The sequence below is a fragment of the Equus caballus genome, chromosome 1 (genome assembly GCF_041296265.1).
Source record: "Equus caballus isolate H_3958 breed thoroughbred chromosome 1, TB-T2T, whole genome shotgun sequence".
Taxonomy (NCBI): domain Eukaryota; kingdom Metazoa; phylum Chordata; class Mammalia; order Perissodactyla; family Equidae; genus Equus; species Equus caballus.
This window is the reverse complement of record NC_091684.1, coordinates 83,003,520-83,120,561: the sequence shown is the minus strand read 5'-3', so window position 1 is coordinate 83,120,561 and position 117,042 is coordinate 83,003,520. Positions and strand designations below refer to the sequence as shown.

The following is a 117,042-nucleotide window of genomic DNA, read 5'->3' as shown; positions in this document are numbered from 1 at the left end:
TTCGTATCATGCTACATAAAATTTACATTTGTCTGGCGGCAGAACAGAAAATCTGAAAACAACTTTGTAGAGATTTTGTTTGGAATGTTGTACCATAATATACTTCATCTTTTTATTCAGGAAAATTATTACTCACATCTTAGACTACTGTTCAGTAAAGTTCTGTAGTTTCCTTCATGTGGTCTCTTCACATTTCTTATTTATGTCTATGTTTTTTTCTTTGAACTTGTAAACTTCTTGATTATGTTAGCATCATGGACATAACGGAGACATATTATTAAAACATATTTGACAGTAAAGATTTTCACTATATACTATTTAATGAAGAGATAGTCACAAAGCATTATGCGCTTTGTAAAAATGTCAGAGAATTTGCACTTAACTCTGAGAGGAGAAGTCTTTTGGATTGTATTTCTTTTCTGAATTTTTTCCATTTTTTTAATATTTGTGTAATTTCTTCAAGCTAACATATTTTGCAACCCAAAAGAAACCCTGACAATCATGGATGTGACACTTTGTTGGCCTCTGTTTTCAATTTTATTTAAATGTTTTATCTAGATTCATAAGTGAAATTGATATATTTGTGATACCTATCTGTGGTAGTTTTATGTCAATATAGTCTCAGGGTATGATGAAAGCCTACTTCTAAACCATGTCTTAGGGATTGTAAAAGCAACACCTCCAGGGAGAAGAGATTATTTTGGGGAGCACAAAAGGAGGGGCCATAGAGGTTAATGGGCACTGAATGCAGAAATATGAATTGGGCCTCTGATGACACTGGGAAAGTAAGGTGCTGCACTTTGCTCCACACACGTGCAATTCTGTGTTGTATCCAGCCTCCTGAGGGAGCTGGTGCCTGAGGATCCAGCCTTTATCCTTTGGAGACCTGGTTCTGGACAGAATTGGGAAGGAAGTTTGTGCACTTTTGGGTTCTGTGGAATTTGGCAGCCATAGAAAAGGAGCTGAGATCAGCTTGCAGTGGGTAGGGTCCAAAATTTCTCCAAATGCCTCTCAATTGGGTCTCTTAATGTATGTATTTTTTAGCCTGCTCTGGACTTACCTTCACATAAAGGCATTTGATAATAGGGTCTGCTGTTTCAGGGTGGAGGGCAGGGTGCAGGAAAGAGAGGAAGAGGAGTGGGGTCGAGCAGGGCATGAGCTGTGGTTGCATTTGTTACTTTCTTTGAGGAAAGCTCCTGATGTAAATGGCCAGGTGTGTGCAGTAAAATTTACAGGCTTTCATTCCAGAAGATGTCTTCTGCAGCTGTGTATGCCAGGGAGCGAGGCCCATGAATGTGACTGAAGAGGGTAGTTAAAGGCTGGTAAGAGCTGGGGCTGTGGGTGTCAGTGGTCTGTAGTAAAGCATACTGTCCAAGACCATGGACTTGGGAGTTAGTCAGGTCTGCATACGCATGCAGATTCTACCACTTAGCACATTTGTGAGTCCAGACAAGTGATTTAACCACTGCAAACCTTAGTTTCTCACTCTATAAAATGTGATGACAGCAATACCTACTTTATGGGGTTGTTCTAAGACTTAAGCAAGTAAATTCTAAAATTCATTCAGTCGATAGATATGAGTCAGGCAGTTTTATAGTTGATTAGGAGTTATTTGAAAATGAAACAGACAAAACTGGGACAGTGACGTCACCAAGAGAAAGTAGGAGACCCCAGCCACCCCTCACAGAGAGCAACAGTTAGCTAGCCATGAACAAAAACAGCTCTGAGAGAGCTCAGGAAGCCACTCAAACTTCAGCAATGCAGTGGAACAAAAAACCTGAGAATAGCTGCTCAAAAAGGGAAGGAAGGAGAGCTTCATTTTGCCTGCATCAACCCATCCCCTTGGCTGGTGCTGCTCAGTGCCAAGAGGGAACTTCTCAGCTAGAAAGAGCTCTCGCTGGCAAAGGAGGAGTGAGGTGAGCAGCCAGCTTCCCTAGCCTTTCAGGACCACATGAAGGAGGCGCTTAGGCTTTACTTCACCCAGAGACTGGCAAAGCTGAGAACAGTATAGAGATGGCTAGGAATGAGGAAGAAGAGCAGGGGCTACCAGTGTCAGCTACACAGCGGTAGTGACCACAGTTCCCAGTAATCTGTTCTGCAGAGGACCCCAGCAGCTTTTGCCACTGAAGAAAACAGCTAGCTCAGCCATGGACCCCCCTGCAGGTTTCACCAGTTTTTCCCCACAGGTAGTTGCATTTGCAGATGCCAGCTGCCTGAGTCCCTCTCCACTCTTGCCACTCCCCACCTCCACCCCCAGCTCCACCAGAGCCCAGGATCCACACCAGCAGCTGGTGCAGGCCTCCATGGCTGCAGGGGTGCAGGACACCAGCCTAGACCCCAGTGGCTAACACCTACCACCATGCACGCACTTGGGGTTAGCCTCGCCAGCTGTGCAGTTGCATGCTGCCAGCCTGACTCATCACCAACTATTGCCATGTGCATGCCCATTGCGCTATCCTGCAGCCATGGAAGTGCACATTGACAGCCAAGGTCACCACAGACACTGGTGTGCCCAGATTCAGCCTTATCTCAAGTCACTGGCCCACACCACTGGGCTCACTTGCAGCTACCTCCACCCCAGCTGTGCACCTGCACTCCCCTGGCCTGACCCCGTCACCAGCATCCACTGCTCTGTGCCTGTGGCAAGACACTTCAGCCGTGAGTACACACCAACAAGGTTCCATTAGCTGCTTCTGGGCCCAGATTCAACCCTGTCTCTTGTCACTGGTCTGCACCACTGGACTCACCTGCAGCAACCCCTCCAGCTGTGCACTTGCATCCTCCCAGCCTGACTCGCTTCACTGGTCTTCACTGCCATGCATGTACCTGTGGATAGATCCTTCAGTCACAGGGGTGTACACCAACAGCCAGGGCCCGCACAGCTGCCTGTGTGCCCACAATTAGCCCAGGCCCTCACCACTACATGTGTGTCCACAATGAACACCTGTCACTTCACAGGCACCTGTGACTGGCTCCTACAGCCAAATATGTGCACACCACTAGCTCTGACCACCACCACTGCCTGCCCTGTTCCCTAGCTGCTAGACCTGGAGGTGCCACTGAGGACCCTATCAATCCTTCTAACCACTGTGGACCCCCCCACAGCACTCATCAAGGACCACACAGTTGTCAGTGCTCTGGAACCCAGTGGCCTGAGCTGACAAAACATCACCCCCCCACCCCAAACCACAGCTGGTACACACCCCTGTGCTTGGTACCCTACACCACTAGACCTGCATCCCACATGTTCTGGCATACCCCCACTCTCAAGTGATGGTCCTTCTTTACTGAAATCAGTCCGTAAAGTCTGGAAGAGGTGACTGCTTGTTCAAATGCACAGACACCTATGCAAGGATACAGGGATCATGAAGAGTCAGAGAAATATGACACCACCAAAGGAACACAGTAAACTTACAGTAACTGATCCCAAAGAAATAGATACATTAATTACCTGACAAAGAAATCAAAATAATTGTTCTAAAGATGCTCAGAGAGCTACAAGAGAACATAAAGAATTTAATGAAATCAAGAAAATAGTACAAATAAAATGAGAAGTTCAACAAAGAGAAAACATAAAAACCAAACAAAGTTTTGAGCTAACAACAGAATGATTGAACTGAAGAATTCAATAGCTTCAACAGCAGTCTGGACCATAAAGAAGAAAGAATTAGTGAGCTCAAAAAATGGTCGTTTGAAATTATCTAGTCAGAGGAGCAAAAAGAAAAATGAACGCAAGGAATGAAGAAAGACTGTGGAACTAAGGGGACACCATTAAGAGAAACTGTACACATCATTGGAGTTCAGAAGGAGAATAGAGGGAGGAAGGGACAGAAAGCTTATTTAAAGAATAATAGGGGCCAGCCCCATGGCCAAGTGGTTAAGTTTGTGCGCTCTGCCTCGGCGGCCCAGGATTTCACCGGTTCAGATCCTGGGCTCGGACATGGCACTGCTCATCAAGCCATGCTGAGGTGACATCCCACATCCCACAGCTAGAGGGACGCACAACTAAAAATATACAACTATGTACTGGGGGGCTTTGGGGAGAAAAAGGAAAAATAAAATCTTTTTTTAAAAAAGAAAGAATGGCTGAGAACTTCCTAAACCTGGGGAGAGATTTGGACATCCAAGTACACGAAACTAATAGGTCATGCCATAATTTCAATCCAAAACAATCTTTTCCAAGACACATTATAATAAAACTTTAAAAAATCAAAGACAAAGAATTTAGAAAGCAGCAAGAGAAAAAATTTATCTCATACAAGGACACCTCCATAAAGCAATTGGATTTCTCAACAGAAACTTTGCAGGCCAGGAGTGAGTAGGATGATCTATCCAAAGTGCTGAAAGAAAAAATTGTCAATCAAGAATACTTTACTCAGCAATTTGTCCTTCAGAAATGAAAGCAAGATATTTTCCCAAACAAAAGCTGAGGGAGTTCATCACCACTAGACCTGCCTTACAAAAGATGCTGAAAAGAGTTATTCAAGCAGAAACTAAAGGATGCTAAATTAGCAACATGAAAATATACAACACACTGGTAAAAGTAAGTATATAGTCAGATTTAGAATACTCTAACACTTGCAATATGGTGGTGTATTAATCACTTAACTCTAGTATAAAGCTTAAAAGACAAAGCATTAAAAATAGCTATAGCTACAATGATTTAGTGGATACACAATATAAAAAGATGTAAATTATGATGTCAACAACATAAAATGTGGAGGGGATAAAAGGGCAGAGTTTATGTGTGTGATTGAAGTTAAGTTTTGAGCTTAAAATAAACTATGTCAATAAGATGGAGTTTTTCCCCAAAGATTGGCCCTGAGCTAACATCTGTTGCCAATCTTCTTCTTTTTCTTCTTCTTCTTCTTCTCCCCAAAGCCCCCCAGTACATAGCTGTATATTCTAGTTGTGAGTGCCTCTGGTGGTGCCATGTGGGTTGCTGCCTCAGCATGGCCTGATGAACGGTGCCATGTCTGCACCTAGTATCTTAACTGGTGAAACCCTGGGCTGCCGAAGCAGAGCATGCCAACTTAACCACTCGGCCTTGGGGCTGACCCCAGTCAGATGTTTTAAGTAAGCCTCAGGGTAACCACAAAACAAATACCTAGAGTAGATACACTCAAGATAAAGAGAAAAGAATTGAAGTGTCTACTAAAAACTATATCCATATGCAAAAGAATGAAATTGAACCCCTATCTTATACCACTCACAAAAATTAGCTCAAAATAGATTAAGGTCTTAATCACACACGCAGTGGAATTTTATTCAGCCATAAAAAAGAAGCAGATTGTGCCATTTGAGAGAACATGGATGGACCTTTAGGGCATTATGCTAAATGAAATAACTCAGAGAAGAGCAAATACAGTACGTTCTCACTTATATATGGAATCTAAAAACACTGAACTTACAGAGTATAGAATGGTGACTGCCACAGGCTGAGTGGTAGGGGAAATGGGGAGATGTTAGTCAAAGGGTACAGACTTTCTTTCATAAGATGAATAAATTCCATGGATCTAAGGTAGAGCATGATGACTACAGTTAAAAATACCATATGGTCTACTTAAAAGTTGCTGTGAGAGTAGAGCTTCATTGTTCTCACCATAACAACTACAACAAAATGGTAATTACATGAGATGAAGAATGTGTTAACTAACCTTATTGTGGTAAACATTTTTCAATATACAAGTTTATCAAATCACATTGTACACCTTAAACTTACAGAATGCTATATGTCAATTATATGTCAATAAAGCTGGAAAAAAACCTCTGTGCTCTTACACAGCTTATTTTCTAGCAGGGACAATAAACATAAAAAGTTATTCCCAAACTGGCAGAAAGAGGAGCTTCACAGACCTACTTGCATGTGAAGCAAGCATAACTGATGAAAATTATTTTCAAAAAAGTAAATTCTCTGGAAATGGTCCTAAGGGAATACAGCAAAAAAGAAACATTTATTCAAGAAAATCTACTAAAACTCATTAAGAACAGCAAGAGTTTGTGGTATTTGAGCCACAACCAGCTCCCAGTCACAGGCTATAGCATCTAGCTGGGAGGGTCAGGCTTCCAGCATTTGTTGTACCTCTCCAGCAAACTCTTTCAGAGGCTGCATTGCAGGCAAGTGTAACTGAGGAGAAGTCAAGGGCTCCTAATTGCCCAGGCCCCACTCACATAACAGAGGTACTGTTTCAGGTATGGCATGCTGAGAATACTGAGGCCCTAATCACCCTCATTTTGACTCAGTAAGGTGGAGGTTTCAAGCCAGAAGGGAAACCAAGAAAACCAGAGGCTGCCACCCACATCCAGCAACCTGCTCCTAAAATATGGGTGTCACTAAGAGAGAAGAATGCCACTGTCTCCACTCCCAGGTCTGGGGCATGACTCAGAGATTTTTGCCAAGGGCGAGAGGCAGGTGATAGAATCAAGAGGTCCAAAACCCTCCCCAAAGGAACTGACTTTATTTGAAAGAGTGTACAGCAAGTTTAAGCCTGAGGGAAATAAAAAACACTGAAGATTTTGGTGGATAGCAATTAAGAGGAGGATGATAGCTTCATGATAAATCCAGGCTTCCTCTAGAGGAAGCAAAGAAAGAGCAAATAAGAGCCTAAGTGAGGTCAGAAAGAGCCTCCAATATTGACCTCAAAAACTATCTTCACAGGAAGGCATGGATAGTAAATTGCAGTTAACTTAAGTAAATTTCAGTTATTAGCATGGTAGTGGCTACCCATCCCCCACCTCCTAGTCCTGTGGCAGTCAGCTAATCACACATTCCTGCAGCAGCTTGGGTGAGCCAAAGTGGGCATTAGTGACTCTGTCTTCCAACTATCAGGGATCTGTGCTCTGTTTGCTCATTGCTACTTCTGATTGAGGAGGTGAAGGCAGCCATTGTTGCACCCCCATACCATTGCTGTCAGCCCTTCTCCCTCTAAATAAAGTGAGTTCCTAGGGATTTAAAATGCTGGCACTTTCCCCCTCTCCTTCATTTTTCTTTTTTCCCCCTTTTGGGAGTCAGACATTTAAAGACTAGCATATTCAAAAGCAACCACATATACAGGAAAATTTAGAAAGTACCACACACGTCTAAGGAAAAGTGCAGACTCAGAAAAACCTTGAGAAGACTGTAAGTTTATACCTCAGTCTGATCCTAGCCCACAGATATCCTATAACAATAATGAAAAAAAATAAAACAAAAAACCCCAGCAAAAGCTGAGGAAGGGAGAGAGTCTAATCTAAAAAGATACCACACAAGATTCAAATGTCCAGTTTTCAAGAAAAAAATCAGAAGGCATACAAAGAAAGAGTAAAATAGTGTCCCATTCAACAGAAACAAACAATTTAAAGAAAATGTCCCTGAGAAATACAGATAGTGGACTTAGTAAACAAAGACTTTAAAAGTCTTAAACATGCTCAAAGAGGTAAAAGATGATACGGACAAAGTAAAGAAAACAACATATGACCAAAATAGAAATATCAGCAAAGAGATAAAAAGCCAAAAGGAACAAAAAATTCTGGTGCTGAAGAGTAAAATAACTGAAATAAATTTACTAGAAGAATTCAAAAGCATATTTGATCGGACAGGAAAAAAAATGAGTGAACTTGAAATAATCAAGTCTGAGAACAAAAAAGAAAAAGAATAAAGAAAAGTGAACAGGGCCTAAGAAACCTGTGGGAAATCATCAAGTGGACCAACATACACATTGTGGAAGCTTAAAAAGGAGAGAGAAATGTATAGAGAAATTATTTTAAGAAATAGCCAAAATTTGATAAAAGATATGAATATAAACATCCAAGAAGTTCAAGAAACTCTAAGTAGGATAAACTCAAAGAGACCCATGCTGAGGCACATTATAAACAAACTCTCAAAAGTCAGAGACAAAGAGAGAACCTTGAAAGCAGCAAGAGAAGCAACTTGTCACAAAGAATCCTCAATAAGATTACCAGTAGATTTCTCATCAGAAAGCTTGGATGTCATAAGGCAGTGGATGGTATATTCAAAGTCCTGAAGGGAAAAAGATCTGTCAACCAAGAATCCTATATTCAGCAAAATTGTCTTTCAAAAGTGAGGGAGAAATTAAGACATTCTCAGATAAACAAAAGTTGAGGGAGTTTGTTACCACTAGACCTGCCCTCAACAAAGGTTAGGGGGGGTGTCCTTCAGGTTGAAATGAAAGGACATTAGACAGAAACTCAAAGCTGTAAAACAAAAGACAAAAAAATGAAAAAAACTCTGGTAAAGCTAAATACATAGAAAATTATAAAAACTAGTGCTATATCTTTAATTTGTAACTCCACCTTTTGTTTTATACATGATTTAAGAGACTATGCATAAAAATATCAATTGTTGGTGTATGTTTGGGGGCACATAATGCATAAAGGTCTAATTTTGTGACAGCAGTAACTGAAAAGGGACGCAAATGGAACTGTACAGGAGCAGAGTTTTTGTGTGTTACTGAAGTTAAGCTGGTATGAATTGAAATTATAGTGCTATAACTGTAGGATATTAAATGTAATCCCCATGGTAAACAAAAATAAAAATAGCTATAGAAAATACACTAAAGGAAATGAGAAGGGAATTAAAACATTTCCCTACAAAAAAAATAAATGCAACAGAAGACAGTAATGTAGAAAATGAGGGACAAAAAGCCACGAGGCATACAGAGAATAAATAGAAAATGACAGAAGTAAGCCCTTTCTTATAGATGATTACTTAAATGTAAATGGATAAAACTTTCCAAGGGGTCAACATCATGGTGGAGTGAACTCACCCGGCACTCTCGCCCCTCCAATATACAACAAAAAGAGACATCCATACTCCAACAGAAGACATTCTAACAACACAAAAACCTCAGAGAGATGCAGCCACACAACAGAGGACAGAGAGGCTGGAGCACCCCTCAGAGGAGCTGTAATGGGGTAAGAGAGAACTTTGCTCCCTACCCTAAAGACTGCGATCTCCACTGTGGGAGGATCCTTGAGGGAAGGAGTAGGGGAGGGGTTGCATGTCCACAGGATCACCAAGGACTCCCTAGGGCACTTGCAGCCTAGAGGGAAGCCCTATAACTGGGGGAAAGGTTTCCTGGGGGGTGACCTCATCAAGCCAAGACCCCAGGAGACCAGATAGTGAGAGCTGATCCGAGAAATCCCAGAGTGCATGCTGGAGAAAGTGCCCCTCCCCCTACCTGCTCCATGCTGCTCCAGTGCCTGGGATATTGGCTGAACACCAAGGGCTCAGAATACACGGTCTTGACCCCACGCAGTGGTGATAGGCGGTAACTGCAACTGAATAATATCAGAATGAGAAAGACCTGACCTTCCAACATCAGAGACTACATCAAATCTCCAGACCAGAAAGAAAATGACAAGCACCTAGGACTCAGTCCCGAGGACACAGAAATATGTAAGGTAAACGATAATGAATTCAAAATAGCTATCTTCAAAAAACTCAATGAGGTAAAGGAGAATGTAGAGAAACAATTCAACAAGTTCAGGAGCTACTTCACAAAAGAGATTGAAACTATAAAGAAGAATCAATCAGAAATATTAGAGATGAAAGACACAATGGAAGAGATAAAACAAAATACAGATTCCCTGAATGCTTGAGTGGACATCATAGAGAAGCATAAGAGCATAATCGAGGATAGACATGTTGAAATGCTCCAGACGGAGGAGAGAGAACTAAGGCTAAAAAGAAATGAAGAAAGTCTGCAAGAAATATCTGAATGAGGAAATGCAACATAAGAATTATAGGTATTAAAGAAGATGAAGAGAAGGAGAATGGAGCAGAAAGAGTGTTCAAAGAAATAATAGCAGAGAACTTCCCTAATCTAGAGATAGAGAGGGAAATATGTGTGGAAGAGGCTCCCAGATCTCCTATATTTGTCAATGTAAAAAAGACCTACTGCAAGGCACGTAGTAGTAAAACTGGAAAAAATGAATGATAAAGAAAGAATACTAAAGGCAGCAAGGCAGAAGAAAATAACTACAAAGGAACCCCTATCAGGCTTTCAGTGGATTTCTCTGCAGAAACCTTACAAGCTAGGAGAGAATGGAATGACATATTCAAAACTTTAATAGACAAGAATCTTCAGTCAAGAATACTCTATCCAGCAAAAATATCCTTCAGATATGAGGGAGAAATTAAATCTCTCCCAGACAAACAAAAGCTAATGGACTTCTAACCATGAGACTCCCCCCCCACCGACAAGAAATCCTCAAGAAGGGAGAAAGGGGTCACAAAACACACAGTAAAGAGATAAATAGGTAGACAGAATCAGAATAGGATAGCAAATATTCAACTAAAGCATGAGGCTAAAGGGAAGAAAAAACACCAAAAACAAAGAGAATCTTGTCACTTTAACCACAAACTCACAACAAAAGTTGGAATAAGATATGAGAAACACAAGTTAGGAGGGGAGGAGGAAAGGGACTGAATTGGTTTAGACTAAGGAAATAAGAGACCATCAGAAAATGGACTATCTTATACATGAGATTCTGAATACAAACCTCAGGGTAACCACTAAGCCAAAAAGCAGAACAGAGATGCAAAAAATAAATGAGGAAAAAACAAAGAAACACATCATGAAAAACTACATAATTCAATCGGTAGACCAAAACACACAGGACGAGGAACAAAGGAAATGCAGGGAAACCAGAAAACGAGTGATATAATGACAGCATTAAGCCCTCATACTTAAATAATCACCCTAACTGTAAATGGATTGAATTCTCCAATTAAAAAAAACACAGAGTGGCAAGATGGATTAAAGAACAAGACCCAATAATATGCTCCCTCCAGGAAACATATCTCAGCTCCAATGACAAACATAGGCTCAGAGTGAAGGGATGGAAGACGATACTCCAAGTTAATGGCAAACAAAAGAAAGCAGGCGTCGCAATACTCATATCAGACAAAGTAGACTTCAAGATAAGACAGGTAAAGAGAGACAAAGAGGGGGAGTATATAATGATCAAAGGGACACTCCATCAAGAAGAAACAACACATAAATATCTACGCACCCAACACAGGAGCACCAAAGTACATAAAGCAACTATTAACAAACCTAAAAGAAGATATTAATAATAACACAATAATAGTAGGGGACCTCAACACTCCATTCACATCAATGGACAGATCATCTAGACAGAAAATCAACAAGGAAACAGTGGAATTAAATGAAAAGCTAGGCTAGATGGACTTAATAGACATTTATAGAATATGCCATCCAAAAACAGCAGAATACACATTCTTCTCAAGTACACACGAAGTAGTCTCAAGAATACACCATATGTTCGGAAACAAGGCAAGCCTTAATAAATTAAAGAAGATTGAAATAATAACAAGCATCTTTTCTGATCACAATGCTATAAAGCTAGAAATTAATTACAAGAAAAAAGCGGAGAAACAGACAAAGATGTGGAGACTAAACAACATGCTATTCAACAAGCAATGGATCATTGAAGAAATTAAAGGAGAATCAAAAAATATCTGGAGACAAATTAAAATGAAAACATACCATACCAACTCATATGAGATACAGCAAAAGCAGTATTAAGAGGTAAATTCATTGCAATACAGGCACACCTTAACAAACAAGAAAAGACCCAAATAAGAAATCTCAAACTACATCTAACTGAATTAGAAAAAGAAGAACAAACAAAGCCCAAAGTCAGCAGAAGGAGAGAAATAATAAAACTCAAACAGAAATAAATGCTATTGAAACAAAAAAGGCAGTAGAAATGATCAATGAAACAAAGAGCTGGTTCTTTGAGAAGATAAATAAAATTGACAAACCCCTATCTTAGACTTACAAAGAAAATAAGAGAGAAAGCTCAGATAAATAAAATTAGAAATGAGAGAGGAGAAATAACATTGGATACCACAGAAATATAATGGATTATAAGAGAATACCACAAAAACCTATATGCCAACAAAATGGATAACCTAAAGGAAATGGATAAATTCTTAGACTCTTCAGCCTCCCAAAGCTGAGTCAAGAAGAAACAGACAATCTGAATAGATCAATCACAAGAAAAGAGATTGAAACAGTAATCAAAAAGATCCCAAAGAATAAAACCCAGGGACCAGATGGCTTTCCTGGGGAATTTTACCAACCTTCAGAGGGGATTTAATACCTATCCTTCTCAAGCTATTCCAAAAAATTAGGGAAGATGGAACACTTCCTAACACATTCTATGAGGCCAACATCACTCTGATACCAAAGCCTGACAAGGACAGCACAAAAAAGGAAAACTTCAGGCCAATATTGTTGATGAACATAGACGCAGAAATCCTCAACAAAATTTTGGCAACCAGAATTCAGCAATTCATCAAAAGGATCATACAACATGATCAAGTGAGATTCATACCAGGGACACAGGGATGGTTCAACATCCGCAAATCAATCAACGTGATACACCAAATCAACAAATTGAGGAATAAAAACCACATGATCATCTCAATAGATGCAGAGAAAGCATTTGACAAGATCCAACAGCTATTTATGATAAAAACTCTTAACAAAATGGGGATAGAAGGAAATTACCTCAACATAATAAAGGCCATATATGACAAACCCAAAGCCAACATCACACTCAATGGGGAAAAACTGAATACCATCCCCCTGAGAACAGGAACAAGACAAGGATGCCCACTATCACTACTCTGATTCAACAGAGTGTTGGAGGTTTTGGCCAGAGCAATTAGGGAAGAGAAAGGAATAAAAGGAATCCAAATAGGGAGTGAAGAAGTGAAACTCTCGCTGTTTGCAGACAACATGATCTTATATATAGAAAACACCAAAAACTCCATCGGAAAACTAATGGAAGTAATTGACAACTACAGTAAAGTTGCAGGGTACCGAATCAACTTAAAAAAATCAGTTTCTTTTCTATACTCCAATAAGGAATTTACAGAAAGAGAACTCAAGAATACAATTCCATTTGCAATCGCAACTAAAAGAATAAAGTACCTAGGAATAAATTTAATAAGGAGGCAAAGGACTTATACAATGAAAACTATAAGACATTATTGAAAAAAATAGACAACGACATAAAGAGATGGAAAGAGATTCTACACACATGGATTGGAAGAATAAACATAGTTAAAATATTCGTACTACCCAAAGCAATCTACAGACTCAATGCAATCCCAATCAGAATCCCAATGACATTCTTCATGGAAATAGAGCAAAGAATCCTAAAATTCATATGGGCAACTAAAGACCCCAAATTGCTAAAGCAATACTGAGAAAAAAGAACAAAGCTGGAGGCATCACAATCCCTGACTTCAAAATGTACTACAAAGCCATAGTGATCAAAACAGCATGGTACTGGTACAAAAACAGGCCCACAGGGGGCTGGCCCCATGGCCGAGTGGTTAAGTTCGCGCGCTCCGCTGCAGGCGACCCAGTGTTTCGTTGGTTTGAATCCTGGGCGCGGACATGGCACTGCTCATCAGGCCACGCTGAGGCAGCGTCCCACATGCCACAACGAGAAGGACCCACAACGAAGAATATACAACTATGTACTGGGGGGCTTTGGGGAGAAAAAGGAAAAAAATAAAATCTTTAAAAACAAACAAACAAACAAAAAAAACAGGCCCACAGATCAATGGAACAGAACTGAAACCCCAGAAATAAAACCGCACATATACAGACAGCTAATCTTCGACAAAGGTGCCAAGAACGTACAATGGAGAAAAGACAGTCTCTTGAATAAATAGTGTTAGGAAAACTGGACAGCCACATGCAAAAGAATGAAAGTAGACTATTATCTCACACCATACACAAAAGTAAACTCAAAATGAGATCAAAGACTTGAAGATAAGACCTGAAACCATAAAACTCCTGGAAGATAATATAGGTAGTACACTCTTTGACATCGAACTTAAAAGGATCTTTTCAAATAGCATGCCTTCTCAGACAAGGGAAACAAAAGAAAAAATAAACAAGTGGGAGTTCATCAGACTAAAGAGCTTCTGCAAGGCCAAAGAAACTAGGGTCAAAACAAAAAGACAACCCACCAATTTGGAGACCATCTTTGCAAATCATCTATCCAATAAAGGGTTAATCTCCATAATATATAAAGAACACACACAACTGAACAACAAAAAAACAAACAGCCCGATCAAAAAATGGGCAGAGGTTATGAACAGACATTTTTCCAAAGAAGATATACAGATGGCCAATAAACACATGAAAAGATGTTTAACATAACTAATCATCAGGGAAATGCAAATCAAAACTACACTAAGATATCACCTTATGCCTGTTAAAATGGCTATAATCACTAAGACTGAAAATAACAAATGTTTGAGAGGGTGTGGAGAGAAGGGAACCCTCATAGATTGCTGGTTGAAATGCAAACTGGTGCAGCCACTGTGGAAAACAGTATGGAGATTCCTCAAAAAACTAAAAAATAGAACTCCCACTATCGCACTACTGGGTACCTACCCAAACAACTTGAAATAAACAATCCGAAGTAACATATGCACCTCTATGTTCATTGCTGCACTATTCACATTAGCCAAGACATGGAAACAATCCAAGTGTCCATCGACTGATGATTGGATAAAGAAGATGTGGTATATATATATACAATGGAATACTACTCAGCTGGAAAAAAGACAAATTCATTCCATTTCCAACAACATGAAAGGACCTGGAGCGAATTATACTAAGTGAAATAAGCCAGACCGAGAAAGACAAACACCAGATGATTTCACTCATATGTGGAATATAAACAAGCACATGGACAAAGAAAGCAGTTCAGTGGTTACCAGGGGAAGGGGGGTGGGGGATGGGCACAGAGGGTGACGGAGAGCACCTGTGTGGTGACAGACGAGAAATAATGTACAACGGAAATTTCACAATGATGTAAACTATTATGAACTCAAATAAAAATTTCACAAGTAGAAACTGAAATGAATATCTACAGTCATTACCTAGATTAAGCACTGAAGATTTGCTATATTTGCTCTTTATAACTTTTTACAGAAAATATTTTAGATACTTCGGTATTGCATCTCTAAAAATTAAGGACATTTTCTACAGAACCACAATGCATACTATTATCGCACTTAATAAAAAAACAGTAATTCCTTAATATCACTAATAAATAGTTCAATTTTAATAAGGAGAAATTGCCCTATTTGTTCTCCAAATGTCTTTGCAGCTGATTTGTTTATACCAAATCCAATCAAGAACCACGCACTGCACCTGGCTGTTGCGTCAGCAGACTCGAATTCTAATCCAAAGCCCGGAGGCGCTTAGAAAACCTGAGCGCCAGGTAACAGGAACCTGTAAATAAGAAACTGACATTCTCCAAAGGGGAGGGAGCAAGGACTTACGGGAAATGTAGTTTTTATTTTGGTATTGAACTTCGGGGCTCCTTTTGCGCTTGCGTACTTCAGCTCCGTAGGTGCAAGTTGTCTTTCCCCAGGCTACAGCCTCGCTTGGGAGGAGGCTCTGGGGCGGTGGAGTCTCTGCGATCATCCGGGGCCAGTGCAGCCCAACAAGGGAGCGGTGGGTGAGCCCCGGAGTCTTGGACGAGGGCCACTGGGGCCCGCTCGGCTCGGGAGCACGCGGGGGCGGCGGTGGGGAGGATCCCCGCGGAGCTCTCGTCAGGACCCCCCAGCACGTGAGCTCCAGAGGGCGGGTGGAGGCGGCCCGACTGGGGGCCGCGGGCCCTGGGGAGGCTGCAGAGAACGCGCGTGTACCTGCGGCGGCGGGAGAGGGGCGCGGGCTGCTTCGCAGCGCAGCGGGATCCAAGTCCCAGCGCTGTCAGTTAACTGCGAGAGATTCAGTATCGTCTTCTGTAAAAGGAGAATATTTATAATACCTGACCCGTGCGCTTCTGCGCTGTAAATTTAATTTGTATGCTACATATATACTTCGATTTTTTTCTCATCAGACACCTTTAATTCTCACAACTGTCTTTGAGGTAGGTTTGACAGTCTCTTTGTTAAGAGAGAGGAAAACTGAGGCTCAGAGAGGTGAAGTAATTTACCCAAGATCACACAGAGAGCAGCTTTTCGATTTTTCTGCAGATCTCATGGTCTTTCTTAGAAGTCGCTTTGCCTGAAACCCAGCGTCTTTATTCATAGCACTGAGCACCGTTGTGTTTTTATAGGACTCAAAGAAGTAATTGTGAAATATGTGTGGACTGAATCCTTACTTGGCCCTTGTATTTTGGAGATCCTTGATTCGTCTGAGCCCTTGAGTCAGGCAGCACACTTGAGGTTTCTGGACGGGACCTGCCCTTTCCAGCCTTTGTCTTTGGAGGCCTTCATTTGAGTTTATAGATGGCCCAGCCCTTGGTTCTTGGAGAAGGTATGTTCCATGAGGGTCGGATTGGGAGCCCTGTTTGAAAGTTACAACTCAGTTTAATTTTCCCTCTCTGCCCAGGTCACCGCTTCCTTAGAACAGAGCAGCTCTTGAGGTAAGAAGGGATAATCCTCAGGAAACCCATCTGGAAGATCACCCCTCCATCTCAGACCTCTCACCAGGGCCTCAGAACAGAGGCAGAAGAGGCCCAGGAAAGACTATGCCAGAACTGCCTGGACAGAAGTAATCCTTGGTCCTCCTACCCAGAATGGGCAACACTGGGTGATGTCACCACATCCAGAATTCCGGACTGTCTAGCGATCAGCTTCAGAACTGAGGTGAGGCTGGCAGCACCGCCGAGGGCCCCTCACAGGAGGCTTTGTGAGGACACAGTCCAAGAAAAGGAGTCACCACCCGCAGAAGGGGACATTGCCCCTTTGCCTGCCCTCATCAACCCCAGTCCCTTCGCTCTGCACTTATTCTCCGCACAACCTAGAGAGATGCTCCATTACGCCTGCTGTTCTGATGGTAAAGAATCAAAGAAATAATGTGTAGAGTTTCAAGATTTTTCTTTTTGCCTTTGAGAGGTGAAGAAAAAATGGGCCTAAAGATAAGTGACTTGTTTAGAGTCATATGATTTATTAGTGGCATGGACAGAGAACTCATTCCTGTCACTCTTAACAATTAAGTCACATCAAGTTTTTTATTAAAAGATCCTTTTGGTACAACTAGAATATACAACTATGTACTGGGGGGCTTTGGGAAGAAAAAGAAGAAGGGGAAAAAAAAGAGAAGATTGGCAACAGATGTTAGCGCAGGTGCCAATCTTAAAAAAAACAAAGAAAAGAAAAAGATCCTTTTGAGAAACTAACGAAGTTAGAATAAGTGAAATTCCCCATCCTTTTCCAGGGGATGTTGATAAGGATTTTCTAAGTCAAGGGGCAAACACTGTCACTAGGAATGCAGAGAAACAATACAGCCTGGGCTTGCTTGCTTGTGTGCTTGCTTGATTTTATTTACTTCTATTTTTGCAGTTTAGTTCTAATGAAGGCATAGTCTTCTCTGTATTGTACTTTGTTTAATGAATCCTCTGTTTTTAATTTTTCTTTTAGTCAGTGGGTGGGGAAGATAAATTCTTTATAAATTAGTAGGAAATGTTTACATTCATCCAAAGAAAAATTGCCTTCTAAGCTCTCTGACCTGTCAGAGTCAGCATGGACACCTGGGTGCTCCTCCACAGGGTCTGTCCTGCCCTTCCTTGGGTTAAAGGGACATTGTCCCTCACAGGCCTTATAGGCAGCTGCTGTGTGAAGCTTGATTGGCAGATGAGTCTGAGAGCTGTGCAGCAGGCCCAGAATCACAGGACCTCATGGTCTTCCTTCTTCTCCAGCTGTACCTTTACAGTTCTCTTCAGTTTTCCAAGAGCAACAGGAAATGAACAAGTCACCGGTGAGTTATGTATTCCCACTTTGTTTTACAGTGGACTTTGTGTAATTTGTAAGGGAACAGAAATTTAAATGGAAAAGTAGAAATGAAAATCAGTGTCACAGAAACCGTAGAGTGGCAGGTCAGTAGCTAAGCAAAGTCATCATATGGATACATGCAGGTCCTATAACGTCCTGGAGTTACCAAAGTCAAGCTACAAGTTTGCCTCTGGTCTTCCTGACAGCAAAGAAGAAACCAGAGAGAAGTGTTATAGCACTGCTATAACAAATTATCGTAGACAGGTGGCTTAAGCAACAAACACATTTCTCATAGTTTTGGAGTCTGGGAAGTCCAAGGTTAAGCTGCCAGCAGATTTGGTTCTGATGAGGGCCCACTTCCGGTTTGCAGATGGTGACCTTGTAGCCTCATGTGGTGGAGAGAGAGTCGGGCAAGCTCTCTCATGTCTTTTCTTCTAAGGGCACTAATCTCATCACGAGGGCTCCACACTCATGACCCAATCGCCTCCCAAAGGCCCCATCTCCAAATACCATCACATTGGAGATTAGGGCTTCAGCATCTGAATTTTGGGGGGACACAAACACAAACATTCAGTCTATAACAGAGTTTGAGTAGACAGTTTTCCAATGGTCTTACTTGGTCCAGGAGCAAGACCTGGAATATCTGGAAGAAGCCTGAATGGTCTGCATGCCCTTAAAGTGGCTCCGTATAAATATTTCCTCCTCTCGACTGTGGCGCTGTACATAGACTGTTCCTTGCCCATGCTTGGTGTTGTCAGACTTTAGACTTGCTGCCAATCTAACTTCTGAGAAGAACTCATCATTTTAATTTGCATTTCTGAGATTACTCATGAGCTTGTACATCATATGTTTATTGTTTTTTCATGGCTTTTGTGAATGACTTCATTTTTTAATCATATTTTTCTATATGTATTAATTTTTAGGAATAGTTTATATGTTTTGAACAGTAATTCTTCATCTGTTATATTTGTTGTGAAGGTTTTCCCCAAGTCTGTCTGTTGACCTATGCCTGCATCATGCCTTTGGCCTCATGAAAGTTTTATGTTTTTCTGTAGACTGATCTTTTGATCTTTTCCATTTGATTTTTTTCTTTTGATTTTTATTTAAAATTTTTTCCATAACCCAATATAATGATATTTTTCCTTATTTTTGTTTAATTAATATTAATACTATTTAATAAAATATTTAAGCCTTGAATCAGTCTGGAACTCTTTTTTATAGGTAGTATGAGGAGGGAATGTAGGTTTACCTTTTAACACATAAACCCAGTTGCACTGACTAATTCTTAATGTTTTTCCCCAGTGAATTATAATGCCATCGCTGTCATCCAGTGTGTCACCGTGTCTGTGCACACCTCTTTCTCATCATTCTAATTCCGTTAGTCCTTAGTTCATTCTTCGGTTCATCTTGTTCTTTCTTACCCTTTTTCTGGTCTTACTGTGTGATGGCTGGCATGCTTGCTAATCGTGAGAGCAAATCCTCCTGGCACCTGATTTTCAGAGAACTCGGGAAGCATTAGCAAACACTGAGACGCTCTGCAGGCTCTTGGTGTACACCCATTATCCCATTAGCTCAGTTCCTTCTACACCTTAAGTTTTGAGTGTCCGTAATACCCAATGTTTTTTCTATATGCCTTAAGGATAGGTTTTGATTACTAATTTTCTTAGATGGTTTATAGTTTTCTAAACTTCTTGGTTCAATTTTAGCTATATTTGTTTTTAAAGTTGTACATTTCTTTTAAGTTTTCAAATTTATTTGCAGCAGTATGTTTGAAAGAATTATGATTTTTAAAACCTTTTTTTGTCATTAGTGCCATCGAGTTGATTCTGACTCCTAGAGCCCCTGTGAACAGCAGAGCTGAACCCCCCCCCAGTCTTTTTGCACCATCCTCTCCCCTTCTGATACCTTAGCAGACGATCGTCTGCTGCTATTCATAGGGTTTTCATGGCCAATTTTTTCAGAATTGTGTGGCCAGTCCTTCTTCCTAGTCTGTCTTAGTCTGGAAGCTCCACTGGAAACTGTCCACCATGGGTGACCCTGCTGGTATTTGAAATACCGGTGGCATAGCTTTTAGCATCACAGCAACATGCAGCTGCCACATGTAACAACTGAGAGACAGATGACGTGGTTCAGTGACGGGAAAAAGAACCCTGGGCCACCATGGTGAGAGCACCGGACCTTAAGCACTAGACCACCAGGGATGACTCTTAATGTTAGTTAACATTAATTTTTTATTCCAATTTTTATCAGTTATTAAATTACACTTTATTATTGAAGCTGCTGGTTAGAAATGGAAAAACCATGTCTGGCTAGTCAGATATCTGAAAGCCTAAAATTTCAGCATGTGGGTATAAGATTTAGATGGAGATAGCATTCTTGAAATACTCTATGAGGAGAGGACGCATACATTTGCCATAGTGATGCCTGCCATTACTGCATACCAAGCTATCAGGGTTTTATTTTTCTCTTTATCTTTTTTTTCCTGAGTGTGTGTATGGATTGGGCAATGTATTCATATTGGAAAAATCAATACAATATGAACAATATAAATAGATAGACCATGTGAATTCTTACTCCCATGCCTGTCCCTGTCATTGCAACCTCCCTTTCTAATTATAGGGAACAAATTTTTGTGTGTATTTTTCCATTTTTTTAATTACAGGACAAGTAAATATGATTTTATATCTGTCTATCTAGATAAATATATATACACATAAATATATGTTTGTACCCTTTTCTTAGTATATTTGTATGTATATAACTGTGAATATACATACAGGTATATACATGTATGTGTATCTATGTATGTTTTTATTTTGAGAAACAAGAGCCAAGTTTTTTATTTGTTTATTTCTTGCATTTGAGTTACTCTTTGATGACATCCTTGCCCTGAGACTCTTGGCCATAATCCTTAACTGCCACATATCTGCAACCAACCACTTTCTAGAGTTTTCCCTCTCTGTCAGTCTTACAGAAGCCTACCCATTCCCCTAGTTTCTTGTAATCAATATTAATTAGGGTGATTTGGTGTTCAGCACAAGGGCCTCTACCAACTTGATGTGTATATATTTATTTCTACTCCCTTCTTTTTTTTTTTTTTTTTTTGAGGAAGACTAGCCCTGAGCTAGCATCTGCTAATCCTCCTCTTTTTGCTGAGGAAAACTGGCCCTGAGCTAACATCCATGCCCATCTTCCTCTATTTTATATGTGGGGCACCTACCACAGCAAGGCTTGCCAAGTGGTGCCATGTCTGCACCCTGGATTCGAACTGGTGAACCCCGGGCCACCAAAGCGGAATGTGTGCACTTAACTGCTACACCACCGGGCCAGCTCCTCTACTCCCTTCTTACCCAAAAGGATACAAGTATATAATACCCTGTTCTTTACCTTGATTTTTACATGTAAGAATATATATTGGAGGGTCAACCTGGTGGCGTAGTGGTTAATTTCATGCATTCTGCTTCAAAGGCTTGGGGTTCGTGAGTTTGAATGCCAGGTGTAGACTTAGACCCAGCTCATCAAGCAATGCTGTGGTGGTGTCCCACATATAAAATAGAGGATAATTGGCACAGATGTTAGCTCAGGGCCAGTCTTCCTCACCAAAAAAAAAAAAAAAAAAGGACTGTATATTAGAGATCTTTCCAAACTAGTACATAGGAAAATTTACATGGTTTTATTTAAAAAAAAATTTTTATTGAGATAGAATTCACATACTATAAAATTTATCTTGTTAAAGCACATTAAGTGGTTTTTAGTATATTCACATAGTTGTGCAACTGTCACTGCTATCTAATTTCAAAAAGTTTTCATCACCCCAAAAAGAAGTACCATACCCATTAGCAGTTACTCCCCTATTTCCCCTTAACCCCCCAGCCCTAAGCATCCATTAATTGGCTTTTTGTCTGTATAGAGTTACCTATTCTGAATATTTCATTTAAGTGGAATCATTGAGTCTGGTCTTTTGTGTCTGGCGTCTTTCACACTTAGCGTAATGTTTTCTAGGTTCATATTACTGTAGTGTGTATCAGTACTTCATTCCTTTTATGGCTCTATTGTGTTTCATTGTGCAGATATATCAAATTTAGTTTCCCTCTTATTAGTCAGTGGACATTTGGGTTGGATGTTTCCCCCCTTCGATTATTTTGAATAAAGCTGCTGTACATTCATATACAAGTTTTTGCATGAACATACGGTTTCAGTTGTGTGGGTGTGTACTTAGGAGTGGGAGTGGAATTGCTGGGTCGTTAGCTTTTTGAGGAGCTACCAAACTGTTCACTAGAGAGGCTGTGCAGTTTTGCATTCTAACCAAAAATGTGTGAGGCTTCAAATTTCTCTACATCTTTGCCAGCACAATTGTCTGTCTTTTTGCTTATAGCCATTCTAGTGGATGTGAAATGGGATCTCATTGTGGTTTTGTTCTGATTTTCCTGAATGGCTAATGCTGTTGAATATCTTTACGTGTGCCTGTTGGCCATTAGTATATCTTTTTTTTGAGAAATGTCTATTCAGATCTTTTGCCCATTTTTCGTTTGAGTTGTCTTTTTACTGTTGAGTTGTAAGAGTTCTTTAAATATTCTGGATATAGACCCATTTCAGATACATAATTCATAAATACTTTATCCCATTCTGTGGGTTGTATTTTCACTTTCTTGGTAATGTCCTTTGAGACACAAAAATTGTAATTTTGTTGATGTCAAATTTATCTTTTTTTAGTTGCCCATTCTTTGGGTGTCATATCTCTGAAATCATTGCCTAATCCAAAATCTTGAAGATTTAATCCTATGTGTTCTTCGAAGGCGATCTTTGATTATTTTGAGTTAATTTTTATGTATGGTATGAACTGGGGACCCAACTTTATTCTTTTGCATGTGGATATCTAGTTGTTCCAGCACCAAATGTTGAAAAGACTATTTTCCTCTGTTGTATTGTCTTGCCACTCTTGTCAAAAATCAATTGACCAGGGGCTGGCCCCGTGGCCGAGTGGTTAAGTTCGCGCACTCCGCTGCAGGCGGCCCAGTGTTTCGTTAGTTCGAATCCTGGGCGCGGACATGGCACTGCTCATCAGACCACGCTGAGGCAGCGTCCCACATGCCACAACTAGAAGAACCCACAGCGAAGAATACACAACTATGTACCGGGGGGCTTTGGGGAGAAAAAGGAAAAAATAAAATCTTTTAAAAAAAAAAATCAATTGACCATAAATATATGGTTTCATTTCTTGTCTCTGAATTTTTTCCATTGGTCCCTATATCTGTCTTTATGCAAGTATCATACAGTTTTGGTAACTATAGCTTTGTAATAAGTTTGAAGTCAGGAAGTATGAGTCCTCCAATTTGTTTTTTCTTTTCTAGATTGTTTTGACTATTCTGGGTCCCTTGCATTTCCATATGAATTTTAGGATCAGCTTGTTCACTTTTGCAAAAAAGCCAGCTGGGATTACATTGAATCTGTAGAGGTATTTGGAAAATATTGCCATCTTAATAATATTAAGTCTTGTGATCCATTGAACAGAGGATATATTTCCATTTATTTAGATCTTCTTTAATTGCTTTCAACATTGTTTTATAGTTTCAAGTGTACAAGTTTTGTTATCTTTACTCCTTCGTACTTTACTTTTTTTAATGCTATTAGAATTGTTTTCTTAATTTCATGTTTGGATTGTTCACTCCAAGTATATAGAAATGCAATTGATTTTTCTATATTGATCTTGTATCTTGCAACCTTGCTGAACTTATTAGTTCTAATAGTTTTTTGGGGATGTTTTAGGATTTTTTATATGCCAGATTGTGCTATCTGCAAATAGAATTTTACTTCTTGCTTTCCAATTTGGATGCCTTTTATCTCCTCTTTTTGCTTAATTACCGTGGCTGGAAACTCTAGATTGTATAGAAATGGCAAGAGCTGACACCTTTGTCTTGTTTCTGATCTTAGGGGAAAAGCTTTCAGTCTTTTGTCACTAGGTATGATATTAGCTTGGGTTTTTCTTAGATGCCCTTTATCAGGTTGAGGAAGTTCTTGTCTATTCTTAGTATGTTGAGTGTTTTCATCACAAAATGGTGTTGAATTTTGTCAAATGGTTTTTCTGCATTTATTGAAATGATTGTGGTTTTTGTCCTTTTTTCTATCAATATGATATATTAAATCGATTTTCAGATATTAAACCAACCTTGCATTCCTGGAATAAATCTCATTTAGTCATGGTGTATAATCCTCTTTATTTGTTGCTGGATTACTTTTCCAAGTATTTTCTTGAAGATTTCTATGTCTATATTGCTAAGGGATATTTGTCTGTAGTTTTCTTGGTTTTGGCATCAGGGTACTGGCTTCATAAAGTGAGTAGGAAAGTGTTCTCTCTTCTATTTTTGGAAGGGTTTGTGAAAGATTGGTGTTCATTTTTATTTAAACATTATGTAGAATTCACCAGTGAAACCATCTAGCTCTGGACTTTTTGGTGTGGCAAGTTTTGGTTACTAATTCATCTCTCTACTTGGTAGAGATCTATTCTGATTTTCTACTTTTTCTTGAGTCAATTTTTGTAGTTTTTATTGCACTAGGAATTTGTCCATTTTATCTAGGTTATTTAATTTTTTGATGTGAAATTGTTAATAATATTCCCCTATCATCCTGTTTATTTTTTAATGTTGGTAGTAATGTCCCTTCTTTCAAATCTGATTTTCTAAATTGAGTCTTCTCTCTTTTTTTCTCTCCCTCTCTGATCTCTCTCTCTCTGTCTCTTTTTGTTTTGGTCAATCAAAGTAAAGGTTTATGAATTTTGTTGATCTTTAAAAAAACAACTTTTGATTTCATTTATTCTTTTCTATTATTTTTCTATTCTCCATTTCACTTATTTCCACTGTAATCTTTATTATTCTCTTCCTTCTGCTTGTTTTGGGTGTAGTGTGCTCTTCTTTTTCTGAACTTTTTAAAGTGAACATTTAGGTTATTGATTTGAGATCTTTCTTCTTTTTTAAAATATCTGTTTAAATTTCTTCTGAGCACCACTTAAGCTGATTCCCATTAGTTTTTCTGTGTTGTATGTTTGTTTTCATTCATTTCAAAATATTTCCAAAATTCATTGTAAGATCTTCTCTGACTCATTAGTTATTTAGGAGTATGTTAATGTTTAAACGTACTTGGAATTTCCCAAAATTCTTTCTCTTACTGGTTTTTATTTAATTCCATTGTGATTGGAGAACATACTTTTTATTAAAGTCCTTTTAAATTCATTAGGCTTGTTTTGTGACCTAGCGTATTGTCTATGCTGGAAAATGTTCCATGTGCACACGAGAAGACTGTGTGTTCTGTTATGATTGGGTTTAGTGTTCTATAGATGTCTGTTAGGTCTAGTTGGCTTATAGTGTTGTTCAAATCTGCTATTACTTGTTAATCTTCTGTTGATCTTCCAGTGTTCTCTGCATTACTGGAGAGAAAGTGGGGTATTGAGGTTTTCAACTGTTTTTGGTGAATTGTCTTCTACCTTCAATTTTATCAGTTATTGCTTCATGTATTTGGGGGACTCCGTGAGGTACATATATATTTATAACTATTATATCTTCTTTATTGATTGACACTTTTATCATTATAAAATGTCCTTCATTTCTAGTAACAATTTTTGTCTTAAAGTCTATTCTATCTGATATTAATATAGCCTCTCTAGCTGTCTTTTGGTGGCTGTGCTGAGCAGAACACCATTCACTGGTTATCAGTGCCTGGGGAAGACTCTGACCATATAGGGGACAGAAAACATCATCACTATGCCAGCCACCACTAATAGAAGTCCAAACACTTCTGCCCACTGCCTCATGGTATCAGAGTCACCAGGGAAAACAACACAGTCAAGCACTGGGTGGAACAATGTTTTTACTCACTTAGAGAAGAGATGGAGCAAGATCAGCTCCAATAGTGTGCTATCGATCCCCCTGGTTAGCAGGTGCCCCTTGCAGCAGATGCAGGGCAATTGGCCTATGCACACTTCTTGTGCCACAACAGAAGGACTCTTACCCCAACCTCCATGAAGTGTGAAAAGCTGAAAGCAAGGGACGTGCCTGAGAGCCATTTATATACACACTTAATCAGGAACAAAGGAACACTCCTTAGCCTAAAACAGGGAAACGTATTCCCACACAAGGCAATAAGCCTTGCACAGCTGTGTGGGCTCTTTATCTCCTGCTAAGGAAGCGTTCCAGGCCCAAGGCACATTCTTAGCTGGCTGAGTGGAGGTCAAAAAACTGCACAGATACCTGTTTCAGCTTATTGAACGAAGCATATCAAATCTTGTAGGACCATTGCCCACTTCAAATTTATAGACAGAGTTGTGTCTAATGGGACCCCTACCAACCCGTATGAATGTGGTTTTCTTGCAGAGCCTCCCTGTCATTTTGAGACAACACTTTACTGGGATTATTAGGAGAATTAGACCCAGGAGGATGATTAAGCTTCCCTGCAGGATTTTCCCTCATCCAGAAACCCCAGGTGCCTGGCTTAAACCAACTGAAGATGTCAAAGGATGAGTCTGGGGGGACTGCAGGTGTTCAGCTGATAATCATCTTTTGTTAGTGTGGATTTCCTGCAGCTTGGTTTCTGCCTTTCCCAAGTTATTACGTCTGTGCAGGAAGAGGTGTTGGCAGTAACAAATGCCAACCTGTTCTGTCGGCAGATAATCAAGGGCTATTCTGTTTTCCACCACCACCTTGGCGAGTGAGTGTAGTGAGTTTTGTTGGTCCTGAATAGTTCAAGCTGTAGTGTAAGCTGTCTCTGTGATAGTCAATGACAAGTTGTTTACCATTTTTACCAGGCCATGTTTGCCTTTGCCGGGTATGAGGACACGGACAGCAGAATGAAACCAGGTGTTTGTTTTCCTGGGAGGGTGCCATGAGCCATTTTGAGGTGGGTTATCAGAATGGGTCCCCTCCAGCCCTCTGTGTGATTGCTGACATGGACAGTGGGCCCTAGGATTCTGAAGCAACATGATCTTTTTCCCCCGGGGGCAGACATTTTGTTGCCTGTTGGGGTCCACAGAAGAATTCATAGCCCGGAGGGGCACAGGTGACACCTCTCAGGATTTGTTGTCGTAATGCTGGCTAGCCAGTTATATATAGTTTCAGCCTGCTTTTGCCGTGTGAATGCAGCAAGGGAAAAGTTACACATGGCACATCCAAGTCTGTGGTGCCAATATAGATCAGTAATACCCATTCTGGTATGGGGGTCTTTTCCTGTCATAACATAGGTAATAATAAAGCAGGGGACTCCACAGGATGTCTGCATCTGGACCTGTATCAAGGGAGTTACCTGGTGATTTGATCCAATGGTGGCTTGAGGATGGTCCAAATCAATATGTATTGGCCAGGCCATTAAATGGGATTGTGAGATGAAAGAGATTTTATTCTGGGATGATAAATCCAACATTGTTTAAGTTTGCCTCCTCTCGCCACAGCTATGCTAATTCTTATCAGGGTGTTATCATCCACACACAACAGAGGCTTCTGTAGGACTGAAAAGAAATCCCCCTTCCACTCTATGAATCTCCTAAGGCTGGAGTTGCTCATGTTTGCTACTTCATTGGGGATCCATTGTCCATCTGGTTTGACCCAAATCTTTTGATCTTGGTTGTCCATTTCAGGAAGGGAGGTTGTCCAGTCCTGCACAAACTTGACGTATCTGATAATGTCATCCACCTGAATGGATGGATCGAATATCCTCAGTGCCACTAGAGGGACCCTAGCACCCTGGTACTCCTTGGTCTCATGCATCACCTTTGTGGAATTCCATAGAGAAGAGGCACCTGGGGAAACATTGCCTCCAGATTAGAGTCAGGAAGCCCTGTCTGGGGTCCTATGGTGGCCCAAACTACAAACCACCCTCAAGATGTGTACTCTACAGGGAAAAAAGAAAAAAGAATGGTTGAATATACTGAAATTGGGATTTCACTTGTGCAGCCTAATCAGGTGGCTGCCTCCCTTCACTGAAGCTCAGTATTTCCCAACTTGCATTGTAGCGCTGCTTCCCTTGTGCTGGTGTGCAATATTTAGTGTCCATACTTCCCTAGTCACCTGCGGGTACCACGTCACTGGCTGGCCATCTTTGTGTACTTTGTTCAGTTGATTTGAGTCAGACATTCCATCGTTTGATGGCTTCCTTGGCCTGTGGGTGATAAGGTGCATGGAAAGTCTGTTGTATTCCTTGAGAGTCCGGTGATTGTTGTGTTGCTTGGGCAGTGAAAGATGTTCCTTGGTCAGGGTGAAGTCTCATGGAATATCAAAAAACATGACATAATTCTATTCAAGAGTGGCTGTGGTAGCTCCAGAGTCCACTTGTCAGACTGGAAAAGTATTACCATAGCCTGAGTAGGTATCAACGACAGTAACGCACCATGATCTGCCAGACTCAAGCAGGTCCTAGTCCTCTGTTAATATGTCCCACTTATGTTTGGACAATTTGGACTTATTGACAAGAATCACAAAACTGTACTCTGTCCTTAGTCTTGGCATCATCCAGGATCATCCCTTGGGCCTTGGCCCATCCTTGCATCTGAGATGGACTTCCATATCTAGTCCACTGAAGTATCCATTGGGTGATTGTTGCTGCCTATTAAACACAAACGTGATCAGCACAAAAGTTTCATTCACATTTCATTTTAAAAGCTCCTTTCCTATGAGCATCCATATGAATGACATACATTTTTCTTTTCAAAGCATTAAACTTCTACCATAGTCCTTCTTCCTACACAGGGGGTCCCTTAGTAGTCCAATCATTCAGTTGCCATTCTTCTCACCAGATGACTAGGTCACTGGCTATGGCCCATGAACTGGTGAAAATGTAGCAAGGTATGGTTGTAGGGGTGGCCTGCATGACCATCACGACTGCTCATAGTTCAGCCCATATGACAGAAAATCCATGTCCAGTCTCAGTCAAAAGATGGCCCTGTGCTGGACAGGTGGCGGCCACAGTCCTGTGGACCTTATCTGCCTTTAGTTTTGCAGAGCCTTTAGTAAACCATGCCATACTGGCAGCAGACACGTATTTGAATCTTGGGCCCCCTGTAGCCATAGGAGGGGCCAAAGCATCCCCTATGAGTCACTCAGTCCCTTCTGGCAAGCTGGTTAATTGTTCATGCTCCTTTGGGGTCCTGCCTGGGCCCAATCTTGGATGTACCGCTTCTGTTTGATGATCAAGCTCTGTTGAGCCTATTCAGTTTTACTGGTAGGGTGTGCAAGCACCCAGGTGAGAATGAGCAGTTCAGGTGGCAGAATCACATGCAATTCTCTGGCCTTAAGATGCTTACTCTCTACCAGTGCCCATTGGCAACAAGGAGTTGCCATTCAAAAGGGGTTGTATCTGGCAGCTGTCTGAGGAAACTTATGTGTTCAAAAATCTGAAAAGCTGGTAGACCCCAGCGGTGGTTTCCTGTTACCACAGACTCCAATCAGCATGTGTGGAGGTTATAGACACCTGCAGTCGTATTGGGCTGATAGGCTCCAAAGGAGCCAAAGACACTGCCTGGGCCACAGCTCATGGCTTCCAAGGCCTGCTGCTGTAAAGGGCTCCATTTTAAATTGGTGACTTTGTGGGTCACCTTGAGTAAGGGAGTCAAAAGAACACACAGGTCAGGTACATGCTGTCTCCAGTGCCCAAAGAGGCCTATTAGTTTCTTCCTTTTTATTAGTGGGTACTGCTAGGACCCATAATTTTTGTTTGACTATATCAGGGATACTTCTTTAGTTTCCCACCCAAGTGGCCCCAAAGAATTGCACCTACTGTGCTGGGACCTGGACTTTGTCTGGATTTAAGGCCTAGCCTGCAGTAGTCATTGTGTCAGTGTTTAAGTAGAGTGCCATTTCTACCTGTTTTCCTGTTAGCCTCACTGTCAGGATGTCATCGACATAATGGATGACTAAAACTTCTGTGCAGGTTGGAGTGACATCAGCAAGATGGCAGAATAGGAGTTTTCTGCCCTCATCCCCCAACAGACAACAAGAGAAGAGTACCTTTGTGGGAGCCCAGGAATCCAGCAGTGATGTCCCAGCACTATGTTGGAGAAAAAAGAATCCAAGAATAGATGTACTGGAGAGAGTAAGAAGAACAGTTTCATTTTCCTCATGTCATCCCTCCCCTAAGGCAATCAGCTCAGTGCCAAGAGAGGCCCGCTTGGCCAAGATTTCTCCCATAGGGAAAGAGGGTAGTGAGCACCTGGGTTGCCCAGCAATAGGGGATGCTGCCCAAAAGGCCCTCTTCTTTCCTGCCCTACCCAGAACACTGAGGGGATTGGCACAGCTGAAGAGTCTGGGGGCAGATAGGAGCAGGAAATAGGGCCAGGGGCTCCCAGCACCTGGAACATGGAACTAAATAAAGGGCTGTGGTTTCTACTAACTGCCTAATGGACCCCACCAAGAGGCCCATCCATGAACCTTGTAAGATAGATTGCCTATGGGCCTCCCTGCGCAATGAGCCTATGTTCACCCCCAGCTCTCCACTTGCTTCTCCCTTCCCCCTGTAGCTGGTGCTCCACAAGCACCTCTGTAGATGGCAACCTCAAGCCTCTGCAGATTGTGGATGAGCATATGCAGACAGCCAACTCAACTACTGGATTGGTAAAAGGTGCATAACCTTGAACACTTCAGGATACTGCCCTATGGAAAATATACAGAAGGCTCTCGACACCTGACCTGGCTTTGTGGGATCAAGAGAAAGCAACAATCCTATGAGGTCTCCCCTAAGAGGTAACAAGAGGAGTGGAGTGAGAGCATCCACAGAAAAGGCCTGAGAGACACGCACAGTTCCTAGTGGGCTAACTGGGGAAGATTTTTCTCTCCTGTAGTCGGCCAATAAAGACTGGAGGAGGTGACTACTTCTTGAAAGGTGAAGACAGCAAGATAAGACTTCAAGGAACACAAAAAATCAAGGAAACATGACACCACCAAAGCAACACAATAATTTTCCAGTAACTGACCCCAAAGAAATGGAGAATTGCCTGAAAAGACTTCAAAATAATTGTTTTAAGGAAGCTTAGCGAGCTACAGGAGAACATAGATACACATAGGAGAACATAGGTACACGTAGATAACTGAACAAAATAAGAAAACAATACATGAACAAAAGAAAAGTTCAACAAAGACATAGAAATCATAAAAAAGAACCAAAGCAATTCTGGAACTGAAGAACACAGTGACTGCAATGAAAAATGTGATGGTGAGCTTCAACATCAGACTCAACTGAGCAAAAGAAAGAATCTGTGAACTCAAAGACAGATCATTTGAAATTATCAAGTTGGAGGAGAAAAAAGAATGAAAATGATTGAAGAAAGCCTATGGGATTTATAGGGCATCATCAAACGAACCCCTAGATACGTTATTGGAGTCCCAGAGAGAGAAGAAAGAAAGGGCAGAAATCTTGTTTTAAGGAATAATGGCTGAAAACTTCCCAAAATGTGGGAGGGATATAGAAATACAGGTTTATGAAGTTCAGAGATTCTAAATCAGGATCAAACCGGAGAAGATTACATTGAGACACATTATAATCTAATTATTAAAAGTCAAAGACAAAGAATTTTTTTTTTTTATTAATGTTATGATAGATTGCAACCTTGTGAGATTTCAGTTGTACATTTTTGTTAGTCATGTTGTGGGTACACCACTTCCCCCTCTGTGCCCTCCCCCCACCCCCCCTTTTCCCTGGTAACCACCGATCAGATCTCCTTCTCAATATACTAATTTCCACCTATGAGTGGAGTCATATAGAGTTCGTCTTTCTCTGACTGGCTTATTTCGCTTAACATAATACCCTCGAGGTCCATCCACGTTGTTGTGAATAGGCCGATTTTGTCTTTTTTTTATGGCTGAGTAGTATTCCATTGTGTATATATACCACATCTTCTTTATCCAATCATCAGTTTCTGGGCATGTAGGCTGGTTCCACGTCTTGGCTATTGTAAATAATGCTGCGATGAACATAGGGGTGCAACGGACTCTTGAGATTTCTGATATCAGGTTCTTAGGATAGATACCCAGTAATGGGATGGCTGGGTCATAGGGTATTTCTATTTTTAACTTTTTGTGAAATCTCCATACTGTTTCCCATAGTGGCTGTATCAGTTTGCATTCCCACCAACAGTGTATGAGGGTTCCTTTTTCTCCACAACCTCTCCAACATTTGTCGCTCTTGGTTTTGGATGTTTTTGCCAATCTAACAGGTGTAAGGTGATATCTTAGTGTAGTTTTGATTTGCATTTCCCTGATGATTAGCGATGATGAACATCTTTTCATGTGTCTATTGGCCATATTCATATCTTCTTTTGAGAAATGTCTGTTCATGTCCTCTGCCCATTTTTTGATCGGGTTGTTTGTTTTTTTGTTGTTAAGCAGTGTGAGTTCTTTGTATATTATGGAGATTAATCCTTTGTCGGATAAGTGGCTTGTAAATATTTTTTCCCAATTAGTGAGCTGTTTTTTTGTTTCAATCCTGTTTTCCCTTGCCTTGAAGAAGCTCTTTAGTCTGATGAAGTCCCATTTGTTTATTCTTTCTATTGTTTCCCTCAACTGAGGAGTTACAGTGTCCAAAAAGATTCTTTTGAAACTGATGTCAAAGAGTGTACTGCCTATATTCTCTTCCAAAAGACTTATTGTCTCAGGCCTAATCTTTAGGTCTTTGATCCATTTTGAGTTTATTTTGGTGTGTGGTGAAAAAGAATGGTCAATTTTCAATCTTTTGCATGTAGCTGTCCAGTTTTCCCAGCACCATTTGTTGAAGAGACTTTCTTTTCTCCATTGTAGGCCCTCTGCTCCTTTGTCGAACATTAGCTGTCCATAGATGTGTGGTTTTATCTCTGGGCTTTCAATTCTGTTCCATTGATCTGTGGACCTGTTTTTGTACCAGTACCATGCTGTTTTGATCACTGTAGCTTTGTAGTATGTTTTGAAATCGGGGATTGTGATTCCGCTGGCTTTGTTTTTCTTGCTCAGGATTGCTTTAGCAATTTGCGGTCTTTTGTTGCCCCATATGAATTTTAGGATTGTTTGTTCAATTTCTGTGAAGAATGTTCTTGGGATTCTGATTGGGATAGCATTGAATCTGTATATTGCTTTAGGTAGTATGGACATTTTAACTATGTTTATTCTTCCAATCCATGTGCAAGGAATGCAAAGACAAAGAATTTTGAAAGTAGCAAGAGAAAAGTGATTCATGACATACAAGGGAACCCCAATAAGGCTGTCAGTGCATTTCTCAGCAGATACTTTGCAATTCAAGAAAGAGTGGATGATATTTTAAAGTACTGAAAGAAAAAAACCTGCCAGCCAAGAATACTATACCTGGCAAAGCTATCCTTCAGGAATAAAGGAGAGAGAAAGAATTTCCCAAACAAAAGCTGAAGGAATTCGTCACCACTAGTCATGCCTTGCAAGAAAGGCTGCAAGTTTTTCAGGTTGAAACAAAAGAATGCTAACCAGTAACATGGATATGAATGTAAAAAACTCACTGGTGAAGCATATAGTCAAATTGGAATACTCTAATACTGTAATGGTGGTCTGTAAATCACTTTTAATTCTAGTATAGAAGTTAAAAGACAAAAGCATTAAAAATAACTATAGATACAATAATTTGCTACTGGATACATATGGTGAAACAGATATAAATTGTGACATCCATAACATAAAATGTGTGTGTAGGGAGAAGTAAAAGTTTAGTTTTTGTACCTGATTATGTTAAGTTGTTATCAGCTTAAAATAGACTGTTTTAACTATAAGATGTTTTATGTAAGCCTTATGGTAACTATAAGGAAAAAACCTCTAGTAGATACACAAAAGATAAAGAGAAAGGACTCAAAGCATATCACTACAAAAAAAAAATAATCAAATCACAAAGAAAGACAGAAAGATTAAGAAAGGAATAAAGAAAGTACAAAACAGAAAGCAGTTAACAAAATGGCAATAGCAAGTCCTTACCTATCATTATCTACTTTAAATGTAAATAGATTAAATTCTCTAATTAAAAGGCACCGAGTGGCTGAATGGATTGATAACAAACAAGATCTAAGAATATGCTACCTACGTGAGACTTATTTTAGCTTTAAGGACACATATAGGCTGAAAGCTACAGGGAAAAAAAACTATAGTTCGGTGTCCTGATGAACACAGATGTAAAAATCCTCAACAAAATACTAGCAGATGGAATTCAACAGGACATTAAAAGCATCGCACACCATGATCAAGTGGGTTGCAAGGATGGTTCAACATGCAGATAAATCAATGTGATACATCACATTAACAACATGAAAAAATGAGATGATCATATGATCATCTCAATAGATGCAGAAAAAGCATTGGACAAAGTTCGACACCCTCGTTTGATGAAACTCTCAACAAATTAGTTAGGGAAGGAATGTACTTCAACATAAAGACCATGTATGACAGGCTCACAGCTAACATCATATTCAGCTGAAAGCTTTTCCTTTAAGATCAGGAACAAGACTAGGATGGCCACTTTTGCCACTTCTATTCAATCCAGTACTGGAAGTCCTAACCATAGCAGTCAGGCAAGAAAAAGAAAAGACATTCACATCAGAAAGGAAAAAGTGAAATTGTCTCTGTTTGTAGATGACATTATTTTACTTATAGAAAACCCTCAAGTCTCCTCCAGAACAATGTTAGAACTAATAAATGAGTTCAGGAAAGTTGCAGGATCCAAAATACACATAAGAAATTATTTGTGTTTCTATACACTGACAATGAATTACCTGAAAAAGTAAATTAAGAAAACAATCCAGTTTACAATAGCATGAAAAATAATAAAATACTTAGGAATAAATGTAACCAAGGAGGTGAAAATTCTGTACCTTGAAAACTCTAAAACATTGAAGGAAACTGAAGAACACACAAATAAATGGAAAGATATCCCATGTTCATGGACTGGAAGAGTAATAATATTAATATGTCCATACTACCCAAAGTGGTCTGCAGACTCTATGCAATCCCTATCAAAATTACAATGGGATTTTTCATGGAAATGGAAAAATAATCCTAAAATTCATATGGAACCATATGGACTTTGAATAGCCAAAGCAATCTTGCTCAAGAAGAACCAAGCTGGAGGCATCACACTTCCTGATTTCAAAGCTATAGTAATCAAAAGAATATGGTGCAAGCATAACAGATATATAGGCCAATGGAACAGAACAGAGAGCCCAGAAATAAATCCACACATTATGGGCAACTGATACTTGACATGGGTGCTGAGAACACATAATAGGGAAAAGATAGTCTCTTCAGTATAAATATGTTGGAAAAACTGGCTATCCACATGCGGAGGAGTGAAATTTAACCCTTATCTCACACCATATGCAAAAATCAACTCAAAACAGATTAAAGACTTAAATGTAATACCTGAAACCGTACAACTACCAGAAGAAAATACAGGGAAAAGCTTCTTAATGTTGGTCTAGACCATAATTTTTAAATATAACCCCCAAAACACAGGTAACAAAAGCAAAAATAGACAAGTGGGATTGAGTCAAACTAAAAAGCTTCTGCACGGCATAGGAAATAATCAACAAAATGAAAAGGCAGCCCGTAGAGTGGGACAAAATGTTTGCAAACCATACATCATCTAGCAATCCGTCTTCTGGGTATATACCCCTAAAAGTTGAAATCAGTACCTCAAAGAGAAATCATTGCTCCTATGTTTATTGGAGCATTATTCATAATATCCAAGATATTGAAACAATCTAAATGTCCATCAATAGATGAAAGGATAAAGAAAATGTATATATATATATATATATATATATATTTATATATATGTGCAATGGAGTATTATTCAGCCTTAAATATAAAAGAAGGAAATCCTGCCATTTGTGACAACGTGGATGAACCTGTCAGATGTTATGCTAAATAAAATAAGTCAGACAGAGAAAGACAAATGCTGTATTATTGCACTTGTATGTGGAATCTAAAAAAAGTTGAACTCACAGAAGCAGAGAGAAGAACAGGTTCCCAGGGTCTGGGTTTTGGAGGAAATGAGGAGATGTTGGTCAGAGGATATAAAGTTTCATTCGTGAAGGGTGTGTAAGTTTTGGAGATCTAATGTACAGCATGGTTACTATAATTAATAATACGTATTGTGTACTTGAAATTTGCCAAGAGAGTAGATCTTAACACACCCAAAAAGGTAATTATTTGAGTTGATGGATATGCTAATTAGCTTGATTATGGAAATCATTCACAATATATACATATATCAAAACATCATATAGTGTACTTTAAATAGATACAGTTTTTGTCAATTATACCTCAATAAAGCTAAGCAAAATTTTAAAACTGAAAAAGCTAACAAAAATAAATAAAACTTCTGTGGGAACTTGGGCTTGTTGAACATCAAGCCCCACCCACTGGAGCATATAGAATGGCGATTGAGGTATCCTTGCTGAAGCACAGTGAAAGTATACTGCAGGCCGTTCCATGTGAGTGCAAACTGGTCCTTGTCCCCATCCTACATGAGGGTTGAGAGTAGGGCGTTAGCCAAGTCAATAACAGTGTACCATTCTTTGATATGGGTTGCTGCTGTCTCAATGATGGTGATGACATCTGGCACCATGGTGCCAAGGGCAGGACTGCATTCAGACTGCAGTAGTCCACTGTCAGCCTCCATGTCCCAGGGGCCTTTTTGACCACTCACACCAGGCTTTTAAATTGCAACAGAGTGGTTTATAACATTCCTGTCTGTATTTTTTAATGTACCATTTTAATTCCTTTGTTATTTGTTTTGCTAGATTTTATTTTCTTGATGGTTGCCTTGGGATATACAATTATCTTAATTTTTAACAATCAAGTTTGCATTAATACCAATTTAATTTCAATAGTATATAAAACCTTACTCCTATATAGCTCTATTCCCTCACCCCTACTTTGTGCTTCTGTTGTCATACAGATTATATGTTTATGTATTGTGTACCATCAATACAGATTTAGAATTTTTGCTTTACAAAGTGTCTTTTAAATCTGGCAGGAGAAAAAAAAGACTTCCAGATAAAAAATACACATATATTTTATTTGCATATATAGTTACCTTTGTCCACTTTTTATTTCTTCATGTTGATTTGTGTCCTTTCATTTTAGCCTGAAGAACTCCCTTTAGTATTTTTTGTGAGGCAGATTTGGTAGCTGTGAATTCTCTCAGTTGTTGTTTATCTGGGAATGTCTTAATTTCTCTGTCATTTTCAAAGGATAGTTTGGTTGACAGTCTCTTTCAGCACTTTAAATATGTCCTCCTACTGCCTTCTTGCCTTTGTCATCACTGATGAAAAGTTAGCTTTAATCTTATTGAAGATTCATTGTACATGATGTCACTTTTGTCTTGCTGCTTTCAAGATTCTGTCTCTGTCCTTCAACACTTTATGATGAGTGTTGATCTTGATTTTTTTTTAGTTTATCCTATTTGTAGTTTGTTTAGCTTCCTTGATATGCAGATTCATGTCTTTCATCAAATTTGGGAAGATTTCAGCCATTTTCTTCAGCTATTGTTTCTGCCCGTTTCTCTTTTCTCTTTCTGGGTCTCCCATTATGCATATGTTGATGATGTCCCACAGGTCTCTGAGGGTCTGTTCAACTTTTTAATTATTTTTTTTCATTCTTCAGACTGGATAAATTCAATTGACCTGTCTTCACTCAAGTTTGTTGCTTAATTCTTCTGTCAGCTCAGATCTGTTCTTGTGCCCTTCTAGTGAATTTTTCTTTTTAGTTATTGTACTTTTCAACTCCAGAATATCTTTTTCTTTCTTGTTTTAGAATTTTTTCTCTTTATTGATATTGTCTATATGGTGAGAGATTTTTCTCATACTTTCCTTTAATTCTTTAGGTGTGATTACCTTTGGTTCTTTAAACATATTTAAAATAGCTGATCTAAAGTCTTTGCCTAGTAAGTCCAGTATCTGCATTTCTTCACAGACAGTTTTTGTCAATTGCTTTTTTTACTATTGTATCAGCCATGATTTCTTATTTCTTTGTTTATCTCATAATTCTTATGGAAAACTAGACATTTTAAATAATATAATGTGGCATCTTTGGAAATCAGAGTTTCCACCCTCCCCAGTGTTTGTTGTTATTGCTGTTTGTTGTTGTTATATTGTTTGTTTAGGACTTTTCTAAACTGATTCTGTCAAGTTTGTATTCTTTATTCATCTGTGACCACTTAAATCTCTGCCCATTTAGGTTAGTCAGCTAATGATTGACCAGATTTCCTTAAATGCCTGGAATTAATGTCTCCCACACTATGCTCAGGTGCTCTGTGTGCATGTTGGGGCACACCTTCAGTACTCAGACAACTTAACAACTCTGCCTCAGCCTTCACTTCCTGCTTGCATAGAGCCTCAAGGTCAGCCCAAGGTGACAGCTTAGGGTCTTCTGAGGTCCTGCCTGAGCATGCGCACAGTTCTGGGCATGCACGTGGCCTTCTAGATTCCCAGGAATATGTTGAAGTTTTCAAAGCTCTTACGGATATCTCATTCCCTGCTTTTCCTTTTTAGCTTTTAAGTTAGCCTATTGCTTGCTCCAGCTGTTATCTACCACATCAGGCAGCTGTGAAGTTAATCAGTTTCCTCTAATTCTTTTCCATGCATGTCCCCAGAGGAAAAGGCTGCTTGTACTGTGGAAGCTCCAAGTCAGGTTAAATAAAGACAGTAGAGTCTTCCAAGGAACCACCAGACAGGCAAATATTGACGGTTCTCTGAGAATGAGGCTTTGGAAGAGCTGCAACCCTCTTCTGTACTCTCTGGTGGCTGCCTAGCTGCTGCTTTTCACCATGATTTCAAGCTGTTCATTTTCAAGGCTCCTGTGGAGCTGGCAAGTAAAGGATGGGACTAGAGATAGTTAAAATGCCACAAACTTCATGTCAGCACAGTGCTGACTGGCAGTGTTTATTAAATAAATGCTTCCTGGATTTCTGCAAACCTTTTATTAGTTTCCAAAATTCTTAAAAGGTTAATTCTTATAATTTGTGCTAGTTTTCTTATCTCTTTTATGGAGGAGAGAATGTTTGAAAGTCCTTACTCTGCTCCTCATTACTTTTGCTCCTCATTTCTTACAGCTGCACAGTTTTCCATTGTGTGCCTTTGTCACAGATTATTTAATGAGTTCTCTGTCGAAGGGCACTTGTTTACAGTCTTTTGCTATTACTGACAGAGTTTCATTGAGTAACCATATATAAACATAATTTCATATGTGTGAATCTTTAGAAAAAATTTTCTAGAATTAGAATAGCTGAGTAAAAGGTCAAAGCTAGGCCATTTTGTAATTTCATAGATATTGTAAAATTGCCCTGAACAGTGGTTGTACCATTCTGCAGTCCCACTGGAAAGCAGCTCATTAACTCACATCCCTTAGTTCTGTGACTGTTAATGGAGCATTGCTTTTTGCCAGGGAGTGTTTTATGTACGAGGGACACTGTCAGTGGTGTGCTGGTAAATGTTGAGCAGCTGGTTCTTTTAGGGAAAAACAAACTTGATTTGTAGTGATTTCTCATTTCTGTAGTGTCAGTGCTCCCATCACAGCCAGTTTCAGGCTGCCAACCTGACAGTACTGAACATGGAGTTGGTGGGAGAGGTATACATCAGCAGGCTGGTATGGGCTAGCTCTAGCAACCACTAGCCCCAGCTGTGAATAACGTTGACTAAAAATACCCCTGTTCTTTTAGAATAGAGGGCAAAAGGCAACAAACATCATAAACAAGTAAATTATAATGTATTGTTAGAAGATAATATGGAAATATAAAGCAGGATAAGGCACATGGGAAGTTGCAGGAAAGGTGGAGTTACAGTATTAAATAGTATAGTCTGGGTAGAAATCACAAGGAGGTGACATAGTACAAAACCGTAAGGAAGTGATGGCGTGGGGCAATAGTCGTCAAACTTTAACAGCATCAGAATTACCTGGAGGGCTTGTTAAAACACAGATTGTGGGTCCCACCCTCAGATTCCCTGAGTCAGTAGACCTGGGATGGATCCCAAGAATTTCCTTACCTTTCAAGTTCCCATGTAATGCTGATGCTTCTGGTTCAGGGACCATCCTTTGAGAACCACTAGAGTAATGCATTCCAGAGTGTTGTGTTGGTCCCAGCCTACTGATAGTGGTGAATGGGCTGGGAATGCCTGAGGCATTGACTGGCCCATATTACTTGTGGAGAGCCCTCACAGACATTTCTCCAGTGAGAGCAAATGTTTTGGCTAGAATGGCCCTTGTGGTTCTGGCTATGATTATAGGACACACTTCAGCACAAACCATCAGGGAACTTTGAGAAACAAGACTTATTAGTCACAAGTCCTAGAAGGTACACCGCATACACACGGGCACAATGAGGTGGTGAATAGAGAGAGAGAATGGACCTGGGGCTCGCCTTTGTTAGGGCCTGGGGGTGAAGTGTCTAAGGTTTCAGAGGTTCGCTCTTTATTGGCTAATTTAAAGCATAAGAGCAGGTATTAGGCAGCAGCAGGGTCACTGAAACTGTCAGTTATCTAGGTTACCCAGGGCTTTCTGAAAGAGGGACTTTCATGGGTGGGGGTGGCCTAACTCCTTATGTGGTTGGTTTGCTAGTAGCTGTGTCATATTGCTGGCAGTATGTTTCTTCAAGATGGGTCTTTTGAAATGGATGCCTCAACAATCAAAAGGCTTAATGTCAAGCACTCAGACTACACAGAGGGAACATCTAGGGCAGAGATGCTGGTATGTTCAAGGAGTAGCAAGGAGGCTGGTTTAGCTGGAACAGACTGAGTGAAGAGGAATGTAGCAGGAAATGAGGTTAGAGTTAATGGACTCAATTTGTGTGGCACAGTGGAGTGCATTATAAGGATTTGGGCTTTTGCTTTGAGTGAGGTGGGAGCCACTGAAAGCTTTAGAGCAAAAAGGTGGCATGATCTAACTATATCTTATGAGAATCACTGGTTTCAGTGTTGAGAAAAGATGTGAGGAAGCAAAGTGGAATCAAGAGTCTTACAGTAATTTTGGCATAAGCGATCGGTTACACATGTATTTTGAATGTAGTACATATATGTGCATATACATACGTACACACATGTATAGATAGAGGAATACTGAAATAAATACAGATGTTTAGGTATCCATGGGTTAGTATTCATACAATATTTCCAAGCTGTGTCTACAGAGAGGGCTTAGAAGCAATAAGTCCCCTGTAACACTAAGCACACTTAACACCCATATCATGGTTTCTAAATGCCATTCTCCAGCAAAAGGAACCAGGGTTTCTTGGAAAAGTGATTGGTTGCATGGCTGGGACAGGGAAACTACTAGATAAGCCTGGTGCATCTTGTGGTGCCAGAAAGTAAGGAAGTGCCCCTAGAAAAGATGAGTGCATGTTGAAAGGAAACAGGAGAAACCTGAAAAAAGTTTTAAAAGTGGCCAAAGCTTGAACAATTTGAGCAAGAAAATAAATAACAATTGTATTCACTTATAGCCCATAGAATAAAATAAATATCCATAAACCCGTACTGATATTTATTTATTCAATTCTTATTTTAAAATAGACAAGAAGGGACAGCTCTTCCCTACAGAAGAATTCCAATGAATAAATATGGAAGGAATGAAGAAAATAGAAATATCACCACTAGAACACCATCGGAATCATTGTTGCAGGAAAGATCCTTTAATGGAGGCTCAAATTAGGTTTGAGGAGAACAGGATATATGCATAGTCTCAAAGTATCTTCTCCCCAAAATATTTAATTACAGATGGAAAGATAGTAAGTTCACAGAAGAGAAATCCTGCAGACACCACCTTAACCAAGTGATCAACATTAACGTCTGTGGTCGTAAGACATTGTGATACGTACTGATACAAAATTGGTATTCTTGCCAGAAATGCCTCATCTCAACCTAATCGTGAGAAAGCATCAGATAAATCTAAGAGACTTTCTACAAAATAACTGACCAGTGCTGTTTGGAAGTGTCAAGGTCATGGAAGACAAGAAAAGACAGGAACTGTCACAGTTTGGAGTGTGGAATCCTGGATTCGATCTTGGGACAGAAAAAGGATATTAATGAAAAAATTGGTAACATCTGAATAAAGGCTATAGTTTGGTTAATAGCATACCATTGTTAATTTCTTAATTTTGATAGTTACACTTTGTTAATTAAGATCTTAACATTAGGAGAAGCTGGGTGAAGGGTATATAAAAACTCTCTGTACTATTTTTGCAACTTTTCTCTAACTCTAAAATTATTTAAAAATAAGTTAAAAACCACAAAGAAATTTTTAACTTTACTTAGTAGATCTGGTCTTGGTATTATAATTCTGAAACTATTTTGTATCAATTGAATGAGTAAATATATTGATGTAGTTGTGGGAACCTGAGTTCTGTTAGAAGGAAATTACAAGTATGGAATGGGAAAATTGTTATTGGGTTTGAATTGGAGGAATCAGTATGAACTCATGATTTTTAAAAAAATTTTTTTTCCTGCTCTGGCTTCTGAAAGGTCCTAGGAGCAGTAACCCATGTGTTGCACACCTGGTGGCCAGAACTTGGTTGCCAAATACCCCTCCCCACTAAAAGAAACCTAACTGGAACATGGAAAGTCTAAAGTAATTACGGAAAATAATTTTATGCCAGAAACAAGAATGTACTGAAAGACTTGATAGGAGGACACAGAAGGCCACCATTGACCAAACTGGGGCAGCTCAACATCGAAAAGAATAACTGATCGTGGGTTATTGCACAATGCCCACAAAAACTCCATAAGTCCATAGTGATACAGAAGAGAGAAAGATACATAAGAAAGGAAAAGCTCTTCTTTATAGAAAAATACCAGCTAGCAAATACAGAAGAAATAAGACTAAGAAAATCACCATTTTCCAAGCCCTAGGGTAATAATTGATTTGGCAAGTATCATTCATTGATACTAAAACCACTAACTGAAAGGTGAAGCTGAACAAGATAATTAATTATATGGTTTCAAAGTATTGCTTCCTCCCACTCCCTGCAGATTACTTATCAATTACAGGGGGAAATGTGCCTTTGCAATGCAGAGAGTGGTGACCACCACTTAACCAAGTGATCATCCTGAGTTTCACCAGTAGAGGGACAGTCTGTTGTTTAGTGCCCCCGTCTGTTGTAATAAGACGTATGTGAAAGCACCTGTGTTGTGTTTTTGCCCAAAAGATAAATTGATCTGCATTTAATTACAAGGAAGTAGACAAATCCAGAATATGAGATGTTCTACAAGACAACTGGCCTGAATTCTAAAAAACATCAGAGCAAATAAAAAAGTTAGGGAGACTGTTGTTCTGGATTAGAGAAGATGAAAGAGGCGTAACAACCAAATGCAATATGTGAGACTTGATTGAATTCTGAATTGGAGAACTATTTTGAAACAATTGAGGAATTTAAATAAGGATTGTGTATTATATAATATTATTGAATTAATTTCCTTAGGTATGAATGTGGTGTATGGGAATATGACTTTATTCTTAGGAAATACATGCTGAAATATAGAAGGATGAAGTCTCAGGATTGCTGCAACTTTCAGGTGATTCAGCAAAAGGTATAATTATATATAAAAAGAGATAAAGCAAAGATTGCAAAAAGGATTTAGGTGATGATTATTCATGTGTTCATTTTATGTTTTTTTCAACTTTTCTTTAGGTTTGAATATCCAAATTAAGAAGTTAGGGATGAAAAAACAGCATTGTGGCACACACTTAGCATCCGGAGCTTGGTGTCTAATACCATTCCCCACTGAAAGGAACCAGGGCTCCTTGGAGAAGTGGCTGATTCTGGGGCTGGGGCAAGATGGGTACAAGATAAGCTTGGAACATCGTGTTGTGCCAGAAAGTAGGAAAGTAAAGTAATCATGGGGGCACGTCAGCTTGAAGGGGCTTCTACTGGCCAAATATGGGACAATTTGAACACCAAACTAAGTACAGTAATGAATTATAAACCATTGTAGAAAACAGGAATTCTTCAGTGTACACTTATAATAAGTAAATGAGGTAGAAGGGAGGCTTCTTGCTTATGCTAGATTGCTAAGGACCAACTGGTAAATGTGGAGGGAGTGCAGGAGCTAGAAAAGCAGCATTTTGCACCTATTCTAGTAAAGATCACATCAAGCAAGATTTAACATTTGATGCTAAATTTAGGGGACAGTCTGATGAAAATTGGGGATTTGTACAGTCTTAAAGTCTCCTCACAGATTGCTTATTAGTTCCAAGGGAGGTAAAAAGGCAGTAAGTAGACACTGGAGAAATCGGTCAAGCCTTTTCCCAGTGATTAGAGTTAGTGTTCCATTGAGGGACAGATAATAGCATATGCCCGCAGATGGGATGCTTGTGAAGGAAAACAACATCACTAATGCGCTTTCCAGCCTACATCACAACTTAAATCTAACCATGAGAAAACATCAGACAAGCTGAAAATGAGCATTGTACTTTTTAGAAAGTGTGGGAAGTTGTATTTTTCAAAGATGCCAGTGTCATAAAAGTCAAAAGCTGTGGAAATGTTCCAGATTAAGGGAGGCTAAAGAGACATGAGAACTAAATGCAATACTTGACCCTGGACTGGGTCTGACCTGGAAGGAGGGAAGATGCTATAAAAGAGGCTATTGGGTCAACTAACAAAACCTGCATAGGAAGGGTAATTTAGATAAAAGTATCATGCCAGTATTAAATGTACTGAATTTGATAACTGTACCACGGTTATATAGAAGAATGTCCCTATTCTTAGCAAATACACACTGAAATATGTAGGGGTAAAGGGCTAGGATATATGTAACTTCTCTTCAAATGGTACAGAAAAAAAATGTGTGTGTTTGCTTATATGTGTTTATATAGAGAAAGGGAGAGAGAAGACATGTGAATGATAGAATAAATGGAGTCAAATGTTAACAATAAGTGAATCTGGGCATATGGGTGTTTTTTGTACACGTTTTATTTTTGTAGTCTTTCTGTAAGTTTGACAACTTTCCAATTTTTTACAAAATAGATGATAAGGTCTGGTTTAATATCTTCTAAGGTGATGCAGATGTGCGGCCAGAGGCGAGAACCACTGTTCTAGAATGTCAAATCTGAAATTATGTAAGGCCAGGGCTTACTCACATCTCATCGCTGGTTTCACATTTTCTGGAGCAGGGGTCTCCGGAATGGAAGATGGACATCCCAGGAGGTGTGCAAGAGTATCCATCGAGGTCTCTGAAGAAAATGTTAGAATTTGTATTATATTTTTATCTAAAACTAAGAAAGCAGTTAACTTCATTAATAATGCTTGGATTATCAGTATATATAAGTACATATGTACAAATAGTATCAGTTCAAATGATGGAGTGGTGATCAAAGGATGTTTGGAGACTACTGATTTGTAGGAAGTGGTCTAAAATTATTCCTTGTTTTGGCCCCTGAATACTTATTTAGTACTTTATCTTACCATGTCCCCTCACCCTGTTCGTCTAACACACTATGCTAGTTGCTTTCTCCTGGACTTCACTTTTAAAATGCCTCTGTGCATTTGATCATGTGGAGACTAGTTCACATTCTTGCATAATACAGCTACTCAAAAGATTTTCAGCCTCATAACACCCATCCAATAACACAGAACGGAACAAATTTTTCCCTCCTTTATGTTCTACACTATACTTAATACCTTGTGAATGTTTCTAAGATAGCTCCTGTAATAAGGTACCTTATTGTAAATAGGTGTTTGTGTATCTGCTTTACTACCGGAATGTAAACTTACCAAGAGCCAGAACAATGTTAAAGCACCTTGATTTTTCTTCCCAGCAACTGGAATATTTCCATGTACAGAGTAGAGAGCTCAATACAACCTTTCTTATTAAGTAATTAATCAGCATGGTGACAAGATATTTCTAATATAATATCTGTTTTTTCCCATAAAAATGAAAACAAGGTATATTGTATATGTCAAATATAAGTTTTGTAAATTCTATTAATGCATGTAGTAAGATCTGTTTCTTATCCGTCTTTTCCACATTCTCCAATTGTTAACAGTTCAGATTAAACAAAATGTACTGTTTCAGGCACTAGTATTATTGAAGGATGTGTTAGTCAACTTCACTCAGGCAGAGTGGCAGTGGCTGGACTTGGCTCAGAGGATCCTCTGTAGGGATGTGATGCTGGAGAACTACATAACCTGGTCTCAGTGGGTAAACAGAGTTTCCCATGTAACTTCCCGGAGCGCGAATTTCCATTCTCAGTTGATGGAATGCATCAAGCTTTGGAAAACTTGAATTGTTTTTAGTGTTAAGGGTTTGAGTTAAAAAATTCTTAATTGCTTTGGGGCTCCAGAAGGGATGTCAGTGTCTTCATCTCTGGTGAGAGGTTCTACTCTGCCAAGCTTGAAATAAGGACTATCATCATGCATGACAGTCTTTAGACACCATGAAGCACAAGTGTCTGGGTACGAGTCCTGTGTCATTTCCTATTGACAGGGTGTTTTATAACCAAACCAGATGTGATCTCTCAGTTGGAACAAGGAGAAGAACCATGGATAGTAGGGGTGGAGTTCTCAAGCCAGAGCCTTCCAGGTGAGTTATTGTGTACCAAAGAGATGGAAGCTAGTGGAAATTAGATCTCAAGCAGACAGTGGGTTGCTTGGCATCTGTATTAGTTTCCTGGGGTTTCTGGAACAAAGCACCACAAACTGAGTGGCTTAAAGCAACAGAAATTTATTCTTTCATAGTTCTGGAGGCTGGAAATACAAAATGAAGGTGTCAGCAGGGCCACACTCCCTCCAAAGGCTCTACAAGAGAATCCTTCCTGCCTCTCCCTAAACTTCTGGTAGTTGCCAGCAATCCTTGGCATTCCTTGACTCATAGCTGTATTACTCCAGTTCCTGCGTCCATCATCACATGGCCTTCTTCCTTTTATGTGTCCTCTTCTTTGTGTGTCAAAGGACACCTGTCATATTGGATTTAGGGCCTGCCCTAATCCAGTATGCTCTCATTCTAACTAATTATATCTGCAAAGACCCTAGTTCCAAATAAGGTCACATTCTGAGATGCTGGGTGGGCATGAATTTTAGGGGGACATTATTCAATCCAGTATAAGATCTTTGAGGCATTTTTGGGAATCTCTTTTTAGAGACTTCATATCTTTGTAAATATTTGAAGACGTCTGACCACCATTCCTAAAATACTTAAATTAACACCTTCCTCACAGCATGTGCTCATTCTATGCTTGATGTTTATAGAGAAACTTTGTAGTCTGACATTAGCCACATCTAACTCCTGGTGACTGCATCTTGAATAATTATTTCCTCACTATTCCTCTCTTTCTGTAGCACTTTCACTTGCCCAGTTTACTCCCATTTTCACATACTTCTTTTGATTTTTATCATTTTTAGATATCTCCTTTAGAAATAACTATACAGTTGTGATTTTCATGCTTATTCAAGTTAACCTACTCATTCCTTTCCTTTTGTGGTCGAATGCCTCATATTTTTATGTATCTAGATTACCCATTTTCTCTTTTGCCCCTGCTGTTAAGATTTCATAGCCTTTTCCCCCCCAAATTGATAAACTGCCATCTGTACCTTTGTGCTTTATTTGATAGTGCCCAGTATCCTTTCTAAAATACACCTAAACTTTTGGTCCCGCTAACTAATTTGATCCATCTAACCTTTCCTAACTACCTATCCTTCTGTTGTCTGTCTAGTTTACCACCCAACACCAGTGCTTATTGTGTAGTTGGCATACAGTAAATATTAATTAAATCAATAAATTTTGATTTACACAATCATTCTGCTCAATCTAAGATATCTACAAAGGCACTGTTTTATACCTTCTTTTCTCAGATGTTTCTAAGTGATTAATCCATATTCAAGGCTTAAGCTTTCTTTATGTTCATGATTCCAGAATTAGTAGCAATATCATAATCAGCATAATCAGCACTTGCATTGTAGTCTACAATGTGCTAGGCACCTTTCTAAGCAGTTTACACATATTAATTCATCTGCTCCTCACAACAGCCCCATGATACAGATGCTATTACTATTTCTCCAGATAAACAAGTCCAGTGAGATTAAGTAATATGCCCATGGTCCTCCAGTTAATAAGTGGTGCATCTGGGTTCCATACCCAAGAAGTCTGGCTCCAGAGACTATGCTCTTTATAATTATTCTGTGCTGCCTCTTATCTCTGGTACATTTCACTTCTGCCTTCTAGACCACTTTCTTCCTTCTCAGAATATCAGAAACTAAAGTCACTAACTTTCCATTTTATAATGTCTACTCACTTTCCATATTCCCCTTTTATACATTGGGCTCTGTTATCTTCCTGTTTGCAAGGATGGAGTCATCTTGAAGCTTCCGTCTCTGCCATCCTCTCATAAATTTTACCTCAGTATCTGTTGTCTGTTATTATTATGCCTTAAGTTCCCTCAGTGTGCTCAGTTATCATGAACTTTTGACCATAGCCAGAACCATATTATTGCATATCTGAATTCTTATTTGTATTTGTCAAATTTGATGACCCAAATTGTCTTATTTATCTTGATATTAGCCTACGAAGATAAATTTGTACTTATATGTATCCAAAATTTACAATTCTCTTTCTGCTATCATTACGGCCCATGTTGCCTATCTAAATTTTATTTTTCTCTATTCACCCAAAATTCATGTTAAATTCTATTTGATCCACATTCTTAAATATCCTGAAACATATCCCGATCTTTTATTAAAGTGTGTTTTGCCTCCCCAGAAACTTTAAACCTTTAATTTTAAGCTCAAGTTTTAATTACTTTCAAAAAACTATCTTTATGACTCTAGCTATATGACTTTAGACAAGTTACTTAATCTTTATGTGCCATAGTTTCCTCATTGTAAAATGGAGATAATAATACAACCCCTCTCAAAGGGTTGTGAGGCTTAAATCAGTTAGGTGTTAATTAGTGTTAGATGTTGTTATTGTTCTCTCCCTTCTTGTTTTTTCATTTGCATTTACAGGTTCTACCAAAAATTACATATGTTGATTCATGAGGTTTCTTTTTCTCACCTTGCTTGTAATTCTGCTAGATGAGTGTCTTTTTTCTCTACCTAATGTTAATGTGTAACAGAACTATTCAGTGATTATCTAATTGATTGATGGAGGAGCCAGTTGAGAAAGAAAACTTTTTCTGCCCTCCTAAAATTAATAGAGCCCAGAGATGTGTGAACTAAGATGTAAAACTGAGTTGAGAAATAAGATTATTGCAGCAGCAAGATTTCTTTGCACAAGAAGGTAAGTTAAAATATTGAAAGGGAAAAAAATGAGAATTCATGATTAGCATAGGTTTAGTATTAACTCAGACTAAAATGACTATCTTGGCATTCAAAATAAAACTATTAGTTTGATCCTGATGCAAGGATCACGACTTTATCTACTTATTTCTTACCCAGTATTAAAGGTCTCATTTGGAGAATACCAAGGGTACTTGTATTTATTACCTGTTTTCTCCCCCTTTTTAGCACTACAAAAACTTCTTTCTCATAGATAAATAGATTGATTGATAGATAGAAGACAACCAATTAAGAGGAATTTGCATTTTCTTTCTGGAAGACTAGGACTAAAGCCAAAACTTAACCACATTTAAGTACAATTATAGAACCAATTCATAACCAATATATGATTCATCAGATGTGATTAATTTTCCTCTCTTCTAGAAAAAGTCTAGAGAGGCCAGAATATCCAAGACCAACAGTCCAAGCAGCTTACATTAATCAAAAACAAAATACTAGTTAATGAGAAAAATACTTCATGTGGAAAAGCATTTCATGTGGTTATGAATTCTGTAGGTTCAAGAAAAGTACAGTATAAATGTGAGTCATGTGAGAAAAGTTTGAAATATATTTCAGAATTAATGATTACTAATAGAAACTGTGTAAGAAAGATGACTGATGTATGTAATATATGTAGGAAGTCACTTTTCAATACTAAGCATGAAGAAATGTCTGCTGAAATTAATGAATATAATCAAAATGGGAAGGGTATCTGTCATAATGGATCACTTATTCAACTTCACACTTTGGAGCTATGCTGTGGATTTCATGAGTCTGGTAAAGACTTGTACATGGCAGACTCTGGTAGCCAAAAGAGATCCCATGCTAGGAAAAATCCCTTTGAATGTAATGAATATGAAAGCACTTTGATCCAAAAGTCACTTGTCAGTATATGTGAGAGAATTCATATAAAAAATAAGCCCTATGAAAGCAATGAATGTGGGCAATCCTGCACAGTCTCAAAAATGTTAAATCAGACTGCACATACAGGAGAGAAGCCCTTTGAGTATGATTCATTTGGGAAGGCCTTTGGTTACTCATCAACCATTATTGTACATCAAAGAAATCAATCAAAGGAGACACTCCATGAGTATCCTCAAAGTGTGAATGCTGTAATCCAGACATCACAGCCCACTGAACCTCAGAGAGCTCATATAAGAAAGAGACCCAATGAATATAATGAATGTAAACAAGCACTTCAGATTTCAAATTTTAAATATGAGAGAATTGACACAGTGGAGAAACTTTATGAGTTTACTGAGTGTAGGAAGGCCTTACACAAGAAGTCTCACTTCATTCATGTTCAGAGAAATCACACAGGAAAGAAAGCCTATGAATGTAATCAGTGTGGCAAAGCCTTTTGCAACAAGACACGCCTCACTAGGCATCAGAGAATACACAGAGGGGAACAACCCTATGAGTGTTCTGAATGTGGGAAAACTTTCTGTGTGAAGTCAACATTTACTGTGCTTGAGAGAATACACCCAAGGGAGAAACCCCATGAGGGTATTAAATGTGGGAAAACCTTCTATGTAAAATCAAAACTTACTGTGCATCAGAGAACACATACAGGAGAGAAACCTTATCAGTGTACCAAATGTGGGATAACCTTTAGCTGCAAGTCAACACTCACTGAACATCAGAGAACACACACAGGGGAGAAAGCCTATGCGTGAGCCGAATGTGGGAAATCCTTCCATGTAAAGTCAAAACTGACTTTGCATCAGAGAATACACACTGGGGAGAAACCTTATGAATGTATCCAATGTGGGAAAACCTTCAGTGGTAATTCACACCTCACGGCACATCAGATAAAACACACGGGAGAAACCTTATGAATGTACAGAATGTGGGAAAACATTTGGCCACAAGTCTTCCCTCATTGAGCATCAGAGAACACATACTGGGGAGAAACCCTATGAATGTACTGAATGTGGGAAATCCTTCAGCAGCAATTCAAATCTCAAAGCACATCAGAGAACACCCACAGGAGAGAAATCCTGTGAATGTACTGACTGTGGGAAAACTTACAGTCACAAATCTTAATGAACATTGCAGAACACACACAGGGCAGAAGCCCTGTCAATATGATAAATGTGATACCTCATTCTGCCCCAATTTGGTCCTTACTAAATGCCAGAGAATTCAAAAAGGAAGGAAGGACTATGAGTATCATGAATGTAAGAAGTCTTTTTTGCTGGAAGGCAAACTCCATGGCACATCAGATAGCACATGAGAGAAAAAGTCTTTAAATATTTTAAATATTAAAAACCCAAAAATCAAATCCATAAATCAAACTCATTGTATGTCAAAAAACTGATAAGATACAACACTGAGCATCAAAGAATTATAATAACGCAACAAATGTGGAAAAAAAAGCCCTTCTGTAAGCAGCCAAAGCTAATTGTACATCAAATTATTGGTCTATGATTGAAACTTTGTGGACAGTTTGAGTATGTTTTAGTGTTTGACAAGATTTCAAAAAATTATACATCAGAGAATCCATTTAGCAGAATCTTAACATGGAAAAATATATTACAAAGAAATAATATATCATCACGGGTTTAATATCAGATATAATGTGAAATATTGTATAGAATATAAGCCAATATTCTGATATGTGTATGGGTACCCACATATATTCACTGAAAAACAGGAAACACTTTAAAATTTGAATGAGTTAAATGAACAAGACAATAGAATTAAACGTATATAAGCAGCCTCTGAAATGATGTATGCATATGCTTCATCACAGTAATGAAATATATATTGTATTTGCATATGTGATTCCAGAATAAGTGGGTATATAATGTACTCTTAGTGTAATAAGAATTATTCCCACTGAGTTTTCCACATCTGTTTGCCTTAATACCTTTCAACACACTATATATTAATTATATTTGGCAAATTTAAAATATTATACTTAATACCCTTTCTCCAACATTTGCTGGCTTAGTTAGATAGTATTGGCCATTGCTGTTGAATCATATCTTTAATGAAGAGGTTTATGCTTCCATCTGCTTTTTTAAATGAAATTTTTATTTTGGAATAATTTCAAACTTAGAGAAATGTTGCAAAGAGAGTCCAAAGACTATCACCCACTTTAATGCTATCATCTTACACAACCTTGGGGAGTATGTCAAAACTAAGATACTGACATTCATGCAATACCATTAACTAAAGGCTTTATTTGGATTTCATGAGTTTCCATTAATGGTCTGTTAATGTTCTAGGATCCAGTCTAGGATACCACATTGCATTTCATTGTTATATTTCCTTGGTCTTTGGTCTGTGACAGTTTTTCAGTCTTTCCTTCTTTTTCATGACTTCGACACTTAGGGAGAATACTTGTCAAATATTTTCTAGAATGTGTCATGTTTTCTCATAATTATGCTGGGATGATGAATTTTAGGGGAAGAATACCACAGAGATGAGGCTCCCTCGTTGCATCATATGAGAGTGTACATGATAGCAACATGACTAATCACTGGTGATGTTAACCTTGATCCCATAGCTATGGTGGTGTCTGCTTGATTTCTCTATAAAGCTACTGTGTTTCCCTTTCCATACTCTGTTCTGTTCTTTGGAAGTGAGTCAGTAAGTCCAGCCCACACTCTAGGGGTGGGGAATTAAGCTCCACCTCCTGGAGAGAGGAGTACCTACATATATTATTTGGAATCTTCCAAAAGAAGATTTAGTCCTTCTCATTTATTTATTTATTCAATCATTTATATCAGTGTGGCCTCATGGATATTTACTTTATTTTGGGGGTTATTCCTTTTGTTTTAAAATAGTTCCAGCTTTGGCCATTGGGAGCTTATAGGGAAACATCTCCACCATAGCACTCCAGAAATCTTGCACATCTCCATGTAGGCCACGTAGGCCTGGCTCAGCTGCAGGCTCACCTATATCTTGGCTAATGCATTTTGTGGGGAGCTGTCACAAGGCTGCTTCTCATCTACCTTCTGTCTTTTGGGAGGCTGCCATGAGACAGTTTCTCATCTGCCTCTGGTTCCAGGTGGTTATGGGACTTTGCACCTTGTCCCCTTCTCCCTTAGGTAGAGCTGCAGGCTATAAAACCACTTAGCTACAGTCTAGAATTGGCTCCTCACAAGCCAGTACCCCACCCACTCAAGCTGCCCATCATGTGGCCCCATTTGTTTTGGTATCATCCTTTGGGAGAGGAGATGCAGGCAGCTGACACCACGCTGATCTTGCAGTGTGCTATCTGGGTGAGCAATAAGCAGTCTCAGTCCATCTGTGCTTGCTGTGGCCTTACCAGGCAAATCTGTGGCACGGGGGCAAGTCTCGTGGAGACCAACAGAGTCTTTCAGGTTGGTTCCTGTGCCCTTTTGACATGCACCCATCATCCTTTTGTTGTCCTTGTTATTTGTTTCATTTAAAGGACTGAAAATGTTTGTTGCATTTGTAAAATTTATTTTCATTCATATGGTTGTTTGTTGCTTGTCTTTTGTTACTCTTTTAGTTACTTGGGGAAGGCTATATGCTTTTCATAATGACAACATCCCATTGAAATCCATCTGTCTTACCTCCATTGGTGGGGTAGCTGTTTCAAGTTCAGCAGAGAACTCTGACAGAGGCTGATCTCCACCTCTTCAATTAGTGTATGAAAAACAAGCAGTCCCATGCAGAAGAGACAGGCATGCATATTCCTGAAACTGATATTGTGCTAAATCTGTGCTAGACATTTACTCAAATTCTTGTATCAGTGCATTCACTTTTAACGTAACACCGACATTGTATGGAAAGAAACAACAAAGTACAAGACAAACAAATGCTTACGCCACTTTTCAGGCCCAAGATGGGAATTGGACTCTAACTTATACTGTACGTTTTCAAGAGGTCTCTGAAGGAGAGACAGTTAATGATACCCGAATACACTTCACACATCTGCCTTCCAAACTTCTTCTGTTATTCAAGGTAGATTTTAAGCACAATAGAAAGAAAACATAAAGCTTGTGGTCCATTCACTCACTACCTGCTACTAAATGCTGAGGTGTCTATCCTAAAACTTCAGGTATTCTTAGTAAATTAAGCTGAGGAATTTTTCTTTGTTCTGGTCTAGAGCAAACATTTGTTTATTCAGAAGTGTATAACTCCTTTCACCATCTGCATAAAATTTGTCAACATCCACCTGTAAAGAGATGAATACAGGCTGAAAGCCTGTTCCTGTAGGCTTCTAACTTGACACAGCTGATGTTTGAGAATCCTGGTTTGTTTGAGCTGCCCCATGCTTATCGCCTAATAAAATTCTGAAAGGGATGTATACATTTGACATTTACCCAAAAAGTATTTTCAGGTTTTGTTAGAAGAAACTTTAAAGGAATCAGGGAGAGGCTTTGTGTACTTGGATGGGTTTTTGGATTTTCCACTCTTGATGCTCTAGTGCGAGGAATGCATAATCTAATAAATTACCTGGTGTTCTGCAATTATATTTACATCTTATCTGAGAGAGAAAGAGATCTTTATTGCCCTGTCCCTTGCAAGTACCGAGAAGGTGACATCAAAAAAGAACACTCTTCTCAAAGTGGCTTGTCTTTTTGGATGACCATAAAACCCCATTATAACTGACATCAATATTTAGCAGACACCTACCTTTGAGTCCTCTCTGAAATGTTTGCTCCCTCCACCTAACAGTATGCATATAGAGTCTGAAAAATTAATCTGTAGAGAGGGCATTGTTGCTAGAAGCAACTTCCATTGGCTTTTTTTTAACAGCTTTATTGAGGTTTAGTTTACATACTACAACATTCACTCACTCTGTGTACAATTCAATGATTTTTAGTAAATTTTCAGAGTTATGCAAACATCACTGAAGTCCAATTTTAGGACATTTCCGTCACCCAAAAGCAATCCCTTGAGTCAATATGCTGTCAGTCTCCACTCCACCTTCAGCCAACCATTGATCTGCTTTCTGTCTCTATAAATACTATGTCTTTTCTGGATGTTTCATATAAATATATAGTCATTTATGTCTAACTTATATTTAACAAAATCATTTTTTTAGGTTCATTCATGTTGTGGAGTTTCAGTTTCTCCATATCCTCACTATCATTTGATATTGTCTGTTTTTATAATAGCCATTCTAGTGAGTGTGAAGTGGTATCTCATAGTTTTAATTTGCATTTCCCCAATGACTAATGATGTTTGGTACCTTTGCATGTGCTGGTTAGCCATTTGTGTATCATCTTTGGTGAAATGTCTCAATCACATCTTTTGTGCATTTTTTGAATTGAGTTGTTTGTGCTATTATTGAGTTGTAAGTCTTTATATATTCTGGTTACAAGTCTCTTATCATAAATATGATTTCAAATATTTTTCCCCAATCTGTGGCTTGTCTTTTTATTGTCTTAATGCTACCCTTTGAAGTGCAGTAGCTTTTAATTTTAATGAAATCCAGATTATCATTTTTCTTCTTGTGTGGATTGTGCCTTTGGTATCTTGTCTAAGAACTCTTTGCAAAGGTCACAAAGATTTTGTTCCTATATTTTCCTCTATACTTTTTACACTTCAAGTTCTCATATGTAGGTCTTTGATCTGTTTTCTTTAATTTTTGTTTATTGTGGTAGGTAAGAGTCTAAGTTCATTTTTGTGCAAGTTTACAGTTGTCCCAGCACTAATTGTGCACATCCAATTTGTTTTAGCACAAAACGTAATTTCCCCTTGAGTTGTCTTGGCACTTTTGTCAAAAGCCAGTTGATCATTGACACATAGCATTCTGTGTGATAAGAGTTTATTTGTGGACTCTCAATTAAGTTCCGTTGATCCATATGCTTGTACTTAGGCCAGTACCACACTGTATTGATTACGGTAGTATTATAGTACATTTTGAAATCAGGTAGTATAAGTCTTCCGAAGTTTTTCTTTTTCAAGATTGTTTTGGCTATTCTAGATCCTTTGCCTTTGCATATAAATTTAAAATCAGCTGTCAGTTTTCACAAAAATCCAGGGGAGATTTTGATATGGATTGTGTTTAATCTGCAGTTCAATTTGGGGAGAATTACCATCATAACAATATTCACTCTTTTAATCTGTGGACATGGAATGTCTCTTCATTTATTCAGTTCATGTAAATCAAAATTTACATAAAATATGCAAAGGTAGGATACAATTGTTAACACGACAAAACGAGTTTTGTGAAAGAAAGCTGTAAACTGTGTTATACCTCGAAGTTTATAGAATGAAAAGTAGTACTGTTTAAAACAACTAAACTGATCTTTCATACTCCTCTTATTTTTCAATGGGATGGCTTGTTATGTATAAATGTGCAAAACATCAAAACTATACAACTGCCAAATTTTGTTTATCTTTATTTTACATTGTAGTTATGTAATGCATATAGTACATTTTCTTTTGTTTTCCTAATTTTTACTGGGTTGCCTTGGAACTAATACTAGGACATTGGAGCTGACGTGGGTTGCCTACTCTACAAGTCATTCCACATTATTTCCCTGCTGTCAGCCTGGATATCCACCCTTCCCCCGCATGATGTGGGAATGACATTAGACATAGAGGCACCCAGGGCATGAAAAGAAAACCCATAACCAGATTACGTTTGAATCCCAAATAGGAAAACCACTGCATTTCCAGGATGGAAGGACTCCAGTGAAATCAACCTGCCAAAAAAAAGAATCTGGTTGATATCTGTGAGAAATTGTACTATATTGAGTGCTCTGCATTGATCTCTACTTCTGAAAGTCAGATATTTAGCAGTATCTTGATCAGCATTGGTGAGAGAAAACCCATGCTGTCAAGCTCATGAATAGTCTCCATCCCAGATATAAGGGCTACTCCATTCGTGGGCTCATGGGGCTGAGGCTGACATACACTGGATGAATGATTCTGTCTACCTGAATGCCCATTGCCTCTTCTGTGGTAGCGGCTTTTTGATGGACATTGACAAAATACTCAAAGATCTGTACTGTTTGTGCCTGCTACTGTATTTCCAACTGTGTGCTTTTTTCCCAGCCTCCTTGGCTTCAGGCTTCGAATCTTGCCCCAGCCAGCCAAACCACTTCCCAATCTTCAATAGTATGAGTATATCTTTACCTCAGATCACTTTTCCTGCCAGAAAGATGATAAACAAGTGTATGATTTAAAGCCCTACTCACTGGGAGGATTTCCCCCTCACCACTGTCTTTCAGGGATATCCTGAGGGGAATTGTAGTGGCCACGAAAGACACCAACATGAAGGGAACAGGCCTGGGATCTTTCCTCTGACAGTTGGTCACAGGGAACACTCCCATGGAGTGTTAGATGTGAATTGCAGTGGAGGTTTGTGTACAACAGAGGTAAGTGCCCTGGGTCACCTGTTTGTATTACAAATTTCTGAGTTGTCTGGGTCTGCTTACATCCAATTCCCAAAGTAGCATTTCTGTTGTACAACAAGCGCTGTTATCTCCTTACCTGTTTCATGACTTGGTGGATCTGACAGTAACCCACGTGATGGGAAGCTCTAATCACATAGTCACAGATTACCCATAGTCACATAACAGCTACTTTTCAAACAATGTGAAGTTCTTTGCTGCGGATGTCATGGCTTTGGCCCAGTATCCTAGAGGTCTTCACTGTGGCTTTTCTCAGCTTGCCAGAAGCTCCACATAGTGTCATGTTCTACCACTGAGAATGCTCACACATTGGATGAAGGACAACAGACTGACCCTGCTGTGAAACCCTTTCTTGCTCTATGCCTCACTCCAAAGTGGCATCTTGGGCCGGCCCCATGGCCGAGTAGTTAAGTTTGCATGCTCTGCTTCAGCAGCCCAGGGTTTCGCTGCTTCTGACGGATCCTGGGCGCGGACATGGCATGGCTCGTCAGGCCACATTGAGGCGGCATCCCACATGCCACAACTAGAAGGACCCACAACTAAAATGTATGTACTGGGGGGATTTGGGGAGAAAAAGCAGAGGGGGAAAAAAAAAGATTGGCAACAGTTGTTAGGTGCCAATCTTCTAAAACACAAAAAGTGGCATCTTTCCAACTCGCCCAATAAATGGGACAGAGCAGTATTTCCAAGTGTAGTAGGTGCTTCTTCAGTGTGTAAACAGACCTTCCAAGTACTTTCCCTCTTTCTTGGTGCTGGGAGGTGCAGGTTGTGTAATAACTTGATCTTAACATCAAGAGAAATATCCAGCCTTATCCCAGACACCTAAAACTGATATAGGATTTTTATCTCCTGTCCTCTCCTCAACATATCTTACGAGGTTAAGCAGAGTACTTGCCACTTCCTACTCACCAGGTTCCATAAACATGTTATCAGTATGGTGGGCCAAGATGATGTTTTGCGGAGGTGACTGTGAAGACTATGCTGTAACAGGGAACAGGAGAGTGAAGAAGATTAGGGCGCAACTGAGTATGTTCAGTTATCCATCCCAGAACAAGATGAACTGGCTTTGAGTCTCCTTCTTTAGAGGGATTGAAAAGAATGCTTTTGCAGTTTAATAGCTGCATATTAAGCTCCAAAGACTATGTTAGTCTTTTCTAGTAAAAATAGCACATCTGCTATGATTATTGACATTCTGGGATCAATATTGATTTTGACTTACTGATTTAGCCAGGCAAGGGTACCACCTGACCTTTCTTTCAATAATGGCTCCAACCCCACAAGTCAGGCAAGTAGTGTGAGGGTTCTACCAGTGACTACGGATATTCATTCCAGTTATTCACTCAAGGGCTGGGGAAGTGATTGCAGGGTAGATCTGTATATTCTTTGGACATTAAGAGGGACTTGGATGAGGACTCTATTTAGCATATGGCCTCTGTATGCTCACAACCTAACAAGCACAATGATGGCATTTTGGGTCCCCTGCTATCAGTTACACTCCAAAGATCTAGATATTCCTCTTTTGTCAGTATACTGTTGCTCTGGTAAATGGGTGGAGATCTCTTTGGGGGAAAGATTAAAGGACTAGCTATTGTATATATTGCTGTGGTTTTGGGTGGCCCTCAAGAAGATTATACCTTCCCTTCCATCAAAAACTGTATTTCAGAACTGGTTCAGGGATGAAAACTGGATGAGAGATTGTGATTATTTTTTCATTACACCAGCTGACTTCAGTTCATTCATTCTTGATCTGTTTTTGATTACATAAGCTAAGTGCTTGTGGAAGTCACCTATGGGTTGTCTTTTCAATTTCTTGATAATCTCATTTGTGGGTCTTCTCGTTGTGGGGGTTTTTGGTGAGGAAGATTGGCCCTGAGCTAACATCCATGCCAGTCTTTCTCTATTTTGTATGTGGGATTCCTCCACAGCATGGCTTGATGTGTAGGTCCGTGCCTGGAATCCGAACCTGAAAAGCCTGGGCTGCCGAGGCAGAGCACGCAAACTTAACCACTCCACCACCAGGCCAGCCCCTTGATAATGTCTTTGCTGTATTATCTTTGCACCTTTGGCTGATTGTGCTTTTGGTGTCATATCTAAGAATGAATACCATATCCAAAGCCATGAAGATTCGCCCGTATGTTTTCTGCTAAAAGTGTTATGGTTTTATGTCATATTTAGTTCTGTTATCCATTTTGAGTTAATTCTTGTAAATGTTCTAAGGGAGGGGACCTGCTTCCTTCTTTTACATGTGGAAATTGAGTTGTTCCAACACCATGTGTTGAAAACACTATTCTTCCCTTATTGAACAGTCTTGGCCCGTTTGTAGAAAATCAGTGGTCTATAAAGCATGGGTTTATTTATGACTCTCAATTCTATTCCATTGCTCCAAATGTCTGTCCTTATGCTAGTACCACACTGTTTTGGTTACTGTAGTTTTGTAGTAAGTTTTGAAATCAAGGAAGTGTGAGTCTCCAACTTTGTTCTTCTATTTCAAGATTGTTTTGGGGTGCCTTGCAATTCCATATGAATTTGAGGATTAGCTTCTCCATTTCTGGAAAAAAATTGGAATTTTGACAGAAATTGCTTTAAATCTATAGATTGCTTTGGGGAGTATTGACATCTTAACAATATTAAATCTTCCAATCCATGGTTACAGGTTGTCATTATATTTATTCAAGTCTTCTTAAATTTCTTTCAGCAGTGTTTTCTATGTACACATCTTTCACCTCCTTGGTTTAATTTATTCTTAGGTATTTTATTCTTAAAAGATGCAAGAATGAAAAATGTAAGGTGAATCCATTGTAGATGCAAGTGTTTTCCTGATTTCCTTTTTGGAATGTTCATTGCTGGTGTGTAGAAACAACTGAATTTTATATGTTGTTCTTGTGCCCTGCACCTTTGCGGAATTTATTAGCTATAGTAGTTTTTTGTGGATTCTTTGGATTACCTATGTAAGGAATAATATCATCTGTGAATAGAGATAGTTTTGCTTCTTCTTTTCAATTTGGATGCCTTTTATTTCTTTTCTAATTACTCTGGCTAGAACTCTCAGTATGCTGTTGAATAGCAGTGGTGAAAGGGGGGCATCTTTATGTTATTCCTGATCTTAGGGTGGGATCTTTCAGTCTTTCACTATTGAGTATGATGTTAGCCGTGGGTTTTTCATAAATGTTCTTTATTCTGTTGAGAAACTTCCCATCTACTCCTAGTTTGCCTAGTTTTTTTAAAATATTTTTTATTAAGGTTATGAAAGTTAACATCCTTGTGAAATTACAGCTGTACATCATTATTAGTCATGTTGTAGGTACACCACTTCACCCCTAGTGCCCTCCCCCCACCCCCCTTTCCCCTGGCAACCACCAATCAGTTCTCTTTGTCCATATGTTAACTACCACCTATGAGTGGAGTCATACAGAGTTGCGTCTTTCTCTGTCTGGCTTATTTCCCTCAACATAATACCCTCAAGGTCTATCCATGTTGCTGTGAAATGGACGACTTTGTCCTTTTTTATGGCTGAGTAGTATTCCATTTATATATATACCACATCTTCTTTATCCAATCATTAGTTGCTGGGCACTTAGGTTGGTTCCATGACTTGGCTATTGTGAATAATGCTGCGACGAACATAGGGGTGCATGGAACTTTTGGAATTGCTGATTTCAGGTTCTTAGGATAGATACCCAGTAGTGGGATGGCTGGGTCATAAGGTATTTCTACTCTTAACTTTTTGAGGAATCTCCATACTGTTTTCCATAGTGGCTGCACCAGTTTGCATTCCCACCAACAGTGTATGAGGGTTCCCTTTTCTCCACAGCCTCTCCAACATTTGTCACTCTTGGTTTTGGACATTTTTGCCATTCTAAGAGGTGTAAGGTGATATCTTAGTGTAGTTTTGATTTGCATTTCCCTGATGATTAGTGATGATGAGCATCTTTTAATGTGTCTATTGGCCATCCGTATATCTTCTTTGGAGAAATGTCTGTTCATGTCCCCTGCCCATTTTGTAATTGGGTTGTTTGATTTTTTATTGTTGAATTGTGTGAGTTCTTTGTATATTATGGAGATTAACCCTTTGTCAGATAAATAACTTGTGAATATTTTTTCCCAATTAGTGGGCTGTTTTTTTGTTTCAATCCTGTTTTCCCTTGCCTTGAAGAAGCTCTTTAGTCTGATGAAGTCCCATTTGTTTATTCTTTCTATTGTTTCCCTCATGTGAGGGGTTATGGTGCCCAAAAAGATTCTTTTGAAGCTGATGTCAAAGAGTGTGCTGCCGATATTCTCTTCTAGAAGACTTATTGTTTCAGGCCTAATCTTTAGGTCTTTGATCCATTTTGAGTTTATTTTAGTAAATGGTGAAAAAGAATGGTTGATTTTTATTCTTTTACATGTGGCTGTCCAGTTTTCCCAGCACCATTTGTTGAAGAGACTTTCTTTCCTCCATTGTAGGCCCTCAGCTCCTTTGTCAAAGATTAGCTGTCCATAGATGTGTGGTTTTATTTTTGGGCTTTCAATTCTGTTCCATTGATCTGTGCATCTGTTTTTGTACCAGTACCATGCTATTTTGATCACTGTGGCTTTGTAGTATGTTTTGAAGTCAGGGATTGTGATGCCTCCAGCTTTGTTCTTCTTTCTCAGGATCGCTTTAGCAATTCGGGGTCTTTTGTTGCCCCATATGAATTTTAGGATTCTTCTAATTCTGTAAAGAATGTCATTGGGATTCTGATTGGGATAGCACTGAATCTGTAGATTGCTTTAGGTAGAATGGACATTTTAACTATGTTTATTCTTCCAATCCATGTGCATGGAATGTTTTTCCATTTCTTTATGTCGTCATCAATTTCTTTCAGAAAAGTCTCGTAGTTTTCATTGTATAGGTCTTTCACTTCCTTGGTTAAATTTATCCCAAGGTATTTTATTCTTTTTGTTGTGCTTGTGAATGGTATTGTGTTCTTGAGTTCTTTTTCTGTTAGTTCATTGTTAGAGTATAGAAATGCTACTGATTTATGTCAGTTGATTCTATACCCTGCAACTTTGCTGTAGTTGTTGATTATTTCTAGTAGTTTTCCAATGGATTCTTTGGGGTTTTCTATATATAAGATCATGTCGTCTGCAAACAGCAAGAGTTTCCCTTCTTCATTGCCTATTTGGATTCCTTTTATTTCTTTTTCCTGCTGAATTGCTCTGGCCCAAACCTCCAGTAGTATGTTGAATGAGAGTGGTGAGAGTGGACACCCTTGTCTTGTTCCTGTTCTCAGAGGGATGGCTTTCAGTTTTTGCCCATTGAGTGTGATGTTGGCTGTGGGTTTGTCAGATATGGCCTTTATTATGTTGAGGTACTTTCCTTCTATACCCATTTTATTGAGATCCTCTGCCCACTTTTTAATTGGTTTAGTTTTTGTTGTTGTTGAGTTTCAGGAGTTCTTTATATATTCTGGATATGACTCCTTTATCAGATATATAGTTTACAAATATTTTGTCCTATTCTGTGGGTTGTCTTTCCTTTGATGCAAAGAAATTTTAAATTTTGATGAAGTCTAATTTATCTTTTTTCCTTTGTTTGTGTTTTGGTATCATATCCAAGAAATTCTTGCCATGAAGACTTTCCCCTGTGTTTTCCTCAAGGAGTTTTTACAGTTCTACATCTTACTATTGGGCCTTTGGTCCTTTTGAGTTAATTATTGTATATGGCATAAGGTAAGCATCCAATATTATTCTTTTGCCTGTGGATGTCCAGTTTTCCCAACACCGTTTGTTGAAAAGACTGTCTATCCATCATTGAATGTTTTTGGCTCTCTTGTCTAAAATTAATTGGCCCTATATGTGAGGGTTTATTTCTGTTCTCTATTCTTTTCTGTTGGTCTATTTGTCCTTATGCCAGTATCACAGTTTTGTTGTTGTTGTTGTTTTTGCTATAGCTATTTAGTAGGCTTTTAAAATCAGAAAGTGAGTCTTCTAACTTTTTTCTTCTTTTTCAAGATTGTTTTGGCTATTCTGAGTCCCTTGAGATAGCATATGAACTTTAGGAGAGGTTTTTCTATATGTGCAAAAAACACTGTAGAGGTTGCATTGTATCTGTAGAACATTTTGAGTAGTACTGCCACCAAAACAATATTGCCTTTCCTCCATTATGCAGTTTTGGAAAATTGTCTGTTTCTAGGAATTTGTCCGTTTCATCTAGGTTATCCAATTTTTTTGACATACAGGTGCTCATAGTGTTGTTTTGGAATACTTTTTATTTCTGTAAAATTGGTAGTGATGTCCCCACTCTCATTTCTAATTTTAGTATTTTTTCTTAGTCAATCTAGCCAAAAACTTACGAATTTTGTTGGTCTTTTTGAAGAAACAACTTTTGTTTATTTTGATCTTCTCTATTGTTTTTCTATTCACTATTTTGTTTTTCTTCACTCTACTCTTTAATATTTCTCCTTATGCTAGCTTTGAGTTTAGTTTGCTCTTCTTTTTCTAGTTCCTTAAGATGTAAAGTTAGCTTATTATTTTGAGACCATTCTTTTTAAGGTGTGCATTTATAGCTATAAATTTCTCCCTCAGCACTGCTTTTGCTGCATCCCATAAGTTTTGGTATGTTGTGTTTTCATTTTCATTTGTCTTGAGGAATTTTCTATTTTCCCTTGTGGTTTCTTATTTGACCCAGTGGTTGCTTAAGGACGTATCTTTTAATTCCACATACTTGTGAATTTTCCAGTTTTCCTTATATGATTGATTTCTAGTTTTATTCCATTGTGAATCGGAAAGACACTTTATAGGATTTCAATCTTAAAATTTATTAAAACTTATTTTGTGACCTAACATATCTATTTGGAGACTCTTCCATGTGCATTTGGGTAAAATGTGTATCCTGCTGTTGTTGGGTGGATTATTCTGTATATGTCTGTTAGATCTAATTGCTTTTGTAGTGTTGTTCAAGTCCTCTATTTCTTCATTCATCTTTTGTCTGGTAGTTCTATACATTATTGAAAGTGGAGTATTGAAGTATCCAACTATAATTGTAGAATTATCTATTTCTCTCTTCAATTCTTAAATATTTTTTTCATATATTGTGGGGCTCTATTTCGTGCAATATATATTTATAATTGTTATTCTTCTTGGTGAATTTACTCTTTTGTCAATATATAATGTCCTTCTTTGTCTCTTGTAACAGTTTTTTACTTAAAGTTTATTTTGTCTGATACGAGTACTGCCACTCCAGCTCTCTTTTGGTTGCTATTTTCATGGAGTATCTTTTATTTCCATCATTTAGATTTCAAACCATTTGTATTTTTGATCAACAGTGAGTCTCTTGTAGATGGCATATAGTTGGATGATTTTTTTGAAATCCATTCTGCCAATCTCTGCCTTTTGATTGGAGAATTTAATCCATTTACATTTATTGTAATTACTGATCAAGAAGGACCTATTTGGGGCTGGCCCAGTGATGCAGCAGTCAAATTCGCATGCTCCACTTCAATGGCCTGGGGTTCACCAGTTCAGATCCTGGGCACGGACCTACACACCACTTATCAAGCCATGCTGTGGCAGGTGTCTCACATATAAAGTAGAGGAAGATAGGCACGGATGTTAGCTCAGAGCCAGTCTTCCTCAGCAAAAGGACAAGGATTGGTGGTGGATGTTAGCTTAGGGCTAATCTTCCTCAAAAAAATAAAAGATAAAATAAATAAATAAAACAGAAGGACCTATTTCTGCCATTTTTCTATTTATTATCTGTATATCTTATAGCTTTTTGGTCCCCCATTTCCTCCATTACTGTCTTCTTTCTTGTTTAGTTAATATTTTGTATTGATATGTTTCGATTGCCTTAGCATTTCCTGTTGTGTATATTACGTATGTGTTTTCTTTGTGGTTGCTGTTGGAATTACATATAACAACCTAAAGTTATAACAAACTAATCAAATGTATACAGACTTTAACTTCCGTTACATAGAAAAAAATCTGCTCCTATAGAGTGTCAGTGCCCTCTTTATGTTATTGATGTCACAAATTATATCTTTTTTTTTCCCTTCTTCTCCCCAATACCCCCCAGTACATAGTTGTATGTTTTTAGTTGTGGGTCGTTCTAGTTGTGGCATGTGGGACGCCACCTTAGCATGGCTTGATGAGTAGTGCTAGGTCCACACCCAGGATTTGAACTGGTGAAACCCTGGGCCACCAAAGCAGAGCGTGCGAACTTAACCACTTGGCCACAGGGCCAGCCCCCTTTTTGCTTTTTTAAAATCTTTTAAAATTTTTAGTTATTTTTTATTTTTATTTTTACAAATTATATCCTTATACATTGTGTGCCCAATACCATAGATTTATAATTATTTTATTAATTTGTCTTTTAAATTCTTTTGAAAATAAAAAATGGAGTTACAAACCCAAATTACGTTAATATTGACTTTTATATTTGCCTGTGTATATACCTTTAGTGAGGATCTTTATATGGTTTCAAGTTACTTTCGAGCATCCTTTCATTGCAACCTGAAGGATTCCCTTTAGTGTTTCTTGTAGTGCAAGTCTAGTGGTCACGAAATCCCTCATCTTTTGTTGTTCTGGGAAGTATTAATTTCTCCCTCAATTTTGGAGAACAGTTTTGCCATATATATATATGTAGATATCTATAGATCTATCTATCTATATCTATAGAGAGAGAGAATTGCTGATTGACAGGGGCTTTTTTTCTTTCATCACTTTGAAAGTGTCATCCAATTGCCTTTTGGCCTCCATGGTTTCTGATGAGAAATTGGTTGTTAATCTTATTGAGAATCCCTTGTATGTGATGAGTTGCTTCTTTCTTGCTTATTTCATGATTCTTTCTCTCTGTCTTTTGATAGTTTGATTATAAAGTGTCTCAGTGTGAGTCTCTTTGGGTTTATCCTACTTGAAGTTTGTTGAGCTTCTTGAATTTGTACATGAACATCTTGTATCATATTTGGGAAGTTTTAAGCCATTATTTTCTCAAATAATCTTTCTACCTCTTTCTCTTTTCCTTCTGGGACTCCCATGATGTGTATCTGCTCTGCTCAATGGTGTCCCACAGTCCCTTAGGCTCTGTTTACTCTCTTTAATTCTTTTTTATTTTCCTCAGATAAATAATTTCAATTGTCCTATCTTCAAATTTGCTGATTCTTCTACCTGCTAAAATCTGATATTGAACTCCTTTAGTGAATTTTTCAGTTCAGTTATGCACTTTTCAGCTCCAGAATTTGTTTTTTTTTTTATAATTTCTGTCTTTTCGTTGATATTCTGATTTTTTCAAATGTTGTTTTCCTAATTTCCCTTAGCTTTTTTCCTATGGTTTCCCTTAGCTTTTTAAGCAAATCTAAGACCTTCATTTTTAAGTCTTTGTTTAATAAGTCTGATGTCTGGGCTTCCTCAGAGATGGTTTCCATCCATTTATTTTGTTCTTTTCAATGAGCCATGTTTTCCTGGTTCTTTGTATGCCTTGTGATTTTTTTTTATTGACTATTGAGCATTTGACTATTATAATGTTGTAACTTTAGGAATCATATTCTCCTCCATCCACAGATTTCTGGTTGAAGCTGCAGTAGTCTGTTTGTTTTGAGACTTCTCCAAAATATTTTTGCAAAGACTATTGCATGTTGTGTGTAATTACTGATATCTCAGTTCCTTTATCTCATGTTCAGCTAAATTTTGATCAAGATTTCCTTGAATGCAAGGAGCTGAAACAAACAAACCACACACACACACATGCACAAAACCAAAAAAGAGAGAACATTATCTTGTCTCATCTGTCTAGATTGGTTCTGGCTGGGGCACTCCTTCACAACTTAGCAATTCTTGCTCTGAACCTAGAGAGCAGCCAGTGGTGAAAGGTTAAAGTCTTCTAAGGACTTTGCTGAGCATGCATCCTGCCTGGGTATGTGCATGGCTTTTTAAGTTCTCTGTATACATGGCTGCTTTGAATCTCCTGATTTCTCAGAGTCTCACTTCAGCTTCTCCGCCAGGTCTCAGATAGTGTATTGTATGTCTCTCCTGTAATCTATTGCCCCAGGCATCTGTATGTTTATAGTCTACCTTGTAGCTTATATAAAAAATGCCCACTGCTTTTCCTGCCTGCATTTGGAGTTATGTGAAACAAGCACTTTACATCAGCCCTTCAGATACCCCCAGAGAGGTTAGAACAGATGTACACAATAATTTTCAAATAAGGTCTGCTTTGTTCGCTCCCATTTAAAGAGGAGAATTTGGAACCAAGTACCTCCTGCTCATGACCAAGATTGTAAAGTGCTGGGGAGTGGGTGGTACAAGCATGGGTAAAAACAACACAAAAGTTTCCTATCATTTGAAGATGGCTTTTTCTTGATTGGTGTTTGCTTGGTTACAGTAAACATTTTACTGAATTCCAGAATGCCTACAAAGTTGGTTCGCACCAACCAGTTTCTGGTTTGCTTTTTAAAAAATATTTTTTTTTGTAGGGTAACCAGAGCTTGGAGCTTCTTAGTTTGTCATTTTGCTGATACCACTTTCACCAAACTTTATTTTTAATCCAGATTACTCATTTTATTCCTAATTGTTAGGTGGTCCATCAGTCTGCAGGCAGCAGCATGATAGCTCACAGAGTGGCTGCTAGGTTGGATTGCTACACATCGATAAATTTGGCTGATAAGGAAACAATGATCCCAAGTAGATTCACAGTTTATTACTTATAAAGACAACAAAAGCAAGCTCAGCATCATTTCACCTCCACTTGTCTGTAGTCCCACAGCACAACATACAACTTGAGGGGTCAGATGACAGATGGCACAGGTGATGAGTTGCTGTGCTGTGGAAGGGCCACCAGTAACTACACAAGCAGTACTCAGATTTACACAGAAGCCTGCAGCTGTATCTGAAAGGAGAAGAGGAGAAAGTGGAAAGTCCTGCACTTAACTGAGACTAGGGAGATGGATGAGAAATTTCCTTATAGAAGTCTTCTACAAGACAGGCATGAGAAGCTGTCTCATGGCAGCTCCTTGCCAGGCTTGTCTCTCCCTGCTTTAAAAGAAATTGCAGGACATTGCACCAAGACTCAGATGCACTAGTCCACCAGTGTGTCATGGCAGAGATATTTGCTTACAGTCCTACCCTCAACCTTTCATGTAAACACCTAAGAATTTTTTGAAGCGTAGGCTATCCCATCACATACCCTAATTAATTGTACTCCTCTTTTCTATTTGTCTTAGACAACATTAGATGAGCATGATCATAGCTATGAGCGCCAGCAATATGGTCAATGCCACTTGAGAGAAGACTGCAGCCAGGCTCCCCTTCCAGAGTCAAGCCAGGTAAATATGTTGCAGATACCATTGAAATTAACTGTAAAGAGTCGTACTGCTTCTCTCTAAGGTCGGAGATCAATTTATTCACCTTCCATGGTTCAGTAATCCAACTGAAGCAAGAGGTTTTGACAGTCACACACACTTTGCTGTCTCTGGCTGACAGGAGATCCTGGGTGATGTGGTTGTCCCTCACTACTCACACTAGAAAATTTATTCTTGGTTGTAGTCACCTCTGCAGTAGCTTTTGCTGTCTTGGGGTCAGGGTTCAGTTCTTACAAGTCTAAAATGTGGGATTATAATGTGAGGGATTTTAAATGCCAGAAAGGACCTGTAGAAGGGATGCTACCTTCTGAAGTGTACAAAGGAGCAGCTGTTAAGTTTTTATCGGCATAGTCAGGTTGAGGATGACCAATCCAGCAGTCAGTTTCAGAGCTATATCTATGATCTGGGAAAAGTGGACAAGGGAGTTCTTTTTTTCCTGAGGCAATCAATACAGGCAGACTACTAGGTACCAACAATAATATGATACGGCTAAGGGAAATCATTATTGTCCAGAAAATTATGCTTATTCTGTCATCTTGGGTGGAGGCCATCCACTTCTAAAATTGGCAGTCCCCAGTTTAAGGTGCCCCAGTAGAGTAGGATCCAGTAGTTAGGTTGAGGGCAGTAGCGATAGTCTAAAACACGGTTACCAAAGGATTCTAAGATGACAGACCAGACCAGGTGTTCAGCAGATAAGAGCCAAGAGAATTTAATCATCCCTTCCACCAACCCTGACCTGCCTTAGACCTCCAGGTTCTAAGGTGTTTCTTCCCTACCAGCCAGGGTTGCTCTCCTTCCATGATCATGTGATCAGTATAACCAATCCCTGAAGCAACTACTTTCCATTTTCCCCCATCCTTATCATAGTTAACTAACATTATTCAACCAGATATACCATCCAACCATTCAGTGGTTTCTGCCTCATACATTTTGTGCCATCCTTCCATCATTATCTTTCCTCTGGTATGTGGGCCACACCTGGACCCACCTTATGTACCATCATCTCATACTTATAAATGTTATCATCAATATCCATAACTTCCCAGATCCAGCAGCCTTAAGCAGATGGTAAGAGAAACACCAGGTTAGAGTCTCACACCCCCACCTCCTCTTTGCCACCATAAATTCCAGCAGCCCAGTTCCTCAGGTACGTGAGAGAAAATGAAGAGTAAGAAGGGTTTTTTTTTTTTTATGTGGTTTTGGTCTCATACAGCTAGTCTGGGCCTCTTATCCCCCCATCTCCCAACATCATAAATAAACCTCATAATTTCATCCATAGGGAAGGTACCCATTTGGGAAATTGCCATGTTTAGAGCCCATACTTTCTGCTTAAGTGTATACTCCACTAGGAGTCTGAGCTGTCCACTTAGGTTTTTAGGTTCTCCTTTAATAGTACAGTTTATCTTTCAGTGGTAATTACTTCCTGGGGGTGATACAGGGCATGATATGCCCAGTGAATGCCCCAGAGAGTTGCCTACTGCTGGGGATTCTTGGCTATAAAGGTAGCGCGGTTCTTTGACTGGATGTGTTTGGGAATTTGAGTGTAACGTAGTCCACTTAGGGGTTCTTGAATCGTATTGCCTGCATCCACTATCTAAACAAGAATTGCTGTGCCATACCTGACAAAGGTTTCTAGCACAGTTAATGCCTGGTGGTATCCTCAATAGGAAGGTAGAGAGTCTGTATAGTCTAACTGCCAGGACCTGCCAGGTTTGATGCTTCAAACTATGTGCCCTGGAGTTCCCTTTGCCATTTGTATTAGTTTCCTCAGGCTTCCATGACAAAGTACCACAAACTAGGTGGCTTAAACAACAACAATTTATTCTCTCAAAGTTTTGGAAGCTAGAAGTCCAAAATCAAGGTGTTGGCACAGGCATGTGTTCTCTGACGCCTACAGGGAAGACTCCTTCCTTGCCTCTTCCTAGTTTCTGATAGTTGCTGGCAGTCCTTAGCATTCCTTGACTTGTAGATGCATCAGTCCAATATCTGCCTCTGTGATCACCTGGTGTACTCCCTGTATATCTCTGTGTCTAAATTTCCTCTTACAAGGACACCAGGCATTGGATTGGGGCCCACTCTGATCCAGTATGATCTCATCTAACTTGATTACATCTGGAATGACACTATTTCCAAATAAGGTCACACTCCCAGGTAGCACAGGTCAGGTCTTCAGCATATCTTTTGGGGGGGGACACAATTCAACCAAAAACAGTCTGCCCTCTGGCATCCCAAAACTCATGTCCTTCCTACATGCCAAGTACATTCACCTAGTCTCAATTCCCCCCAGATCTTAACCCATTCCAGCCTTCTCTTTAAATCCAAAAATCTCATCTAAATATAATCAACTCAAAAAGTCGCAAATCCCAACTTCTAAATCAGGAAGCAGTGCGACTCTGGGTATGGTCCATCCTGGGGCAGAATTCTTCTTTGTCCACAGACCTGTGAAACTAGAAAACAAATTATTCACAAAATACAATGATGTGGAACATGTGGCTAGAGGTGAGGCCACATTTGGCCCCACATGATCCTGATAGACTGACTGCATTGAACCTTTGAAGGGCCGTTAGTGATGCCTCATTGCTGTTAACACTTTGATCAGGTTAGTTTGGCTGTTTCAGCCTTTGAAATTAAACCGTATCATGTTTTATGAAATGGACATTCCATACACTCAAGTGGCTATAACTGATACTGTTAAATGTATTATAAAAATTGATGCTTTAAGTATGTGTGATGCTTCTGTTAATTGTAAGGAATGTTCCCAGCGGGGAAATGCCACAATTTGGACAGAGGTACTGGGACAAGTGCACAGCCCAGCTCTCCACTGCCTGGTCATCTAATAGCAGTAAAGCAGTACAGATTAGGGAGAGAGATAAACATCTTGATTAAAGAGCTGGTAGAGATAGGAGCACTTGACTATGCAACAGGCTGTACAGATTGCTCTCCCATTTGGGTCAATTAGTCCTAGTAAGCCTTTTGAGCTGCAAGTGTCAGAGACTGACCCCTATGCAAACTAGAACCACCCAGGCATCAATCAGATCTCCCACTTACATGAAAATATGGCCATTTACCTCTCCAGATGTGGCTCTCCCAGAGGCTGCAGTCTGTGCCAGCACCTCATGCTCCTTGGCTGTGTTGGAACACTGAAGTCCCTGAGGAGGCCTGGACCTGGTTGACGAACAGATTCTAAGTTAAAGGCTGACAGGTGCACTGAGCCGCTATGGCTGTGCAACCACAGAGAAAATTGTTAGAAACTTTACATTAAAAAGAAAACTCCACTCAAGGCAGAGTTGTGGGCTCTGGTGCTTGCCCTGGAAAACACACCCTCAAAATGCCCCTTGCTATATATTCACTGACTCATGAGCAGGAGCCAACAGGATGGCAGGGTGGTTCAGTGCCTGGCAGCAAGATCAAGTCCTAGCCCCGGTGCAGTCTGACATTATGACAGCAGATTGGATCATTTACCCCTGTTATCACCCATGTGGACTCCCACAGAAAAGGACCCTTTGACAGTGAACATTGGTGGAACCAACAGATGTTGGTTCAGGATGATCGGATTTGAGCCACTCAGGTAAACATCTGGTTATACCATCACACAGGGTGTCCATCTATATTCCAGGATTGAGACCAAAATCAAGGCTTAGATTCAGCTCATGGGGCCAGGGAAGCCTGACAAATGTGCCTGGATTGCCAGCTACACAGCTGAACAATGTATCAGTTTCCTAGCGCTGCCCGAATGAAGTACCACAAACTGGGTGGTTTAAAACCACAGGAATGTGTTCTTTCACAGTTCTAGAGGCTAGAAGTCCAAAATCAAGGTGTCAGCAGGGTTGTTTCTTATTGCAGGTTCTAAAGAAGAATTTGTTCCGTGCTTCTCTCCTAGCTTCTGGTGGATTCTGGCAAGCTCTGATATCCCTTGGCTTGTAGACTCATCACTCCAATCTCTGCCTCCATGTTCACACGGCATTCTCCTATGTCTCCGTCTTCTCTGTTTTCTTGTAAGGACACCAGTCTTTGAATTAGGGCTCACCCTAATCCAGTATGACTTATTTTTAACCTAATTAATTAAACCTACAAAGACCCTATTCGGAAATAAACTCACATTCTGGTGTTCCAGATGGACATGAATTTGGAGGTGAAGGGGCACTGTTCTCAGTGAAACGGACAAAATTACCCTTCTTATAATGGTGCAGTTCACGTTCCCTAATGGTGCGTAAAACGTCCTTTACAAAGTTTGTTCTTTTAAACAGATTCACTCAACAACTGCACATTGCCCTGCAGTGTTTTGCAGTCTCTGGCGGTCCTGAAACAACCAGGCCCCAGGAGCCCCAGGGAGAAGCCCGGAGAAAAGCCATCGCCCTTCGGGAAACTTTCAGGGAAGGGCGTGGCGCCGCGGCTTATGGGAAATGTAGTTCTACGTTTCCTCGGCTCGCTCTGCGCAGTGTTCAGGCAGCCAGTCTTTCGGGGCTCGTTGTGCGCGTGTGTCCTCGGGGCTCTCGGGTGTATTCCTCCCGTTTCTGCTCCCCGCGGAGAAGGCCCTGAAGCCTCCAAGTGTGCGTGCGTTCAGGGTGGTAGTGCTCCCCGAGTGGGAGGGGCAGGTGAGCCCCGGATGCTTGGGCGAGGGCCCACGGGGGCCTGCGTGGCGCGGGGGCAGGCGGGGCGGCGGTGGGGAGGAGCCCCCAGCACGAGAGCTCGAAGGGCGGGTGGGGGCGGCCCGGCGCGGGTCGCGGGGCCCGGGGAGGCTGCAGAGTCCGCGCGATTGCGGGCGGGGGCGTGAGCTTTGGAGGCGGGTGTAAATCAGGTACTACCGGCGAGGTGTTGGTCTACGTGAGACTGGCTTTCTTCATGTAAAAAACGAGAATATTAAGATGTGCCCAACAGCGCCGAGTTGTTCTGAGAATTACATTTGTAACATACGTCTTTAAAGTATGTACATGGAGTTTTTACATATGGCACAGAACTTGGTAGTTAATGTTAGCTTATTAGTTTGGAAGATACTTTGTTTTCATTGGCTAAATTTTATTGAATCCTCGTAGTGGCCTTTATGTAACTGTTTTGTGTTTTCATAAACAAACAGGGTGAGGGGGTGCAAGTGAGGTACTCAAGGCCTCACAGCCACGGTAGACGACTCTGCCTAAAATCAGCGTTGTATTCCTCACAGCCGGTCCCTCAGGGTTCAGGGAAACAGTCCTTAAGTGTGTGGACTGAATCTCGCCTTATGGCATCTCAGAACCCTTGGGTCCAGCTACATAATATGTTGCCTAGACTCCTGCACCATCTAGCAACCTTCAGCATCCTCAGTGGCCTTAGAATTTAGATAAGTCAGTTCTGTGAGTTTTGGGGCCCTGAATGAAACTTCTAAATAAAGTGATTTTCCCTTTTAAGCCTATGTTCTAGCTCCCTTGGAAGAAAGCAGCTCTTGTGAAGTAAAGAAGGAGGGGGCCCCAAGGACAGGAATTCCACCTTGAAAATCACGGCTCTTACCCTCTCATCACAACTTCACAGTGGAGGCAGGAAACTGCCAGAAAGGCTGTGGCTAGGATTGCATAGCCTGAAGTAGGGATCCTTTATCCTGCTCAGAATGAGCAGTGCCTCACTAATATCACCACATCCAGAAGGCCTCACCATGATGGTGAAAAGTCTGGATCAAGTTTCAGAAAAGATGGATGAGTGGGGCATTGAGTGGTGAGCGAGTGGCAGGCTGCCTGGAAATATTAATTCATTGGAGGGTTCCTGTGCGCATGGTCTGCAGAGAGAGATCATTAGACACAGCTGAAGGAATTTTATCTCCAGCTTTTAATAAACATGCCGTGCCTTCAACTTCCACTCACTCAGTCCGGATTGAGCTTTCATATGATATCCATCGTGATGGGTGCCCACTGAAGGTATGTTGCTGCTCCATCTACCCTGACTTTATTGAGTCTCAAAATAGGATCACATGTGTCTGTTTCTTGTCAAAGCTGAGAAACTTGGACTCTGAGCGTACAAGTAACTTGCCCAGAGTCACCTAGTGTAAAAACACTGTCCACGTTATAACAGGTCACTCACCCACCAGGTCCTATTATAACCTAGTTAGAAACAAACAAGTTTTAAAATAGACCTTTCTCAAAAGCAACCCCATCCCTTTCTGCAGAGTGATTTCTCTCACTCCAAGGATAAGCAACTCAGTAGGAATGTAAGTAAATAAATGTCTTGAGTATTTTTCCTGAAACATTGGTAATGAAAAAATAAGTTTGTCTTCCTATGTAGTATTGTTTAAGTTAGTCTTGAATTGGTTCTAAATGAAGAAGGAAATCAATAAGTCATTAGGAAGTAAGCTCAGTGTTAAATTGCTCAGCCATGCTCTTTAGCTCTATGGCTTGGCTGTCAGAGTCGCACATGTGAATTCTCCCTTCACATGATTCTTGCTGACTCTTCTCAGGGGCCAAAGAAATGTTTTCCCTCGGGGGCCATTTAACCAGCTGGTAGGAAGAGATTTTTAGGAAGCTGAACCTCAAAGGTCCATATCAGCCACATCTTGCATGACCCTTTCCTGTTTTCTTCTCCCATAGCTATGCATTCAGCCTTCTCTGTACTTTCTCACAAAGAACAAGAAGAGAGCCAATTCCAGGTGAGTTGTTTGTTTATTCATTTCCCACATTGTTTTCCATTGCATAAAATGATAAAAGATTAAAGTGATAAAAAATGATCAGGGAATATATAGAGTTAACAGATCTAAAACAAGGAAAAGTCAACATGTTAATTATGTGCAGATAATCATAATTATAATTGTTTTATGTTAGTGTATATTATACATTATATTGTGTAATTGTGATTTTTATTACAATAATTCTGTGTATATTTATCTCTGATACTCTGTACAAAAGGAAGATGCTTACTTTGACCATAAGACAAAACAAAAGCCTGAAGCCTGAAAAAATGTTTGTCTTAATAAAAGTGAGGTAGTTGGCAACCTCACTTAACAAGCCTAAAATGAATTGCTGCCTATGATTTTCACTTCTGATTGTTCTTTATTGGCACAGAGGGCAGAGAGCCAAAGCATAACTCAATTCATTCAAGTTGATGATTTCTTCTGTCTGCTCTGTGGTATTTGTCTTCTTCCTCTACTTTTTAGCAAAGCTTATCCCCGTGTGTTCATCCTTGGTCCATTATAATTCTTACCTTACTAGTTTTCTAGACTGATTTCATACTCTCTTGATTTTTAACTATATCAAAGGATGAGACAACTACTCAAAATTTGAAATTCAAAAGCTGAATTTTGTGCCTCTTTAAGTAAATGAGAGCTTTCACTGGTCTGATATATTCTTAGTGAGCAAAGCAAACTGTTGGAGGGTTTTTGCAAAGAGTTGGGATGTTAGTTACCTGTGGCTGCTGTGACAAGTTACTACAAACTTGATGGCTTAAAACAACAGAAATTTATTCTCTCACAGTTCTGGAGGCCAGAAATCTGAAATCAAAGTGTTGTCAGGGCTATACACCCACCTAAGGTTCTAGAGGAGACTCTGTTCCCCATCTCAGCTTTTGGTGACCTTTGAGAGAGAGGGAGGAGAAAAACAGAGGGACATAAATATTCCTTAAGCCCTGCATTAGGGTTCTCCAGAGAAACAGAACCAATAGGATGTGTGTGGGGATACATATATACACATGTATTCATGTGTATATTCATTCATTTTAAGGAATTGGCTCACGTGATTGTGGGGGCTGGCAAGTCTACAATTTATAGGGCAAACTGATAGGCTGGAAACTCAGGCAGGAGTTGGTGCTGCAGTCTCAAAGCAGAATTCCTTCTTCTTTGGGAAGCCTTGGTTTTGCCCTTAAGCCCGTCAGCTGTTTGGATGAGGCCCACCCACATTATTGGGAGTAATCTCCTTTCCTTAAAGTCAATTGATTGTCAACATTAACCACCTACAAATTACTTTCACAGCAGCGCTTAGATTAGTATTCCATTAAATAACTGTGAACTATAGCCTAAATATTAACCACATCTACAAATTACCTTTGCAGCAACACTTAGAGTTCCATTAAATAACTATGCACTATAGCCTACCAAGATGGTACATAAAACTAACCATCACAAGCCCTATAAAAAAGCTGTGAGTAAAAGTGATGACCTGTTTTCTATATTGTGTGTGTGTAGTGTATAAATAAATACATGTATACATATTAATATGTATGTTGTATTTGTATATATAAATACAGATATAAATGAATATATATTTATTTTTTAATTGCATGACTGGTAAACAGTACTTGGCTGGATTGTTTTTATGCCATACATGAGATTTCCTTTTATATTGGGAATTTAACCCGTTCACATTTATTATGGTTGCTGATGGTGATTAGTCTCTCTGTCTTTATTTGTATTTTTATTTATCACATTTTCTTTCCTTTCCTTACTTTTTCTCTATTGATTATATTTATCCCCTCTAGTGATTTGAAAATTCAGTATTCTGTTTTTATTCCATTATTGGTTATCCTTGAAATGTTTAACATAGGCTTATATGTGTATTTTTTCAACCAGCATCAAGAATTTTTATTTTCTAGACTGACCTTGTGCATGTCTTACTGTCCCTTCCTCATACATCCTATGTTTTATAGAAATGATCTGAATCCTTTTTTAATATGCTAAATTTTTTTAATCCATTCTTAACAAGTGTAGTTATGTAGTTAGACATAACTAATTTATCTGGTTTCTGCTCTCTTAATTTCAAAGATAATTAGATTAAAATGTTTAGATATAAGAGGAGGTCAGTGAGCTAACACACAGGATCAGATTGTCAAATCAAACTTACACAAATTAGAGATCTTACCATTATCAAGGTTTAATAATCATTTCAGGGATACAGACAATCTAGAGGCACAGATGAAACAGAAAGACATGGATTCCCAGTTCTTCCTTTCTGCGCAGGACACACTTTCTCTCACCCAGAATAGGAGATGGGATCTCTGAGAGAGGGTATGCAGGGTTGCTTCACACAGTGGGGAGCATTTAAGTTATGAAGTATCTCCATTTTATATCTCCAGAAAGTTACGTAGCTTATGTGACATTCTTCAGGAGTCCATGCCTCATCAATCCATAGATTCTGATTTAATTTGCTGTAAGTGATTCTTGAGCTGCAGACATTCTGCTAGGGGTATTATGTGGATCAGGTCTCTTCCTCTCGGCAAATATCATTAACTTATTTACAAGGAGGTTAGACCGGGTTTCCTGTCTTCTTTCCTTCATGAAAATTCTACTCTGATAGAATTGAGCATATCGCAGGCCAGCTGCTTTAACACCTTCCTCCTCAGCCAGCCAAAATGATAACTGAATGTGTGAGCACACTGTGTTCCAGGTAGTAACTTAATAGCTTTTTCTGAATTAGCTCATATGATCCCAACACCAACTTCAAGTGCTGTAATTATACCCATTTTACAGATGTTGAAACTGGTGAACCCAGAGAAAGGGACTGTAAGAGAGACTAGTTTATTCAAGGGGATAAATACAGTTGATAACTGGATCACAATCCACGTCAAACTGCCTGGCTCTCTTAGATGTGAGGCAGCTTCTCACTTGGAATATGAGAGCTCTTTGGTGGAATGAGAATTGCAGATTTCCTAAACGGGGCATGAGGAGCAGACTGCTAGTGACACGAACACCGATGTCCTTGTCTTCTGTAACTGACTTCATGACCTCATTTCCGCTTGCACGTTAGTAAACTTCCATGACTGGCTTCAGCTTCTCTGTTGCTCAGTGGAGCAGCCCCACCTCAGATGTCTCAGGGAGTCTCAGCATTGTTACGTCTACCATGGATATGAAGATTATGTTAACCTTTGCTTGGAACTTAATGGGATGAGTAGACATACTTAGTAAGCCACAAAATCATCTCCCTTTTACAGCCAATTCCCACATAAACCAGTTTTTATTGGTCTCATATTTGGTCACTGCCATTCCTCAAATGCTATGAATTCTTCCTTCCATTCATTTTTATTATTGTTTTGGTGGCATATATCCTGTAATATTTTGCAGGAGGGTGCATGGGTGATCTACTTTCATTGTATTGGTATTTCTTTGTTTTATACATTAGTCATAGTTGGGCTAGGAATGGAATTCCCGGTTCAGAATTCTTTTCCTAGTATTTGGGGTTGTAAATGACAAGTAGCTGTCAGTTGAAATCTAAATTCTTTATAATTGTGTAATTTTTGTTGTAGTTTTGCAAGTTTGTAGATTTCTTTATTATTAGAGTTTAGAAATTTCTTAGGGTTGTGTTTAGATTTGCTCTTTTCTCAGAACCCCTGTGTGGTAGTTGAGTGTACATTTTTGTTCTGACAACTTGTGTCCTAAGCTCTGGGAATATTCTGTTTCCTTAATTGTTTTCTTCCACTCTATTCTCTATTTTTTTCTCCTGTAATTTCTTTTAAAGTGACATTGCAGGGCTGGCCCAGTGGCGCAGCAGTTAAGTTCGCACGTTCCACTGCGGCAGCGGATCCCGGTACGGACATGGCACTGCTTGGCAAACCATGCTGTGGTAGGTGTCCCACATATAAAGTAGAGGAAGATGGGCACGGATGTTAGCTCAGGGCCAGTCTTCCTCAGCAAAAAGAGGAGGATTGGCAGTAGTTGTCAGCTCAGGACTAATCTTCCTCAAAAAAAAAAAAAGACATTGCATCTCCTAGCTTTACCTTCTACATTTCTTAATTGTTGTATGATTACGCCTCTGGTTTTTTTTTAATTCTGTAATCTGGGAAATGTTTTTAAATACCCTGAATGTCTCTAGCACTTCTGTAAGGGGTTTTGTTTCACAGTGCAGCAGTGAAGTTTTTGATTTCTGAATACTCCTTGCCTTCTTATTAGAATGCTTTCCTGTTATAACAGCTGGTTTTTATTTAATGGAAGCAGTGTTTTTCTTTTTTTTTTCCATTGTGGTAAAATTCACCATCTTAATGATTTTTAAGTTTATAGTTCAATAGTGTTAATTATATTCACATTGTTGCATAACTAATCTCCAGAACTTTCCATATTATAAAACTGAAACACTGTTCCTGTTAAACAATAGCGCCTCATTTCCCCTGCATCCAGCCCCTGGCAGCCACCATTCTACTTTCTGTCTCTGTGAGTTTGGCTACTCTAGGAACCTCCTGTAAGTGGCATCATCCAGTTTTTGCCCTTTTGCATCTGCTTATTTCCCTTAGCATAATGTTTTGAACGTTCATCCATGTTGTAGCGCATATTAGAATTTCATTCCTTTTTAAGTCTGAATGATGTTACATTGTGGTATATATGCCACATTTTGTTTATCCTTTCATCCATGGATGGTCACAGGTTGCTTACACCTTTTGGCTCTTCTAAATAATGCTGCTTTGAACACGAGTGTAAAAATATCTCTTGAAGACCTTGCCTTCAGTTCTCTGGAGTATGTTCCCAGAAGTAGAATTGCTGGATCATCTGGTGTTGTGTGTCCTCTCAACGTTCGTATGTTGAAGCCCTAATTCCCATGACCTCAGAATGTCACAATATTTGGAGACAGGGACTATGAAGGGGTAATTAAGTTAAAATGAGGTTGTTAGGGTGGGACCTAATCCAGTGTGACTGGAGTCCTTATGAGAACAGGAGATTAGGACACACAAAATGACACCAGGGATGTATGGGTGAGCGCAGAGGAACGACCACGTAAAGAGTTAGGAAGAGAGCTGCCATCTGCAAGCCAAGGAGTGAAAATTACAGAGAAGCCAAACCTGCAGACACCTTGATCTTGGACTTCTAGCCTCCAGAACTGTGAGAAAATAAATTTCTGTTGTTTACTGCCACCCAGTATATGGTTCTTTGTTATGGCAGCCCTAGCCGACCAGTACATATGGTAATTCTACTTTTAATGTTTTGAGGAACCACCTTACTGTTTTCCACAGTGGCTGTACCATTCTACGTTCCCATCAACAGTGTACACAACAGTTCCAGTTTCTCCATAGCCTTACCAACACTTTATTTTCTGGTTTTTATTTATTTTATTTAATTGATTAATTTATTTACTTATTTTCTGGTGTGAAAGATTGGCCCTGAGCTGACATCCATTGGTAGTCTTTCTCTAGTTTGTATATGGGACACTGCCACAGCTTGGCTTGTTGAGCAGTGTGTATGTCTGCACCCGGGATCCAAACCTGTGAACCCCGGGCCACCAAAGTGAAGTAGGTGAACTTAACCACTACGCCACTGGGCAGCCCCTTCTGTTTATTTTTAATAGTGGCCGTCCTAATGGATGTGAGGTGAAATAATATTGTCTTGAATACTATTGACCCAGTGTCTCCAAAAACAGTTCGTTCTGATTCGTACTGTAATTTTGTTTTCTTCATATTCTCTTTTTCAGTTAAGTTTTTTTGTTAGAGGTTCTCAAATTTCCAGTGAACCTTTGTTGTCCATTTATATTTATAAGTGGAGATGTGGTTCGATTCATGTAGGTAGCTATGTGAGTTTATTCAGAAATGTGGAATTCTGTTGCTTTATCTGTTTCTCTCCTCAATGAAAGAACTGACTTCAAGGATCTGTAAATGAAATTATTGGACAGATAGAAACTGATGGATGTCCTTTTGGGTTATTGGCAGTGAGCATATAAGGAATTGAAGGGACTGTTGGTTCCTGAAGTGCAGATTTCCGCTCTGTGGAGCCAGGCCATCATGAGCTGTCTCATCAAAGACCTGCCTTAAAACAAAATCCCTGTCCATTTTCTTTCTGACTGAATTGGCTGTTGCCAGACCCCCCAAAGCATTTATGTAAAATATTTTGTTTAATCTGCTTTATCCTTCAGCCATCACCTGTGTGTTGTACAGAGTAGCAAATGCCCAGAGAGGTCTGGCAGTCCTTCAGTTAATTCCTCAGCCGGTCAGTCAGCACACTGGCCACTTTGAGCTTAGACATCCATGGTGGCTACATATACTATATACTAAATATATGCAGACACCTAAATGCAACACAGGCAGGCAGTTCTCACTTTGTCTTGTAGGGTAGGGCTGTGAAAATGTCCGTGTACACTGAAGCCATGCAAAGAAATTTTAGTCAGTAGAGAGAATTGTACTTGTTCCGTGACCTTTAAAAGTATTTGTCAGGACGTTAAAAAATCTCTCTTACTGTTTGATGATAAATCTATATGGAAATTAGAAAATAGTACAACTGATATTTAGCACCAGTTCCCCCTCACTAAGTTCCTCTGGCTGCAGATGTAGAGTGTCTCAAGTGGCAGCAGTGTCAACGTTCCCACTGTCAGCTATTTCTTCTAAAACTTCATTTATTTTCAATTTTAATTTCACTTCTAATTTAATCACTTTTCATTTCTTTATTCCTCCTTCATGTTTGTTGGCCAGTCCTCTTTTGCATATAACCATTTTTGCAAATGTACTTCTGGGAGACAGGAAGGCAACACAACCGCATGCTTTGCTGTCTGTGTGTGAACTGAGTAATGAATGCGCAGTGACCAATCACTAGCAGACTTTGAAAAAAATGATGTAGTCATTGTTCACGATGGGCGTCTGTTGCTTATGTAGTGATTTGTGGACTGAAGAGCAAGCTGTTTGTACTTTATGTGATTACTCACAGTTGCCATGATAACTGAAATCTGACCCATGTTGTTGGGGGAGTGGAGTTGTTTAACTAAATTGTGGTAACTGAAATTTGTACATATCAGAACTGTGTAAAGTGTGGATTACGTGTATAGATATAAACATTTATACATATCTATCTATTACAACAAGTGTGTAGATGCTTAGAAGTCTTTCCTGGCAGGGTGAGTCATCAGATACTTTGGAGAACTCTTGTATAAAGGAATAACCCCGAAATTATGATACCATCTAGTCTCTGAACAGATCGGGGCATTTTATATCATTAAAGCCCCAAACTCAATTCTCTCCTGATTTTGTGCTGTTAATCCATTTTGCATCCATACCAGATTGGAAGCTTCCTGAGGGTAGAAATAGTGTTTTTTGAATTTTAATATCCACAGAAACTAGGGCACTTTCATGCATATAATGTATTTTATGCGTGTGTGTACATACATTATGCATGAATTAATTAATTGGGTATTTTTACTATTTTCCCTTACTCCCCCACATATAACACAAAAAAGAGAACACAAAATATCTTATATAAACTTTTTCTAATAAAATCAATAGTGAACGTGGTGAAGAATTAGTTTCTAAATATCTTTTCTCTGTTGTACAGTTTTGAACATGTCAGAATGATCAGATGTGTGCTGTTACAGGGATAAATTTCATTTGTGGATGTGACTGTTAATTTCACCCAGGAGGAGTGGGGTCAGCTGGACCCTGATCAGAGGACCTTGTACAGGGACGTGATGCTGGAGAACTACAACATCCTCATCTCACTGGGTAAGCGAACTTCTCTGAGTAACAGCATCAGGGGTATCCCTTCTTCGTTACCAAAGAATATGGATCTCTTTTAGAGTTTAATGGTATTTAGGTTTGGATACTAGGAATATGGTTTGTGTTTTCACCTCCCCATTGAGAGATCCCATTGGGCCCCTTCATTGTGCAGCTCCTAAAGCTGGACTGCAGTTTTTCCTCTGAGTTCCTGAAGCCCAGCAGCTTTTCCTGTGTCATGTATCACTTTCCATTATCAGGGCAGTGCATTGCCAAACCAGAAGAGGTCTTCAAGTTAGAGCAGGAAGCAGCATGGATATTAGAGGAAGAATTTGCAAGCCAGGGTTACCTAGGTGAGTAATCCAGGGGAAATTAGATCCTGGGAGGTTGTTTTAGGTGTAGGCATTTTTGAAGCAGTTTTTAAGAATGTCTTTCTAGAGACTCCTTCCGTTTGGAAGTGACTGAGGATATTCAACCTGCGTGCCTCAGATACCTAAATTCACCACCAGATACACTCTCAGACATAAGCATTCTCTTTTTTGCTTGGCTTAAGAGTTTAATCCCTATTACCTGCTTCTTGAATTTCATTCCTATCTCATAATAAATATTTTATCTTCATTAGTCTCCTTTCTTCTAGCCTTCTCAGTTGCCTACAGTTCCTTCATTGTCAAGGACTTCTTTTGTTTTCAGGAATTAATTAATTAATTAACCAATATTAATGGAGAACTTGCTCCATGCCAGTCATGTTCTAAATGAAAGGGATATAGCAGTGGGGGAAATAAGTCCCTTGATCTCATGTAACTTACGTATTAGCAGGAGAGAGACACAGGAAGCTGACTGCCACGTGAGCAAATCCTTTAGAGGGGTGGCCAGAGTAGAAGCGAGGAGACCAGTTAGGAAAACGATAGTGCCATGGACTAGGTTCAAGCTGACAGAGGATGCAATGTGATTGGATTCTGGGTGTATATTAGAAGGTAGGAGCACCAAAATTAGCCCCTAGACTCAAATCCACCCCCTCTAAACACTTTCATTCCTCTGATAATTTCTTGGAACAACACCGTTGTCTACTTGTTTTGCATGTCACGTTTACTACATAATTTTCTGATTGAGCATATCTTACTGTGAAGTCCTCTCTTGGTAATTCGTCCACTCTTACTGAATCCTTTGGTCTCTATTCGTTATGTTTATTTCACCCCTTCTACTCGTTTTGGAGGGCATATTCATGAAGACTGAAAGAAATATATGTACATTCTTTGCCAATTTTATTCTCCCCCTTTCCATGGTAGTATCTTTGTTTAGTTGGTTGGTTCATTGTCACCTCTTGCCTCCAGCTCCTTAGAAAAGTGGAGGGAATGGAAAATAGTTCTTTGGTACTACTCTATCTCAGAAGACTGGGTCTGAAATCAAAGAGTCAGATAAATAAAAGGTGTTTGTGTATTATCCCAATTTTGTAGGTAGTTTCAGATTCATAAGGTGCATTTAATTTTTCTTATTTCTAGAAGACTTGAAAGTTGATAGCACGACTGAGAACAAAGAAAACCAAGACAGACTTATATGGCAAACTGCTTTTATCAATAAAAAAAAGTGATTACACAGAGAGAGAATATATTAAGCAAAACATTTTTTCTGGGCATAGACTCTATTCCTTCTAGAAAAATGCCCAGTAAATCTAACCCAGATGGAATCAGTTTAGAAAATACGTCAGAGTTAACCACTAACAATAGAAACTATTCAGGAAAGAAATCTGATGATGCCAATGAGTGTGAGAAATTGCTTCCTGATATTAATCATGAGAAAACTTATACTACAGAAAAACTTAATGAATTTAATCAAAATAAGAGCATTTTCTATCATAGTGAGGATTTTATTCAGCAACAAGAGATTCAGCCTGTGGAGCACCTATGTGAATATGATGAATGCGTGAAAGCCTTCCACAGTTAGTGCTGTCTTCACTACACGTAAGGGAACTCACACAAGAGAGAAACTCTGTGATTATAGTAAATGTGAGAAAATCTTCAGGGATGAGTCAAACCTCATGTTACATCAGACAAGTTACTCAAGGAAGACTCACTGTAAATTTAATGAATGTGGGGAAACCCGTGGTAAGTCAGTTCTCTGGAAGAAACATCTTAGAATTGACATGGGTGAGAAATACCATAAGTGTAATGTATGTGGGAAAACTTTCTTCCGGAAGTCAAACCTCACAGTACATCAGAGAACACACACAGGGGAAAAGCCCTATAAATGTAATGAATGTGGGAGATCTTTTTACCATAAGCCAGCCCTCACTGTACATCAAAGAATTCATACAGGAGAGAGACCCTATGAATGTACTAAGTGTGGGAAAACTTTCTACCAGAACTCTGCTCTCCGTCAGCATCAAAGAACACACACAGGGGAGAAGCCTTACAAATGTAGTGAATGTGAAAAATCTTTCTCCCAAAAGTCAGACCTGACTGTGCATCAGAGATCTCACACAGGAGAAAAACCTTATAAATGTAATGAGTGTGAGAAATCATTCAGTATAAAGTCAAAACACTGTACACCAGAGAATACTTTCAGGGGAGAGGCCCTATGTATGTAGCGAATGTGGGAAAATGTATTATATGAAGTCAACCCTCAACAAACATCAAAGACTTCACACAGGGGAGAAGATATATGAATGCAATGAATGTGGGAAAACCTTCTGTGGGAAGTCAGTTCTCCTTAAACATCAGAGAACTCATACAGGGGAGAAACCTTATGAATGTGTTGAATGTAAGAAAACCTTTTCTGAGAAATCAACACTCAGTAAACATCAGAGGATTCATACGGGGGAGAAACCCTTTGAATGTAACAAATGTGGGAAAGCATTCTGCCAAAAGTCACAACTCATTCAACATCAGAGAATTCATACAGGGGAGAAACCCTATAAGTGCAAAGAATGTGGGAGAACGTTTTGCCAGAAGGCATCCCTCAGTGTACATCAGAGAACACACACAGGAGAGAAGCCCTATGAATGTAACAAATGTGGAAAATCTATGATAGTTCAACCCTCGTTAAACATAAGAGAATTCACTCGGGATAAACCCTATAAATGTAATGTATGTGGGAAAACCTTCAACCACAAACCAGCTCTTCTCACACATCAGAGAATACACACAGAAGGGCAATGATGTAAAGATGGATGTGCAGAACCCTCCTACCCTAATTCAGAGCCTTTGGTATGACAGACAGTGTATGCAGGGAAGAAACTCAGTGGATGTAGTGTATGTGAGAAGTCCTACTAGAAATCAACCTTTAGTTTACGTCAGAGAACTCACATGGGAGAAACCCTGGCAGTGCTTTTACCAGTGTGCACTTCCTTTTCTTCCTGGGCATGGAGCTAGTCTCTATTTCTCAGACTCTCTTGCATCCAGATAGGACAATGTGAATGATATCTGGCCAATAGGATGTGAGCATAATGATGTCATTCACTTCCAGGTCTGAGACATAATGGGCTCCATGGCAATCTTTGGTGTTCCCTCTGGGGTAGGAATGTAGATGGCTTCTGTTGAGAGGTCAGCACACACCGTGTGTTGGTGAACTCACACAAGAGTAGAAACACCTCTCAACGTCCTGATTGTTTAGAAGCCTCATCCATAAATCAAACTCATTGTAATTGGAGAAATTGGAGTCAAGAAATCTAGAGATTACAACAAATGTAGAAAAGCCTTTACCAAAAGGTGAAACTCCTTGAACCTCAGGTAAATGAAATAGAATAAAACCTTGTAAATGTTTGGTTTTCTGAAAGTTTTCAGCAAAACATACTTTATTATATTTTAGAGAATTCTTAGAGAAACTAAATTTAGAAAAGCCAGAGAATTTTTTTCTTAAGAAAAAATATTTAAGTTGTGGTAGCAAAATTTTCATTAAATATGATAAAATATTTCCTATGGATGTAGTCACTATAGAACATATGTTTTTATAAAAGGTCACAAATATTCTTTTTTTTAAAGATTGACACCTGACCTAACAACTGTTGCCAATCTTCTTCTTTTTTTTTTTTTCTGCTTTATCTTCCCAAACCCCCCATACATAGTTGTATATCTTAGTTGCAGGTCCTTCTAGTTGTGGCATGTGGGATGCTGCCTCAACGTGGCCTGACGAGCGGTGCCATGTCCGCACCCAGGATCCGAACCCTGGGCCACCGCGGCGGAGCGTGCAAACTTAACCACTCGGCCACGGAGCCAGCCCCGGTCACAAATATTTTGAAGGAATCAGATGTATGGATTAAATGGATGTGTGAAGAGTCCTTGAGCTGTGGGGGACTTTTATATGTATCTTTCATAATTGATATTTTTTGTGTTTAAATTTTTCACTGGAAGCCAACAGAATCAAACTAAAAAATCAAAATCCTTAATAACCACTATAATGTATATTATCATTTCTTATTGTAAATATCACTAGAGTCTTCACAAATATTTCATGTGAAATACTATTTGACACATTTAAAGTATCATATTACACACATTTTCCTCTAGTATTTCTTGGCATATATTAATGGGTATGGCCATTACTGAATTGTGTGTTCAATAAAGAAGCCAAACAGTGTTTTTGTCAGCCACAGATTTCTCTAAAAACAATTATTTATGTACGCAATACAGAAGTCAAGAAAACAATTTTTACATTTAGCACAAGCCTGGATTTAAGAAAGCATCTGTTAATAGTAATGCTCATTGAACTTATCACCATAAAATGCACTCAGTAAGCAAACAACCCTGTCTTTAAATATCCTGAAATATTTAAATGGGGAGCCTAAGTAGGTTTGAGTGCCAAGCCGAACTTGCATGTAACCCAGTAACTAAAGCGTAGTAACATCCTGTCTGTTGTTTTCTGCCTTGACTTTCTAACATTGGCAACCATGGTGGAGGAGTTGGCAGGCGTTTTCTTTAATGGCCATATAGTAGATATTTTAACCTTGCAGGCCGCATATGCTTTCTGTCATGTTTTTTCTTATAGCTCATTAAAAATCCAAAAACCATTCTTAGTTCATGGACCACTGAAAAACAGGCTGTTCGCCAGATTTGGCCTGTGGGCCATAGTTGACTGACCCCTGACGCAGTGGTTAAGAGCAGGGACTCTGGAACCAGACTTCCTGGGCCCAAATCCCAGTTCTCCTACAGACTGGCTGTGTGACCTGGGGCAAATCCTTCACATCTGTTCTTAGTTTCCTTATCTGAAAAACAGTAGTAATGATATTACCTACCCCATGGGGTTCTAGTAAGGATTAGGTAAATTAGTAAATGTAAAGTACTTGGACTGTTGTATAGAATGTCACAAGTGTTAGCTATTCTGTGAGTTGCATTGTTTCCTTGCAGCGGATTTGTAGGAGCTTTTACAGGCTTTTGATTTGCTACTCAGCAGCTGTCCCTTACCTATTCCATGCCAGCACAATGTTGTTTTTGTTTCATTGTACAGCTTTCCTCCATATAATTCAGGAAATAAACAATGATTGAGCTAACCTAATTTTTTCCAGCTTATTGTGGTATAATTGACAAATAAATTGTAAGGTATTTAAAATGTACAGTGTGATGATTTAAGTAGACTTGGTGAAAGGATTCCCGCTATTTAATTAATTGAGTTAACACACCCATCACCTCGCATAATTACCTTTTTTTTGGTAAGAACGTTTAAGTTCTCTCCGCAAATTTTCAATCATATAATAATACAGTGTTTTCAACTGTAGTCACTATGTTATACATTAGAGCTTCTGTGGTCTAATCTAATTTTGAAAAGTGTTTCCTGGTTGGTGATTCATTTGAAGTAAGCATGTGACCCAACTCTGGCCAGTGAAAAACTTTGAGGCATATTCAGTGAGATCTGGAGCAACAGGATTCCTCAGTGGTTAATAGACATTTGATAAGACAGCTCTTTGATTTTGATTTTGCTGGCTATCTTTCTGTCTGGACATGACATCTGATGTATCTTTTGATCCTGAGGTAGTAGCTGAGGATGGCAGAACACAAAGCTGGGGAGAAGTTGGGTCAGTGATGTGTTTTGAGCAGGTGAATTAACCAACCCTGGAGCTTCTTTATATGAAATATAATTTTTCCCTCATTATACCCATTAAGTTGAGATTTTCTGTTTCTTAGAGCTGACAGTGGTTTAACCAACTTAAAGGTACAGCTTTTTGAAGAATTATTCAGAAACATTAACATTCAGCAATCTCAGGGGTGGATATGTTCTTAGGGGAAACTGATTCAGGGGTGACTGTTTTCAGCCCTGTAAAGCTCCATATAGTGAGCCTGACAGAAGTAAAGCTCTTCATTATTCCACTGGTTGAAACAAGTGTCTCTGCTTCATTGAGCTTTCATATCATCAGCCTGAGAAAATTTCTTGGAAGTTATCATTACCTCATGTATGTCTTATATTTGAAATATGTGAAATAAACGTTAAGTTAAATTTAATTGTCTGTTGAACAGTCTCTATGTTATTTCTTGATTAGATGTGAGATAAGGATCTAATATAGACCCAAATGAATAGCCAGATTTCAACACCATTTGATTAATTTGTTCCTTTTCCACTAATCTGAAGTACTATCTTTATCAGGTGCTAAATTACCATTTGCAAGGAATATTTCTGATCAGCACTTCATCCCTTTATTCTTTTAGTAGCCAACCTTGCCCTCTTGACATAAGGGATGGCAGATATCCTAAAGATTTCACGTCCTTTGGCTCCACATTTATTTCAGGCAAAGACAGTTGATCCAAATGGGCCAAGAAGAGCCCTACCTGAAACTTTTGTTATAGGAGAACGTTGTGTTCTGTGGGTTGGTGACCTTGGAACTGCCAGTGGCCATGAGTGTGTCTGCCTGAAGAAAAATAGTCAGCATGTGGAGAGAAACATTTAAGAGGCAGATGGAATCTTGATGTTGCACAAGACCAGTCAGTTTGACTCTCTTGTTCTAGATATCCCAAAGACCCATACCATCTTGTCCTTGTGGTTTCATCATTAAGCCAATGAATGCTAACATCCTCCATATACTGTGATCAGTTCCTCTGACTTCTGTTTCACTGAATTCTTTGTGCTCATGCCAAAGGTAATCTTTTAATTAGTATGGCTTCATAATGCCTTTTTGATATAGAGCAAGTCCTTTATATTTTTTGAAGTTTTTTTCCCCATATATTTTTTGCTGTTAACGATGTTATTTATATTCTGTTTGTTACTTTCTATCACTTCTCACACAAGAGAGTTTTGGATTCTGAATGGGTTTGCATTAAATTTACTCCAAGGTATTTCCCAGGGTTGAACACTTTCCCCAGTTGACCTGGGCCTTTTCCTGGATCAGGCTGGAATCCAGGGATTAGAGGCTCAGCCTGCAGCTGCTTTCTCCCACTTCTGGACAGCCCCTCAGAGCAGCCCCAAGACCACCAACTGGCTTACAGAGAGCTCCCTGAGCCCTTGTCCTGCCTCCCCCTTGCTTGGTGGTTCTTCCATAGCAGGTCTCTCTCTCTTTGTTTCCGGCAAATGGAAGCCTCATCTGGAGGCCCAAGGAGCTCCAGGTTTTCTTTCCACCTGCTTGCAGACTCTTCAGGTTGCCATAGTTAGGGGGTATGGGTGCTTGTATTTACAGCAGTTGTTCCCATCTGGGTGTGGAAATACCTCGTAATGAGCCTTCTCTTTAGGCTGTAACTCCGTTTCCTTTTTAGCCTTACTGAGCAACATTCTAGCGTGCTGCCTGCCTCTCACCTTACTGTCTAACCTCTGATTATCTTGTTAACTAGCTGATTAAATGGCTAACCTTTCACCAACCATTTATCTGACCAGAATGGCAGACAGTCTGCTGTGTAACTAACACAGATGAAGGGGTTTTGCCAGGATGAGTGGCTTGATTAGAATTTCTCTGCTCATCCTTTTATGGGATTCTGGCGCCCCCATGTTCTCCCCTTTGGAATATATTCAGGGTTTCATAAGCAGATGATGAGGAAACTGACATTCTTAATTCAGCACACTGCCTATCCTAGCACCCAAAAAGTTTTATGATGTCATTCATACATGAACTGCATGTTTCTTGGGAGTGTGTCAGTAGCTTCCATCATATTCTGCAAAAAGTTAGTAACCCAAGAACCAGAGCTCAAATGAGATCCTCAGGAAACTCTCAAATGTCCTAGACTACCCTCAGTCACCATTTCACTCATTCATTCTGTCTGGAGAGCCAGGTTAAAGAGTTGGAGTTGAGTGTCAGAGCTTCATTTGGAATGGTGTGATCAAGTGTGTGGACTCAGCAGTTGCTCTTATGACAACCTCAGTGGCCATGAGAAATTGTGTAGATGACTCCAAGAGAGGTCCAAGGGAGTCCATCTGACCCTTCCTTGCCTGGTGATCTCCGTTAGCACAGAACAACAGAGCATTCTCTCCTTGGCTCATGCAGAGCCCTTTATCTCAGAACTGAGGGATAAAGGAAAAGATACCAGGTATCTTTCTGCTTGAGGATAAGTAAAGACAATGCATCTTTGTGTGGCCAGGATAGCTTTTACACTCAGAACTATATGATATTTTTTTCAAAGAAAAATCACAAAGATTTGTTCTTTCAACTTAGGAGAGATGCTAGAAACAATTAGACTGGTTTAATGAGTTACTATTGTAAGAGTTGCATGGGAAGAGTAGTCAAATCAGAAGAGATAAGTCAGTCTTCCCTAGGTGGAGTTTGTAAAGATAAATTGTTATTAATATAAATATTCCAGTAATTATAAGCTTTATGGATGGCTCTGGAGATTTGTCAGTGCCCTCTCTATTGATAATATGTTTATAGCCTTAGGAATAAAATTCTTAGGAAATAGTTATGTGCAATTCTCCAATGGAGAATTGTATTCTCATTCTGATATTATTGGTTACAGTTATAAACTAACCACAGCCATTAAGTGTCTGTCACCTGCAGATAGTTTTTATTCTGATGCTTGCCTGAGCACTCTGCTGTAAGTTCAACAGGTCCGAATTTGTGTCTTCAACAAAGGATAGTCATGGAACCTCATGGAATAGGACTGTCCAAGGTACTTCAACTATGGATGCTTCAAAGAATAGACTCCTGGGTACAGCTTCTAAGATAACGTCACTTGGACGACTTTCAGACTGTACCAGTGGACTTAGGATTTCCAGGACCCTTCAGTCTAAAAGCAGATGGCTTCAGGAGAGCAGACTACTAACCCGAGACCCAGAGGAATAAGAATGTATTACATTGGCTCAAATGAATTGAGGAGAGAAATTTTCTTACTCATTAGGAATTTTTTGATGTAGTTTTAACTTTCTATTTTCTGTATGTTATGGGCTGAATTGTGTTCTGCGAAATTTATATGTTCAAGTTCCAACCCCCAGTACCTCAGAATGTGACTGTATGTGGAGACTAGGTCTTTAAAGAAGTGATTAAGTTAAAATGAGGTCTTTTAGGGTGGCCTTCATGCAATCTGACTGGTGTCTTTATAAGAAGAGGCAATTTGGACATGCAGAGAGACACGAGAGTCCACACACATACAGGAAAGACCATTAAGGACAGAGCAAGAAGGCGGCCATCTACAAGCCAAGGAGAGAGGCCTCATGAGAAACCAAACTTATGGAGACCTTGATCTTGGCCTTGTGGCCTCCACAACTGTGAGAAAATAAACTTCTGTTGTTTAAGCCACTCAGTTTGTGGCGTTTTGTTATGGCAGCCTGAGCTGACTAATACACTGGATATATGAGGAAACTTTTAAAAAGCTATTTGTAACCCAAAACAATTTAGTAGACTCTGCTTTTGTAAACTAAAATGAAACATTTAGAAATAGTATATGATTCTTAACCAACATCTCTGAATTCAGAAACTCTTACTAAGTCTCCTTACTTTCATGGCAATATAGTTATTTCCATAGGTTCGGTAAGAATCTGTCCTTTTTAACCAGGATATATTTGGGCAAGTTGATTGTGCAACCAAGGAATTATCTAGTGTCATATTTGTTAATGATGTCCATTTGATCAGGTATAGTCATTTTTTTTTTTTTTTTACAGATTGGCACCTGAGCTAACATCTGTTGCCCAGACTTTTTTTTTTTTCCCCTTCTTCTCCCCAGCACCCCCCATACATAGTTGCACATTCTAGCTGTGAGTGCCTCTGGCTGTGCTACGTGGGACCTCAGCATGGCCTGATGAGCGGTGGTGCCACGTCTGCACCCAGGATCCAAACCGGTGAAACCCCAGGTCACCAAAGCGGAGCGCGCGAACTTAACCAACTTGGCCACAGCGCCGGCCCCTATAGTAAATCATTCTTAAGGAACAAGGTCTGCTTGACTAATGAAGCCAATGCCTACAAAGCCCTCTGAGGAAAACTGGCCTGATACTCAGCTTACAGAATTCCAGTCTTGCCTAGTACTCAGAAAGATGACTTTCTGGAATGCTGGGAACATTAGCGAATTTGGGGGATTTTGAGAACAAGTCATCCAAATTTATAGGTACTATAAATCTGATGAAATTTGGACGAGTTTCTTGGCATGGGTTTCCTAGCTCTTGGGATAGCAAATAATAGAGCCTTCAGAAGCACCACTAACTGTCTAGATAAGGCTAGATCCTTAACATGTATGATAACAAAAAGTTTCACATGGATTCAGGATTTAGAATTAAAAAACTGATCTGTCAAAGTGTTTAGTAATAAAACTTTATTGCTTTCACAATTATTTGTCGGGCATCAACTATGTGCCAGATTCTGTTCTGTTGGGTAGGCACAGTGAACAAATGAGATGAAGTCCTGACCTGAATGGAGCCTGCACGCTTGTGGTAGAAGCAGGCAATAAGCACATTAACAGAATATTCAGGATAATAGAAAGATAAACAATGTATGTCAGGGTTCTCCAGAGAAACGCAACCAGTGGGATATGTAAATATGTAAAAAAAGCCTGAGGAAGTGGCTTTTGAACAAAAATTTGTAATTGTTCAATGGCACTTGGACATCAAATAAGTACAAATTGAAAAGAACCTTCAAATGTAATGACGGCAATCACTGGAGAATTTATTGAAGGTAATTTAGAGCAGTGGGTGTGAAATTAAGATTGTAGTGGAGTGAAAGTGAGTTGAAGTGAAAAAATGGAGACAAAGTTGACAACACTTTTGAAAAGGATTTCTTTATGAGGGAAGAAAGAAAAAGTATGTTGCTGCTGGATGATGTGCAGCCAAAGGAGAGAAGATGTTTAAAAATCTGTTTATTGTAGAAGTTAAAGAAAAATACACAAAGGAAGAGAGTATTATATAATGATGCCCCTCACTTAGATCAACAAATGTCAACATTTTGATATAGTTCCTTTATCTTTCTTCTTTCATGTTTCTTTAGTTGTCAACTTTTTTTTTTTTTTTTTTTTTTTTTTTTTTAAAGATTTTTTTTTTTTTATTTTTTCCTTTTTCTCCCCAAAGCCCCCCCGGTACATAGTTGTGTATTCTTCGTTGTGGGTTCTTCTAGTTGTGGCATGTGGGATGCTGCCTCAGCGTGGTCTGATGAGCAGTGCCATGTCCGCGCCCAGGATTCGAACTAACGAAACACTGGGCCGCCTGCAGCAGAGCGCGCGAACTTAACCACTCGGCCACGGGGCCAGCCCCTTTAGTTGTCAACTTTTAAAGTAAATCTCTGACAGCACGTCATGTCACCCTTACATACTTCAGTGTTAAGTCCATAAAAAATAGATGTTCTCCACAGTACTGTTATCAAACCCAACAATATTAATAATTCTTCCATGTTATTTACTGTCTAATCGATTTGGAGCCGCCCCTGTGGCCAAGTGGTTAAGTTCATGTGCTCCACCTTGGCGGCCCAGAGTTTCTCGGGTTTGGATCCTGGGAGCGGACATAGCAGCACTCATCAAGCCATGCTGAGGTGGCGTCACACATAGCACAACCAGAAGGACCTGCAACTAGAATATACAGCTATGCACTGGGGGCCTTTGGGGAGAAGAAGAAGGAGAAAAAAAAGATTGGGAACAGATGTTAGCTCAGGTGCCAATCTTTGGGGAAAAAAAACATGGGGGATCCTTGAGGGGAGATAGATTAAAAAAAAAAAAAAAAGGTTTTCCTGATTGTTGCCAAAAATATCTTTCTACAGTTGGTGTGTTCAGATCAGGGTTCAAACACAGTCCACTCACTGCATTTGGTTGTGAGGTCTGTAAAATCATTCCATATTGAGTTCTGTCTCCCACCCCTATTTTTTATGCCTGTGACTTGAAAAAAACAAGTTAGCTGTCCTGTAATATATTCCTTCATTGTTGATTTGGCTGATTGCTTCCTGGTGGTGGCATTTGAAATTATTCTCAAATCCCTTGTATTTCCTGTAAATGGGAAGTTAGAACTAGATTCAGGTTCAACTTTTTTAGCCAGGAATACTTGCTAGATGAGCCAGCATGGTGGTCTAGTGGTTAAGATTCAGTGTTCTCACTGCCATGGTCTGGGTTTGTTTCCCAGTCAGGGAACCACACCACCCCTCTGTTGGTTGTCATACTGTGGTGGCTATGTGTTGCTGTGATGCTGAAAGCTATGCCACTGCTACTTCAAATGCCAGCAGGGTCACCCATGTTGGATAGGTTTCTGCAGACCTTCCGGACTAAGGCATACTAAGAAGGAGGACCTGGTCACCCACTTCCAAAAAAATTGGCCATGAAAACTCTCTGAATAGCAGAGCATTGATTGATATAGCTCTAGAAGAGGAAAGGATGATGCAAAAAGACCAGGCAGGATTCTGCCCTGCTGTATATAAGGTCACTAGGAGTTGGAATCAACACCACAGCACTAACAACAAAAATTTGATAGATGGTGCTGTGTACTTGGTTGTCATAATATGAGAGACCTAATCTGTGGCACTCTCACTTATAGTGACACTAGATTGATCAGTGGGTTTAGGTGGTGACAGTTTGATGGTTTTGTTATAATATTCCCCGTCAACTTTCTTCTAATGATTTTATCATCATGGATAATTGTGTGAAACACTGTTTCGTGATGGTCAAAACATGTTTTTCTAATTTTATCATTTCCATATGTATTGGTTGGAATTCTTCAAGAAAAAAATCTCCATTTTTAATTCTGATTAATGAGTTGATTTTCTGGATATTTCTAATGTTGACCAATGAAGTTCTTTTCATCTTCTGCTCCCTCTCTCTCTTTGCATCATTTGGACTCATGGATTTTTACATATTTGCAGGTTTTCAATCAGTTGCAGTCTATTCTTCTGTGCCTAAATGGTCCGGTCTTTGGTCCCTGGAGTCCTTTCAAATTGACTCCTGTGTTCTTTTGACTTGACCCCAATAGTATTTTTATTGAAATAAGGGTTACTGAGGTATAATTTTACATAAAATAAAATTCACTCTTTTACAAGTGGACTGTTTAATAGGTTTTGACAAATGTATGCAATCATGTAACTATCACCATGCTCAAGCTCTGGCAACCACTGCTCTGTTTTCTCTCCCTATAATTTTGCTTTTTCTAAAATATCATATAAATGGATAGATTATGTAATCTTTGATGACTACATAGTAGTTTTGAGATTCATCTATGTTATTGCATGCATCAGTAGTTCGTTGCTTTTTATTTCTGAGTAGTATTCCATTCTATGGATGTGCCACAATTTATCCATTCGCCTGTTGAAGGTCATTTGGTTTGTTTTCAACTTTTGTCTATTACAAATAAAGCTCCTGTGAACGTTTATATAGAAATATTTTTGTGAACATAGGTTTTCATTACCTTGTGTAAATACCTAGGAGTGGTGGTATTCGATCGTATGATAAATATATGTTCAACTTTATAAGAAACTGCCAAACGGTTTCCCAAAAGGGGGCTGTAATATGATAACATGGCAGACACCACCTTAATTAAGTGATCAAAGGTAACACTATCACTAACGGTTTAAGCAGCATCATGTGCCACCTGTAATTAACATCATGTACACCTGAGAGGATGCAGTATGAAAACTCAATGTCATTTCAGTGACAGTTCAGCCAATGGATAATGACGGTCCACTCATGAGGAAACATCAGGCAAAGCAAAATTGAGGTATGATCTACAAAGTGGCTGTATTATAATCCTCAAAATGCCAAGGGAATCAAAGTCCAGGAAATTGAGGAACTGTCTCAAGTTGAGGGAGACTAGAGAGATCTGACACCTGAATAAAGCACATGACCCTAGATGGATCCTTTTCCTAAAAGGCATTATTAGAACAATTGGTGAAACTCGAATTTGGTATCTGAGTGAAATATATATATGAGTTTTTTGTACCATACTTACAACTTTCCTGAAGGTTCAAAATTGTCTCAAAATTAGAAGTAAAGAACAAGATACAGGAGTGTGATGTCAGCATCATGGTGGCCTAAGACATCCCTTGTTTTCTTCACTCTTTGAATATCTAAAATTTGACATCTGTCAGTGAACAAAAGTGCCTCTATGGAGCTGTGGGATCCAGCATTGTACAGCAAGCAACCTGGAAGGAGTCTTGCCCATCTGTGCATCTGTTAATAAGCAGACAGACCCCATATGGGTTATGGAACTGACTGGAGCCTGTGATCCAACTCCAGCACCTCTTGGCCCTGGTCCAGGAGCACCTGGAAAATGCTGACTTGGATAGACACCCATGGATGAAAGAGCCTTTGTAGAAGCCCAGGTTTCTAGAGGAGAATTTCAAGCACCCCATTGGAGCAAAAAACAAGTTTGGACACCTTGGAGTGGGTAAGAGGAACTTTGTCTGCATCGTCCCTTTCTCCGAGGCAGCACAGCTTAGAGAAAGGAGGCTGAGGATCCCTCCTGCAGAATAAAAGGGACAGTAGTGAGTGAGTCCCCAGCTTCCATAGCTGTGTGGGATGCTGCTAAAGAACCTGGTCTCTCTCCTGCATCACCCAGAGTGTTAAATCAAGAGCTCCATGGCTAGGGAGAGGGAGGAGATCAGGAAAGAGGCAAGTAAGAGTATCAGAGGGCATTAAAGAGATGCAGTTCCTGCTGACAGCATTCTAGACCCCAGTAGGAGGCCTGCTCACAAATCACTGGGAAAATCTTACCTGAGGATCCCTCGATTGGTGCACAGGCACCCCCAATTCTCAAAGTGCCAAATCCACACCTCCCTCAACTTTGCGTGTTGTGGGACTACCATAGAGAAATTAGATGGATGTAACAAGATGACATGTACTGACTGTATGCAGTATTTCTGCTGGATTTGCATGAGTTCTCTCTCCAGAGCAAGCCCTTATAAATGTTTCAATGATCCTGCTTTGCTGTATTTTAACCTGTTGTTCCATGCTGTGGATGGTAATGGAGATGTTTGGGAAGATGAGATTGAAGACTAGTTAACTCTTACTACTCAAGATATGGAAGTGGAATGGTTTGCCCTAATCTTTTGTCAAGTACACAAAGTAACTTTGCAGGATATTTAGGGTACTGTTCATTCACTCTTCCTATGTAAGGAGATTTGGAAGAACAAGGTTTATGTTTTCGTGTGGTAGTACTGATTAAGGCACATTCATACATTTTTCAATGTAACATAATTGAGAAAAGTATAAGCCAAAGCTTCAGAAAATTAAAACTAGAGAATATTAAATTCTCTAGTGTGCCCGAAGCTCTGACTAATTAAAAATTAAGTATTTATTTTCTTCCCCAAGCTTTAGATGAGGAGAGGAGTCAAGGGTTAAACTTATGGACCTTTTTATCTCTGAGGAGCATCCCTCTTAGAGATTCTATGGGAGCCCCCTCAGTGCTACTCCTTACAACTGAGGCGGGTAGAAGCCTTATTAAAATTGTACCAAGAGCTTGATCTCATTTCCTCCATGTTACATTCCTTCCAACCTAAGTTTCTGCTAAGTTTTCTTTGGAGGAAGCCCTTTACTCTATAACTGATTGGATGGCCCAGTGTCATGTTGATCTACTGCTTTTCAGAACAGAAATTTATAGATAAATTTAAAAATATTTTTTAATACCACAAACACTGTGGGTCACCTGATATTTATTAGTGGTATATAGTCCACTGGTTTTGAGCCAACTCTGGGATTTAACAGTGCTGGCTCAGGGGAATTCAGCCCTATTTAACTTTCCTGGGCAGTAGAGCCTAGCTTCAGAATGACTTGACTTTGCTTCCTTTGGTTCTGCATTCTCTCCCTTTACTCTCACGCTACCCTCCGCTGGTAAGAACAGTTTTAATATTAACTCCACCAGCTCATATTTATATTGCCTTTGCTGGAACAGGAGAAAGCCTAATATATTTCCAAACTGCACAAGCTGAACTTTCTTTAATTATCCCTTTTTTGAACTCCACCCCACTGTAGTTCCAGTCCTAACTTTCTGAATTCTTTCTTTTTAAAGGTCTTTTCTAATGAGCTATGGAAATTTGGCTTCCTACCCTTTTTTTGCAACAGTCCTGCTAGGAGGGGTACTTTTGGCTTGATATCTAGATTCTTGTTTCTAGGTTTTGTTGGCTTTTTGAAAAATTGTCTTTTTTTCATGGTTTGGTGAGTGGCTTGGTAGCAAAATAAGATTTTTTGAAAAAGGACAGAGAAATTCAGCTGCAGCGTGAACATGTTCTTTTTTCCTAGTTTTTCACTGAAAATTGGGGAATCACTTTTAACCATTTTATTCATATATATCCAAAGTGTCAGCAAGGACTGTTTCTAGATTGTCAATGTGGATGCTTATCTTAAAAATAAAAATAATTTAAAAATTGTCTTATAAGACAAAAGAAAAGCAAACTGTAAACCAATATCCCTGATGAATATAGATGCAACAATTCTCAACAAATTATTAGAAAACCAGGTTTAAAAGCACATTAAAAGGATCATACACCATGATCAAGTGGGATTTATTTCTGGGATGCAAGGATGGTTCAACATAAATGAATCAATAAGCATGATACACCGCATTAATAGAATGAAAGGTTAAAACATGATTGTCTCAATAGATGCAGAAAAAGCATTTGACAAAATACAACATCCTTTCATAATAAAAACTCTCAACAAATTGGGTATGGAAAGAACATACTTCAACATAATAAAGGCCATATTTGACAAGCCCACAGCTAACATCATACTCAACAGTGAAAGTTTGAAAGATTTTCCTCTAGGATCAGGAACAAGATAATAGTAGTCACCATTACTACTCTTATTCAACATAACACTGGAAGTCCTAGCTAGAGGAATCAGGCAAGATAAAGAAGTAAAAGGCATCCAAAATGGAAAAGAAGAAGTAATATTGTCTTTATTTGCAGGTGATATGATATTATATAGAGAAAATCATAAAGACTCAACCAAAAAACTATTGGAACTATTGGAATCAACAAATGCAGTAAAGTTGTAGGATATAAAATCAACATACAGAAATCATTGCATTTCTATACACCAACAAAGAAATAGGTGAAAAAGAAATAAAACTATCCCATTCACAATAGCGTCAAAAACAATAAAATACTTAGGGATAAATTTAACCAAAGAACTGAAAAATCTGTACAATGAAAAGTATAAGTCTTTGAAGAAAGAAAGTGAAGGAGACACAAACAAGTGGAAAGATATCCCATGTTCTTTGATTGGAAGAATAAATATTGTTAAGATGTCCATACTACCCAAAGCCATTTATAGATTCAGTGCAATCTCTACCAAAATTGCAATGGCATTTTTAACAGAAATAGAAAAAAAAATCCTAAAATTTGTGCGGAACCAGAAAAGTCCCTAAATAGCCAAAGCATTCCTGAGAAAGAAGAACAAAGCTGAAGGCATCACACTTCCTGATTTCAAACTTTATTACAAAGCTGTAGTATTCAAAATGGTATAGTACTGACATAAAAACAGACACATAGCCCAGTGGAACAGAATCAAGAGCACTGAATAAACCCATGTATATACAATCAACTAATACTTGACAAGGGACCCAAGAATACTCAATGGGGAAAGGATAATTTCTTCATTAAATGGTGTTGGGAAAACAATATTTACACGCAAAAGATTGAAATTGGACTCCTATCTTACACCACTCACAAAAATTAACCCCAAATGGATTCAAGACTTACTCCTAGAAAAAACAGGGAAAGGGGCTGGCCCAGTGGTGTAGTGGTTAAGTTCACATGCTCTGCTTCAGTGGCCCACAGTTTACAGGTCTGGATACCGGGTGCAGACCTAGAAACACTTGTCAAGTCACACTGTGGTGGCATCCCACGTAAGATAGAGGAAGATTGGCACAGATGTTAGCTCAGCAACAATCTTCCTTAAGTAAAAAGAGGAAGATTGGCAACAGATTTTAGCTCAGGGCCAACCTTCCTCACACACACACAAAAAGGAAAAATCTCCTTGACCTTGGTCTTGGCAATAATTTTTTGGAAATGACACCAAAAGCGCAAGCAGCAAAAATAACAAGAGAGTATATTAAACTAAAAGCTTCTGCAGAGCAGAAGAAACAATCAGCAAAATGAAAAGGCAATGTACAGAATGGGAGAAAATATTTACAAACCATCTATCTGATAAGGAGTTAATATCCAAAATATATAAGGAATTCATGCAACTCAATAGCAAAAACCCCCAATCCAATTAAAAAATGAGTAGAGGACCTGAATAGACATTTTTCCAAAGAAGACATACAAATGGCCAACAGGTACATAAAAAGATGCTCAACATCACTAATCATCAGGGAAATGCAAATCAAAACCACAATGAGATATCACCTCACAGCTGTTAGAAAGGCTATCATCAAAAAGAGATGTGTTGATGAGGCTGTGGAGAAAAGGGAACCCTTGTGCGCTCTTGGTGGGAACGTAAGTTGGTACAGCCACTATGGAAAACATTATGGATGCTCCCCAAAATATTAAAAATAGAACTACCATGCGATCCAGCAATCCCACTGCTGGATATATTTCTGAAGGAAATGAAATCACTATCTCAGAGAGATATCTGCACCCCATGTTCATTGCAGCATTATTCACAACAACAAACACATGGAAACAATCCAAGTGTCCATCGACAGATGAATAGATAAAGAAGATGTGGTTACATACACACACGTACACGCACATGCACACACAGGAATATTATTAAGCCATAAAAAAGAAGGAAAGCCTGCTTTTTGTGACAACATGGCTGAACTTTGAGAGCATTATGCTAAGTGAAATGAGTCAGACAGGGAAAGATCAGTGCTGTATGTTTTCATTATATGTGGAATCTAAAAAAGATGAATTCATAGAAATAGAGAGTGGAATGGTGGTTGCAAGGATCTGAGGGGTGGGAGAAATGGGTAGATGTCAGTCAAAGGGTACAAACCTCCAGTTATAAGATGAATAAGTTCTGGGGATCTAATATACACTGTGGTGACTATAACAGTACTATATTATATACTTGAAAGTTGTTAAGAAAGTAGGTCTTAAATGCTATCGCCACATATGAAGAAAAGGTAATTATGTGATAGGATGGAGGTGTTAAATAACTTGTTGTAATCATTTTGCAATATATGTGTGTATCAAATCATCACATTGTATACCTTCAACTTACATGTGCTATCTGTCAATTATATCTCAATAAAGCTGAAAAAAGGCCAGTCGCAGAAGGCGACATATTGTATGATTCCATTTATATGACATTCTCAATAAGACAAAACTAGAACGAAGAAGAGCACATCAGTGTTTGCAAAGTGTCCTGTGTGGTGAAATGTGACTATGGAGGGATATCATGAGAGATCTTGGTGGGCATTATTTTGTTTCCTGACAGTGGTGGTGGTTATATGAATCTGTACATGTTTTGAAATTCATAAACCATATGAAAAAGTTAATTTTACTGTATTAGAATTTAAAATAAAATGAAAATAACACTTTTTTAAAACTCAATGATAAAGATACCCCCAACAACTCAATAAAAATAAATAAATAAGTAAATAAATAAACTCAATAAAAAAATCAACTAAAGAATGGCACAGAAACCTGACCAAAGAAGATATACATATATAGGAAATAAACACATGTCAAAATCTTTTAAGATCATTAGTAATTAGAGAAATGTAAATTAAAACCACAATGAGATACTATCACACACCTATCAGAAGGTCTAAAATTTAAAAATTAAACTGGCCATTGCAACTACTGGTGAAAATAAATCTTTCATACAGTGTGGATGGGAAAATAGTAAGGTACAACCACTTTTTCATCTGATTTGGGCATACTAATTTTTTATGGTGGTAAAATAAAAATAACATAATATTTATCATTTTAACCATTTGTAAGTGTAGAGTTCAGTGCCATTAAATACATTCACAATATTCTGTAACCACCATTATCTATACCCAAATTTTTAAATCATCCCCAGCATAAACTCTGTGCCCCTTAAACAGTAACTGCCCAGTCTTGTCCACCCAGCCCTGACGGACCTCTTTCAACTCTGTCTCTATAAATTTGCCTATTTAGGTACCTGCTGTAAGTGAAGTCACACAATGTTTGTCTTTCTGTACCTGGCCTATTTCACTTAGCTTAAAGTTTTCAAGGTGTATCCATGTTGTAGCAAAAGTTCAAAATTTCATTCATTTTTAAAGATGAATAATATTACTTGTATGTATAAATCACTCTTTGTTTATCCACTTATCTGCTGATGGACACATTGATTGTTTCTACCTTTTGGCTATTGTGAATAATGCCGCTATTAACATTGGTGTACGAGTATCTGTTTGAGTCCCTGTTTTCAATTCTTCTGGGTATATATCCAGAAACAGAATTGCAGTATCATATGGTAGGTCTATGTTTAATTTTTTGAGGAACCTCCATACTCTTTTCCACAGCATCTGCACCATTTTACATTCTCACCAGCAGTGCACAAGGGTTCCAATTTCTTCAAATCCTTGTCAACACTTGTTCTTTTCCATTTTTAAAAATTATATCACTTAAGTACATGTGAAGTGATATGTCATTATGGGTTTGACTTTAATTTCCCTAATGACTAAAGATGTTGAGCATCTTTTTACATGCTTATTGGCCATTTGTATATCTACTTTGGAACAATGTCTATTCAGGTTTTTGCTGATATTTGAATTGGTTGTTTGGGTTTTGTTGTTGTTGAGTTGTAGGGGTTCATTATATATTCTAGATAGTAACCCCCTATCAGGTATATGATATGTGAATATTTCTTCCACTCTGTAGGTTTTTTCACTTTCTTGATAGTGTGCTTTTATGCAGAAAAGTTCTTTATTTTGATTAAGTCCAATTTATCTATGTTTTCTTTTGTTACTATTGATGAATGAATGGATAAATAAACATATTAATGACAATGTAACATATAGACTTAAAAAGGAATTAAATTCTGATACATGCTATAACATGGATGGACCTTGAAAACATTATACTAAGTAAAATAAGCCAGATGGAAAAGGGAAATATTGTATAATTCCACTTATATGAGGTACCTAGAAGAGTCAACTTTGAAGAGACAGAAAGTAGACTAGTTGTTCCCAGGGGCTGGGTGGAGAGGGGAAGTGGAGTTATTGTTTAATGGGCACAGCGTTGCAGTTTGGGATGATGAAAAATTCTGGAAATGGATAGAGGTGATCGTTGCACAACAGTGTGGATGTACTTCATGCTACTTAACTGTATACTTAAAGTGATAAATTCTATGTTTTGCGTATTTTAACAAAAAAAGGGAAAGGGGTGAAGAAACGTATACCATGCTAAGATGAAGCAAAAGAATGCTACAGTATCTGTATTAATTTCAGACAAAGCAAATTTCAGAACAGGGAGAATTATCAGGGATAAAGAAGAGCGTTACATAATGACAGTGGGATCAATTCTCCAAGGAGTCATAACAATCTTTAATGTGTGTTCACCTAGCAACAGAGTATAAAATTACATGAGGCAATAACTGACAGAATTGCAAGGAGAAATAGGTGATTCCATTAGTATAGTTGGAAACTTCAACACTGATCTTTCATTAATTGACAGATCTAGCAGGCAGAAAATCAGTAAGGATATAGTTGAACTGAATAGCACTATCACTCAACTCTAATTGCCATTTATAAAATACTTCATCTAACAACAGCAGATTACACATTCTTTTCAAGCTCACAGGGAACATTCACCAAGATAGACCACATTCTGGCAATAAAATACACCTTAACAAATTTAAAAGAATAGACATTTTACAAGGTATGCTCTCAGACCACAATGGAATTAAATTAGAAATCAATAGCAGAAAGACAGCTAGAAAATCTCAAAATATTTGAAGATTAGTAACACACTTCTAAACAACACATGGGGCAAAGAAGTAGTAGTCTCAAGAGAAATTAAAAAATATTTCACGGGCCGGTGGTGTAGGTTAAGTTCTTGTGCTCTGCTTCGGCAGCCCAAGGTTTGTGGGTTCAGATCCCAGGCTTGGACCTACACAATGCTTGTCAAGCCTCACTGGAGGCATACCACATACAAAATAGAGGAAGATTGGCACAGATGTTAGCTCAGGGACAATCTTCTTCAAGCAAAAAGAGGAAGATTGGCAATGGATGTTAGCTCAGGGCCCATCTTACCCCCACCCCCCAACATTTCAAACTAAGTAAAAATGAAAATGCAACTTATCTAAATTTATGGGATATAGCAAAAACAGAACTTTTAGGGAAACTTATAGCATTGAATGTATATATTAGAGAAGAACATCAAAGTCAATAATCTAAGCTCCACCTTAGGAACAAGAAAAAAGAGCATATTAAACCCAATGTAAGCCAAGGAAAATAAATAATAAAAGTTAAAGCAGAAATCGGTGAAGTTAAAAACAGGAAAACAGAGAAAATCAATGAAATCAAAAGCTTGTTCTTAAAAAATTCAATAAAATTGATAAAGCTCTACCTGGGCTAACAAAAAAAGAGAGAAAATACAAATTACTAGTATCAGGAATAAAAGAAGAGCCATCACTGCTGATTCCATGGATACTAAAAAGATAAGAGGAATATTTTAAACAACTGTGTATTCATGATTTTGATAACTTAGATCAGATAGACCAATTCCTTGAAAGACACAAACTACCTGTACTGGGTTGAATAGTGTCCCCTGAAAATTAATGTGCACCAGAACCCCAGAATGTGACCTTATTTGGCAATAGGATCTTATCCGGAAATAGATGTAATTAGTTAAATAAAGGTGTGTTAATAATGTATTAGGTTGGGTCTTAATCCAATGACTGGTGTCCTTATAAAAACAGAAAACAGAGACACAAAAATAGGGAGGAAGGCCATGTGAAAAGAGGCAGAGATTAGAGTCAACAGTTCAAGGAATGCCAAGGATTGCCAGCAACCCTCAGAAGCTAGAAGAGACAGGGAAGGATTATTCTCTAGAGTCTTGAGAGAGAGCATGGCCCTATGAATACCTTTGCTTCAGCATCCTAGCCTCCAAGACTGTGAGAGAAGAAATTCCTGTTGTTTTAAGCCACCTAGTTTGTGCTAATTTTTTATAGCAGCCCTAGGAATCTAAAGCACTACCAAGACTGACATAAGGAGACGTAGACAATCCGAATAACACTATATCTGTTAAAGAAGTTGAATCAATAATTAATAATCTTCCAAAAGCCAAAGCACCAGACCCAGATGGTTTCTCTGATGAATTCTAATAAACATTTAAAGAAGAAATGATATAAATTCTCTACAATCCTTTATGGAAAATAGAAGCAGAAGGAACATTCCCTACTTAATTCTCTGAGATCAGCATTACGCTAATACCAAAACCAGATAAAATCATTACAAGAAAGGAAAACTACAGACCATAAACACAGATCTCATAAACACAGATGCAAAATCCTCAAAAAAATATTAGCAAATTGAATCCAACATTGTATATAAAGAATTATACACCATGATAAGTGGGATTTATTCCAGATATGCAAGGCTGGCTCAACATTTGAAAACCAATTAATGCAACCCATCATATCAACAGGGAAGAAAAATCATATAATCATATCAATAAATGTAGAAAAAACCTTTGATAAATGCAACATCTATTAATGTTGAACTCTCAGCAAACTAGGAATAGAGGGGATCTCCCTCAACTTAAAAAAGAACTCTACCAAAAAACCTATAGCAAACATCATTATTAATGGTGAGAAACTAGATGCTTTTCCTCTAAGATCTGGAACAAGGCAAAGATATCACACTGAACACTCTTATTCAAACCAGACTGGAAATCTTAGCAAATGCAATAGGACAAGGAAAAGAAATAAAAGGTATATGGATTAGGAAGGAACGAATAAAACTGTCTTTGTTCACAAATGATATGATTATTTATGTAGAAAATCCTAAAGAATCAACAACAACAGGGAAATCCCTGACTATAGCAAGGTTGCAACATATAAAGTTAATATACAAAAGGCCATTGCTTTCCTCTATACCAGCAATGAACGCTTGGAATTTGAAAGTAAAAACAGGATACCATTTACATTAGTACATCAAAAATGAAATATTTAGGCATAAATCTAACAAAATATGTACAGAATCTGTGTGAAGAAAACTTCAAAACTCTCATTAAAGAAGTCAAAGAAGATCTAAATAAATTGATAGATACTCTGTGTTGAAGGATAGCAAGACTCAGTATTGTTGAGATATTAATACTCCTCATCTTGATGTACAAATTCAATTCTATCCCAATCAAAATCCTAGCAAGTTATTTTGTGGATATTTACAAACTGATTCTAAGTTTATATGAAAAGGCAAAAGACCTAGAATAGCCAACAGAATGCTAAAGAACACAGAGGAATGACCTACCCCACTTTAATACTTATATACAGCTACAGTAATCAAGAAAGCATAGCACTGGTGAAAGAATAGAGAAGTTGACCAGTGATTCAGAATAAAGAGCCCAGAAATAGACCCACATGAATATAGCCAGCTGATCTTTGACCAAGGAGCAAAGGCAATTCAATGGAGCAAAGGTAGTCTTTTCAACAAATGGTGCTGAAACAGGGGGACATTCAAATGCAAAAAAAAATCCAGACATAGATATTACATGCTTCACAAAAATTAACTCAAAGTGAATCACAGACCTAAATGTAAAGTGAAAAACCATAAAACATCTAGAAGATAATATAGGATAAAATCTAGGTGACCTTGGGTTTGACAATGAGTTTTCAGATACAACACCAAAAGTATAATCCATGATGGAAAAAAAGATGTACTTTATTAAAATTGAAAACTTCTGCTTTGCCAAAAAAACTGTTAAGAAAATGAAGATAGAAGCCACAGATGTGAAAAAATATTTGCAAAACATACCTAATAAAGGACTTGTATCCAAAATATTCAAAGACCTCTTAAAACTTAGTAATAAGAAAACAAACAACATGGTTTAAAAGATGGCATAAGATCTGAACAGCCACCTCACCAAAGAAGATATGCAGATGGCATGTAGTTATATGAAAACATGCTAAATATTAGATATCACTAGGGAATTGCAAATTAAAACAATAAGATACCACTACATACCTATTAGAATAGATAAAATCCAATAATGCCAGATGCTTGTGAGGATACACTGCAAAGGAACACTCATTCATTGTTGATGGGAATGCAAAATGGTACAACCACTTTGAAAGACAGTTTGGCAGTTTTTTACAAAACTAAACATACTCTTACCACATGATCTACTAGTTGCATTCCTAGTCTTTTATCCAACTGAGTTGAAAGCTTATGTCCACACAAAAACCTGCACGTGAATGTTTGTATCAGTTTTATCCATAATTACCAAAAGCTGAAGCAACCAAGATGTCCTTCAATAGGTGATTGATAAATAAACTCTGGTAGATCCATACAATGGAGTATTATTCAGTGATAAAAAGAAATGAGCTATTAAGACATGAAAAGACAGAGGAACCTTGAATGCATTTTTACTAGGTAAAAGAAGCCAATCTGAAAAGGCTACATACAATATGATTCCAACTATATGACATTCCAGAAAAGGCAAAACTATAGCGAAAGTAAAAGATCACTGATTGCCAGCAGTTTAGGGAGAGGGAAGAGTAAAGGAAGCACAGGGAATTTTTAGGATGGTGAAATTATTTTTTATGAAACTGTAAAGGTCATGTCATTATGCATTTGTCAAAGTCCAAAATCCAAAACAAGAAGTGAATATTAACGTAAATTGCGGACCATAGTTAATATATCAATATTGGCTTATTAAATGTAACAAATATATTGTAATGGAAGATATTAATAATAGGGGGAATTGGGGGGAGATGGAGTGGGTGTATGAATTATTAATTATTTAAAAATACTCCATTGATATGCCCAAAAATAAAACGGAGGTGACAGAGGAATGAATTGGCGAACTTGAAGATAGAAAAATAGAAATTACCGAGTGTGAAGAACAGAGAGAAAATAGGCTGAAAAAAAAAAATGAACAGAGCTTCAGGGGTCTATGGGACTATAACAGAAGATCTAACATTTGTGCCATTGGAGTCCCAGAAGAGAGTAGGAAGAGGTAGTCCTGAAAAAGTATTTGAAGAAATAATAGTTTAAAACTTAGCAAATTTGACAAAAGTCAAACCTACAGATTAAAGAAGCTTAGCAAACACCAAAGAGGATAAATACAAAGAAAGCCACTCTAAGACACATAGTCAAACTTCTGAAAACTAAAGACAAAAAATCTTGAAAGCAGTGAGAAAGAAGTGACAATGACACTGGATTTCTCATTAGAAACCATGAAGGTCAGAAGGAAGTGGCACAAAATTTTTCCATTTTTGAAAGAAAAGAATCTCAACTGGCAAAAATTGCCTTTAAGAATGAGGACATATAAAGACATTCTCAGACAAAGAAAAACTAAGAAAATATGTTGCTAGCAAGCCTGCCCTTAAGAATGGCTAAAGAAAGTTCTTTAAACAGAAAGGAAATTATAACAAGCTTTGGCATGCACAAAGGAAAAGAATGCCTGAATGGCTAGCAATAGGGGTAAACATAATAGACTATCCTAATTCTCATGAATTTCTTAAATCCTACTTGACAGCTGAAGCAAAAATTATGACATCATCTGATGTAGTGCTCGATGTATGTAGAGGAAATACTTAAGGCAATTATATTTAATAAGTAAGGAGGGCAAAGGAACCTAAATGGAAGTAATCTTTCTACAGTTCACTTAAAGTGTTGTAAAACATCAATAACAGTGGACTGTGATAAGTTATGTATGTTCACTATCATGCACAGAACAACCACTAAGAAAACTATACAAAGTGATATGCTTAAAAAACATTATAAAGAAATCAAGCTAGAATACTGAAAAACATTTAAATAATCTACAGAAACATGAAAGTGTCAGTTCTTCAGGAAGGCATCACCACAATAAATGTATACATGTCTAATAATAAAGCTTCAAAACGTGAAGAAAAATTCAACAGAAATTAAGGGGGAAACTGAAAAATCTATAATTGGAGTTGGAAGTTTTAATACTTCTCTATCTCAACAGTTGATGGCACAACTAGACAGAAAATAAGTAAAAACATAGAAGGTCTGGAAAACTATCAATTACCTTGACCTAAGTTACATTTATGGACAGTGCACCCAACAACAGCAGACAGTATGTTCACCAAGATAGACCATGTGCTTCGCCATAAAACAACAATCCATGAATTTTGAAAGACTGAACTCATAGATTATGTTTAATTACAATGGAATTTTAATAGAAATCAGTAAAACGAAACAAAACAAAACAAAACAAAACCCAAATGTTTGAAAACATTAAAGCACACTTCTAAGTAACCCAGGGTCAAAGAAGAGTCACAAGGGAATTTAGAAATATTTCTAACTGAAGGATAATAGAAATGCAATGTATCAAAACTTGTGGAGTGCAGCTAAGGTAGTGCTTGGAGGGAAATTTATAGTTTTATCTCCTTAAAAATTCCTGTGTGTCCCTTCTGTAGTTAAACGTTCCTTCTGTCCAATCCCTGGCAACTGCTATCTGTTTTCCATTCCTATAGTTTTGCATGTTTTAGAATGTCATATGAATGAAACTTTTGGGGCTGGCTCCTTTCACTTAGCAAAACGCATTTGAAATTTGTCCATGTTGTATGAATCAGTGTCTCCTTCATTTTTAACACCAAATAATAGTGCAATATCTGAATGTACCACAGTTTATTCTCCGTTCACCTGTTGAAGGACATCTTGGTTGCTTCACTTTTGGGCAATTGTGAATAAGCTGCTGTAAACATTTGCATGCAGTTTTTTGTGTGGATGTAAGCTTCAAATCAGTTGGCTAAATAACTAGGAGCATGATTGCCACATTGTATGGTAAGAGTATATTTAGCTTTGTAAGAAATTGCCAAACTATCTTCCAAAGTGGCTGTACCATTTTGCATTCCCACCAGCAAGGAATGAACACTCCTGTTGCTCCACAGCCTCATCAGCATTTGGTCTTGTTGATTTTTAAAAAAATGTTTAGCCATTGTAATATGTATTTAGTGGTATCTTGTTGTCATGACTGACTCATTTTTGAAAATGGTTTGGCAGTATTCTACAAGCTAAAGATATATATATATCCTAAGATCTGGCAACTTCATATATGTAACAGGAGACATTGTTTGCAAAAGAAAAACAAAAACTGGAAGCAACTCAAATGTTCATAGACAGAAGAATGAATAAATTTATTATGTTATAATCACATAATAAAAAACTATGTATTAGCCCAAAATATTTAAAACTTAACATATTATTTATGGAAGTATACATAGCAATAAAACTATAATGAACATCTGGGTAATGATAAATACAAAGTTATAAATAGTGGTTACTTTTTTCGGGATCTTATTGAGGAGGGGCACACAGTGAGCTTTAAAGTCATTGCTTATATTCTTTTCCTTAGGTTGGGTAATGTGTACACCTGTGTTTGTTTTATTCTTTATATCTGATCTGTGCATTATTTTTTATACTGGAGGCCAGTAGCATTGCATTGTTTGATAATGAAAAGAAATAAGTACCTGATGGACAAAAATGTTACTTCTCCTTATCCTAAATGCTTCCAAGTCTTACTCAAGTGTCTCTTCTTACATGTAGACCCCTTCCTAATCCTCCTCAACTATTCTAACCCATTTTTGATGAATCATCAGAAGAACGGCCTGAGCACTCTAGCCCACGATGATGTTTTCTCTCTTATCTGAAATCTGATAACTTTGCTATTTGTGTCCGTTAATTTTATGTGTCAACTTGGCTAGGTCACAGTACCCACATAACTGTTGCTGTGAAGGTCTTTTTTGTCTTAGATGAGATTAACATTTAAATCAGTAGACTTTGAGGAAAGCAGATTACCCTCGTAATGTGGGTGGGCCTCATCCAATCCATCCAATCAGTTGAAGGCCTTAAGAGAAAAGACTGAAATCTGCTGAAGAGGAAGGAATTCTCCCAGAGACTTCAAGTTGCAACCTTGACTCTTCTCTGTGTCTCCGGCCTGGTATCCTGCCCTACAGATTTCAGACTTGCCAGCCCCCACAACACGTGAGCCAATTCCTTAAAATCTCTCTCTCCACACACACCCTATTTGTTCTGTTTCTCTCAAGAACTCTGACTAATACACCATTTATATCCATTTTTGAGAAAATACATTAAAAGCATCTGGAAGTGCCTGTCAAAATGTAGGTACTTGATAAGCATTCATGTTTTTTCTCTGCTTCTTCCTTCTATGAATATTGTTTAACAGTTTCATGTTTTCTTTTCCTCTATGTCATCTATTGGTGAGCAACAAATTGCCCAAAAACTTAGTGGCTTACAACAACACTTTGATCTCACAGTTTCTGTGGGTCAGGTTCTGGGCACAGCTTAGCAAGGTGACTCTGGCCCAGCGTCTTTCACAGACAGCAACCTCGGCTTTAGTCATCTCAGAGATTGACTTGGGAAAGATCATTTTCCAGGCCCGCTCATGTGGCTGTTGGCAGGATTCAGGTCTGTGCTGGCTGTTAGCCTGAGGAACCCTCAGAGGCTGCCCTCAGTTCCCTGCCACTTGGGGCTCCCAACAGGGCAGCTTGCTTCATCAAAATGTGTGATCTGAGATGGCAATCGAGAGTATACCCACAAGACAGAAGTCACAGTCGTTTATAACCTAACCACGTGAGTGACATCCAACCACTTTTGCTGGATTCCATTTATTAGAAGCAAGTCAGTAAGTCCAGCTCACACACAAGGGTGAATTCAAGGGTGTGAAACCAGGGGGTAGGGATCATTGGGGCCAGGTCAGAAGCTGCCTAACACATTTTCATTTTCAAATCCATTCATTATTCAACAAGTGGGAACTGAGCACTTACTATATGCCAGGGACTGTTCTAGTCACTTGTGATACACCACTGAATAAAACAGACCAAATTCCCTGCCCTCCGCAGGGAGAGACAGTTAATTACATGTGTGCATGTTTCAACATGATAAATGCTATCAAAAATAGGGCAGGATAAGAGCACTGGGAGATCTGAGGTGAAGGTGGGGAGTCAGGAAAGGCCTTATAGAAAGGGGACAGTTGAGCAAAAGTTTAAAGAAGGTGAAGGAATTGGCTACATGAATATCTGGAGGAAGAGGAACCAATGCAAAGACTCAAAGGCAGGAGCATGCCTGCGTCTTCCCAGAAGAGCAAGGAGGCCAGTGGCACCGAAGGCTAGTGAGCAAAGGAGAGTGTAATAGGAGATGAAGTCTGAGAAGATGAACCAAGACAAGCAGAGCTGAGATGTTATTGTAAGGACTTTGACTTTTTCCTGAAATGAAATGGATGCCATCGAAGGGTTTTGAGTAGAGGAATGACTTGATCTTACGTGTTTTTGTTGTTTTATAAACCTAAAAATTAAAATAGGATATACATTCAGAAAGTACACAGAGCACAAATGTACAGCTCAGTAAATATTTACAAAGGAAGCACACCCACTGACTAGCACCAGATGAGGAAACAGCATCACTAGCCCTCCAGAAGCTGCACCCACGGCCCCTCCCAGTCATACATCCCCTCCTCTGTGAAGTAACAGTTTTCTTGACTTCTATTGCCATATGTTAATTTTGCCTAGTTTCAAACTTTATATAAATGGAATCATACATGTTCTCCTTTGTATCTGGCTTCTTTTGCTAAACATAATCTAAGTTTTTGCTCATGGCAGTTTATTTTCATTATTACATACTACTCCAGTGTATGAATATACTACAGTTTATTAATGCTTTTGTTGATGGATTTTTGGGGTTTTCCAAATTTGGACAATGCTATGAACATTCTTGTACATGTCTTTCAGTATATATTTCTTGTCACTGGCTTATAGGGTAGGTTTATGCTCAGTAATAATAAGTATGCCGAACCATTTTCCAGACTGTTTATACCAATTTAAATTCCCAGTGGTGCTTTATGTTTTAACAGGGTCACTCTGGCTGCTGCATTGTGAAGTGGCTGTCCAAGGGCAAGGATGGAAGCAGGAAGACGAATCAAGAGGTTTTGCAGGAATCTGTGTGATAAGATGGGGCTCGGCCCAGAGTGGTAGTACTGGAGATGGTAATAGGTGGTTGGACTCTGGTTATATTTTAAAGGTAGTGTCAACAGGAATTTTCTGACAGGTTGGATATGGAGGACAGAAAAAGAGGAGACAAGGATGTGTCCAAGGTGGTTGGCCTAATCAGCTTTATGGATGGAACTGTCATTAACTGAAATAAAAACTCGGCAGCTGGTTTGAGAGGGAAGATCATGAGTTTCATTTGGGCACGTTATGTTTGAGATGTCTATTAAACATCCAAATGGATATGTCAGGGAGGCAGCCAAAGTTCAAGAGAGAGGTCTGAGTCATGATGTAAATTTGGGAGTTGTTGGCAAATGATGGTGTATTGGTCAGGGCCCAATCAGGAAGGAGAAACCACACAGTAATTTGAACAGGAAAAGTTTATATTAAGAATTATTAGCTACAACAGGGTATTGCAGCAATGAGGCATGGGCTAGTAAGAAGAGACCCCTAAAGAATATAAGAATAGCAGATCTGAGGAGCAGCCACTACCCTATGGCAGAGATGGAAGGCCCAGGAAGGGCCCCCTCACCCCCGCCAACTGAGATCTAGAGCTCACTGGAGTAGTATGGCCATGGCCCACTCGTGTCAGGGGAGTCCCTGTAAGGTTGCCCACTGGAACTTGTTGGAAGTCCCTTTCTAAGTGCTGGGGGAAGCGGATGTGTCTCAGGAGAGTAACTCAATGACAAAACTTCCGGGAGGTCGTGGGGGAAAGGGAGTGGGGAACTCCTGGCCACCACGTACTGAAGGAGATGGCCCTGGAGAAGTCACCCACCTGCAGAAGCCTGGCCACGGAATGGAGCAGAACCTGTAAGAAAGACTGCTTGAATCCTGCAAAATCTCTATATTGACATGTACTGACCAAACTTAACAAGTCAGTCAAAGGAAAAATATTTAAAGGGCCCAACTCCATTCTTGCACAGTAAGAAATTAGTATGAATTTGTAGCAGAGATACAATAAATTGAGAACTGATACAGATGGCACATAAAACCACAAGACAAAATGAGATCACCCAGGGAATAAGTATCAACACAGAAGATAAGCCCAAAGGCTGAGCACTGTGGGCTCTCTCCATCTTAAACGGGTCAGGCAGGAGTGGAAAAACCAGCAAACGCCATAGAGGAGGAGCAGCCAGGGCTGCAGATGATGTTCTGGGAGCCAAGTGAATTAAGAGAGAATAGGAGGAGAGGAACAGAGAACATACTGACAATTGTTTTGTGAAATTTTGCTACAAAGGGGCGCAGAGAAAAGGTGTAGTATCTGGTATAGAAAATGGAGTCAAGAGGAGTTTGTTTTGAAGATGACAGAAACTGAATGTTGCATGATGATAGGAGTAGTCGGGTAAAAACTGAAATGTTGGGGAGAGAATAGACTGGCTGGAGTGGTGCCATGGAGATGATGGGATCCTGCACTGAAGTGCAGGCTTCCTCTAGGTGGACACAGTGGTGGTTCATCTACAGTAATAGGCAGGCAGCAGAGGGGGACATGGGTGGATGTGGTGGTGAAAGTCTGTGGTGGTGGGAGTCTCCACTTCCATTTTCCTAGTGAAGGAGGACGCAAGGAAGGGGGTTGGTGGGAAGGACTGAAGAGAGAGGAGGAGGTATGAAATACTCATGCAGAAGAGTGGCATAGACCAGGCAAAGCTGGAATTATTAAAGTGAGGGCGGTCAGCATGGTTTTGGGTTTTCCTCCAGCCATGTTTAGTTGCATTGCAGTAGCATGGAGTAGATGGAAAATTGGGTTTATCTAGGGCTCTCATTTTACCAAGCAGATATGATGAAGTGACAGGGAGGTGAGGGAGCTGAGGAAGTATGCAAGAGACTGATGATATCATTGACTATGGAGTTTAAGCTAGCTTAATAGGGAGAGAGAAGCCATCAGAGAGGAAGGCAGTAACATCTGGATTAGGGGCACTGGTAGGGTTAGGGGAGTTTTGGTTTCAGAGCATTAGCGGGAGTAACCTGGAAAGACAGGAGGTGGTGGTCAGAGTGGGATGCTTCAGGGGTTGCAAGCCTTGGATCTGACAAGGTCTAGGGTATGATCAGTATGATCACAGGAGGAATGAGAGGCTGATGTAAGGCAGAAGGCAAGAGTGGGATTCGTGGAACCAAGAGGATGTTAGAAGGATTACATACCTGTACACCAAGATCTCCAAGAAGTAAGAGGGGTCGTGTTGGAGAGAGTTACAAAATTGTAAGGTCTTCACAGATGAGGGAAGTGTGTGCCCTGTGCGGTAGCCTCCCTAGCACAGCGCAGTGCACGGTGGATGCCGAGGGAGAGAACAAGCCCCGTGTGAAAAGGCATGAACCACAGGGAGTCTCAGTTACAGAGTAAGCCTAGTTTTGTGGGGTAGAAGAACTGCCTCGGGACCACTGGTGGGATCATATTGAAAAGAAAACCTCCAAGACAAGAGGGAGATACAAACTCTGAAAATGTACCTAGCTTTGTAGGCAAAGAGCATCCCAGCTCACCTGAGATGGGGGTTAGATGAACTCCAAGGTGTCCCTCAGGTGGGAATGGGCAGAGCCCTGGGAAGGCAAACCTGCGCTCGAAGAAAACTGCAAGAGGCTGCGTTTCCCCAGGGAAAGCCCGT

The 117,042-nt window shown here is 39.1% G+C and overlaps 1 protein-coding gene, 1 long non-coding RNA gene and 2 pseudogenes across 6 annotated transcripts; all 4 read left to right on the top strand.

Moving 5' to 3' along the window:
• The first annotated feature begins 15,280 nt into the window (after nucleotides 1–15,280).
• On the top strand, nucleotides 15,281–72,759 carry LOC102148060 (uncharacterized). 5 transcript variants are annotated; one of them, XR_011423655.1, is made up of 6 exons: nucleotides 15,281–15,521; nucleotides 16,129–16,328; nucleotides 16,404–16,850; nucleotides 17,713–17,771; nucleotides 68,562–68,663; nucleotides 72,543–72,759. It is a non-coding gene; the product is annotated as an uncharacterized lncRNA (long non-coding RNA). The 5 variants fall into 5 exon arrangements; XR_011423665.1 differs by lacking the exons at nucleotides 68,562–68,663; nucleotides 72,543–72,759 and adding an exon at nucleotides 41,304–45,710; XR_011423670.1 differs by lacking the exons at nucleotides 68,562–68,663; nucleotides 72,543–72,759 and adding an exon at nucleotides 41,304–45,710 and having other exon boundaries at nucleotides 15,292–15,525.
• Nucleotides 49,705–51,272, top strand: LOC100056197 (zinc finger protein 658B-like; annotated as a pseudogene).
• LOC100056155 (uncharacterized) lies at nucleotides 72,649–93,697 on the top strand. Its single transcript, XM_070239311.1, has 6 exons — nucleotides 72,649–72,694; nucleotides 72,947–73,294; nucleotides 75,248–75,306; nucleotides 82,964–83,048; nucleotides 83,300–83,392; nucleotides 93,039–93,697. The coding sequence occupies exons 1-6, from the start codon at nucleotides 72,649–72,651 to the stop codon at nucleotides 93,053–93,055; spliced, it is 648 nt and encodes a 215-aa protein (XP_070095412.1). The 3' UTR covers nucleotides 93,056–93,697.
• On the top strand, nucleotides 84,936–95,075 carry LOC106782110 (zinc finger protein 33B-like; annotated as a pseudogene).
• Nucleotides 95,076–117,042: the final 21,967 nt, after the last annotated feature.

Excerpts from the sequence above, each read along its gene's own strand:
- LOC100056155 (XM_070239311.1), top strand. The coding sequence starts at position 72,649 with ATGTTCACACGGCATTCTCCTATGTCTCCGTCTTCTCTGTTTTCTT. Across the intron at positions 73,295-75,247 it reads TCCCCGAGTGGGAGGGGCAG|CTATGCATTCAGCCTTCTCT; the intron begins GTGAGCCCCGGA and ends CTTCTCCCATAG. Across the intron at positions 83,049-83,299 it reads CAACATCCTCATCTCACTGG|GGCAGTGCATTGCCAAACCA; the intron begins GTAAGCGAACTT and ends TTCCATTATCAG.